Source organism: Phascolarctos cinereus, unplaced genomic scaffold (genome assembly GCF_003287225.1).
Source record: "Phascolarctos cinereus isolate Bilbo 61053 unplaced genomic scaffold, phaCin_HiC Scaffold_9;HRSCAF=440, whole genome shotgun sequence".
Lineage (NCBI taxonomy): Eukaryota > Metazoa > Chordata > Mammalia > Diprotodontia > Phascolarctidae > Phascolarctos > Phascolarctos cinereus.
In genome coordinates this window covers 152,473,061-152,615,721 of record NW_027556402.1, presented here as the reverse complement: position 1 = coordinate 152,615,721, position 142,661 = coordinate 152,473,061, and the positions used below count along the sequence as shown (strand labels likewise).

At 36.3% G+C, this 142,661-nt stretch overlaps 2 protein-coding genes and 1 pseudogene across 14 annotated transcripts; 1 reads left to right on the top strand and 2 right to left on the bottom strand.

Moving 5' to 3' along the window:
- The first annotated feature begins 21,488 nt into the window (after nucleotides 1-21,488).
- Nucleotides 21,489-62,465, top strand: GUF1 (GTP binding elongation factor GUF1). Of its 9 annotated transcripts, none has more exons than XM_020990751.2 (18): nucleotides 21,489-21,768; nucleotides 22,680-22,791; nucleotides 23,125-23,273; nucleotides 23,507-23,587; nucleotides 25,457-25,534; nucleotides 26,779-26,862; nucleotides 30,094-30,158; nucleotides 30,356-30,559; nucleotides 31,659-31,798; nucleotides 33,617-33,740; nucleotides 34,317-34,449; nucleotides 36,298-36,441; nucleotides 39,142-39,275; nucleotides 43,382-43,483; nucleotides 48,678-48,797; nucleotides 49,662-49,698; nucleotides 51,821-51,969; nucleotides 62,196-62,264. In XM_020990751.2, exons 1-17 carry the CDS (start codon nucleotides 21,586-21,588, stop codon nucleotides 51,956-51,958), a joined length of 2,028 nt encoding a protein of 675 aa, XP_020846410.1. In that variant the 5' UTR covers nucleotides 21,489-21,585; the 3' UTR covers nucleotides 51,959-51,969; nucleotides 62,196-62,264. The 9 variants fall into 9 exon arrangements, with proteins under 9 accessions (XP_020846410.1, XP_020846393.1, XP_020846401.1 ...); XM_020990734.2 differs by lacking the exon at nucleotides 62,196-62,264 and adding an exon at nucleotides 57,011-57,419; XM_020990742.2 differs by lacking the exon at nucleotides 62,196-62,264 and adding an exon at nucleotides 57,079-57,097.
- On the bottom strand, nucleotides 50,969-82,273 carry GNPDA2 (glucosamine-6-phosphate deaminase 2). Of its 5 annotated transcripts, none has more exons than XM_020990788.2 (8): nucleotides 82,091-82,271; nucleotides 80,332-80,493; nucleotides 77,360-77,461; nucleotides 75,306-75,488; nucleotides 74,393-74,577; nucleotides 66,853-67,027; nucleotides 53,515-53,621; nucleotides 50,969-51,400 (listed from the first exon to the last, which is right to left on the bottom strand). In XM_020990788.2, the coding sequence occupies exons 2-7, from the start codon at nucleotides 80,453-80,455 to the stop codon at nucleotides 53,560-53,562; spliced, it is 831 nt and encodes a 276-aa protein (XP_020846447.1). In that variant the 5' UTR covers nucleotides 80,456-80,493; nucleotides 82,091-82,271; the 3' UTR covers nucleotides 50,969-51,400; nucleotides 53,515-53,559. The 5 variants fall into 5 exon arrangements, 4 of the variants coding, with proteins under 4 accessions (XP_020846447.1, XP_020846457.1, XP_020846438.1 ...); XM_020990798.2 differs by having other exon boundaries at nucleotides 50,969-51,187; XR_013483823.1 differs by lacking the exon at nucleotides 50,969-51,400 and adding an exon at nucleotides 56,993-57,250 and having other exon boundaries at nucleotides 53,022-53,621; nucleotides 82,091-82,273.
- A 10,615-nt stretch (nucleotides 82,274-92,888) lies between these two features.
- On the bottom strand, nucleotides 92,889-93,660 carry LOC110210556 (ribosome biogenesis protein NSA2 homolog pseudogene; annotated as a pseudogene).
- Between the last annotated feature and the right edge of the window lie 49,001 nt (nucleotides 93,661-142,661).

Sequence of the window (142,661 nt, the reverse complement as noted above, 5' to 3'; positions counted from 1 at the left end):
TAGTATGTTATATAAATATAAGAAATAATAATTATTAATAATAACAGCACAAACTGAGGAGAGCCCTTTGAACTAGCAACAAGCCATTTTCTGAGTCTTGAGCTGGGCTATGAATAGATTAATGGATTAATGGAGAATAAGACATGACTTAGCACTCCAGGTGGAGGGAACTCCAGGAGTAAACATATGGTGGTGGGGACAAACAAGCTATGAGTAGGATACTGTAAGGTAACTAATCTGGTTGGATTTAACACCATCTGGGCCTTCTTCATGTATCAAGGAACTAATGCAATTACCAACTTCATCATGGAAAACTCTCTGGCCCCCATGAGTATTGTGTTCAGCTCCTACCAGAAAATGTTATCTAAAGGTCTCCATAAGGATAAATCTAAAACATTTGAGTTGAGATTTCTTAGAACTCTTTCCTTATAAGAATCACAGAGGGCAGCTAGGTGGTATAGTGGATAGAGTAACAGCCCTGGAGTCAGGAGGACCTGAGTTCAAATCTGGCCTCAGATACTTGACACTTACTTAGCTGTGGGACACTGGGCAAATCACTTAACCCCGATTGCCTAAGCAAACAAATAAATAAATAATAAAATCAAAGAATTACAGAATATCAAAGTTGGAAGAGACCTAAGAGGACCAAGACTAAACTATATCTGAACAGGAATCTTTCTCTACAATATCCTTAATAAGTGTTAATATAGCTTCTCCTTAAAGGTCTCCAGGGATAGAAAATTCTCAGCTCATTAAATAGCCCTTTCCTATACAGATATTTCTAATTGTCAGTAAGTTTTTCCTGATGTTGAGCCTAAATTTGCCTTCCTGTGACTTCTATTTCTTGTTTATAATTCTGCCTTGTGATACCAAACAGAACAATCCTTTATCTGCATGACAATTCTTCAAATAAGTGAAGGCCATAGTTATTATATCCCCCCCCAAGTCTTTTCTTCTCTAGGCTAAATATCTCTAGTACTGTCAAATGAGCCTGGGGTGGGGGGAAGTATATATACAGTGAGTTCACTCAATTCTTCGAGTAGCTGGCAGGAAATCAAAATTTCTTAACAAAAGGAAATATCAATATATATATAGATATATATACATATATATCTATATATATGTACATATACATACAGATATATATACATATATATATATATGTACATATACATACATATAATTGCTATTCTCAGTGATGGAAAAGCTACTGTGGAGACATATTGTAAGTACTAACCAGTCACACAGTGTTTTTAAAAGGCACTTGACAGCTACATAATGCAGGTGAAAAGACAAAGCAGTCACAAGAAGTAATACTATGATGATATGATGGTAGCAATAGCCATTGATAGGATCCTGGAACTCTCATGGTTATATAGATGGCTTGTCCCCAAATACATAACCAAAATAGATCATATGATCAAAATTTCTTGTGAGCCCTCAAAAGTGGCTAATATAAGGGTATGTATCTATCTGGAAATTGCAGGTGATATCTATTCGCACTAGAGAATGATGGTGAGTGTGTGTGTGTGTGTGTGTGTGTGTGTGTGTGTGTGTGTGTGTGTGTTTTCTGGTGATGAAACTGCCAATGGTCCCAGGGGAAAATATGTCACAATTTTTACTTCCATTGCCAAGCAAATAGGTAGTTTATGGCTGGTGTTTTCTGATTAGTCACTTCTCTTTGACAATCTAGGCAAGATCTCTATTGAAATTTTATGAAAATCTACTCCATTTTTACCTATGTTATCAGTTTTATTAACCTATAAATCAATATATATATAAAATTCAATTTTTCTAGAATTTCTTTTAATGATTTAGGTTAGTATTCTCTAAATGCCCATTTTGTGACTTCCACATAAGTTTCATTCCTGTTCATCTTCTCTTTAAAGATCTGGTAGTTTCTATTTTACAAGTCTGAAAATATGCTGCCCTAAATATTAACATGGCCATCTGACTGATAATGGGCACAAAATCTTGTTTTCCAGAAATAAAATGTTAACAGGAACAAAGTTCTAAGGTGGGAATTTTTTAAAACATGGAAAAATCTTTGCAAATTGACACATTAAGAATATTATTGTAATTCTTTTCTAATTTTGGTTGGATCATTCTTTTTATCCTCCCATTTTGACTTGATAGTAAAACAGTTATATACTGTATAGCAATACTTAGTGACATACTCAAATACATAAAGGTTCTGTAATTTCATCAGGGTAGAGAATACCATTCATTTCTGACGTGCTACCTGAGGCATATAGATAAGTGATTTGATCAGTCACACAGCTAGTACCTATCAGAGAAGAGATTTTAGCCCAGGTCTTCCTAACTCCAAGCCTAGTACTCTAGGTTATATATATCATATCACCTTTTAAGACTGTAATATATTTGATATTTGACTTTAGGACAACCTATCCAACTCCTTTTAAGTCATGAACATTAGAACTATAGCTCATACCCATGATAAGGAAAGCACGTATAGGCAGTGGTTCACAGAATTATAGACCTTCAGCTGGAAGGGCCCTCAGCAGTCATAAAGTCCAATTTTTTCATTTCCTAGATAATAGAATTGAGGCCAAGGAGGATAAGTGAGTTGTCCAAGGTAATATAAGGAGTAAGCATCAGAAATGAGATTTGAACCTATGTTCTCTGACTCTAGAGTCAATATTCTTTCCCCTGCATGATTCTGCATAAATATAAAAAGTTTTAAATTATTATATAGGGCTAAAAGCAGTGGATTACTGTTAGTACTACAAGTATTATCATTTTAATGACAAATATTCCTATGATTTTAGCATTATTTTTAGTTGAAATTACATAATTCCAATTTACATATATTATTATGACATACATAATTAATTTTCACAGGGATATTTCCTAAAAGTAACATAAACTACTGTAAAGAAAATGGCTTTTAGTGCAGTGGCACATTAAGCAAACATGCCCAAGTTTCTGGAAATGACTAGTGTTTCCTTAAAGTCCATTACTTTGAGGGTCTATAAAATCATTGGAATGACATTGTTAGTGCTCACAACATTGGGAAACTCTTTTAAGAATTGCCTTCGAATCTCATCCCAGAGTCTAGATATCCTCACAGGTGGCAAATCAGTACCTATTGATGGTGGACTTGATGTCTGAAAGCCCGCCAAGCATTATTCAGAGCTAAGTCTAGAATAAAGCTCACTGGTTCTGCCATAGGCTAACATTTTTGTTAAACTAAACAAATAAATACATAGCTAAATAGAACAAAAGTATAACTTAACTTTAAGATAATAAGATATGGTTTGGATGGCTGTCTAAACAACTCCAAAGAGGAAGTCTAAACACGTTTTGGACAATTACAGCATGACTGGGGTAAGTATATATACAAAGCCAACCTTCCTTTCCCCTAAAGAAAATATACATGATTCTTTCTTGCTAATCTATACTTTGATACAATCCATTTCACCTATTTTTGTTTACTGTAGGCTCATTGAGGGCAAGAACTGCTGTTTTTTGCACCATATGCCCAATACTTCATACAGTTCCTCATACCTTGTACGTTCTTAATAAATGCTTGTTGAATTTAATACACATATGTGTACAAGGGCAGTGTGATGCAGTGCATAGAGATCTGACGTTGAAGCCACGAAGACCTGGGTTTGAGTCCTACCTCTGATGCATACTAGGTGTGTGATGAATAGGCTAGTCCCTAACCTCTCAGTGCTCCAGATAATGCTCTAAGAATATAATTTGCAGCAAACGTGTTGTCCTGCATTGGTAAAGAGAATTTCCTACCCTGGGATTTTCCAATATCAATGTAGGTCTAGTCCCTATTTCTTTATGCATGTATGACTTTCTTGCAAATATTTCTGTCATGCAGAAAGATAATTAGGAAGAAACTACTATATAAGCTTTCAGCTCAGATGCTCACAATAAAGAAACATGTTTCTGATAATAATAAATGTTTAGAACAGAGCTGCAGGCAAAGATACTAACTCAATTTACTGGGAAAATGCCCTTAGGTTTAAACCTATAAAGATGTGAAATTATATAGACTCTATCTTTTTTTTGTTACAAAAAGGAAAAAGGTTTTCCAATATTCTTCTGCCATAAATGACAGTGACAATGCTCTGACAGCACAAATATTTTATGGCCTACAGGTATGTGTTCTGATTAAGTTTTTTTTCTTTTGCATGATATTCAGAGTTTAATTTGAAACTTTTATTATGGCCACTGGGTGAAACTAGTTTTGATAGCTTCAAGGCAAATGACCTTAGATGAGATTTTTTTAAAGAAAAATTAATTATCACAACACAAATTCCTAACCTATGTAAAGATAGTAAAGTAGTTCTTCCTTATATGCATAAGGACCTTACTATTTTTATCTTCCAAATTCAACTTAATCCAAGGTATGAACCTGTATTAATGTATCTTTTAAAAGCAAAAGCAAAACAAAACCACAAAACTGATGTTAACTCTATTACAGGCAGTGTCTATATTTTCATTCATTCATAGACATTCAGCCTAAGGAATGCTGCATATAAACAGAACAAGAATTGAAAGTGAATTTTATTTTCTTTCCAAATTTATAGATAACTCTTACCCCCAAATTTTCTTAACCTTGAGGAACAAAAAACACAGGTCGTTTTTGCCCAAAACTCCTACTCTTCCAGCTACAGGAAAGGTTGATTAGAAACGGCAAATGATCCTAAAAGTTATATAAGACATTGGATGAAAAGCAGGGTTTTTTTTTTCTGAGACTGGTTAAGTTTCAGGTAAGCCCAAATGATATTGATGTCAAGTAGTCTTAGCTCTTCTGCATGATACTGCTCTTGTCAGGGTATATTAATACAGTTAGAAATGCTGATGGGCCTCACAAAAGACTCCTGGACTCAAAAGAGTGATCTGTTTATCCCTTCATTTATATTAAGGTGAGTTATCAGACCTAGTGTCTACTCTCCAGAATATGCTATATAATTCACAGGATCATAGATTTAGAGTTGGATGTGACCATAAGAAGCTCTCAGTAAAACTCACTCATTTTATATTGAAAAAACTCAGGTAAAGTATCTTGGCCAAGGTGACACAGGTTTGAACATCCCAAAGAGCTGGAACATACAGACATATGTCTTTGAAAAACACTGAGGACAAAAATGAATTAAGCCTAGAATTGGAAGATGAGAATGGATTAGATTGCATTTGTGAGATGGTGCTGGGCTTTGAAAGAATCCAAGCTTCTCCATGAAACAAAGGCTTGTCTCTTTCAACCAATCAATTAATCAACAGGTATTTATTAAGTGCCTACTACGTACCAGGAACTATGCTGGGCACCAGAGATTCAAAGACAGTTCTTGTTCTCAATGAGTTTACATTCTATTGGAAGGAAGACAATGCTCACATGTTTGACAAACACAAAATAGTTTTAAGACAGGGGGCACTAGCAGTTTGTGGGGATCAGAAAGGACTTCAAACAGAATGTGGTGCTTGACCTGAGTCTTGAAACAAAGCAGAGTTGAGAGGGGAGCAGATTCTAGGCATGTGGGGTAGCCAGAGAAAAATCATGGAGATGGTAAATGGACTGTCATATATGAGAAGCAGTTAAGGTGAAAGGTAAAGTGTATGCTGATAAACCTCTCCAAGGCTAGCTAGGCTTAAACTGATAGGCTAATACATTTCATCACTGGACCTTTACTCAAAACCTTCCTACCTTCATAGGACCTACAAGAGTTTGTACTTTGCTGCATATAAACTTGGAGAACCTAAAGTTACTTCCACACCATAATAAGGTCTTAGAGAAAGACTAAAAAAATAAATACCCAAAATAAAAACCCAAGTAAGGCAATTATGATTTTCTAGCTTATGATCTATAGTCTATGTGATATAAATCCCTAAAATTTTATTTTTGGGGTAGCTAGGTGGTGCAGTGGATAGAACACTGGGCTTGGAATCAGTAAGACTCCATAAGTTCGAATCCAGCCTTACCTACTTACTAGCTGTGGGACCCTAAGCAAGTCACTTAACCTTGTTTGCCTCAGTTCCTCATCTGTAAAATGAGCTGGCAAAGGAAATGACAAAGTATCTTTGCCAAGAAAACACCATATGGGGTCACAAAGAGTCAGATGTGACTGAAAATGTCTGAACAACAACAAAATCCTCCTTTAGCTATTTAGATAGTGATTTATTTTTCAGGGCATAACAACTCAGTTTACTGAGGCATGGAAAAGTCCCAGTCTACATCAGTAGAAAGACTATACCCTGAGGAAATGATGGCTCCTTGAAGAGAGACGTCAATGGGACAGTGTTGAATAAAATGCCTGAATTAAAAACCTTCCTGTTCAATTCCTAGTTATTTCACTTCAGTTTGGGGGAGACAGCATGTGGAAAGAGCATTAGATGAGGAGTCAGAGGACCTGAGTACAAATCCTAGTTCTTCTCCTTAATACCCGTGTAATTTTAAGCAAATCACTACTTCCCTTTCTGGGCCTCAGTTCCCTTATCTGTAAAATGAGGGTACTGGACCAGATGATAGCAAGGCCCCTTCCAGCACTAAGGCTATGAATCTATGACCTACTGTGTGAGGCACTAAGAGAGATATAGTTCTTGAACTCAAGAAGATTACAGCGGAATTTTAAAAAAAGTGTAAAACCATAAAAACACTCCTTGCCTTGAATGAGCTCTGAATACTAATGGGGAGACAACATATCTTGCTTCTTATCTGTTTTTTTTTTTCTGACATTTGCCCTATTAGGCTGAAGTTAGCATTGCATATATAGGCAAAAAGCAACCTCAAACATGGCTTGATTGCTATATGAATGAATTTTTATCACTGTATGATTTTTTTTAAATTTAGGTACCAGACCTTTGATTTCTTTGGAATAGTGAACTCCTGGTAAGAGAACTCCATCTACAAATGCTTTACAATGCAAATGCTTTACAGTGTTTAGTCATAGATAATTGCCTGGGGCCATGAGAAGTTAAGGGACTTACTCAGAATCACACAACCAGGATGTGTCAGAGGTAGAACCTGAAACCAGGTTTTTCTGACTCTAAGGTCAGCTGTCTAGCCACTATGCCAGATAGCCTACTGAATTGAAAGCTACATTATTAAAAAGGCTACTCTATATAGCATGTATTGATGATATTCAGGCTAATTCTATGTCAGAGGTTTCAGCTTCCAAATAGTGGGCAATGCACACTTCCCAAGCAAGTCAAGTAGTTTCCTAAAGATCCAAGCCATTTGCTATTATAACTTTCTCCTCCTTATCAAAACAGATACTTTGATTATTCAGTGGATCTATGATTTCATCAACCTGGATGCTAGAGAGCATCCAGAGGAGATTTATCAGAATGATGAAAGGCCAGGAGTTCATGAAGATCACTTGAAAAAATCAGGGATGTTTAGCCTGGAGAAGAGATGACTCCAGGGGAACTTGAGAACTATTTTCAAATATTTGAGGAACCGTCATGTTTCACAGGTTTGATGGAGATCACAAACCCTCTATACCGTCTCATCCCGCAACATTCTTATAAATATTCTCACACAAATTCTCCACAGGGGATTCACCAAAATGCTTCAGACCTTCCTTGCTGCAGATCCTTTCTTTGGTTCTTTTGACATCATCTATCCTCCTCCTCCTCCTCCTCTTCCTCCTCCTCCTCCTCCTCCTCATCATCATCATCATTAACACTGGAATTTATAGAACACTTTATAGTTTGTAAACTGCTTTTCATCTCATTTGAGCTTTGTAACAATCCCTTAAGGTGTCCCAGAATCACAAAATGTCAGAGTTAGAAGGGATCTCAGAAACCACTTAATCCAACTGTACATAACAAGGACTCCCCCAAAATAACATACTTGACAAGTGGTCATCCATCCTCTATTTGGAGACATCCAATTAGGGGGAACCCATTGCTTTCCGAGGCAACCCATTCCTTTGACAGCTCTAATCATTAGGAAGTTTTTTCTTGACTTTAAGACTACATGTGCTTCTTTGCCACTTACACTGATTTCTCTTGATTCTGCCCTTTGGAGCTAAACAGAGCAAATGTCATCTCTGTTAAACATGATAGTTCTTCAAATACTTGAAAACAGCTCTCATGTTTCCCTTTGAGTCTTCTCTTTTCCAGGCTAAACATTTCCAGTTTCTTCAAGGGATCTTTGTGAACTCCTGGCCCTTCATTTTTCTGGTGAAACTCCTTTGGATGCCCTCTAGCTTAGCAATGTCATTCCTAGACTGTGGCCCTAGAATTGAACACAATATTCCAGATGTAGTCTAACTAAAGATGAATAGTAAAGGGACTCACCAGTAGTTCTCTCAACCAGTAAAGTCACTGGTCTAATCCCCATTAACCCTTTGGTTTTTGTACCAGACATGATTTTATTGGTATAGGAAATTCTTAGGTGAAGAAATAGCCCACAATGGAGATCAGTGATTTCTCTGCAACTTACCATCTTAGAGAATGGCTCAGGGCACCAAGGGATTAAATGATTTGCCTAGGGTTACTGCCATGTGTCAAAGGCATGACTTGAACCCAGGTCTTCCTGGATTTAAGGTTAGCTTTATTCACTATGTGATGCTGCCACTTAAAAAAAATACTTCTCAATATATGAGTTTGTTTTGGCTGCCAATTCACACTACTGATTTCTATTGAGTTTGCAGTCCATTAAAACTCCTAGACCATTTTTCTTGATTTTTAAAAATTTATTTAATATTTTATGTTTCCCCAATTACATGTAAAAACAATTTTTAACACTTGTTCTTAAAACTTTGAGTTCCAAATTCTCTCCCTCCTGCCCCATCCCCCCCACTTTGAGAAGGCAAACAATTTGATATAGGTTATATATATGTAGTCATGCAAAACATCTCCATAATAGTCATGTTGTGAAAGAAAACATAGACCAAAGTGGGGGGCGAACTTCAAGAAAAATAAACTATACTTCAAACTGTATTCAGATACCATCAGTTCTTCATTTTTCATCATAAGTCCTTCAGAGTATTGCTGAAAATAGCAAAGTCATTCATAGTTGATAATCCTATGATATTGCTATTACTTTGTACAAAGTACAAAGCATTTTACATCAGTGCATGTAAGTCTTTTCAGGTTTTTCTGAGAACATCCTGCCCATTATTTCTTATAGCATAATAGTATTCCGACATAATCACATACCACCATTTGTTCAGCCATTCCCCAATTGATGGACGATTTCTAATTTTTTGCCCCCGGAAAAGAGCTGCTGTAAATATTTTTGTACAAATAGGCCCTTTTCCTGTTTGTTTTTCATCTCTTTTGAGATAGAGATCTAGGGGTGGTATTGCTAGGTCAAAGGGTATGTGTATGGTTTTATAGCATGGTTTGGGCATAGTTCCAAAGTGCTCTACATAATGGTTGAATCAGTTCTCAGTTCCACCAAAGTGCATTAATTTGGCATTTTTCCCAGATCCCTGCCACCATTTGCCCTTTTCCTTTTCTGTCCTATATGCCAATCAAATAGGTATAAGGTAATACCTAAAAATTGTTTTAATCTGCATTTCTCCAATCAATAGTGAGTTAGAATTTTTTTTTCACATGTCTATAGGTAGCTTTCATTATTTCATCTAAAAATTTCATATCTTTTGATCATTTATGAATTGGGGAATGGCTCTTATTTTTATAAATTTGACTCAGTTCTTTATGTTTGAGAAATGAGGCCTTTATCAGAGAAAAATTTTTTTTTATTGTATTTCCCTTCATCCTATTCCCCACTCCTGTTTATTCTATATTCTCTCTCTCCTTTCACTCTGTCCCTCCTCAAAAGTATTTTGCTTCTGACTACCCCTCCCCTAATCTACCCTCCTTTCTATAACCCCCCCCCTCTTCCTCTCCCACTTTCCTATAGGGTAAAATAGATTTCTATATCCAATTGAGTGTGTATGTTATTCTCTCTGAGCCAATTCTCATGAGAGTAAGTTTCACTCACTGCACCCCTCTTGCCTCTTTTATGTGATAATTTACCCCATTCTGCCTCTCCCTTTCCCTTTCTCCCAGTACATTCCTTCCTTACACCTTAAATTTATTTTTTAAGATATCATCCCTTCATATTGAACTCCTACCTGTGCCCTCTGTTTATATATATTCTTTCTATCTGCCCTCCTAATAAGAAAGTTCTTATGAGTCAGAAGAATCATCTTCTCATGCAGGAATGTAAACAGTTTAACCTTATTAAGTCCCTTGTGATCTCTCTTTCCTGTTTCTTTTTATGCTTCTCTTGAGTCTTGTATTTTGAAGTCAAATTTCCTATTCAGCTCTGGCTTTTTCATCAGGAATGCTTGAAAGTCCTCTATTTCATTGAATATCTATCTTCCCCCCTGAAGGATAATACTCAGTTTTGCTGGGTAGGTGATTCTTGGTTGTAATCCTAGCACCTTTACCCTCTGAAATATCATATTCTAAGCCCTCCAATCCTTTAATGTCGAAACTGCTAAATCTTGTGTTATCCTGACTGTGGTGCCTCAATACTTGAATTGTTTCTGGCTGCTTGCAATACTTTCTCCTTGACCTGGGAGCTCTGGAATTTGGCTATAGTATCCCTGGGAGTTTTCCTTTTGGGATTCCTCTCAGGAGGTGATTGCTGAATTCTTTCAATTTCTCTTTTACCCTCTGATTCTAGAATATCAAGCCAGTTTTCCTTGATCATTTCTTAAAAGATGATGTCTAGGCTCTTTTTTTGATCATGGCTTTATCAAATTCCTTGATAATTTCTTGAAAGGTCTGGAAACAGCCATTGCTGCCACTGAGTCAGTCTCCCTGAGGCCTGTTCCTGGTTACTGGGGCAAGGACTGTTCTCCTCTCTCATGCTGGTCCAATAGACCTTTCCTGCTGACCTTCTAAGTTGTCTTGGGCTGGAAAATTACTTCACTTTGTCTTTTTGTGGGTTCTGCTGCACTAGAATTTGTTTAGAGTCATTATTTAAAGGTATTTGGAAAGGTTTGGGAAAGAGCTCAGGCAAGTCCCTGCCTTTACTCTGACATCTTGGCTACGCCTCCCTATCTCATTTTTCAAATAAATTACTAACCATTTTTAGCCCCATTTTATACTAATGTTGATTTTTTTTAAATTTAAGAGTACTTTTATCCCAAATGAATTCTATTTTATTAAACTGAGCCCAATGATCAGCCCATCTAGACTTTTTTGGATCTTGATTATTTCATGCAGTGTATTAAATAGTCCTCCCAGCTTTGCATCAGATGGATGTCATGTATTATAGTATTTGAGTCATTTACAGTATTAAATAGCACAGAAGAAGCACAGATTCCTGGGGGAGTTCATTAAAAGCCTCTCGCCACGTTAATACTCTTGGAGACTGATCAGTAATCTAGTTTCAATTCTATCTCTTTGTAATCTCCTCCTCAAGGTCTCCTTCTTTTCCATGAAAATAGAGTACTTTGCCAATACTTTACCAAATGTTTTCTAAAGGTAAGCCCAGTTCCAAAGCCCATTAGTATGAGATTCTCTTCTTAGTGGTAGAGATAAATGCCCCCACTCTGTATAAGGGGCAGGGAAGAGTTGGCAAGAGAAAGAGAGCTTCAGTCTCTTCAGTGTTCTTGAGTGTTCTTCAAGCTTTGGTCTCTGCAATCACTCAGGGTGCTTCTGAAGGCTTTGAGCTTCAAGAGGGAAGACAGGCAACACCAACCCCGCTTTGACTTGCTGAAGGAAAGGACTCTGAGAAGACATGAAAGGAGCTGGCAGTGTCTATCATGTCTTCCCTTTGATTCCTGGGGAAATTCTATAATGTGTCATTAACCAACTAGCCAGCAAACAGATTTAAAAGGATGCAGCTATTGCAGACAGCCAGCATAGTTTCATTAAAGACAGGTCATGCCAAACTAACCTGATTTTTTTCTGATTTATAGGCTGACTAAACTAGTAGAATGAGGAATGCGATAGACATAATTTATCTAAATTTTACTATTAACCTAGCCCAAAAGCTCATTAGTATGGGATTCTCTCATCACTGGTGGAGACAAATATCCTGCCTAGCATAAAAGGTTTCTGGGGCATTACAAAGAAAGTCTGGGAGAGTCACTAATGAAGACATGGATGATCTGGGTGTCCTCCTTAAAAGGAAAGTTAAGTGATTTGCATATACTGCCTCACCTTTACCTAGCTACCAACAGAGCATATTGATCTACTATCCTTTACTTCTGATATTGATCCTGCCTACTTCCTTTTCCAATTATATATTGCTCTAATGATATCCTTTGTGCCACTTCTCCTGCAAAGTCCTTCCTTGGTAATATATGAGTTGATCAGGCTAAATATTACATTGTGTGATAGTAGGAGAGGTGAGAAGAAGCACTATCCTGTCTCTTTGGAAAGCTGGGGATGTTTGGTGTTTGTAGGCTAACCTAGGATCTTCTGGAGGTTGCAAAAACAAGTTACTCCACTAAGCTGACCATCAAGCTTTGTCACTGCATCTTTTCTCAATCACTGCTGCAAATTTCAAGTTAGTTGAAGTTTATTGTCAATCTTAAGCTTTTCTAACTTTGATTTCTTCAGTCTTTTTTTTTCCCCTTTCTCTTTGGGACCTTAAATAACTTCGCTGGGCCTTGGTCTCCTCATCATGATAGAGTGAGGCTAAATGACCTATGGGGTCTCTCTTAGCTTCACAATTCTATGACTTTATGTCTCTATAACCACTAAAAAGAATGCTAGTAAGGATTCACCAAAAGCAAACAAAAAACCCCAGAACCTAAGTGGCCTCACCAGAAATCTTCAGGGAGTGACTATTACCTCTGATGCAATGCTTCTCAGTGTGCCACTTAAAAACACCAACCTTTTCTGCTAACACATTTTATTGCAAACTTAAATCTACTGCAATCTGTGGGGATTTTTCTAGTGGGGCCTCTAGGCCTTTTTTGACAGTTGTTTATTTCCCTCATGTTCCTAATGCAACTTAAAAGTTTTTATTTCTCACATTCTTTACTCAAGATGCATGTATTTCCTTCTTTGGGACCACCAGAGAAATAAAGAAATAAGTGCCTCTACTGCCAAAGAAAAAATAAATATATAGAAGAAATAGATGGTCCCAAGAGGCAGTACTTCTATAACGCATAAATGCTGTTTTTCAGTGTTTAATAAAAGTTTAAATTAATTGTAAAAACTGGAAGAATTAACATTTTTAATATTATTAAGGAATATAGGCCTGATTAATATCAGAAAGCAAAATAATCAGGAAGTAAAATAATAGGTAGAAGCAAAATAATAATAATAACAAAAATATTGGCTATCTTTGGTATATCCTGTGGACTGAGCAAAAGATTAGTTTTCATCTGTGTTCCTGCTGTGAGTGACAAACAGTTCTGATTATCTAGGAATATTTGGTCCTCATGACTTAGGGAAAGAGCTAAACTAATCATGATGAAAGCTCGTGCTATCATATCTTATTCTATACTTCTGTCCCAGATTCTCTAGCTATTAGTAAGAAGCTTTAGGTCAGTCCACAAAACAGAGTGAGGAACTACTTTAGTTCAAGGACTGTCCACTGAGGTCTTTTATGAGGGCCATCTCTTTTTCAAATAGGCATATAATCTCTCATCAATATCTAATTAAAATTCAGAAATAGGAAAAAAATTACTAATAAAACTAGAACTTGGGATGTTTAATTTGACATACTCCTTGGAAAGGGGATAAGAATTGTTCTGTTTGGACCCAAAGGACAAAACCAGGGACACTGAATGAAAGATAACAAAAAAAAACCACATATTGGCTTGATGTCAGGGGGCAAAATTTTACTAATATTTAGAGCTGTTCAAAAACTGCATAAGTTGCCTCAGAAAGTAGCAGCTTACCCCTTTTTGGAGGTGTCCAAACAGAAGTTGTATGACTGCTTGTTAGGTATATAGTACATAGTACAGTAGTAGTAGTAATAGTAATAATAATAATAATAATTATAATATATAATATGTATAATAATTATAACAACAGAAATAGCAGCAAAAAGAATAGCTAGCATGTATATAGCACTTTAAGGTTTACAAAATGCTTTACAAGTATTATCTCATTTGGCTTCAAAACAACTCTGTGAAGTAGGTGCTTTTATCCTCATTTTGCAGATAAGGAAACCGAGGCTGAGAAGGGTTAAGTGACTGGTCCAGGGTCACCCAACTAAGGTTGATTTAAGGCTAGATTTAAACTCAAGTCTTCTTGACTTCAAGTCCAGTACTTTATTCACTGTACCACTTAGCTGCCTCAATAATAATACATTATTTCATTTGATTCTCAAAACAAAGTTGTGAGTAGGTGCTATTATTATTCTCACTTTACAGGTGGGGAGGCTGAGGCCAGAATATGGTATGGTATGTTATAATGGTATGGTATAGATATGGTATGGTATAGTATAGTATAATTGGGAATCTTTTTGCAAAACTCACAAGAGCCTCCCAAACTAGATTAAAAATGATTGAGAAATGTTTAACAAAATAAATGAAAATATAATACAACATAGATAATAATATTAATTTGTGGTTTTCCAACTCAATATGTGACCAGTAGGGATCTATTTCTATTTGAGTTTGATACCACTGCTTTGGCATATGGGTTGGACTAGATAGCCACTAAACTATCTTCCATCCTTAAGATTCTGTGATTTTCTTAATGGAAATATAATTTCATTGTGCCCTGGACATATACTGAAAAATATGTTTTTGAAAAGACATTTCTGCTATTTGACAGGAATTAGGTTAAGATAACATTTTCTATCAAATATCACTATAAATTCCAAATGGCTATGAAACTTAAATATAAAAGTTGACTACAAAAACAAAAATTAGAGGAAATTGGAATAATAATGGCTAGAGGGAGAATTCTTTCTTTTTTTTTTAGGCATTTGGGGTTAATTGACTTGCCCTGGGTCACACAGCAAGTAAGTGTCAAGTGTTTGGTCTGAGGCTGGATTTGAATTCAGGTCCTCCTGACTTCAGGGCTGGTGCTCTATCCACTGTGTCACCTAGGTGCCCCTAAGAGGGAGAATTCTTAACCAACTGAGGGATAGGGTGCTAAAAAATGGAAAACAGACAATTTTTACTACATAAAATTTAAAAAACCCTTTTTCATAAACAAAATTAATGAAGGTAGCATTAGTATAAATTGTTAAGTGGGGAGAAAACTTCTGTATCAAATACCTAAAATCTAAAGTCTAAAATCCAAAATAAATAGGAAAATTTAAAAAAATGTATAAGACCAAGAAGTATTCCTCTTTTTTTTTTTTGGTGAGGCAATCAGGGTTAAGTGACTTGCCCAGGGTCACACAGCTAGTAAGTGTCCAGTGTCTGAGGCCGGCTTTGAACTCAGGTCCTCCTGACTCCAAAGCAGGAGCTCTATCCTCCAGCCACCTAGCTGCCCCAGAGGTATTCCTTAGAATACAAATGGTCAAAGAATAATGGCAAAGAGTTTTTAAAAGACTGGTCAAATATTGACAACCATGTGAAAGACTGATCCAAGTCATAAGAGTAAGAGAAATGCACATTACATTTTTTAGATTTCACCTAACACTCAATAGGGCAGCTAAGTGGCGCAGTAGAGTAGGAGGACTTATGTTCAAATTCAACTTCAGACACTTACTAGCTGTGTGATCCTAGGCAAGTCACTTAACCATTTGCCTTAGTTCTTCATCTATAAAATGAGCTGGAAAAGGAAATGGCAAACCATTCCAGTATCCCAAGAAAATCCCAAATAGGGCCATGCAGAGTTGGACAAGACTTAAATGACTCAATAACAACAAGAAACACTCAACAAATTAGCAGAGATGATGAAGGATGAAAACTGTCAACAATGGAAAAGCAATGAGAAAAGAGACATACATATGCTGTTGGTAGAAATGTAATTTGGTCTAGCCCTTCTGGAAAGCAAGTTAGAATTATGTGAGAAAAGTCACTGAACTCAATATTCTTTGAACCAGAGATCACAGTATTGGTTACACACCCAAGAGATTCAAAGACATAAATAAATGCTTACGTACCAAAATAGTAATAGCATATTTTTGTGGTAGCAAAAATCCCCAAACAAAGTGGGTGTTCATTGATTGGTTAATAGCCAAACACATTCTGGCGTGTGATTATAAATGCATATTATTGCATAGTAAGAAATGACAAATATGAGGGATTCTGTAAAATGTAGGCAGACTTATGAAACATGGGGAAAGAAGCAGAGCCAAGAGTTTTTTCACTGACTATAATATGAGGGGAAAAAATGAGCACTCAAACAGTCAAATGCTGAATATTTGTGATGATCAAGTGTGGTCCTAGAAAAGAAATGAGAAGATACTTCCCACATTTCATTAGAGTTGTGGAAGACTATGGGTGCAGAATGTTGCACATGGCTTCAGACACGGCCATCACGTTGGTTGGTTGTACTTTTTTTCTTTGTTATAAGGTAAGGCTCATTGGGTAATTTGTGATATATCTGGAAATGACCATGGTATAAAAACAAAAGGCATCGACAATACTTTTTAAGGGAAAAGATATAGCTTTATTTAGGCTGGAAAAATTTGTCCTTTTTCTAAAGATACTGAATTGTAGAGTCAAAATATGAAAACAAACCTTTCTTCAAAAACACATAATTTCCTCCAAGTATAAACAAACCCATACCATGCCCTCATGAGACAGGTTTCTCTATGACCTTTCACATTGCTATCATAACGAGAAATCCCCTTATCAACTTAATCAGAAATCCTCCTTACATTTCATTTTATTAGCTCTGTCCCAGTGTTTTAGCTTGTCAAGGTCTTTCTGGATCCTGTCATCCAACACGATAGCTATTCTTGCTTACTTTGTGTCATTTGCAAATTTGGTTAAGTATGCCACATAGGCTGTTATCCGAGGCATTTTTAAAACTGTTGAACATTACAGAATGAAACATTGATTCCTAGGGCATTCCACAATAGTGGGGAGAAAATGTATGGGAGTATTACAGCATTAGTTTGTCTGTACCACAAAACAAATATGAGTCCAGTCACAGATTTATTGACTAGATAAGAAAAGAGAAGAGTTTCAGAGAGTATCATAAAAGGTTGAAAAATTCAAAAAATGATGGTCCGTTGCTTAGGGAAAGAGGAAAGAGAAATTCAGGAAAGAGTCCAATGTTGTATAAGTGGTTAATGTCCTTTGCTAAGTCACTTAAAATTGTATCAAAACATTTTTGCATAGAAATGGAAAGAGGAGATACCCAATGTCAAACAGAACACACTGATTGCTTTAAAGTGTTAAGGTGACAATAATGGGAACAATGAAAGGTGATCTTTGAGTTGAAAAGAGGGTATATGAGGTGGCACAGAATATTAGAAATGTCATTAAATCTAGGTCTCAAGTAAGGATGGACAGCATATGTTTGGTCTTTATTTTTTGGACTTTTGGTCTTTATTTTTTAAGAATGGGAATATGTCCTCCAACTATCTTTAAAAATAAGTTGCTTAGGGCAGCTAGGTGGCACAGTGGATAGAGCTCTGGCCTTGGAGATAGGAGGACCTGAGGTCAAATTCAGCCTCAGACACTTGACACTTACTAGCTCTGTGACCTTGAGCAAGTCACTTGACCCCAACTGCCTCACACTGATCCCTAGGGCATTCCACAATAGTGGAGAAAAGGCATGGGAGTATTACAGTATTAGTTTGTCTGTTAAAAAAAAAGTTGCTTATATATTTTATATTCCTTCTAAAATACTTTATATGTTTTTATGACATATCTATAAAACCTTCGCAAGTAAAAATATGAAAGCATGAAGTTAATAATGCTTCAATATATGAAAGCACTTGAAACTCTTCTAATGAAAAAAGTATTCTCCGTCAAATGGCTTCTTTTGATACTTTACTGAAGGGCTCTAGGGATCTGTGCTATGATGTTCAAATTCTCCAAGGAGGGAGAAATCTGAAATGAAGTATGAATGGGATGTGAGGAGGAAGTATGTGGCATATTGATTCATGTTCACAAACTTCCTTAACAAGAAAAAAAAATAATGTGCTGATGTGTATCAATCAGATTTTTATTTTTTTTGGAGGCAATCAGGGTTAAGTGACTTTCCCAAGGTCACACAGCTAGTAAGTGTCTGAGGACAAATTTGAACTCAGGTCCTTTTGACCCAGGGCCAGTACTCTAGCTAATGTGCCACCTAGCTTTCCCTCAATCAGAAATTTAAAAATAGGCATGATCATGATGCATAACTCACTGGAGACATTTGGGGCTCAATGACTGAATTTAACCATAGGAAATGTCTGTTTACATCTATGGAGCAATTCAAACAGCACAGCCATGTTCTAGGTGTTAATTCAAATTTATGCAAGATACTTTGGTTGGGACACTGAAAGATCAAGAAGGAGCAATGATTTGAAAGCTTAGGTGAGCAATAAATCATACTGCAGGTGAGCTCAAATTTGAAGATTAATTGGTTTTTGTAATCCCAAGCTTGGTAAAACTGAGGGGAACACAGGAAGGTCACTTTTCTAAATCAATGATATTCTTAAATTCCTAAATCAATGACATTCAATACGCAAGTTAAGAAAGATGAAATTTGTCTTGAGGGGATGAATTTGGTTTGGTTTTAAATAAAACACAAACGTAGATAAAGTGAAATTGTAATCTAATCTAAACTGACATCAGTAAATAAAGGATTGACAAACTGTTCCCTAAGACTGAGATGTACTCTGTCCTGACCTCTACCTCTAAAATCCCAGCTTCCTTCAAAGCTTGGCTCTAACATAGCACCTTTTGTAATCATAGCAGTTTCTAGTGCTTAATTCACCCACCAGGTATTTCTTTTTATAAATTTTGTATTTACTTAGGTAACAGGGCATTGCCTGAGCTGCCCAGCTTATTTCTGGCCAACCACTTGCGTTAAATGCTTGTATTATACGAGGATGAAGAAATCTCTGGTTTCTTCTTTTTGACCAAGTATGACTCAAGGTTCTAGGACTCCAGCGCTTTGGGAATGATGAAGCCATTCCCTTACAGACCCCAGAACAGAAACAATAACTCAATGGATGTTTAGGTTCTCTCTTTAGTTCCTGAGAGCAAATTATATCAGGTCTATTCAAGCCTATCCTGGGTGGTGGTGAGAAGGTGGCTTCCCATTTCCTCTGCTCTAGCCACATAGTGACTGTGGCAACTGTTCCCAATTGGCAGGTCAGGCAAATAGGTTAAGTTGAACCTGGGCCTTAAGGCCTCTGGTTGCCTTTTCCACTTCATATTTCCTTTTCTGAATACAGTTAGGTCTCATTATTTGCCTACTACACAAAAATTTGTTGTAATCCCTAAATCAATACTTTCCTGGTCACTTCTGAACATCCAGAAAGACAAAAAATTTGAGTCACTGGAAATGCACATTCCTAGCTGAGGCAATGCTCTGTCTTCTTGTTTCAGCTCTCATGCTATAAATACTTGTCCTTTTTGTACTCTATTTAGTGCCACACTTTTCACATTTTTGTGCTTTTTGCTGGTTATTTCACTGTTTAAAATGGACCCCAAGCATATTGTAGAAGTGCTCTGTATCCTTCCTAAGTGCAAGAAGGCTGTAATGTATCTTACAGAGAAAACAGGTGTGTTAGATAAGCTTCATTGTAGGCCACAACAACAATATGGTACATCCAGAAAAAGGAAGAGGAAAATTGCTGATCTATCTATAAGGCCCTCAGAAAAGTGCTAAAGTAAATGTTGTGACTAGAAGCTTGTAAGAACCTAAAATGCTGTACTTCCCCTAGGAGCTATGGTTCAATATTTGCTAATTTAGTATTAGAGGAAAATTTATAGAACATAACTACTGAAAATGACAGGAATCCAGTGACTGTTAATTGACCAGAGACCCTGAGCTAGATGATCTAATCGTGGAATCAACCTACGTTTAATTTGCCGGGACATCTTGGCTAGAGCTAACTGGTGGCAGGGAGGTGGGGTTTCTGCTCTTGAAAATAACTGTCAGCTGGGGGATGAAACCAATCTCTGCTAGGGCTTGCCAGAAAATTTCTACCTTGAGGGCACCAGTGCAGAATGAGGTGAAATACAGAATGCCTTATTCAGCAGTCTCACAAATTGTTTCTTGTTCTGATGTGTACATTTTAACCTCCTAGAAGAGTATAACAATATTTATTTACCACTGGTTGTCTAAATTTAGTTAATTCATGCTTCGGAGAATCTTTTTTGTTAAGCATTTGTCTTGTGTCAAGGAGATTAATATCTATCTCATATCTTATTTACATATACATTGCATACCTGGTAATACGGCACCAGTCAAGTGGTAGTGTTAGGGAACAGGACGGGTGAATTCATTGGATATAAAGAGATGAGAGAGAGTTAGGAATACAAAACAGCACCTAGGTTGTGCAACTGGGTAACTGCAAAGATAGTGGTGCCCTTGACAATGATAAGGAAGCTAGGAAGAGGGTAGAACAAGTCTTATCTCTGGGTGCATACAAAGTAACACATATGTGCACGCAGACATACATATAAGTACACGCATATCTCTCTCATCCTGTATAAAAATACAACTAGGAACAATGGGTGGAAGTTTTAATGTTTCAAAGTTTCAATTGTTTGCAAATTTAAGATTAGTATCAGGAAAATTTTATCAACAATTAGTTATCCAAAAGTGGACCGAGCTGCCTTAAGTGGTGTGTTCTCCTCATTGGAGGTGTTCAGGCAAAGCTGGATGACCCCTTGGTTGTGCTATGCAGAGAATTCTTGGCTACTGGTTAAGTGGCTGGGCTGCTGGCTTATGCTTTCAGCTTTCACTTTCTACTCAAGTGGTCCAAGTATTGGAAGAACATTTTTTTGCTTTAAGTGTTCAAAGCAACCCAGAGGTAAAGGAGAAAGGTTGAGAAGTGTATCTTGGATTTAGCCTTTAAGGCTGTACCGATAAATTTGGAGAGAATCCAGATGGCAAAGAACTGAGGGATTACTAAGGAAGCCGAGGCTTCGTATAAAGGTCTCTGGGAGGAGGAGGAGGAGGAGGAGGACCCTGGGAGCCCGTGTGCAGGGAGGAGGGTAAAGGGAAGAGCTGCTCGAGGACTGGGAGATGACTCGAACACGTGTAACTGTTCTAGATCAGGAGCCGGGAGATCGTCAGCGCAAGAGCCCCCGGGCATAGGATGTAATCCTAGTGACCCTGGACGGAAGTCTGTGAGAAGAACAATTTTCAGTCTGCTTCCCGCCCTGCCCCACTGCCCCGAATGCCTGGACATGTAAAACGAATAAAGCGGAAACAGGAAGCCAAGACGATATTCCCACGTCACCTGCCAATAGGCTTTATCTGCAAAGAGAAGGAGGAGCCGGCGTGAGGACGCGATGACGCAAGGACCCTCTCGGAGGACGGACGTGGCGTGGTGACGTAAGCGCCTCGCAGAGGGCGACGTGATGCTATAGCGCGGGGTCACGTTCTCTCGTAGGGGCGGCGGACCCGGCTTCTGGAGCGGGGAAGTTGTATTTAGTCAATGGGGACTTGCTGAGGGGGTCGCCCGGCTAGGAAGGTGGAAGCTTCGGGCCGAGACCGCTCTTCCGGTGGAGATCCCGACAGCGAGCGCCAGAGTGGATGAGCGTGGCTCCACGACCCGACCCCTCCTGAGAGCGAAGCGCGAGCGAGGCCGGGGCCATGTTGGCTCTCGTAGTACCCGGAGCGAGGCGCCGCTGGGCGTGGGTGGCGCAGGCCGCCCTGGGGGGCTTTCGGCGCCGACTCTCGGTGGCTGGCGGGGCCTCCCCCTGCTCTCCACTTCCGGAAAAGGACCCCGCCTTCTGGGTGACCCCTTCCAGGTCCTATAGCGCCACGGACCGGACGGTGACTGCCGCGCAGACTCTGGGGCCGCTGGGTGGGCTGGGCAGGCGGGAGGCGCAGAGGGGTCCGCGGCTGGAAGCCCAGACCGGGGTCGGGGTCCAAAGGAACGGTTTCCTGGCCTTCATACTTGAATTTGTGTTAAGGAATCAGTTTGCCCAATTCCAGCATTTTGCGGAGAAGGAAATTTAAGGCCATAAAACTGCAGTGTATTTGTCCAAGGTAACAAGTGTCAGAGGCAGAATTTGAACCCAGCACTCTAAATGCATATTCCCTGCACCACGCTGTGATAGGAGTGTAACAGAATTGAAGAAAGAAAGGTTTTCTTATGGATTGCTGCAGTTTAGCTATAACCTGAAATTAAAGAATGAAATTCTTATGAAAAGCAAATCAAGGTTTTGCGACAAAATAAGGTTACATATTAAACGTTATGTGAGCTATCTTTTAAAATTCAAGTACAATAAAGTTATGCCTCTTTTTTATTTTGCATTTCAGTATTAAGAAATCAACTTAGATGCAAATACAAAATTTAGTATCTTTAATATACAACATATATGTCAAAACTTACACTAAATGACAGAAAATGTATATTTAAATAGGAGTGGTAAATTAAAAGTAAAAGTCATGAAAATGTGTGGCCCCCAGACCTGTGGTTTTTCCTAGCAAGCAAAAGGGAAATGATGCAAAAGGAGACTTTTACCTCCATGTTTGTCCTTAATTGTGACATTTATTTGATAAATTCTGTTATAGATCCTAGTAACTTTAATTTTTGTTGTTGTGAAAAGTGTAATAAAAAAAGACTAAAGGATAAAAGAATTCTATGAAAGTAAGAGTAGTTTGGAATGGTTTGATCTGGAAATACAGTAAATAAAATCATTTCATTGAAATATGAGTTTCCTATTTTTCTGCCTTTCTAGGAAAGACTGGATATGTCTAAATTTCCTGTGGAAAATGTTAGAAATTTTGGCATCATTGCTCATGTGGATCATGGCAAAAGTACTCTAGCCGACAGGCTTCTGGAAATGACAGGTTTGTAAACTCTTTTTAATGTGGAATCGACACTTGACAGTTAAATAATTTGGCATCAGGAAATTCACAGACTGATTTTTCATATTTGCTTTTTTTTTTGCGTCTATTCCTTAGTCATTAATAGGTATATTTTCAAAGTGTTTGAATGTTGATTTAGTCATGTTTATTGGCATATCTTTATGAAAGATTCAGTTGGTATATTTCATTATCATATAGAATTGGACTTAGGTTAAGAGTTCGAATATGTCTTTGCATAACTTATTGTCAAAGATGATTTGTACAACCTAGTGTTATTACCTTCTTATAAAAATTTTCACAAAATTATGTTTCTAGGTACAATTGCCAAAACCGATCATAATAAACAAGTACTTGATAAACTACAAGTAGAACGGGAAAGAGGAATCACTGTTAAAGCACAAACTGCATCTCTGTTTTACAATTATGGAGGAAAACTATACCTTTTAAATCTAATTGATACACCAGTAAGTTAAACATTAATCCTGGGTTGTTTGTTAATAATATTATCTAAATTAGCCTTAAACTTACTGTCTCTAAATTCTGCTTTTTGTTTCACTACTGTTCTGTTTAATGTCACCATTGTTTCATGAATAATCAACAAATAAATATAGGTTTAATTGAAAGAGTTAAGTTCAAATCATATTAGAATGTAAAGTTTTAGCTTATGTTCAATTGTTTTGATGTTTTTTCCTCTTAGGGTCATGTTGACTTTAATTATGAAGTGTCAAGATCACTCTCTGCTTGTCAAGGTGTCTTACTTGTGATAGATGCAAATGAGGTATAAATTTTTAATTTTTTAATATTAGATAATAATTTTTCTGTTATTTACAAATATCCTTTGGAGTATCTTTTATAAAAAGGGATTTTACTTTTTGTGATGAATAGATCAGTTCTAATTAGACATTATATACTGATGTGTATAGCTGCTATTTCTGTAAGTTTTAAAAAGTAATGTGAAGGAAGGGATTTTTAAAGGTGTGAGATGCCCATTTTCAGTTATAATTTGGGTTATAATCTCAAGGGTAACTAAAAGATCATAAGAGTTTATTATTTGACATTTATTTGAGAATTGTAATGACTAGGTCATTAAGAGTCATGGAGTAGAAAAAAAAATGTGGTAAATCATTATTTGGGGAAATGTTAGGTTTTAAAGAAATAGCTGAATTTCCCAGAAGGGTGATTGAGAAGTACTGCCAGGTAGCATAGTGAAGAGATTGCTAGACTTGGAGTTTGGGCAATTTGGTTATAAATCCTTCTGGTACTGTGTGAGCATGGGCGAGTAATCACCTCTTTGAACTTCATTTCCCCATTGATAAAAGGTGGAAGTGCCAAACAACTCTGGAGTCAGGAAGATCTGAATTCAAATCCAACCTCAAATACTTGCTAATTGTATGACCCTGGGCAAATCACTTAACTTCTGTTTGCCTTAGTTCCTCATCTGTAAATTGGACACACTAGAGAAGGAAATGTCAAACCATTCCATTATCTTTGTCATGGAATCCCATACAGTCAGACAACTGAACAACAAAATGCCTTTTTTTTTTTGAGAGCATCTGGGTGGCACAATGGAGAGAGTGCTGGGCTGAAATCAGAAAGACTTATCCTTGTGAGTTCAAATCCAGCCTCAAATCGACTTATTAGCTGTGTGACCGTGGGCAGGTCACTTAACTCTTGTTTGCCTGAGTTCCTCATCTGTAAAATGAGCTGGTGAAGGAAATGGAAAACCACTCCAATATCTTTGCCAAGAAAACTTCAAATGGGGTCATGAAGAGTTGGATACAGCCGATTGGCTAAACAACAACTAAATAAATGTGAACCATAACAAAACCACCTTCTAGCACAAATCTTATTAAGTCCTGGAAAACACACACCTTATAACAAAATATTAATTCCAGTTATGGTTTTTTTTGTTTAAATAGGCAATTGGGGTTAAGTGACTTACCCAGGGTCACGCAGATAGTAAGTGTCAGGTGTTAGGTCTTAGGCCAACTTTGAACTCAGATCCTCCTGACCTCAGGGCTAGTGCTCTATTCACAGTGCCACCTAGCTGCCCTCCAATAATGTTTAAGAGCCTGCTTTTTATAAGTCACTCTGCTGAGCCAGGAGGAAGATACAAAGACAGTGCCTCTATCTGTAAGGAATATCAGCTCTAGTAAACTACTTATGATATTGTTTTTTAAAATACTTTATTCTCTAGCAGACACTGGTATCATCTGGGTTTTTTAGAATTGTAGAATTTTAGAAGTGGAAGAAGATGTTTAAGAGATCATCTAGTATAACCCTTAATTGATTAAAAAGCTTAGGTCGAGAGAGGTTAAAGGATCATACTGATTTCTCAAAACTAAGAAAGTTCTTGCTTTATTGAAATATGATCATTCAGATTCCTGTGTTTCTACTTGTGCTGTTAACTATGTCTGATTGGTTAACTGCCACTCATCTCCTGGTGTGGTGATTGTTCAGTGCCACCTATTCAGCATTTCTACCTGCTGTCAGCTCTACCTCAGTTTGAGCCTCCTAAAACAAAAAATGCTCATAAGTGAGAATCATGTTAATGTTAGCTTTTTTAAAGGAGCATAGATTATATTGATTTGAGTTTTGTTGTGAATGTAAGCTATGTTTGTAAATTTGTCTACTTTAATGTTTTTAGGGTATTCAAGCTCAAACTGTAGCAAATTTCTTTCTTGCCTTTGAAGCACAGCTCTCAATAATTCCTATCATAAACAAGGTAATTCCAAGAAGTACTGTGTAATTATGTTTGTTTTAAAAATAACTGACAGGCTTATTAATGTATCACACCTTCTAAGAGTTTCTCGTACTCTCTCTTCCCAAGGAGCATAGTTTAAATGAAAATGAATTGCCTGTAGTTAGTTAAAAAGTATTTTATGTATTGCCTTATAGGTGCATATACTGTTCTAGGCACTGTATTGTATAAAAGAAGTATAAAATCTGTTGGGAGAGACAAGACTAAAATGCTTTCATGGAACCCTAATATATGCAGAATTCCTCGAATTAGAAGGGATGTTACATTAGAAAATAAAGTGCTAAATTATGTGCTTTTGAGCACTTTGTTTTGTTTTAATCTCAAAATTAGGAAACAGGATAACCTCCTTACATTATAAATTGAAAATGTGAAATTATGTGTGTTTGTTTTAATATGGGGGATAAGTTTAAAAAAAAGAACGGATTGTAAATTCCATTTGACAGAGTAGGTATAGTTCTGGAATCTGGAAAAACTATTTGCATTTTAGTGATAGAACATGATAGATGCTCAGATGTTTACTGACATTTTTGCTGACTTAAAAAAGCTTATCTTCCAGAAGGAGGTTTAAGATGTAGTAAATGTGGAGAAAAATTGATAGAGTTTATAACAGGAGAAATCAGGAAAGTTCCATCTGAGTACATCCAGGAAGATTTCATGGAGAAAGTGGATTTTGAATAAGGCTTGAAGAAATTTTAACTTTTTAAAATGAAGTACTTAGGGATGGGAGTGGGGAAATTAGATGCCTGATAATTAAAAAGTAAGATAATTTAAAAAAGAAATATAATACCTCATTAATTTTTATTCTATTAATTTGGAATTTGGTAATGTAGAAATTTTATTGCTAGAAGGTTGTCCACTAAGTAGTCTTTTTAATAATAGCAATCTAAGAAGAAGGCATCTAATTAGCATAGAGGGTGCATTCTACATGGGTGTTAAGGTAATCTGTACCAGTGAAAACATTGATCTTTTGACATGTTTGAAGAGTTAATTTGTAAGCATTATATAAATGTTACTGGTGCTTAATTTGGACTCAGTAATAGTTTGTGTTAAAATGTCAATTTACATATTCAACAGAATACAACGTACTTTGAAATTTGAGTTTGGAAAGAAAGGTAGAACAGTTAAACTCTTTAAAAATCTCCCTGACCATACATCTATAAGTATGTTTTTATTTTAACATATTGAGATTTAATATTAATGTTTTATAGATAGATCTGAAGAATGCTGACCCTGAAAGGGTTGAAAAACAAATTGAAAAGATGTTTGACATCCCCAGTGATGAATGTATTAAGGTAAAATCTCTTTTTGCTCTTTCATTTGCACTTTTTTACCCATGGGGTAAAGTGGGCATGATTTTTAACTTAATTATCATTGATGTCAGGAAAAATAAGTTCTGTTTTCATAGATTCAGTGGGATAGTCACATTTTTGGACACAAGTTGAACATTTGATCCATTGTTAACTTTCCATGTTATCCTGACCAAATTATTGAGCCACTATCTGATGATGTGGTATAGTAAAAAGAACACTTTGACCTGGTCAGAAGATTTGGGTTCAGATGTTGCTCATAGTTAATGTTGTTTGACTGGAGGCAGTCATATAACCTCTCTTGAGTCTTTCTGCGTCTATAACTTAATTGACAGATTTGTTGTAGAGAAAGTGATTTGTTAAAGTATTAAGTGAATATGAGTAGTTGTTAAAGAAGGTATTTTTCCAATTTTATAGCTCTTTGAAAAGAAAGTAGTGTGTCTGTATATATGCATACATTGGAAAAACAACAAAAATGATGAGCTTGTACTCACATTTTATTCAAACCAAAGTTATGTTGAAAAGTACATTCTGGTGGTGGCAAAGAACTGGAAATTGCACGGATGCCTGTCAGTTGGGGAATAGTTAAACAAATTACAGTATATGTTTATGATGGAATATTACTCTAAGAAGTAATGAGCTCTCAGTGATTTTTGAAAAGCATGGAGCAGGGGTGGGGAACCTGTGGCCTCAAGGTGACATGTGGCACTCTAGTTCCTCAAGTGCAGCCTTGTGACTGAATCTGACCTTCACAGAACAAATCCCCTTAATAAAAGGATTTGTTCTGTAAAACTTGGACTCAGTCAAAAGGCCCCACCCAAGGACCTAGAAGGCCACACGTGGCCTCTAGGCTGCAGGTTCCCCACTCCTGGACCATGGAGAGACCTGGAAATAACAAAGAGCAAAATGGGCAGAAGCAAGAGAACATTGTATACAGTAACAGCAGTACTGTTTTCAGGACAACTTTTTTACAACCCAGTCATTCTATTACAAATACCCAAATTAACCGCAGAGATCCTATGAAGAAAAATGCTGTTTGAATACACACATATATATGTATGCCTGTATGTGTACATACAGACATACACACACGTATACAGATTTGTGTCTAATGGATAGCCATCTCAAAGTTTTGGTGAGGGATGGGGAATAAAGTTACATGATAACTTTGTTGTATATTTGAAAGAAATGGTAAGTTGTATATATGATGGACCTGCAATTTCAGGTGCAGTCCTTTGTTTTTCTATCCCACTTTTCTATGGAAATGCTTATTTTATTTCTTAAGTTCAGAATAAAATAAATTTTTAAAAAGAAAAAAATTTAAATAATTTTGTATATTTGAAAGGAATAGCAGTTTGTGCATAGTAGATTTGCATTTTCATGTACAGTTGTCTTTTTAATTGTACTACTGTTATGGAAGTGCATGTTTTATTCCATATATTTAAAAAAAATTTAAAAAGAAAAGAAAAAGAGATATACCTAAAAAAAAAGTACATTCTGTGTTCCTATCCATGTCATATTTTCTAGTGATTTAGTCAGGATTATTTCATTTGTATCTAAAAATTTTTTCAAGGTTGAATTGAATACTTAATAACTTAAAATAATCTGTGGTTTTGATGTGGAGAGTCATGATTTTATTAGTGCACATCAGCAATCCACATCTGATGGGCAGCTTGTATCTATGTCCTGTAAATTTTCTTCAGGAAGTCCTGGTGTCAGGACTTAGTCTATATTTTCTGACATAGTTTGAGCAAAGCAGCCTTTGATCTATACCTGTTAACATTTGCTCTTGCTAGGTGACTGGCCTACTTTTCCAGCTACACATTTCTTATGTCTTTTACACCTTTTTTGTTTGTATAATTCATTATTTGTAATATTCTACTTTGTCATTTGCATTTTGAGTGACCTGCAGTTTGGATTGGTCAGAGCTTCTGGAATTCATTATTTTCAGACTGATAGCATTATAGGAAGAATATTGGTATTAAAATATGGGGTTTTCTTTTTGGGAGAAACTTGTGGTCATTTAAGGTGCCAGCCAGTTTCCTAAATGTATTTTGGCACAGTCTTACTCCGGTTCAATTTTAGGCCTGCTTCAGTGTCTGTTTGCTTAAAAAATTGTATGTACTGATGAACCAGCTCTATGAACTTCCTATCAAATGGCTTATTATTGCATAGAAAATTTGCATTCTTAATGCACTTGTTAAATTAAACTCTTAGGTAATTTTAGATCTCATTTAGAAAGCTCAGAAAGGCAATGTTCAGATGGCTTAATTGAATTAGTGCAGTGTCACCTGCAGATGGTGCTTAGAAAACCTTACTATATGTCATGAAGCTTTTTTTAAAATTTTGTAGTGTACATTACCCATGACAAAGACAGACATCTGTAGTACAGGCATGGATCTCCTTGTTGTATGCCTCCCTAGATCCTCCTGATCATTATGATCATCAAATTTTCACTGTTGCCTCTATCAGGGTATCTTGTACAATCTTAACTTGGCATATGATACACTTTATTGGAAGAGAGCCTTGAAGGATGCAGTTTGTTTATACCAAAATACATTTTTTTATACTCAGCAAGCATAGTCCATTCTTATATTCTCCTTATCTTCAGTTAAGTGCCTAGAAAGATGAGGTCTTCTATATAGTATCATTTGTGAAAGATTATCTCCTTATCTTTTGCATCAGAAATGGCCTAGATAATGTGAATAAATTATTCTTATGAAGATTTGAGTTAGTGCTTATTGTTATCCTCTCCATTTAAAAAAATATTATATGATTTTTTTTTTTTATCTTGTCCTCTTTGAGGGAGCTTTGGAATTGATTGACTTGAAGCGCTCACACTTTCATTCCCTCTAGCACAGGCTTCTGCGATGCATACTTGGTCTGATCCAGCTTTTCTTCAAATATTTCTTTAATGCCATTTCTACCTACATGTATAGCACATTAGAGTCTTTGATGTTAAGAGTCCAAATGTGGTAGTTCTACTGTCATTGATGGGAAAATATTGCATTGTATAAGTCTTTATTAGTTCTTCTCATTTTTCTTTTGTCATCCAAATTTTATAATTAAATGTTCTTAGGATGAACTAACTCCATTATATTTCAGATTATGTATTTTATATAGATTATTTTTCTTCCACTATTTCTTATAAAGAGCTGATACTACTTGTAATCATGCTTTGTACGATTTTGTCTTATTTTTATTTTTTATATTTAGATTTCTGCTAAACTAGGAACAAATATAGAAAGAGTACTTCAGGCTGTCATTGAAAGGATAGCTCCGTGAGTATTTGTTTATCCTCTTTAAAATAATGCTACAGATTAATTGCTGACCTGAATTGGTAGAGGAAATTCCTGGTGAATTTCTGGTGAAATAGTAAGTCCAGTCCTTTTATCTTTAGCATATTTTTTTATTGTATACGTATACATGTGTGTGTATATGTAATGGAGTTTTTATTTTTATTTTTCATATTTCGTAGACCAAAAGTGAGTCGAGAAAATCCTCTGAAGGCTTTAGTGTTTGATTCTACGTTTGACCAGTATAGAGGAGTGATAGCTAATGTAGCACTGTTTGATGGAGTTGTTTCCAAAGGAGATAAGATTGTATCTGCTCATAAACAGAAGACTTATGAAGTTAATGAAGTTGGAATTCTGAGCCCAGACGAACAACAAACTCAGAAACTGTAAGTGCTACAGATAGTTTTAATTTTTTTGTCCGTAAAAATAACTGAATTTTCGGTATAAAACCTTGTATTGTTTAGCCCTGTATTGATTAATTTATTTTTGTGATAGAGCATTTAAAATGTTTTTAAAGTTAAACTGGAATATTTGGAGAAATTCTTAGTTTAAAGTCAGCTTAATATAGTCCCATTGAGTTGCAGTGAAGAGACTGAGGCTCTAGTAGAATTTTGTATTTTATAAATTATTTGACCTTTTAAAAACTCCTCATTTAATGAAAAATGTTGGGAATGGGTTGGATGGATGATCTCTTTAAAATTTTGCTTCTCAGCTATTCTGATTCTATAGCTAATAATTTCCCAGAAAGCATTTTAACTGTATTTATAGAAATGTCTCAAATATAAGCCCAGGACATATCTAGGAACCTGCCTTTTTTCTTCCTTTTTTTGACCAAATCTATGGCATTTTGTTTTGTCACTTTGCTTCCTTCTTCTATAAGTCATGTATATGAAATGAAAAATTGGGGCTAGTTGTGATTTTTTTTACTGTACTTAATTTGCAACATTATTAATTCCCAGTGGAGAGAAGCAGTATGGTGTCCTGGATTAAATGCTCAAATGCTGGGCTTAGAGTCAGGAACACTGGGGTTCAGATCTTGACTCTGACACTGAATAGTAACTTGGGAAAATTACTTAGCCCTGCATGCCTCAGTCAGCACTTTAGGAGTTATTTCATAAGTCATGGTGAGTTTTCTCTCTCCTTGATGGGAGTTCCATTATTTTTGTATTCTGTATGGGGAGAGGTCAGTGTCACAAGTCATCTTCCCAATTATTCTCAGTATCTTAGATATTCTTCCATATCTCATTTGGAAAGAGGAACTGTGGGATTATTCAGAGGTATGAAAATTGATCTTAAATGATTTTGCTTAGTTGGCGACTTCTTTATATAGACATACTTCAGACTTTGAGAATCAAGCCATTGATTGTTTTCAAAAAGAAAAAAGTTTGGGTTTGAAATAAGATGGCTTTTGTGTGATAGATGAGCTAATGGCTATAAAACTTGAAACAAACAATATTATTTCCACATAATACTAATTTTATTTAGATATGCAGGACAGGTGGGCTATCTGATTGCTGGGATGAAAGATGTCACTGAAGCCCAAATAGGAGATACATTATATTTACATAAACAACCAGTGGAACCCTTGCCTGGGTTTAAGTCAGCGAGACCAATGGTTTTTGCAGGTGAGGAGTTCGCAAGTTAAAAAAATTAGAGCAGAATTTTTTTATTCCCAATATATACTATGCAGCAAGAATAATGACGACAGATTCCATTAGTACAGTATCCAGTTATGCTATGAACTATTCATTTGAAGTTAATGCTGTTATTTGAGCAGATTTTTCTTCTACCTAATGAAATACCTTAAGATTTAAGTAGTTTTTAAAGAGATTAAATCCACAGTAGTTTTTGAACTTTCATCATCAAAAAGTATTATTACCTAAATTGTCCCAATAAATATATTCTGAAGTGCTAAAGCCTGTACTAATTTTAATTCAGCTCTTGTTCTAAAGAAATGAATCCCTTATGATAGTATTTTAATCTTAGTCTTCCCCAGGTAATAAAAGTTGATTTTGTCTAGATCTGTGATTTCATTGGTGTAGGAAACTCCTAGTATGGAAGCCCTTTTGCCAGTTTAAGTCTGTAACTACTGAATGCTGTCATCTGGGGCACTGATAAGTTAGCTGACTTAAGAGGTCACTCAGAAGATAGGTATCAGAGAACTTTGGTCTTAAAACCAAGTCTTTCTGACTTCGAGGCCAGTTGGAGTCAGAATGCCTCAAAATAATTTTATTTAATTAATGCTTGCTCATAATAGAAATAGGCAGACTATCTTGTTATCAGAATAATATATTCTTACTGCTTTTTTTGGTTTTGCTCATGAAGAGGAGCATAGATATGAGATAATAATGTAAGATGTAGAATTTGTGTGTTTGTGCACATCTGTATCTTTAGAAATTTTTTTTTACTTAAGATCTGAATATGTGTGCTTTGTTCTGGTAATTCTCTTTAAATGAAAGATTTAATGGAAGTCACTTGAGTCAGATCTGGGCAACTTTACAGTTACTCTGTACTCTTCTCTTTTCTACAGATGACATGCTGGAAATGGGCTTTTTTTTTTATTTTTTAGACTAACAAAACACTTAACTGAGTGGTATTTCTGGAATAGGGTTTGGGAGTTTCAAAGGTTTCCCTGAGGTATAAGCCAGGGGTGGGGAATCTGTGGCTTCAGGACCACATGTGGCCCTTTAGGGCCTCAAGTACAGCCTTTTGACTGAATCCAGACTTCACAGAACAAATCCCCTTAATAAAAGGATTTGTTCTGTAAAACTTGGACTCAGTCAAAAGGCTGCACTCAAGGACCTAGAAGGGCATGTGGGGCCTCAAGGCCTCAGGTTCCCCACCCCTGGAAGCTGTTTGTCAAGTAAGATTAAGAAAATCCTGATCTGTAAGTAAAACAAGTATTTCAGGATACTGTCAGTAAATTGGAGCAGTTGCTTGTTTCCATTTTGGGTAGTCTTTTTGGTGGAATCAAGAGTCAACTGTATTAGTTTTCACTATTCTTTATAAACATAATGCACATTGCACTTGATGGTTTACAAAAAACTTCCTCACAACTATTTATTAGAGACTGTTATAAATTCATTTGTTGTGGAATATCTTCTTTGTAATCTTTAAGAATTGTTTATTTTTATGAGAATTCATTCCCAACTTTAATTTCCTCAGCATTGGTAAAAATATTTTAATTGTTAGGTGGAGAATGCTGTATGATAGTTGAACAGCAGGATACTAGTGACTAAAGTTAGAAAGACATCTAGCATAACTTTATTTACCTACTTTCAGGTAGTGATTGAAGAATATTTGTGTCTAATGAAATATGGGAAAAAAGGTGATAATAAATTCTTAGGACTAATGTACGCAGCATTATATCTTATGCTAAGAGGTAAAGCCTGTTAGTATGACTTGATATGGTAAATGAAAGGTATTATCAAATATTTTTACAGGAATGTACCCCATAGACCAATCTGAATATAATAATTTGAAGAGTGCTATAGAAAAACTGACACTAAACGATTCCAGTGTAACAGTACATCGAGATAGTAGCCTTGCCTTGGGTGCTGGTTGGAGGTGAGATTCATTATCCATTTATTTTTATTCAGAATTTTAATTAAGCATTTGTTAATCATTGACTATGTGCCCTGAACTATGTGAAGGAAGCACTAGGAATACAAAGACAAAAGATGCCCCGCTTTTAAGAAACTTAGGTTCTCTAGGAGGAGATATGTACATATATCATATACATAATAAATACAAGGTAATTTTGTGGGGAGGTACTAACAGCTGGGGGAGGGTACCAGAAACAGCCTCCTATAGGAGATGGCTGCTAAACTGATCTTTTGAAAGAAATTTGGCATTCTTAGAGACAACAGTATGGAAAGAGTGCATTTCTCTCCCACACATGGTTGACAAACTGCAGAGGTATGGAATTGGGAGATGGAATAATTCTGTGTGAGATAAAGGAATAGACAAAAAAATGTTCTAGAGAAAGAAATTAAGAGATTTGGCAACTAATTGGATATGTGGGATAAGTTGTGTTTATTGATTATATTTTTTAAAATGTTTTAAAGTAATATCACTCAAAAGAAGCATTAAGGCATATACAATTGGAGGAACACAATTTTATTTTATTTTATTGTTTTCCAGGTTGGGGTTTCTTGGCCTTCTCCATATGGAAGTTTTTAATCAACGGTTGGAACAAGAATATAATGCTTCTGTTATTTTGACTACACCTACTGTCCCTTATAAAGCTGTTCTTTCATCAGCAAAGTTAGTAAAGGTACTTCAGATTTATAATCCTGAAACTAATAGTACTTCTGTGACCAGTATGGTTATATATTCTGCATTGTAATAGTTGAAGATGTAAAGTCAATTTTGAATAGTAACTTATGAAGAGCAAATTAGCTTTGTCTTCCTTTGCAGTAAAATAAAGAGTAAGAACAATACTTTACAGAACTCTATCATGTTACTATTAATTATGGAAGAACAAAATTCCAAGAATTCTTCTTCCTAACAGTTTAATATAGGCCTTGTCTTAACTTGTAAAATAATTCCATGTATTACATAAAAGTATTCTTCACTGAAGTCTTTCACTGGGAAAAATGTAGATTTCCCTAGAAAAACAGTGTTGTTCTAAGTGGAACCAGTAATTGAAAATAAAAATTAAGAATAATTTTTTTGGCCAAGATTTATTGCTTTTGTAAAAAGTAAAAAACATGGCAGAGAACGATAATTTTTGGAGTCAACAGTGTAAGCAGTATGTTCCTTCTGAATTGCAATCTTTTTCTTTTGAGCAGATTTTACTTTGTAGTCTGTAAATATGGTAAAGCTGTACATTTGCCTTAAATTCTAGCAGTGGCTGGATGACTGGCTTTCAAATCAAGAAAACCTTAGTTCATTGATACGGACTAAATACATTATCATGGTTCACTCAAGTTCTTGAGAGGTCAGGCCTCTTGCTCAGATTTTTACACAGACTGATTATTTGTTTGCATTGGTGGAGGATGTATCTGAACAGTAGTTAAGTCATCAAGCATTTATTGTCTACTTATGTGCCAGTTGTTTGGGATACAAAAACAGAAGTGTGATATAAGCCCTGACTTCAAGGAGCTTATATTCTAAAGAGGGATAACTGCATATCCATAGAACAGTAAATACGGATAAATAAAAGATACTTTTAGCTATGAAGTGTTTTACTAAGGCAATCAGGAGAGGCCTTCTTTCCAGTGCTATTATTGGACCTTATCATTAAAGGAAGCTAGAGTTCAAGAGGTAAAAAGTGGGAGGATGTTTCAGAGGTAGGGACAGCCTGTAAAAAGAAAGATAGGAGATGTAGTATGTACAGGGAGCAGCAAGTAGCTAATTTGATGGGGATTTAGAGTATATGAGAAGGATAGTGTATATATATGAAGGATAGTGTAATCAGTCTGAAAAAATAGGCTGAAACCAGATTATAAAAGGGTTTTATGTGCCAAGCAGTATAGTTGAAATGTTGTCTTAGAGCTACAGGTAGCAACTGAAGTTTATAGATTTTAAAAGACATTAATTCACCACATTATACATCTGGACTGGGGGGAAAAAAACAAAACACATTTGCCTAACTGTTAAAGTTAAATTAGGTTGAGAATCATTTGCATGATTATTGTAGGGGGCAAATTAAATTTTATATCATAATATACTTTGCTTTTCATTTTTTATACATAGAAGGCATGAATAGTTGGTACTTTCAAAATATTTGTGTGGACACATAACATATATATGTTATATGTAGGTATCAGTAATGAATTATCAATTTAAGTGATTATAAATTTGGGATTTAGTGTTGAATAATAAGCAAAGCAGACAACCAGTATTCCAAGAATCTTAAGATCATGGCTCTATAAGTGGAAGAGACCTCACTGATCCTCTAGACCAAGTTCCACCCTTGACAATGGGAAAACTGTCTTACAGAGGTTAAATAATTGGTTCAATGTCACACAGGTAGTAAATAAATTGCAGACCAGGATTCAAGTCTAGCATTCATTTTATTCCAAGTTACTTCTGATTCTAAGAATGCAAAATGTTGAGAAATAAATTAGGAGACTACTTTGGAAATATTTTTAAGTCATTGATTTTTCCCCATTTTCAGGAATATAGAGAAAAGGAAATTACAATCATCAACCCTGCCCAGTTTCCTGATAAGTCAAAAGTAACAGAATATTTGGAGCCAGTTGTTTTGGGTACCATTATAACACCGGATGAATACACTGGAAAAATAATGACACTTTGCCTGGTATACACATAATACAATTAAATGCTTAACTCTTTATTGTTTCACCTAATTTCTTGCCTCACTCCAGAACAGTACTGTATCATTTTAAATTAAACATGATCGTATTTTTAAAAGAATGCACATCTAAAATTAATGTTTTCATTTGCTGTACAATAGTATTAAGATTTGCTCATAAATTTAGTGATTGAAAACTTTGGAAGCATATGTGACATAAAATGTCAGAAACTTTGTTCTAATATTATTATTGTTATCATTCAGGTAGTATAATATAATGGAGAAAGCACTGGACTTGGAGTTTGGAAGACTGAAGTTTGAATCCCACTTCTTTGACATTACTAACTGTGATCCTGGGCAAATCACTTAACTTTTCTGGGTCCAAGCTCCCTCATCTATAAAATTTGATTTATATATAAAATGTAAAACTATGTTATAGAGTTGTGGGGTTCAACTGATTTTATAGATGTAAAGTTCATTGTAAAACTTAAAATGCTTTGTAAATGTCAGTAATTACTTGATATAACTGCATGTATATTTAACCTGACTGATTGTTTTTAAGGTATGATTGATATCTGTTACCTTCATTTTGCACATGATCTGAAGGCTGTTACCCCTCACACTAGAACCAGAAACTTGAGAGGTACACAGGCATGTAAGAATTAAAAGAAAACAATGACGGTAAACTTCTGACTTCTGTAAGAAGCAGAAATGAGGAAAATAGATTTTAGAAATGAAAGTGTTAGGTAATAAGGCCACATGGAATATGGTGAGATTAAACCTAGATAGTAGCTCTAGCACTGGTAAAGATTAATTTAATTTTATTGAAGAGTAGAGATCAACCAGGGTTAAGGCAAGATTAAAATAAAAATGACAGCTCTCACCAAAGCCAAAAGAAGGTAAGAAATTTATTCACAGTAAACTGTTTACATTCTCCCCTCCCATCCTGCCTCCTATTTCCTCAATAAAGTTTCTCTTGAAAAATTCCAATCTTATCCTGGTTTAGTGTGGTATTTTGAGGTAAGAGTGCTGAGCTAGGTAACATAGTGGATAAAGTACTGGAGTACTGGACTTCAGGGTCACGAAGACCTAAATTTGAATCCTATAAGAAACTTAAAACCTGTGTAACCTTGGGCAAGTAATTTAACTTCTCTATGCCTCAGTTTCCATATATGTAAAATGAGGGGGTTGGACTCATTGACCTATATGTCTCCTAATTATAAATATGTAATCTTAGGACTTTGGAATCTGGAACACCTGGTTTTAAATCTTGCCCTCATGCTTTTACTGGCTCTGTACTGGGCAGATCACTGACCCTGTCTGAGCTATTTCTGAATCTAAAATGTAGATGAGAATGGCCCCTTACCTCCTTGGGTTCTTAAGTGTAAAGCACTTTACAGACTTTCTGAGCACTACATAAATAATTATTATTATTACTTATATTTTTATTTCATTAAATATTTACCAATTGCATTTTTAAAAGTATTTAACTTTTTTTTTTTGGCTTTTTGATGAGGCAGTCGGGGTTTAAGTGACTTGCTTAGGGTGACACAGCTAGTTAAGTGTCAAGTGTTTGAGGCTGGATTTGAACACAAGTCCTTCTGACTCCCAAGTCCAGAGCTCTATCCACTGCACCATCTAGCTGACCCAGCTAAAGGATTTTTTAAAAATTTAATTTCAAGTTCTCTCCATCACCCACCCCTTGAGAAGGCAAGCAATATATCAGTTATATATGTGAAGTTAGACAAAACATTTCCATGCAAAGGAAAACAAAAAAAAAAGAAAAAAGAAAAAATGAAGTGAAAAAAGTATGCTTTGGTCTGCCCTTTGAATTTGCCAGTTCTCTCTTTGAAGATGGAATTATCTTGGATCATTATATTTATCATAAGTCTTTCACAGTTGGATCATCATTACAAAATTGCTGTTACAGGGTATAACAGTCTCCTGGTTCTGCTCAGTTCATTTTGTATCAGTTCATAAAAGATTTCCCAGGTTTTTCTGAAACCAGTCCTTGTCATTTCTTATAGCACAGAAGTATTCCATCATAGTCATATACTACAACTTGTTTAGATATTGCCACCATGAAAATAGCTGCTATAAAGTTTTTTGTACATATAGGTTGTCTTCCCTTTTCTTTGATCTATTTGGTATATTGAGTATGCATTTCTATAGTCCTTTGGGCATAGTTCCAAATTGTTTTTATTTATCTTTTTAGGCAGTTGGGGTTAAGTGACTTGCCCAGGCTCACACAGTTAGTTGGTCTGAGGCTGGATTTGAACTCGGGTCCTCCTGACTTCAGGGGCTGGTGCTTTATCCACTGGGCCATCTAGCTGCCCTGAGTTCCAAATTGTTCTACAGAATGATTGGATCAGTTTACAACTCTAACAACAGTGCATTAGTGTCTCTATTTTTCTAAGCATATGTCCTTTTCCTTTTCTGTGATCTTAGTCAATCTATATTTCGTAACAGAATTATGAGGAAGGGTGATTTATTCACACTTAGGCCAGCTTAGAGGGAATTCAGGCCCCTTGTACTCAGAACTACATGGCTATTTTTGAAGTTATTAAGATGATAATAGAATTTTTCTGCACACCAGGTTTTGTTTGTTTAACTATAATTTTTAAAGGGAATTTTAATCAAGGGATTTAACATATTTTTCAATAATATCTGAGGGGCTTGTGACTACTGTATTTTTCATTTTTTTAGGCTCGAAGAGCAGTTCAAAAAAATATGGTGTTCATTGATCAGAATCGAGTTATGCTTGAATACCTCTTCCCTTTGAATGAAATTGTGGTGGATTTTTATGATTCCTTGAAATCTCTTTCTTCTGGATATGCTAGGTAAGTATTTTTTGTGAGAAATAAATTTAGACATTTTCTTTTAAGAGTATAATAATATTTTGTTTATCCAAGGTGTTTTTTATCAGGCATTCTCAGTTTTCTGTAATACAGATGAGAATCTAAATTTTGATTTATAAAAAGTTAGAATCAGTGTCAGAGTTTGTGCACCAAGAATGCACTATAATTATGGGAAGATGTCAGTTCTTAACTCAAAACCTATGAAGTCTCACCTTCTCCACAATTCTACCACTTGGCTTGGCTTATTTGGTTTCTTATAAGCTCAACAGCATATAAAAAGCAGCAAATTAGGGTGGGGCAGAGTGAGAGGCGGGCACGCAGACAACAAGAAGTCCTAGTACTGACAGCAGAGGAAAACAGAAAAGCCAAAATTTAGACTGCTGTCTTTTATTATAGGAGCAAGCAGCCTGATAAAGCTCAGTAATTAAGTACCTTATAGTAATAATGATCCTGTATCAAAAAAAGGCTATCTTCATTTTACACTTAGGAGTGAGAGGAATGTATAATGCATTTTAGAAAAATTTCTATCTAAAAAGCTAAAATTTCCCTCAAAAATTGATAGAAAAATGTGCTTTACTTAGTGAAAACTGAAGTTATGTAGAATATCTAATTTCCCACAAATTCCTAATAAATGAATGATATTACTGTCTTTTGAGTAATTATGGAACACTCCCTCCAATTTTTATAAAATCTCTCCTGATTATTTTGCCTTTTTTTTGTTTGTGGGATTTATTCTAATTAGTTTGTTACACAGGTTTCTTCTTTATGGGTTCCTTGGTTAAAATTTTAGTGACAATGTTTAAAAATTATTGATGCCCATTATTTTTGCAACGCCTATTTCAAAATTCTTTGTAACAAAGTACATCAGACCTAAAACAGCACATCAAATGAGTAGAATTTTGAGTAGATTTATTAGAGATGCCTACTGTTGTTTAATACTTTAAAAAATGGCTTTAAAGACAATTGAAGGCTAGTCTGTTCACAAAGATTATGTAAATAAAACGCTTAAGTTTTTTTTCTTATAATTTGTTTTTAGAAAATTATCACATTTTCCAGATTTTTTAAAAAATCCTTTATCTGGGGCAGGTATGCAGCGCAGTGGATAGAGCACCAGCCTTGGAGTCAGGAGGACCTGAGTTCAAATGCGGCCTCAGACACATAATACTTACTAGTTTACTAGCTGACTCTGGGCAAATCACTTAAACCCAATTGCCTCACCAAAAAAAGAAAAAAAATCCTTTAGCTATAGGATCTTGATTCCAGGCTTAATTAGAACATGTGTTTTTGTAGTAGCTGAAATAAAATGATTAAAATTTGAAAATTAAGATTCATAAATATACTAGCAGGTCCTGACTTAAAACATCATCAGCATGATATAATGATTGAATGAATAAATAAATAATACAGGATTTAGAAGGATTTGAGTATGAGACCCATCTCACAAGAATTTAAAAGTTGTGTTACCTTAGACAAATCACTTAAACACATAGAAACTCAATTGCCTATAAAACCGGGATAAACACCTTCACTATTTAGATACAGTATGCTATTATTTAGTAGTTGTGGATGTGTCCAACCAACCAGGCATTTGCCTGGAATTTAGAATACTAGTTTTGTGGGTAGCAACTGGAGTCTGAAGGGGGCAAGGATTTTTTTGATGCTGGGTACCAGCTCATAAAATTTCTGGTAGAGATTTTCCCTATTTTCCACTGGGCAAAACAAATTATCTGCCCAGGTAAAGAGTAGATATCAAGGCATCTCAAATTATGATTCATGGGAAACATAGTTTAGTAGGAAATATACAAAATGCACAAAGACCTGAAACAGTCTGTGACCTCAGAGAGCTTATAGTTTGTCAGGGAGACAACATGTACATCTATTAAGCATATAAAAATTAAATACAAGTTTAATTTTGGGATGGGAGCATTAGGAGCTGGGCTCTATGTTGAAGGTGGTGATTATCAAGAAGAATAAATCCTGGAGATAATATAAAAGGGCATTGGAAAGGAAACCCTCGTTTAAAAGAAAAGTAAACTTGTATTGTTTAAACACAAAGGTAAACATCTGAACTGCTGGAATTCAAAATCACATGGACAATGCATTTTAATCCAGTGGAAATCTGCCTCTGATCTGTGCTACCTGTAAGACCAAGAGCAAGACATTTTAAATTAGCTGGGTCTTAGTTTCCTCATCTCTGTAACGTGGAAGTTGGACTCTAATCTCTTGGATCTCTTATTTGTAGGTCTGCATGATCTATGATTGATGCCCCTATTGAAAAGAAGTAACATTTCTTTTGTTTTTTGGTTTACTCTTCCCTCCAAAGATGAAAGCTGCCTAAGAAATAGATGGCTAAATAATATGAAATTTTTATTTTCATGTCATCTACATTTTCTAAAGCAGATCTCTATTGGCTACTGAAAATATAAAGTCCTCTGCTTTTAAAGCCCTTTACAGCCTTCCCCATTCTGTTTTTCCTGCCTCATCGAATGTTATTCTCCTCCTACACTCTCTGATCCAGCCAAATTGGCCTTCTCTATACTTAACTTCTGACATTCTATTTCCTGGGTAGTGCCCATTCATGGAGGGCTGGGAATGGGGATGGTGTTAGGAATGCTCATCCTTTTCACTTGTACCTCAGAATCCCTTCGCTTCCTTAAAGAGTACCAGCACTACATTGTACATGAAGCCTTTCCAAGATCCCCTTAGTACCGTCCCTCTCAAACTGTCATTTGTTACTGAAATATAACTATGTAATTGTCATTATATTCTGTATATATGTAGATATGTACGTATCTCCCATATTAGAATGTAAGCCTCTTTCTAACAAGGGTTGTTTATTTCTTGTATTTGTGTTCTCAGGACCTAGCACAGTATCTGGCAAACAAGTTGACCCATGGTCCCAACTTCTACAAAGATGAGGAAGGGCTTTTTATTCATGCTCATCTTTGAGATCAAGTTTGGTTATTACGATATTGTAGCATTGTTTTGTTTTGTCCACTTAATTGTTATAGTCATGAGGTGTGTTGTTTTTCTGGTTGGGCTTAAGTTTACATTAGTTTATATGTCTTCCCATCCTTCTCTGTATTTACGTTGGTTACAGCACAGTGATATTTCATTGCATTTGTGTATCACAGTTTGTCTAGCATCTACTATATTTGCAGTTTTGTTACTATGAAATGTGCTGCTGTAAATATTTTAGTGTATATATGAAGCTTTTCTGTCACTGCTTAGCAAGAGAATGTGTCCTTTATGCCTAACAAGGAATCTTTGGATCAGAGGGTATAGAATAAATATTTTAATCTTTCTTCTCATAGTTCCAAACTGAATGGTTGTGTCTTTCCACATGACACTTCCAGCACTGACAGCTTTTGTTTCATAAGTTTTTGTTGCGTGTTGATGTGTTTATGTTTTGCCCTATCTACCAAACTACTTTTAGACATTTGGTTATTCAGCCCCCAATTCTTCCCACATGGAGGCTCTCCCTCTTCAACTCCATGGACCAATGTCTGATGTGGCCTTCACAGAAAGAGAACTTAAGAGTGAGTGGAAGGTGTATGGCGATGGTATTATTGGGGTAGCAAAGAAGGCCTAGCAGACAAAGCAGGGAAGTCACAGGGCCTGGATTAAATCCTACCCGTGCCTCTTACTACCTGGCCTTTAGTTCCCTTCTCTGTACGATGAAATGTTTGAACCAAGTTCCCTTTTAGCTCCATACTTTATCCTGCAAAAGCTTTTGAATTAAGTTCAGTAGAAACATTGTGTGCAATCTCATAAAAACTTATAGCCCTGCTACCTTTTTTTTCTTTTTGCAAGGCAGTCGGAGTTAGGTGATTTGCCCAGGATTACACAGCTAGTGAGTATCACATGTCTGAGGCTGGATTTGAACTCAGGTTCTTCTGACTCTAGGGCTGGTGCTCTATTCACTCTGCCACCTACCTGCCTGTCCCAGTACCTCTTAGGTGCTCCTTTAGTCTAGAGCTGTAGATCATATATGTTAATATGAAGCCAGATATTTCAATATTGTATTTTCCTGTCTCTTGTTTGGAAATAAAAATATTCATTAACAATATAATTGTTTCCTCCATTAGTTTTGATTATGAAGATGCTGGATATCAGACTGCAGACCTGGTAAAAATGGATATTCTGTTAAATGGCAATCCTGTGGAAGAGTTGGTAACAATTGTACACAAGTAAGTACACAAGCATAGGGTCCAGTTATCTGTAATTAAAAGAATCACCTTTTTCTAAGGTTTTTAGTTTTACTTAAATTTTATTTATATAAGCTTTTATAACCACAAAGAAAAATTATCTTTAAAGAAATTGTATACTTGGGATACCTCATAGAATCATAATTGTAAGAGATCACAGAGGCCATGTAGTTTAATGTTAATTTGTACAGTAGTTCCCTCTACAATACAGCTGATAGTTCATCCTTTGCTTGAAGACCATCAAGAAGAGGAATCTGGTACCTTGTAAATGCAGTAAAATTTTTAAACTAAATTTTAAACTAAAATTTCGAACTAAATTTGCTTCTTTCCTGTTTCTACCTTTTGTTCCCAAGTTTGCCATCTGGAACCAAGCATGACAAGTATAATCGCTCTTTCAATCTCTCTTAATTATTTTCTGCTCTGTACTAAATATTTCCCAGTTCTTTCAGTTGAGTTTCAGTGGCATGATCTTGAGATCTTTTACCAATTGCTGAATGTTCTCCTAAAATGTCTTCAGAATTGAGCACAGTATTCCAAATGTGATTTGATCAGGGAAGAGTACATGGTGGGACTATCATCTTTACATTCCTAGACAGTTATATTTTTCTCGATTCAGTGTAGAGATTTTCTCTTCTCTAATATGTCTGTTCTTTGTTTCTACCTTTTCCCAAACAACTTGGAGGAGAAACTAATGATAGAAAATTAGGATGCATATGCCAATAGTTATAGCAATTTTGTGTTTACACACATAGCAGGTTTTTAAAAATGAAATAAAATTGTAGCATGAAGAATTTAGGTTTGAAAGCAAGTTAATTATGAAACTTGTTTCAAAAAATAAATCTTGGTATATTCACATCTGATTTTTATCTAGCTTTGGGTTATATATTTTTTTAAGTTTTGATTTCCAAATTCTCTCCTTCTCTTACCCCTATCCCACTTATTGAGAAGGCAAGCAATGTGTCAACTATATATGTGATATATAAACTATATGAGATGGCTTGCCATCTTGGGGAGGGGAGGAGGAAGAGAGGAAAGCTTTGGAACTCAACATCTTATAAAAGTGAATGTTGGAAACTATCTTTACAAGTAATTGGAGAAAATAAAATACTGTTAAGTGGGGGAAAATTATACATGTGAAATCATGCAAAACATATTAGCAATGTTGCCCTCCCTCCAAAAAAAAAAGAAAAAGTAGAAAAAAATTTTATTGCAATTTGTGATCAGAGTTCATCAGTTCTCTGGAGTTGAATAGCGTAATGAGTCATTCAAAATTGTCTTAAGTCATTGTCTTGATCAGAGTAGCTAAGTCTTTTACAGTTGATCAGTGTTACAGTATTGCTGTTACTTTGTAATACCTTCTCTTGGTTCTGCTTATCTCATTCTACATCAGTTCCTGTAAGTCTTCTCAGGGTTTTCTGAAACCATCCCCTTGTAAATTCTTATGGTAACAGTAGTAATTGTATCACAATCATATATTACAACTTAATCAGGCCCCAATTGATGGACATCCCTTCAATTTCCAATTCTTTGCCAGCACAAAAAGAGTTATATAATTTTGTACAAATAGGTCCTTTTCCCATTTCTTTGATCTCTTTGGGATACAGATCCAATAGTGGTATTACTGGGGCAAAGGATATACACACTGTTAACAGCCTTTAGGTTATAGTCCCAAATAGTTTTCCAAAATGATTGGACCAGTTCACAACTCTGCCAGCAGTACATTAGTGTCCCTGTTTTCTCCCATTCTCTCCAGCATTTATCCATTTGCTTTTCTGTCATGTTAGCTGAAAAATGCCTGTTCATATCCTTTGACCATTTATTAATTGGGGAATGACCTGTATTCTTATACATTTGACTCAGCTTCCTATATTAAAGAAACTTATCTTAAGAAATTTTACATTACTTCATATATTCAGCTTTTTTTAACTTCTTTTTATTTTTGCTAATTTTGCTTTGTCTGAAATCATGATTGCTTCCCCTGTCTTATTTACCTCAGCTGAAGCATGATGGGTCATGCTTCAGCTCTTTCTTTTAACTCTGTGTCTTTTCTGTTTCTTATAAACACATTGTTGGATTCTGGTTTCTAATCCATTTTGCTATCTGCTCCTGTGGGTGAGTTTCATTCCATTCACATTCACAGTTATTATCAGTAACTGTATATTTCTCTCCATCCTCCTTTCTTCTTTTCTTCATACTACCTTCTTCCTTCTCTTCTTACCCTGTCCCTCCTCCGGTCTTTTTTTTCTGTTTTCTTTTTGTTAAAAAATGAGGAAGGATATGGAGAGTTGGAATTTATATGTCAAGTTCAGCACATAATCTCATGCTTCACAATTTTGCTGCTAGATCTTAGATTAATATAAATTCATCTGGGTTTTTTGATCAGTGTAAGGAAGTTCTCCAAGCAAAATACCAAAACAAAATACTATATTGCTAAAAACAGCTACTGCTGCTTGTGACTTTAGAATACTAGTTGCAGATATAAAAAAACACCCAGAGAATTTGTGCCATCACTGCTGAATTAATAGCTGTTCTGAGGAGAAACTCCTCATACAATAAGATTAGGCAATTTATTCATTACGTTTTCTGGAAAAGAAAAAAAAAACCACTAGAAATTTTCAAGTCGGGTACAGACATGCTAGCATTACATTTAGTACTCTAAAGGCACATTTCAGGTAATACAACAGTGATTCTGGTAAGATCAGCTGCTTACACAGACACAGACACACACACACAAACACACAGAGTTTTTAATGATTTAAAAAACCCATATTTGTTACTTTAGAAAACACACATGCAGTGCATATTCAGCAGTATTATCGCCACAGCTCTGATCACTCAGTCCAAACAGAAGTAGTAGTTTCCTCATATGTTCATATGGCTTCTCTGCACTAATTCCCATCAGGCCAAAAAATGGTAGGGCAGGTTTAGTCTTGGGTCTGTTTTGCTTCTGATTACTGCTTCTCTTATCCACCCTCTCTTTTATCACCCCATTCTTCCCTTTCCCTCCTACTTCCTTGTTAGGTAAGATAGGTTTCTATACCTGAGAGGTGTGTGTATATTTTCTTCCCTCTTTGAACTAATTCAGATGAGTGTGAAGTTCGAGGGTTACTCACCACCCCCACCTCATTTTCCTCTCCACTGTTAAAAGCTCTTCTTTTCATGCCTCTTTTATGTGAGAAAATTTTCCCCATTCTTTCTCTACCTTCCCCCCTTCTCCCAATGTATATTCCTTTCTCACCTCTTCATTTTTAAAAAAATATCATCCCAGCATTAATGGACTCACATCTATCACCTCTGCTTTTACAGAAACTTCTGTCTTAATAATGATAAAGTTCTTAAGAGTTACATGTATTGTTTTCCCACATAGGAATCTAAACAGTTTAACCTTAGTGAGTCCCTTATTATTTGTCTTTCATGTTCTTTTTGTGTTTTCCTTTCTCTTTTTTGTGCTTTAGTCTTGTATTTGGCAGTCAAATTTTCTATTCATGTCTGTTGTTTTCCTTCAGGCATGCTGTAATGTTTTGTTTCATTAAATGTTCATTTATTCTCTTGAAAGATTATGCTCAGTTTTACTGGTTTGCTTATTCTTGGCTGTAATCCTAGCTCTCTTGCCTTCCTTTCTGGCTGCTTGGCAATATTTTCTCCTTAACCTGGGAGCCCTGGAATTTGGCCATAATATTCTATATTATAAAATAGCAGTTTTTATTTGGGGATCTCCTTCAGGAGGTAATCGGTGGAGTCTTTCAATTTCTGTTTTACTCTGTGGTTCTAGGATATCAAGCTAGTTATTCTTTACAATTTCTTGAAATAAGGTATCTAGGCTGTCTTTGTGATCATGGCTTTCAGGTAATCCAATAGTTCTCAAATTATCTCTCCTTGATATGTCTTCCAGATCAGTTTTTCCAATCAGGTATTTTACATTTTTTTTCCTATATTTTCCTTCTTTTGACTTTGTTTTATTGTTTATTGATATTTCATGTAGTCATTAGCGTCTAATTGCTCAGTTCTCACTTTTAAGGAATTTTCTTCAGTGAACTTTTGTACCTCATTTTCTGTTTGGCCAATTCTGCTTTTTAAGGAGTTCTTTTCTTCAGTGACTGGACTCTCTGATGACTCTTGAGGAAATCCAGTTCACACAAATTTTTGTACCATTTGACCAATTCTGTTTTTTAAGGTGTTATTTTTGAGTGTGGTTTTTTTTTGTGCCTCTTTTATCATGTTGTTTATTCTCTTTTCATAATTTTCATGCATCACTCATTTCTTTCCCTAATTTTTTCTCTACCACTCTTCTTCCGTTCTTGAAGTCTTCTAGGAATTCTTGTTGGGCTTATGTTCAATTAACTATTTTTCCCCTTTGAGGCTTTGTTTATAGCTTTTGTCTTCTGAGTTTGTGTCTTGGATCTTTCGTACCACCATAGTATCTTTTTATGATCAGGTTCTTTTTTGTTGTTTGATCATTTTCCCAGTCTACTTCTTGATTTTGAACTTCAGGTTCTGCTCACCTTGTGGGGGAGGGAGGCACTGTCTCAGACCTCAGGTTTTGTCATGCTGCTGTTTTCAGAGGTAGTTCTGGGTATCTGCAAGTTTTCTATGCTTCTAAAGATTATTGCTGGGGAATGTGTAGTCCCTGCTTTCCTGATACGTAGGTCCCCATTTCCCTGAAGCCACAAGCACTAGCACTCCTCTCTGCCCTGCAGCTATGACCCAGAATTGCAGATGGGCAATGGAGTTGCCAAACATTGTGTTTTCCTGCACTCATTGTCAAGTTAGGGTCCCCTGTAATTTATTTCTGCTGTCATTGCAACCATTTTCAAGGTCCACCACTGGTGTTGCTGCCATGTATGCTCTAGGATGGCCCCTACCATGTGTCACAGATGTTTCCTATGAACCTCGAAAACTGTTTCCAGCTGGAAAGTCTTAGCCTAGCCTTTTGTTGACTATGCTACTGCAGAATTCCATTTAATTTGTTATTTTAAAGTTGTCTGGAGGGGAAAGTTGGGAGAGTTCAGCTGGGTTGCCATTTTGTTTTACACTCATGTTCAAGTATAACAAAAAAAAAATCACAATTGCTTGTTATATTGAGAATACTTGTGGGTGTCCAGAGTTCCTGTTCTAAAAGATTATTTAAAATACATGTAACTCTAAAAAAGTTAAAACATGCCCTTTTCTCTTTCAGAGAAAAGGCACATCCTATTGGAAAAAGGATATGTGAACGGCTGAAGGATACAATTCCTAGACAACTATTTGACATAGCTATTCAGGCAGCTATTGGAAGTAAAATCATTGCCAGAGAAACGTGAGTTAAAACTAATGTAGCTAAATGTTCATCTCTGGGCTTCCTTGGAGAAAAAATAGCTTTTGGTTAGTGTACATATACATGGGAGGAGAGAGAGAGAATTTACATAAGTTTTTTGAAATCATGGTGATACGCAAATTTTTGGAAAACTTTTTTATAATCTAGAATGTGATTTTTAGAGCTCCATCATTATGTATTAGTGCTTTTTAAACACTAAGGTTCATTCTAAAATAGGTTATTAAAATAAAAATTTGGGCTGCCTAAAGCAGCTAAATGTTTTCTATTTAAAGATAATTCTACTAATGTGCTTGTAGGATGGGTGAGTTTCATTCAGCTAACATTTAATGAATACCTTTCAGCAAAATACATTTCCACAAGGACCATGTCCAAAAGGTTTTCCATTAGTTTTGATGGTTTGAGTTAAAAGTGTGTCCTAAATCCCAGGCTTTCACATAGTACTTGAAGTGAGAATAAAATCTGTGACAAATTATTCTTTTCTGAAATTATGGGAAATTGTGTGCAGTACATTGTGATCTCATTAGCATCATAACTGATCAGGTTTAAAGAAGCTTAACAAGAACAAAAATGTTTCTCAGTTCCATGTTTTTGTTAAGTTTTAAGACTTTCTTGCCAATTTCAAAATGAAAAGGCAATCTTAAATAATGGAAAGAGCATTTAGACTTGGATTCAGGATTGGGTTCAAATTCCTGTACCCAGCTACTTCAATGGCTTTATATCATTGGTAAAATGAGCAGTATTCTTTTAAATCTTTGTACCTAATTAGCATCCAATTAAGTCATTTGTAATAAATGCACATTTATCCCAGACTTACTGAATGTTAATGTAAAATATTTCTTTTTACAGTGTGAAAGCTTACAAAAAAAATGTCTTGGCAAAATGTGTATGTATCATTTTGTTTTTATTCTAAGATACTTTTTTAAAGTGGGTAATTAAGATTTTTTAAGAGTTTGAAAACAAAAAAGTTCTAAGCTGCCAAAAGGATTTTCCTTAAGGGCAGAAAACCATGTGACTCTGCTACTCCTAGGACAGGGGTTCTGATGACCATGCATACAGTATCTCTAATATTGCAGACAAGCAAAACAAAGTATCAAAATCATTAAAACATTGGCATATCTCTTGCTAAGAACCTCTGCTCTAGGATAAAATAGCAGCCCTCTCATTTAGCTTTTGTATCCCTATACAACCTATCTTTCCAACTGCATTGGCTATTGCTCTTTTCCAAAATCCCTCAATACTGAGACTAGCCTCTTGTTTCTCATATATTACACTCCACTTTCAGTCTCTTTGCCTTTGCACTGCCATTTCATATGCCTGTCATACACTGTCTCCTTAATTTTGTTTCATAGTGTCAATCATTTAATAAAACATTTATGAAACACCTATGTGCCAGGCAAATGCTGGGGATAAGTACCACCAAAAAATAAAGACTATTCCCTGCTTCAGGGAGCTTACATTCTAGTGGGAGGAGGGGGGGACATAGAGATGAAGAATGAATGATGGCCTGGGTCACTCCCTAAAATGGAGGTCTGGAGGTCCTGGAAGGAATTCATGGTTAGGGAGGTGTGTGGCACAGGTACAGGCAGTTGCAAAATGAGAAGGCAGCTAAGGTACCTAGTGGCAAAGTGTGGAGAGACAGAAGCAAAGCTGAAAGGGAAAGGATGGTTGACTTGGGCCCCTTCCCAAAATAGAACTCCCCCAAAGAACTCACCAAAGGGAGAACAGGGCTACTGAGACAGAAGGGTGAAAAGTGAAAAGAATCCCTCTGCTTTTTAAAGATGCAAATCAAGCACCATCTTCTGCATGAAACCTTCCTGATGAGCCCACAACTAGTACCCTGTATCTTAAACTATCTTGTGCTTAGCTACTTTACATACATATTTGTTGTCTCAACCATAACATAATCTCTGTGCAAGGAGGGGATTGTGTTTACAGTACCTATAGAGATGCAGTACAACTTACTGGATCTAGCTGACCTCATGGAGGTAGACCTAGGTTCAAAGTCCCACCATAGACTGGCTGCATTACTGTGCGCTAAGATAAGATTATACAAGCTGCAAAAGAGTTCTCTTTCTGAAACTCCCCTACAGGAGTTTCCTCACTGAAAGTTCCTTATATCAGTGAAATTATAGATCTCGACAAGAACAACAAAATGCTTTAATTTACCTGTATTTGTAGTTTTATTTCATTCTACATCACTGTCTTCACCTTGGAAATTTAAAAAATCCGTAAGTAAAACAACAAAGAAAGAGTTAGCCAAATGAATGAAAAAATGCTTACTCTGTGAAAAGCACTGTAGTAAGTCCTGGAGATACAAATAGAAGACAGTTCCTGCTGTCAAGGATCTCTCATTGTAACAAAGAAGATTTCAGCTGCAAATGGAAAGGCTCAGTGGTTCTTAGGATAGAATATTAAAGGCATTTGGGTAATTTATCTTCTTCAACATCATTTTGATTAAAACCATTTCCAGTAGTGGCTAAACTTTCTTTCCCTGATCTTCAGGAATGGTGGGGGCTGCAGCAGCAGTAGCAGTTGCCAGGTACCATCTCCATAAGGTTTGCTCCCCTGGATGATAGCAGTGGAGCCTGGGTGGAAGCAAGGCACTGTTATTCCTAGGCATTTTGGACACAAGAGTTTTGGATAGCAAAACTTACTCTTTAACAAAAGGCCAGTTAACATGCTTTGTTGATCTCAGGAAGATGATACAGACTAAGTTGCGAATCAACAAGTTGTTATACGCAGTTTGGTTAGATAATGGAACTTAATTAGCTTTTGAATTTCCATTCACTGGAAAGGATTAATGGGCAATCCTTATGATGTAGCTACCAAAACTGTGAGTCTAACTGTAAGCCATCTGCACAGGGTGAAAGTTTATTCAAAGGGAACAATTTACAATGAATTAAGGCTACTGTGGCTAAGGTGACACCAAGACCCAGCTATAGTTTTAAAATTTCTTAGGTTATAAACCGTTTTCCCCCCCCTAATGTGATTTTGGTTTTCCTCAGTATGGTGGAGATATCACTCGAAAGATGAAACTATTAAAACGACAAGCAGAAGGAAAGAAAAGAATGAGAAAAGTTGGCAATATTGAAGTTCCAAAGGATGCTTTTATAAGAGTTCTAAAAAGACAGCCTGATAAATGAATGTTTGTAAGGTATAATTATGTTTGGTTTATTTAAATTATATGTATGATACATGTGTGTATTTTGATTTTAAAATCTGCTTTTAGTAAAATTAATCTCAGTTAAAAAGTTTGATCGGTTTATTTCTAAGCTTATAACAAATGAAATCTAGTTCATTCCTCATTTTTTAGGTGTGTCTGTATGTGTCTGAAGTCCTATAAGTAATAACTGAAAGGCACAGGCCTTGAATCTCATTTTAATTGGGGGGAGGGGGAGAAAAGGTTGGTTTTAGAGCCCAAAGGGAGAAAATAGGCCATTTAGTCCAACCTTCTTTGACAGATTTTTAAGCCTGTCTAGGACTTAAACAAAATATTTGTTTTTCTCTCCCTGTTGGTGTCTCTCCCCTGTTTATCAACATATATTCCCTTATATTTAAAAATTCTAGTTATTTATAAACCATAATGTTTATATTTAGCTGTTTTATAGATTGTTAAAATACAGTTTTCACTTTTTTTCCCCAAGGAGAACATGAGCATAAAACTAACTAGACTAAAACAAAGCATCTCAAAATACTCCTTGTTGTATTCGTGTAAAAGACCTGAAAAATAAAATGCAAATTCACCAGGACTATCAAGAATTTTATGATTTAATACTTGGAATGTATCCAGAGCATATTTTATTTCTTTTCAATCATCTTCTGAAAGTAAAATTTGTAAAAGGTTACACATTACAAGGTTAAAGTTAAAAATAATCCTAATATTTGAGTTCACATAGTAAAATGATGCAAGTTACTATTGTAATGCAAAACAGATTATAGGTAATTCATTTTATGCATGCCTATCCATCCTTTTAGCCATATTGATTTATTATGAATTAAACTAATCACTGATGCAGTTTAACAATTTAAAAAAAGTGTTTCTTGGGTATAAAGGTCCTAATTGCCAAAGTTTGTACTTAACTAAAAGCATGAACCTGAGTAAGTAAATGAAAAAGCACACTTAAAGTGCTATGGCAAAAGCTGCATAAAAACACATGCACATAAAAAGACACTTTTTTAAAGAAAGTAAACGGTATAGGCACTGTCTTCTCATATCAAATTAGTTTTTTATTAGCATAATATAACAGGACTTGAAATGTCCAAGTGCTACTGGAGTAAGATGCTTTTAAGGCAACAGCGTGCAAAAGCTTGTTTGAAATACATAAAAAATGTAAACACAGCTTTCCCCAAAGTAAGGATTGTGCAACTGTTATGGTTCATACTTTTAACAACTGTCAGATCAGCAGGGGATTGAAAAAAATTGAATTTATATAGTCAAAGAATGAAAGATAAATGATTTACAAAATTCTTATTTTCTTAACATTATATTCTAAATTAGGCAGACTTTTAAATTTCTGATTTTCAGTTTTTAATGAACAGCTTTGAAAACTCTTCAAAACTAAACATTGGGGAAATGGACTTAAGTTCTCATCACATGGAATGTTTAACGATGTATATAATACTGGACATTTCAATCACAATCCTCCAGATTCTTGTGTTTTGTTTAGCACATTGCATAGCAGAAAATTTAGTTCACTACCTATGAAAATGTTGTTCTGTTCAAGGAGAATTTCGCCTCAATCCTTCAGTTTTCTTCTTTCATACTGTACAGTGGGTCCACAAGTTTATTGTGCACATGCATTAAACCTTAAAGGAGAAAAAAAAAAAGCACAGTTCTAGTTGTATGTGAGTTATCAAATGAGATAATGTTTGCAAAAGTGCTTACCCTACAGTCCTAGCTCTTAGAAAGTATTATCCTTTCCCTTATCAGTAATTTTTACCTATGTGACTTCAATTTTAATAAAAAGAGGAACAGCAATACATCACAAACAGCCAATTAATACAAATAATACTTACAAACAAAACACTTAAGTGTGGTAAAAATTTTAGCAAGGTTAGTTTCTGTTCTAAATAAAAAGCCCAATCCAGATAATTTTTTTTCCCCTGCACATCATTTCAGGAAGCCTATTTATTCAGTATTCAAACCTAGCACTGTAGTAATAAATGACATAAAAAATGCAGAAAATGGGTCTTCCCTATCCTTAACATTCAGTTCATTTAGAAAAATTTATTAGATACTGCAGATACTGCAGAGCACTAAGCTAAGTGGTTGGGAAGATAAAAGTTTAGGTAAGAAAGCCCTTGTTGGGGTAACTAGGTGGCACGCAGAGGATAAAGCACTGGCCCTGGAGTCATGAAGACCCGAGTTCAAATCTGGCCACAGACACAACACTCACTTAGCTGTGTGACTCTGGGCAAGTTACCAAGCCCAACTGCCTCACCACAAAACAAAAACAAAAGAAGCCCTAGTTCTCATGGAACTTAGAGGTAGAGGAAAAACACCAAACAACACTGCACTGGAGGGTTGTGAAATCAGGTGTTGTATGAGGTCTGGAGAAAGTCAACAACTAGGAATGAGGGAAGAAAACAATGAAGAATGGTAGAGAAGATAATCTGGGGACAGAACAATGCAGAGCTGAATAACTAGTTGGAGAAAAGTGTATGGAGGTAACAACATGGTAAAAGCTAGAAAAATTGGGTGGTAGAGCTAGGCTGCAGACAAAAAATTTTGCACCTCATTAATCGTTAGAAAAGTTTAGCAAAGGAATGAATGCTATTGCTAGATCTATGTAAAAAGAAAAATGATTCTAGTGACATAAAAAATTAGAAACTGCCAAATTATTGACACTGTAAGTTTGAAAATAGTGTTTCTTTTTATCATTTGTATATCTTGTAAAAAGTCAAGAGATATCTCTTTAAATGCAATAGTTTAAAGCAATTCCAACTGACCTGATTAATGGCAAATTTTAACTACCCTTTTAAAAGATATATAGTGATTAATACTATATGGCAACAGGTGATAAACTATAATTCTAGCATGTTACTGGCATTATAAAATACAACCAAGTTCTCCCCAAAAATGTCTGGCAATGTCTAGTAAGTATCCTAATTAATAAATTACTTAGTTATTTTCTTCTAACATCTAAATATTTAAAATTCTAGCAACAAATATCTACACATGCATACAAAATTACATTAATTCACTCAAAAAATTAGGTCCTTAGAGACCTAATTTCAATAATTTTGAATTTATAATAATTTAAGATTATTAACCTTTAGGTATGAAAAGGGGGCTTACTAAAGCAAATGACATGGTTAGTACTAAAAGTGAATGTTTAAATACAACTGACATTTAGATACACCTATTTGTAATGGGACTCAGAATAGGTATAAGTGAATAAAGTGGGCCTCAGAGCCACAAAGACCTGGGATCCGAACACATACTAAAAGAATGATGCTGGGCATGTCATTTTACCTCAGAGTACTCCAGGCAAATCTCTTTAAGACTATAAATGATAGAAAAAGTGCAGGTCTTCATTGGTAGCAAGAGTTTTCCTCACCTGAGTTTCCTACATCAATGAAAATCCAGGTCTAGACCCTATCCCTAGTTACAAAGAAAAACTGAAATTCTAATTACAAATAATTCTTAGCTAGTCATCAAAACAGGTCTCTTAAAGGTCTTTATTAGGCAAAACTATCATCTGACAGTTTAATGTGAAATATAAAATTTAGCTTTAAAAAAATTCTAATTTTTCACTGATTCAAATTGGTCAAATTATTAATAACATTTTATTTTATAGCATTAAAGCCAGATTCATTTTTAAATATAACTGCAGGTGGGTGTGGGACACAAATAACACTAACTCTTTATTTTCTTTATACATATGCCAAAGTTACTTTTCTAATGTACTGATAGGTATGATTATGTAGCTTTCTTCCTCAGGAACCTTCAGTGTTTCTCTACTATCTATGGGATAAAAGACACACTCCTTTGTCTGGTATTAATAGCATTCACAGTGGAGGCAGCTTGATGATACAGTGAACAGAGGCAGCTGGTATAGGAAGACCTCAGTTCAAATCTAAAAATAGACAAATTTTTAGCATGTGACCCTACATAATTTACTTAAACCTATCTGCCTCAGTTACCTGATCTATAAAATAGGGATAATGGCACCTATGTTAGTTTGTGAGGATCAAATGAAATAATTGTGAAGTGCTTTGCAAACCTGAAAGTGATAAGTATGTGAATCTATGTGTATAGAAATATGTATATGTATATAAAACACATATAACTATTATCTTAATGCAGATACTGTCTTCAGCTATATAGATCACAATTTAGCCGTGCCTTCTCATTGTTAGCAAATTTTGTTCATGACCTCCATAAATCATTTATAGGGGATCCCCCCCAACATGTTGGGTAGGCCAGTGAAGCATAAAGGAATGCCCAACTTTTATCCTTTGCTCTCACTTTATGATCAACCTATTTCCTTTCCCACATATGTATCCTTTATGGTATGTCTCTCGTGCAATTAATTCTTAGTTGCTAATTTGTTGCAACCTTCTTATGTATATCACACATCATAGGGTAACCTTCAACTTTATTTAAAGGTCTGATACTCTGTGAGTAACAAACAGAGAGCATCAGTGGAAAAATACTGATGTTAAAAGGATGGTTCTAGAGACACACTTGAGACATAAAAACTGCATAATTTCCCAAAGACAATCTAGCCTGCTCTTTCTCCTGTTCAGTTCTGGAAGCAGTTCATTTTCCGTTGGCACTGTCCAAAATATATTAACTGACAGACCTGGCTTATTTATCTACACATCTAGACAATACTTAACCCCTCCCCCCAATGTATCAACAGATTAATTTTTCAGTGATTCTGTATCTTGTTTAGAGACTTTTTAAAAAAACAATAATATGAATTCTTTGATAATTTAGACAGGAGTTGAACAGGGTTAACTTCTTAGGGAAAAAAGTATTTGTCAAGGAAAATTAGTAATTTGTATATGTTAATATATATGTATGTGTATACATATACACATATATACATGCACACATAAACAGAAAAAAGTGAAATGCTTAAACTACTTAAGTGAACTGTTTGAAATGTTTTCAAATATATGAGAAGTACCTACTTCTAATTCCAGCCATGACTAGATTTCTTCTTTACCTTACTTCCTCTTTTTAGAGGCTGGCCTCAATGCCTGGATAGGTTTCCCTTTACCCACACCTGGGAAATCTTTCTCTTCTTCCCAGGCTGAACTCTGAAGCTCTCATTTCCATCTTCCATGAAAATTTCCCTGACTCCCCCTGCTCAAAATGTTTAACGAACTGAAATGAATTTTCTCCTTCTGTGGAAATCTGGATCAAGTTGGAAGATACATGCAGCAATATAGGTGTGCTCCCTGTATGCAATGGATGAAGGACTCTACAAACCAATCACAAACAATTACCTCTTTGTAAATACTTGATTTTGAAAACTTGTCTGCTATATATACCTGCATTTAAGTACAAGACATTTAGCTATTCCTTGTAAATTACCAAACACATTTTAAGTACGTAAAATTTTCATGAGTATTAAAATCTGAATTCATCTAGCATACTCTTAACTCATTTGTTGAATAAGTCTAAAGCTTAAAAATGTGTTAATAAAAATTTTAGCAACCTATTAGTCAAGCAATTAAGATATTCTATTTCTAACAAGCATTTATCAAGCGTCTACTATGCTCCAGGCACTGTTAGGTATTGGAAACAAGGATCTTACATTCTAATAGAGAAAACATGTATCTAAGTATACGCAACATGCATATAAAGAGAATAAATATAAAGAAATACAAAGTAAATATAAGATGGCTTAAGAAGGAAGGCACACTTAGGAGGAATCAGAAAAGGTTTCATGTAGAAAGTGGTGCTTAAGCTGTCTCCAGAAAGATGAAAGAAATCTAAGAGACAGACGTGAGGAGGGATTTAATTCAGGGATTTGGGGGAGACAGGGCACAGAATGGGCACAGAAGGGGGGGAATTGACAATGCCAAAAAGAAAAAAAAAAGGTTGGAGGGTAGGGGTAGGGAGATGGAGTGACTTGTGCAAGGAAAACAGACATAGCCAGTCTGGATTGCAGATTTTTGGAGGGGAAATAATGAAAGCATGTCCAAGGAAGCACAGAAGATAGGCTGGAGCCAGGTTGTGAAGGCTGCTAAATTGAGTTGAGTTTACATTTTGTCCTAGAGACAACTGACAGTCACTGGCATTATAGGTCAGATGAGCTTAAGGAAACACTACAACGGCAGTATGGAGGATGTTGTGAAGTTGAGAGAGATTTGAGGCAGAGTGAGACCAGTTTGGAGGCCCTTGCAATAAATAATCTAGGTGAGAGATACTGAAGGCCTGAATTAAGGCTGTGTGACTGTGGAAGTGTTGGATTCAAGAAATGTTGTAGAGACAGAAATGGCAAGATCTGGCAGCTGATTAAACATTTAAGATGAAGGAGAATTTGAAAGAAAAACTTTTATACATTTGAAAAATAATACTACCTACGCAGCTTATTCAAGTTTTACATACACAATAAATACAAAGAACATAAAAGAACATGAAACCTACATTTGAGCCAGTATAACCTTTATAGAATACAGAGGAAAAGGGAGAGTGGTAATTAACATAAAAACCTCTGATACTGGGTGGTCACTCTAAAAAGAGCAGTAAAACTATACATAGGTCACAAGATACTCAAACACTTCACAAGAAGCTACTGTGTATTTTTTCATGAGTTGTTATGGCCAAAAAAGGAATCCATTATTTTATGACCAAGCTTCTGGAGATAAGCCCCTCTGAACATAGCTAGTCTGTCACTAGACCCATACTATCAAAGCCCTGTTTGAGAGGTAGGACCTCCTGGACAGAAATAAGCAATAGAATAGTTCAGGAAACAAATCCTAGCACAAAGAACTGATATAGTAGGGATTTTTAATTATCTGAACATATGCTGGAATTCTCTCTGCCAAAAGCAGAGTGGCTAATAACCCACAGATCTATTTTCATAATTTCATGCTACATGAGGTAGAAGAAGCAATGGGGTAAAATTCCATTTTTATTCTAGTTCTCATTAATAAGAAGGCAGAGTTACTGGGGCAGAAATCATGGTTACCTTGGGAACTAGTGACAACTCCATCTGAGAATTTGTGTTAAGGGAAGAGGAAAGCTTATCACAGTCTGCCATGTGCCCGAAGAGGGAGAGAGCAGATTTCCAAAAGTTCTGCAAGAAGAGAGCTGGGAAAAGACGCCATGGAGTGCAATTCTACAGGTGAAATAAGCCCAGGAACATTGGGGAGCTCTCAAGAATGAAATTCAAAAGGACATAAAATGGAACAACTCTGAGGCGAAGGAAAAGTAGTTGTTTAAGTAAACTACTGTCTACTCAAATTTTCAAATCTTTATCATGATGGCTATTGTATACAGTGACCCTCCAGTAACTCTTCCCTTTGCAGCTAACTCACCCCTTCCTCTTCTTCCCAACTGCCTTTATGCTAGGGGACATCAACATTTACAACATTACAGTCAGTTGGTCCTGCCTTAAACACACACACACACACACACACACACACACACACACACACACACACACAACAAAAATACTGAGGGTGAGATCCTCATGTCATAAGGCATGTACAGGTAACAACTAAAACAAGCAATTCAACTTATTTACAGCTATTGTGACGAAGTAATTTTTTAAATGGGGTTAAAACAGTTTATAATAAATATTTAAAATTAGGGAAAGAAGCAATTAAATAGTTAAAAACCCTTCAGGAACATCATAATATTAATTCCCTGCTATCTGACTTTTGGGAACTAGACAAGAAGAGAAAATCTGAACTAGTTGCTTTTTCTTTAAAAGATGGATTAAGAAATACCATGCAGTGGCAAAAAATAATTTTCAGAAATAACTTCCTTAGCCTGGCTTTAAATGTTGGGGTGAAAAATAAAAACAAAACACTCAACATCCACCTGATGACTATTTCCAAACTTAGGTAAGTCATATCAACAGATAAAAAGGACAATGCTGAGCCTACATTTTCTAGCTCATCAGGGTCTGTCAAAGCTTGCTATCCAGAATTACTTTTAAGCCACAATGAAGAATCAAAGAAAGATTTTGGTGAAAGATGCAGAGGATGCTATCTATAGACATAAATGTACAATAACAAAAACCCTCATGAAGAAAACTGTATTCTATTTTTCTCCTCTTTGTTCTATTTAATAACTAACATATATAACAATAACTAACAAACTTCTATTTCTTTTTTTCCCCTTTGTTCTATTTCAAGGAAGAGATCTATAACATTTCTATAGGTATGATGGCAATATAGTATAATGGAAAGTATGCTTGGAGTTTGGAAATCTGGATCCTATAGTTCCCTGAGCAAATCACTAACCTCTTTGGGCCTGATTCTTCCAGTTATAAAATGATGTTTAAGAGGTCAAACTAGAGGTCCCATAATCATTTCTAAATCAAAAGGTCCAAAGCAGAACTTACTGCCTCCCCCCTGCGGCCCACCCTTTGTCCAAACCTCTTTTTCAAGGGTACCACCATCTATCCAGGCCCCAAATTCAAAATCTTGAAGTTCTGGAAGTTTCCCTCTTCCCAAATCTCCATTCAGTTACCAAATCTTGTCATTTCTAGTCCCACATCCAATGCCTTTATTCACAATCATGACCTTAGATCAGGTGTTCATCACTAAGCAATAGCTGCCCTAGTTGGTGTCCTTTTCTTAAGTCTCTCCCTTCTCCACACCATTCTATATATAGCTGCCAAAGAGATGTTCTTAAAGTGCAGGTCTGACTGTGGTACTCCTGCTCAAAACACCACTGGCCCCTTATTGCCTCTAGGACAAAATATAAACTGCTCTAATTGGTACTTGAAATGCTTTACAATCTAGCCTTTACTTGTCTTATTAGGTGTTAATCTTCTTTTTTGCATTCTACATTCTAGACACTATTCTTTTTAGAATTCCTCACATGGCACTTCACCTCCTGTCTCCATGACATTTTTTCACATTGTTTCTCCCCTCCTCACTTCTGACCTTGAAATCCCTTTCATTCTTCTTAAGCACCCTCTTCTGCATGAAGGCTTTCCTGATTCTCTGGCTCCTACTGCCTTGTATTTATTTTGTGTAGACATACATGTACTTACACTTACTGCACATTACCATACTTAAATATATCTTGTCTCTACTGTCAGAAGAGAACTCTTATAGTAGCTGTTTCATTTTGGAGCCGAATAGAACAGAACCTGTCACATAACAGGTGCTTAATCAATGTTTATTGATTCTCTCAAACATTCTGGCTATAAAGTTCCATGATGATATAAATTTAAAACACAATACAAATAACAAATCTGTACCTCCTTCCAAATAATTTGTGTTCAGGATGTCTTGCTGGTTAATTAATCAGCTAATACCTATTAACAAATTAGTAAATTGTTCCTGTATTGATATTTTTTTATTTCTTATACATGTGTATTTTTCACAGGACAAGTATAGTGGCTAATACTAACAAGGCTTCAATAACTACCTGATGAATGATAGGTAACTAAGGTACATTAAGCTTATCATTAAAATACTTCGTAATTATAAATAAAAATGATACTAACTTTATATTGACTAAACAAGTAATAAGGATTTTGGCATAATAGTAAGGGCATGTTATCATCATAGTTAAATAATATCTATGTAAAATGAAAAAAATTCACCTTAATTAAGGACTCTCATACAATGTCCATTTGATTTTCCAATTGGGTAGTGCATCTCTAAGTTTTTGCTTTTCAAAAAAAAATTAATTCAATTATGTTAGTCCCTTACATTAAATTGAATTAAGTTAATTCCTTATATCAACTATAAAGAATTAAAAGCAATTTGATGCCAATGCAAAGTGACTACCACAATTAACTCTGCCTCCTTCTTCCTACCTTCAGACTGACACAATTTCAATTCTACTGAAGTGTTTTGGGAAGCTAGGGTACACTAAGAAATGCAAGTCTGTGCCCCTCATACTTTTGAGTCTTGACCCAAATCCCTGAGAATGAATTTAAATTTGGTTAAATGTGGACAATTTTGCTCCATAAGTTTCATTTTTCTCATATGATACCTCTCTCAAGTATATGGTTAAGAGTACTTAAAAAAAAGAAAATGTTATTTTAAAACTAAAAGAAACCAGTAATATAACTGAAATAAGGACCCATTAGACAAAGGAATCTGTTTTCAGTTTTACCTCTGGCTCCAAAGTATAAAGAAGTACTGATATGGTAATCTTGTAGATTATAAGACAGTGAGGGAAACTCGCACTAATGACATTACTCTGTTGTTGCTGTTGATTTTTTTCAGTTATGTCCAACTCTCTGTGACCCCATTTGGGGTTTTCTTGGAAGAGATACTAGAATGGTTTGCATTTCCTTCTCCAGTTCATTTTACAGAAGAGGAACTGAGACAAATGGGGTTACATGAATTGCCCACAGTCATAGAACTGGTAAGTGTCTGAGCACAAATCTGAACACAGGTCCTCTTAACTGCAGGGCTAGCACTCTATCCACTGCGCCACCTAGCTGTCCTATCAACATTAAGAAGGCTAATTAAAGCATTACCTTTGCCTATTCATTCAACCTCAAACTTTAGTGCTTCATTTTCAAGGTATAATTAATCTGGCTTTGCTCTACTGATAAATTCTGTATCAGAGGGCATCAATTCTAAATAATTATTTCCAACTCCTTTTTTCTGGTTTTATTTTTTTTTTTAATTTATGCAACACCTATATATCCCTCAAATTCCTCAAGTCCCATCTCAGTGAAAACCTAGTCCAGCTACCTCAGCCCCCCTTAAGTGTTACTAGAGAAGGCATAGTTTCTCTGAGAATCAGTTCCTTATTTTTTGTATCAAATAATTTAAGGGTTCCTAATACCACATATTTCAAAGTTCTTTACTAATGTTTCAAGTGCTTTTATTTCATAAAGTATCTTAACATATTTATATACTGTCCTTCCATTCTTTCATGTATGTTAATCTTCTCTTTCCAACTAATCTATATCCTTGAGGGTAGGAATAATGTCATGTTTCTTGAAAATCTTTCACAGTGTAGATCACAGTACTGGACCTCAAGTAGCTGCTCAACAAATATTAGCTGGTAAAAACACAAAAACAAAAAACCCCAAATATTAGCTGGTTATTAACATTAATCTGATTATAAAAATTTGGATTATCGGAAGCAACTAAGTTAACGGATTATTTGGCTCACAAAAGAAACCTTCCCTGAGTAAAAGATTTCTTCACAAATATAAAGCTCCAATTCAAAATATGATTTAATTTACAAAAATTTAATTTGAATGTTTTTTCAGGAAAATATATATTGTTCAGAAAAAGGTTATAAGGAAAATACTTCAAAACTATGTAGAATCTGACTAGGTTCTTGATTTTATTCTCCCAAGGAGATTGGAGTATCTGGGAAAACCTTTTAACTGAAGTTCTCCCATATAAAGGTACTACTGAGCCAGAGAGGTAGGAGAGGTGAAAGGAAATGAGCTATCACTTCCCTTTTGGAAAAGATCCAGGAAGGACTACTACTGGGAATCGGAGGGAACACCCCATTTTGACTATGACTGATTTTCAAAGGAGGAGGAGAAAATGGACACAGTTACTTAAGTATGAGCAAGATAGTACTGGGTTAACTACGAGAAATTTTTCTTAAAATATAGTAACCTTAAACTTAAGTTAGTTGATGATAAACCAAGGATTTGCTAAAATCCCAAAGAAATTCAATGTTTTTCTATTCTTTTGTAAGCAATAATGCATATAATGGAGCATCTGGCACTAGAAGAAAAAAGGTTACAAATTTTTTTTCCTCAAAAAGATGAGGACTGTTAATACCATACCATTCATGCTATTTCACTGTCAATGCCACTGAAAGGGAAATGATTAAATATAAATATTGTAAAAATAAATAATTTTAAATAAAAAAGACAATGTTGAAGGAAAAAGGAATCAAAACATTTTAAAAAAAGGGTTTGGAACCATTTTTCCCCCTGAGTTTTGGAAACTCTTATTATAGCATTTGGCTAAGGAGTAGAGTTGAGGCAGGTAAAAATACCTACAAGGATACATACAACCCAAGAACACCCAAAACGTATTGCTTTAAGAGAACCAACAAGAAACAGGGAACTAAATTCTTCATATCAGTTTGGTGTGTTCTGTGTGTATGATAAAAGGTTATTTTTAAATCAGTAATTGATGATTTTGATACATGCTATGTTTTTGCCATAACAGACAAAATAATTAAAATCTCATTTAGATTCCTTTTAGCATTTCTTAAAGGAAGAAGGAAAAAAGCATGCTGTAGATGGCTTCCTAGTCAAGAAAGGAGATTAGAAATTACTAACCCAGGCTGAAAATGGTAAATAGTCTTATAAACATTTAGAAAAATCAGTGGATACAACAAACATAATGAAATAGCTTCAAAATACATCACAACTCTGCCTATCTGGAGTGATTAAAATCAGACACAATTCAGATACACAAAAACCCAGATAAAAATAGGTGTAGTGCTCTATTAGTTAAAATGGTGATCAATTGAGAGGCAGGCAGTGTGGTAAGTGAATAAAGTACTGCCCTCTAAGTCAGGAAGAAAAGGGTCTGAATCTTGCCTTGGATAGCAAGGAATCTTGCCTGGCTGTATGGCCCTGGGCAAATCACTTAACTACCCCAAGGACTTAGTTTCCTAATCTGTAATTATTGTTGGAATTACTGTACTTTTCAAGAAAAGATATTCCATAAACTGACCAACTGGATACAGTAAAGAAAGATGCTACTAGTAAACTGACACACTAAACCCAAGATCATAAATGAGGAGGCAGTATGGTATTAAAGTGATAAAAGAAACGCTATTAGTAATCTGAAGACATTACTTCTAATCTCTGTTTTACTACATACCAATTTTGACAGATCACTTGACATCTCTGGGTCTCGTTTATAAAATGACGGTTCATACTAAAAAATCTCTAAGGTGAATTGTAGCATTCTTTACTATTGCATTATTGTATTGTGAAAGAAATGAAGTATCCTCCACCCAAAAGTTATTTTTATTTAATTCTCTATAAAAATCATCCTTCCCTCCAAAGGCAGCTAGGTGGCACAGTGGATAAAGTGCTGAGCCTGGAGTCATGAAGACCTCAGAATTCAAATGAAGTCTGATACTTACTAGTTATGTGACCCTGGGTGAGTCACTTAAACCTCTGTATGCCTCAGTTTCCTCAACTGTAAAATAGGGATAACATAGCTCATTGAGTTGTTCTGAGGCTCAAATGAGGTAATAATTGTAAAGTACTTAGTACAGTGCCTGGCACACAGTAGATGCTTAAAAAATGCTTGTTGTTTTCTTTTTTCCCCTATAGGATGTAAGATCCTTGAATCCAGGAACTGTTTTGCTTTTGTTTTTGTATACCCAGGGCTCAGCACAATGCTTGGCACTTAGCAGGTGCTAATAAATGCCTGCTAAAGTTGAAAACAGTATTTTACTACCAATCAATATAAAAACCCATTGCTCAAATTCCTATAAAAATATATCATGAAAAAAATCTGCTGTAATTTTTTTCCAAGTCACATGATATTTAGGAAGAAAACTAAAGGAAAAAATAGGAAAATGTCAGGAAAAATTGTGACCAAAAATCGTTTTATTCAGAACTCAATACTGTAGTGTTCACTTATTCAACAAACACACATTTTTTCAATTACAGTGATGATTTTGATTTCTCAATGATGCATTTGCAGCTGGCAAAAAGATTAATGAAAATTTAACATATTCAAATCTAAGTGGATCTTTTCTATATCCTTAGGATCAAGTAAGTTAGGGAATCAAAAGTAATGAAAAGTGTTATCATAAATGTCATGTTTTATTATGACTGATCTATCTATTATCAATGAAATATAGAAGAGAAATGAAGGAAGTTGTGTTTAAAATGAACTTTTTTTTCCTTATACTCAGAAATATAAGGAAATGCATTAAGAAATTCAGTATTCCTGTTACGACAAATAGTGTTTAAGAAAGAGTAAGCAAAATAGACATTACATTTTCATGCAGTTAAAAGCACAACAGGGAAAAATAAAAACTTCTTAAAGAAGTTTGCACTTAAAAGTTCACTCATATGACATTCAAAATTTTAGTCCTCATTTAAATATTCATAGTTTGAAGGTACTTTAAAATTTTCCCTATAAATTTTTAAATAACCGGTCCCTTAAAATGTACTAAAGTCTTTAATGTAAGTATCATTTTTACAAAGTGTTCTTCATTTTCTATGTCCTTCTTTACATGTAAAAATTATTTGTACAAATCTAAATACTTTGTAATTTAGTAATGTAGATATTTCTTATTTTAAAGAATTATGCTTGAGACAAAATCTTTGCAAGAAAGTTCCCAGTTAAATCTGAAAGTTATTTAGCTCAATTCATTTACTTTCATGTAAACTAGCAGTGAATATCAAGAAAAAAACAAAACAAAACAAAATCAAATATAATTTTAGATGTACTAAATACAGCATTGGTTATGAAAGCTTCAAAGTAGGAATGACATTTTTATCGTAACAGTGAATTCAAATTAATGTAACTCAAGTTGACATGAGCTTTAAAAATGGGTGAGAACCCTAGAATGTAAAAACAAATGACCAATAGCAGAAAAAAAAGGTCCATACTGATATAAAATAACTGAAACTATATAATTTTACTCTTGCAAAACTGAGCCATGAACAAAAAGTCTTAGTAAAAAGTACAAACCAAACATTCTCCTACTGTTGTCCTTTTTCAAAATTAGAACAGAAAAACTATTCATTCAGCATCCACTATTACTTTAATTTGGACATTCTTACTTCTTGAAAACATAGGCAATGTGCCAGCACAATGCCAGTTTTCAGGAATATAGGGAAGGATTTAATTCCACAGCCATGTTATAATTTAAGTGAATCATTAACAAATTATATATAGTCAACTTAAATTCAGTGCTCACCTTTAAAGTATTTCACAGTTTTAACTCTTAATTCTAAGGTAGCATCTTCATCACATACAAAAATAGTTCGAGGATGCTGCTGGAAAGCTGAAACAGTCCACATATGATTGACTCCTTCTTCTATTGCCTTGTACAGTGCAAATGCTTTATGTGCACCTGTTATGAGAATCATTACCTGGAAAATAGTGAAATGTACATTAAATTCCAAAAGACTCTCTATAATTTTAAATGGTATATTGGTAATTGGTAAGAGGTTACATCGGCCTTCTAAAAGTTTACACATATACAGACACACACACTCTGCAAAACTAGAAAAAGAGGGCATTCTACCCATCTCCTTCCATGAGACAAACATGGTCTTGATACCCAAACGAGGGAAAGAAGAGGAAGAAAGCTATTGACCAATATCTCAATTTTTTGGGGGGGCTTGGCAATGGGGTTATAGACCAATATCTCTAATGAATATGAATAAAATACTGAATATCAGAAAAGAGGCTACAGAGACATATTCAAAAGAGTATCCACTATGACTAGATTTTAAGCTATATCAGAAATAACTGGGTTGGTTCAATGTTAGGAAAACTATAAACCTAAGAGACCCAATTAATAGCACAGTGTCTGGAATATAGTAGGTGTGTAATAGTTGACTGTTGACTGACAGACAATATATTATTGTGCTGTAGTAAATGATGAATATGATAGATTCAGAGAAATCTGGGAAGACCTATATGAATCTATACATAGTGAAATGTGCAGAACCAGCTGAACAATTTAAACAACTACAATAACTTAAAGCAAAACCACTTTGAAAGACTTTAAAACTGATCAAGTGACAAATCATGACCTCAGAAGACGGATGATGAAACAACTCTCTGAAGGGTACAAAATGAGCTGTGCATTTCCATATATGGTCAATATGTTTTTTCATTTTGTTTAGTTATATTAATTTCTTACAATTCATTAGCAGGGAAGAGCTCTATGTGGCTAGGCCTTGAGTTAGGAAGATCTGAGTTCAGATCCAGCCTTAGACATGTACTAGCTAGGTGACTTCAGGCAACTCACTTAACTCTGTTTACCTCAGTTTGCTCATCTGTAAAAATTAACTAGAGAAGGAAATGGCAAACCACTCCAGTATCTTTGCCATGAAAATCCCAAATGGGATCACAAAGAGTAGTGGACCAACTGAATAAAACAAGAAGGGGGTAGCTTTTAATCTGAAGGTATGGTGAAGAGTTAGTAATGATAGGATTCCAAGACTGAAAAAAATCAACACAACATTTTTAAATACACAAAAGAAAACCAAAAAGTTCAGAAGGGGACAAAAATTATATGTAACAAATTCATAGTTTCATACACAATCCTCTATTTTGTTCTTTTTATATGGAAATATTTGTTGATTAAATTCATAATAAAACATTTAAAGAGGGAAAATTACTTAGTGCCAGGTTTAATTAATAAGTCATTGTGTTGATGTTGATTCATTTTTAAAGATGACAAGATTAAGGAATAAAGATAAGCAATGAATTTGCACATGTGGCAAAACTGTACCTAGATGTCTGAGGTAAATGAATAAGCATAATGTGGGAAGCAGGGATAGGTTTAATAGGGCTACGAGGAAGAACACTAGGACACTGAAATCTAAAACCCTTTTTTGTTTTGAAAACAAAAACAAAAGATACGTAAAAGGCAAGGACATTTAGAAAGAATCTTTTAATCCAGTACACATGCCATCTCAGACTAATTAAGTAAGATCAAGAAATGCAAAATGTTCAAATAAGAAAAATTAATTGACAGAGACTCTTAAGAAGGCCTTTAGGAGATATTATCTCCATGAAAATGCCTACAGGAGGCTGGAGAAAAATCCAGACATAAAAAAGAACGACCCTGCAACTGGTCCCACTCACTCTTTGCATGTGCTAATGTAGAGAGCTGTTAGAACTAATGTTTTAGAGAGAAATCCATTTTATTAATCACAATCTGTGAAGTGAGGCGTCTTTTTATACAACATGATAAAATTCTAAACATATGAACATACACAACACTGTCATCTCAATTTGATAGAAATGCTGAACAAAGATATATTTGGACTGCCACCATGTGAAAAAATACAGATGAGGAAATTCTGATGCAATACTCTGATGAAAAAATTTCTCAAATTCTAATTAGGGAAATCATGGGGTTCCATGAAATAATGAATGGGATAAAAAAAAAGTTGTAATGACAGACAATGCCATACAACAACAAACAAAAAATAAAACACTCTCTCTCTAGTCTGTCAGTTATGCATAATGTCACATTCAGATAGTGTGGAAAAGTAACTGAGAATGTTTAAAACAACTTATCACATAACTGAAAAGTTGTCCTTTGATTGGTATAGAATCTATCTTTGAACACAGCAATAACATATGATGTATAATCAGTTCATTGTTAGTTTATCCTAGTAGAAATTAAAAACTGGTATCCTTTTATATTCTTAGTTTTAAAAATATTTTTGTCTGCACAGAAACCTATCACGTGATGATTAATAAAATCAGTAAATTTTAAAAGACAATATAACAAAAAAATATAAATAATCAATATTCTGTTAATGAGACAGAACTCTGTTTGAGAACAAAGTCCCCCCAAAAAGAAAAAAAAATATTAATATAACCATAGCTACTTCTAATACAGATTTACTTCTGGATATTCTGAAGTATATACAGTATATTATGTTATACATTTTTGTCCCCAAATGCTTCTTTTGTTATGTCAAAACGAAGTTTTAGAAACAAAAATATGCCACATTTAAGAAGCAAATGCTCTAATTTTTAAGGTCAAAATGTAGCAGATTGAAAGACTACCCAAAGAGATGCTTAATGAAAACGATTTTTCTACTGCAAAAACTCAAGAGAACCACTGATCTAGGACAACATAAATAAGTTAATGTATTTTACAGCTAAAGATCCAGAGCTGATGTCAAAAGGAGAACTATTGACAAATTCTTAATTCAGAGTCCTGTATATACTTCTATCATTAACGACAATTACTTGTTGATTTTTAATTATATGCTGTATCTTAATTAAAATCATTGGTGTCCAAGAGTAAATGAAAATGTATATGAAATTCCTCAAGTGTATTTTAAAATCATATTCATAAGAGTTGAGAAGTTAACAGAACTTTTGAAACCCATTAACATTTCCTGAACTAAAAGTAGGGACAAAGTTGCAGTCCAAAATTTAATAAACTGACAACCATAATCAAGGCACTAAAATCTTTTCTCAAATCATGAATATTAATCTTTAAGATACAGGACTTCATAAATTTGTTGATTACTTGTCACTTTATGATTTATATTAAACACATTTCCCCACAATAACCCTTGGCACAAACAGTATTATCTGTATTTTAAATACAAAACAAGATTCACAAAGTTTAAATTAATGATCCATAGTTGTATAGCTAGTAAGGGATCAGAGATGGGGCTTGACCCTAAGTTTTTGGTTTATTTTTTGTTGTAGTTGTTTTAAATTATTATTTCAGGTTGAGTGTTCTTTTTCTTATACCATGCCACCTCAAAGCAAGGGGAGAAGTCAATTCAACAAAAACTTATTAAGTACCTGCAAAGTGAAAGAGAAGGGATTAAAAGATGCATAAAATATGTACACAAATAACTATGATTCAAGATAGAATTCTGAAATACATAGGAAGAGTTGCTCAAAGAGTAATAAGATTAAAGAATTCTTCTAGCTAAAGGGGAAGAAAGGAAGATTTCATGAAGAGAAGTAGCACATTAGCTAGGCTTTAAAGGATGAGAAGCATCAATGGGTAGTATAAAAGAAGAATATTTCAAGTTGTATGGAATGATCCATGGCAAGTGTACAAAAATAAGCACAGGATGATACTGAAGAATGTCTAGCAGTCTACTATGGCCAGAATGCACAATATACTAATCAATCAACAAGCATTTATTAAGTGACTACTACATGCTAGGCACTGGAGATACCCAGATAAAAATGAACAGTTTTACCTCAAGAAACATTCTATCCAGTAATACAACATGTATGTAAACACCATCTACAGAATATCTACAAAATAAAAACTTGGTAATTTTGGGAGGGGCTATTCAATAACTCCAATGGTTCTCTATTGACTCTAAAACCAAAAATAAACTCCTCTGTTTGGCATTGAAGGCCGTTCACAACCCGGCCCTAAACAAAGTATGTACGTACTTCTTCTTCCTACGCTTAACCATCCCAGCCACACTGCCCTTCTTGCTGCTCCTTATTTACAACACTGTCTCTGAATATGCCCTTATGCCTAAAATGCAGAAAGGGTTTCTAGATGCTACTAGAGTCAATAGGAAGCCACTGGAGTTGACTGAATAATGGACTGATCTGAACTCGAGGAAAATCAGTATAGCAGTTAAAGGGTGAAGAGGATAGAGTGCTAGATTTGCAGTAAAGGAGATCTGAGTTCAAAAGCGACTGACATTTACTCTTTGTATGACTCTGGGCAAATCTTTTAACCTCCTGCAATTGCAGTTTCTTTGTTTCTAAAATGAGACTAATAATAGCATCTACCTGACAGGGTTGTTGTAAGGATCAAAAAAGATTATAATGTGCTTTGCAAATACTAAAGCAATATTAAATGCTAGCTGCTATTATTATTGCTGTTATTATTATTGTTGTTGTTAGATGATGGCGGAACAGAAATGGATCAAGAGAAGAGGAAGAATGTGAAATAGTGCTAGAAAGGTCAGCTAAAGCTAGATTGTTAAAGCTCTTGAATGCTAGTTCCAGAAATCAGTACTTAATCCTGTATGCCAAGAGGACACAATGCAAGATAACAACAGATTTGTGCATGAGGAAGATTATCATGCATCAATGTAAAGGATGAAATGAAGCAAAGAGACTATAGAGTCAGAGAAATTACTTAAGAAGCTATTTTAAAAGTCTGACAGGATGATAAGAAGGGTCTGAGAAATGCCGGATAAATGTGAGAGGTATTACTCAGTTAGGCAGGGCAACTTCTAAGATGTGAGAGGCAAGAAATGTCAAAGATGACTCTAAAGTTTTAAGCCTAAGTGACAGAAAGGATAGTAGTGTCATGAAGAGAAACAGGGAATTTAGGAAGTGGGGCAAATTTGGGAAAAGGAGTTGATATGTTCACTTTTAACACACTGAATTTGAGTTGGTAACAATATATCCAGATAAAGATGTCCAACAGAGAGTTGGAAATGTGAGACTAGAGCTCAACAAGATGTCAAAATTAAAGATAGATCTGGGAGCTATAAGAATTGACAAGACAGCCAAAGGGAAAGAATATAAAGAGAAAAGAGATGAGGGCCCAGGACAGAGACCACATTTAAGGTATAGGAAAAAGAGGTATTAAGTGAAATGTTCTAAAAGGCAGTAGAGAAGAATGTTACTGGAAGTCAACAGAGGGAGGTAACAGGTTAAGGAGTCAGCAGCCTAAAATGCTACAAAAGGTCAAGAAGAATAATCTCACGTTTCTTAAGGGTAACACATTTTTAATTGTGCATTTGTTCATAAAAGCCAGATTACAAGGGATTGAGGGTGGTGAGACAATGGTGCAAGAGAATATATAGAATACTCCTTTCGCATATTTAGCAATGAAGGGAAGGACAGAGATATGATGAAAGCCTGAAGGAGTAGCAGCAGGGTCAGGCAAGATTCTAATAGGACAAGGGAAACCTGAGCAGGCAAATAAGTAGGAGAAAGTTGAGAAGTAATAGAATGAACATGCAAGAAAGAATAGGGATAACTGAAGAAGTAACATCCTAGAGAAGATGAAATAGATGGGATGAAGGGCACAAGTGGATGGGTTTGCTAGGCAAATAAGTTAAAATCCCTTTATCCTCTGAAAGTAGAAAATGAAGGAAAGGATGGATGATGACTGGCAAGTTTTAAGTGTGCAAGAGGAAAGAAGAAAATAACTATATCAGATTTTTCTAAAAAAAAAATCTCAATAAGGTAAATTAAAACACTTATTGAAAAAACAGAGTGAGGACAGAAATGGGGAATATGAGAAGAGACATTTTTAATATTTGCTGTGGGGAATAAGGTAGGGAGAGGAAGCTAGGTGGTACATTGGATAAAGCTCTGAACCTGGAGTCACGAAGATTTCAGTTCAAATTTAGTGTCAGATCCTTACTAGCTATGTAACCTTAGGCAAGTCACTTAACCTCTTCTTGCCTCCGTTTCCCCATTTTCCTCCAAAACTGGGGATGATAACAGAACCAACCTTGCAAGGTTGTTGTAAGGCTCAAATGAGATATTTGTACCTGATATAGTAGGCACTATATAAATGATTATTCTTCCCCTTCCTCTTGGGAAGTAAATAAGATATAAATAAAGGGAATGCTGAGGAGCCATGAAGATTCACATGTATTTATAGTGGATCAAGTCAATTTGGGACCATTTTCCTAGCATCACATGATGCCTTCTGTGTATTCTGTTACAAGGAAGATTATGAATATCAACCAAAGTTAGACTGAGCTCAGAAATAGGGGAAGTACAAGGGACCAAGCTATTCAAAGATGGAGGAAAGAGAATAATGGTAATGGCTATAAAGACTACAAAGAGAGAAGTGATGCCAAAATAATGGCTGGTGGACTATATCATGAAGTATCAAATAACCAGAGAATGACAAAGAATAGACTGAATGCAAGGTGTGTAACTGCCGAAAACGCCAACTTTGAAAATCTGACACTGATTTGAATCTACCTCATTATATACCATATTATTTTTCTACTAAGCTAAAAAACTACTGAAGTTGTCTCAGTTTTATTGCCACTACCTTGCCACTTTTATTGCCAGTAACCTTTCTAGATGATAGGAGAGTTCTAGGGCTCCATTTGATCTGTCAATAACTGAGAGGTAAGTATACTTTTTTATTCCCTCATATTCAGACACAAATTATGAAGCAAGGGCTAGTCTATATCAGCCAAAGAGGATGTCAATCCAATCAAAAATGCTGTATTACTCAAAGATTGTGACTTCTTAAAACAAATTTAAAAGATTCACTCTTGACTGGTAGGAAACAAAGAGACAATTAGGGAAAGAAGAAATCCACAAAAGTTTAAATTGGCCTCCTTTTCTGCTGACGATCACTCTGTAACTACAAATGACCTTTCAGAAAGAATGAACTAAAGTATCTTATTATCCTGAGATTCTAAATACTAATTAGCATCCTATTTCAGTAATCATTGGTCAGCATAACACAGGCTCTAAAAAGAAGACCATTTTACTCAAAACACCTAACAACTGTAAAGTTAAGAGTTTAGTTCAAAATAGAAGCAGGAACAGTCTTGAATCTATCAACCCAAAAACTTATTTTGGTTGAATTTAAAAGAATGGGTCTTGTGACTCTTAAGAGACGTCAGTTATTAAAAGCTCAAAAACAAAATACATGTTACATAGGTTAAACAAAAATATTTGTCACTTAACACCAGAACTCCAAGGAGACATATACAGATAGACAGATAGATAGATATAGATATATATATAAAAAATACCAAAAAAAAAATTTTAATTCTTACTTCTCTAGCATCCATCACCGTACCCACACCAACTGTTAGAGCCATAGTTGGCACTTTCGATAGATCTCCATCAAAATATTTAGCATTTGCCAAAATGGTATCCATTGCTAGAGTCTTTAATCTTGTCCTTGATACTAAACTGGATCCTGGTTCGTTGAAAGCGATGTGACCATCTGGACCAATGCCTTCAAAAGAAACATACAATCACACATATACATTTATACATAAAAATGAATAAAGTTTCCCAAAAGTTTTAAGAGTAGGAAATAGTAAAATACAAATTTATCTTTGCTTCTTTTTCCCCAAAGGTTATGTTCCTGGTAATCTTTGAAATTAAAAGTAAAGCATTAAAATCCTTTAAGCTTCTGTAAGATGAATCATATTAAATTCAACTATTGTTTACTGGGTCCTTAATTTGTGCCTTGTACTGTATTGGGAACTACATCAGAAGCAGTATATGGTGAAAAGGATTGAGCATTTGACTGGGAAGGATCTGGTGAACAACTCAGTACAATCAGTGGTGTGCTGGAGCCAGCTCTTACCAGCTGATGAGAGCTAAATGTTAAAATTCTGTATGTGAGCATTTTCACCACAGAAATCCACAAACACTACAAATTAGGGCTTGCTTTATTGTTTTGTTGACTACCTGGACTTAAGATGATAGAAAAAAATGTTAATACTGCAGATTAAACTTAAAAGTATATCATGCGTACATATTTTTTCCCAGAGTTGATTATTAAACATTTACTAGCACACCTCTGAATCTAATCTTCATTAAGTTGTTTTGGTTACAGTAAATTTCTTGAATATATTTGTTGCAAAAAGGTATGGGTGTTGACTGAACTACACAGTTTTAAATTTTAAAAAAGAGTTCCATGTTAGTACACTACTAGTGGTAAGGTGTCCTACATACCTCCAACAAAAAGATCAATTCCTCCAGCTTCTTCTATTTTCTTTTCAAATGCATCACATTCTGCCTGTAGATCTGAAGCATTTCCATCAAGGATGTGAGCATTATTAGGATCTATGTCAATATGCTTAAAGAAGTTATTCCACATATATGAATGGTAGCTCTCAGGATGATTTCTGGGAAGTCCTAGAGTTAATAAAATCAATTTGATAAGTTTTAAAATTTGCGATTAATCAATTTCCAGAATCTGTCAGGAACACTTTGGACACCATACTTCCAACTATGGTCCCTTTTAGCACTACATGAATAAAACCTGGAAAACATCTTAAAAAACACACCACCTTTTTATAACACACTTAAGTTTAATCATATTTTGTTATTGAAAAGCTCAAATACAAAATTTGAGTCAAGGTAACTGGCTCAGGTATGTTTTAGTTTTAGAATAAGATCTTTCACATGCTATCTAAAATACATTTTCTCTTTTGTCTAATCTACATAAACATAGCCTTTGAACATCTTAAATCAGAAAACTATTTTTGCTCCCTTATAACCATATTCTGAAATGTCTTTAAGGTAAGGCATATTAGAATCATGAACAAAGGAGACAATATTTATTCAGAACTTCCCCCTTATATTTAACTCTTTTCATACAGCTTCTGATTCTTTTGGAAGATTTTCTTCAACTTTCCAACCCTGAACTAAAGCAAATCAAAGAATCCCAAAATTATACAGCTGGAAGGGACCTTAGATGTAATATGAGGCAACTACATGGTGAAGCAGATAGAATGCTTGGCCTGGAGTCAGGAACACCTGAGATCAAATCCAGCCTCAGACACTTACTAGCTGTGAGACCCTGGGCAAGTCATTTAACTTGTTTGCCTCAGTTTCCTCATCTATAAAATGGGAATGATAATAGTACCTTCCTCCCAGGATTGTTGAGGATGAAATGAGAGAGGTATAAAGCACTTAACATGGTGTTTGGAACATAGTAAGCATTTGCATAAATGCTAGTTGTTATTATTATGTAGTACAACTACACCCAAAATTGTGAGTCCACTTATAATACTCCTATACCATCCTCAGCTTTTATTAGAAGATCTCCAGTACAGGATATTCACTATCCATTTAAATAGCCCATTCTGTTTTTGGACTGCTCTAATTCCAAGTTTCTGTTATAAAGAACTAAAACCCCTCTCCTCATAATTTTTACCTCCAAGGATCCAGTAGAACAAATCTAATACCTCTTATACATGACAACCCTTCAATTATTTAAAGACTGTGATGATGTCACCCAAGTTTCTCCAAGTTAAAGATCCTTGGTTTCTTTAACCATCCATACCAGTTACCTTTCTCTATACATATTCCCACTTATTAATGGCTGTTTTAAAATGGGGCACTCAAAACTGAATACTTAAATGAGGTCTGATGAAGGCTAAAAAAAGCAAAACTATCTCTTCCCTTACTTTGGACATTATGTTTCAATTAACGTAGTCTAAAATCACATTTGCTTTTTTGGCTACCACATCACGCTTCTGACTCACTTCATTCCATTAAAACTCCTAATCTTTAACATGAACTTTCTAGCCACATATTTCCCATCCTGTAACTATAACTTGATTTTTTAGGCCAAATATAGGACTTTGTATTTATCCCTATAATTGTTAGCTAGCTTCAATCTACCCTTCTAGTATGACATGGTAGTTTTGGGTCACATTCTGTTAGTCAATGTATTTAGCTACCCCTTCCACCTCTATGTCATCCACACAATTTAACAATACACCAAGAAAATTATTCCAACGATATCTGGAATTCTTAATAGAAATTCCAGGAAGCCTAAGCTCATGGGCAACATGTATATTTGAAGGGGTGGGGTTATATACTCCTAACAAAACTCAGAAGATTCAAGACCTACATATATGCTGCATAACAATATAAAATTATGGATTTTTACCTGAACTCCAAAGTACAATCCGTTGATAACAGAAAACAAGCTACTCACAAAATAGTACGTGTAATTCTAGGAATTTTTTTATCACTGAAAAATGTAGCTCACTTACCTACATATTCATCCATGTTAAAGGTCTTTACATATTTGAAGGAAAGGTCTCCATTCTTGTGATATTCTATTAGTTTTTTATAGCATCCCAAAGGTGTGCTTCCTGAAAAAACATTTTGTTTTTTAGAAGAAGCATAAAAGATATCAACCCCATCCTAACCCCTGTACTTCAGTTCTAGGATGAAAAGAAAATTTGTCCTATTAGGGCAAGATGCTGAGGATAGCAAAAGGGATAGAAGAAATTCAAAGCTATTTCACAGTTTGGGAAGACCTTAAGAGAGAGGAGCTAAATGATAACACTGTGCCTGGAGTCAAGTGACTTGATTTCAATTTCTAGCTCACACACATACACTCCATTTGTGTGACCCTGAGAAAAGCTTCTTTGTATCTCAGTTTTCTCATCCATGAAATATGGATGTTGATACTACCTACTTCTCTGCTTTGTTATAAGGAAAGTACTTTGTCCCCCTTAAAGCACTATCTAGAAATGAGTTGTTATCTTCATGGTCAGTGAACCATCAATTTGGTGGTTATAATTAAGTCCTATGAAAATACTGAAGAAAAGCAGAAAGGTCAAGATAAGGAGAAAAGGAAAATAGTAGGCTTTCTTAATGTCTGATACATATTTAGTGCTGAACCAAATTGCAACTTTAAATGGCTTTAAAAAACACAATAAAATAAACTTCAAAATGTTTTTCATTCACTTCAATAGTGTTCTAATTAATTCTTCATGACCCCATTGGGGATTTTCTTGGCAAAATGACTGGAGTGGTTTGTCATTTCCTTTTCTAGCTCATTTTACAGATGAAGTAACTAAGGCAAACAGGGTAAAATGACTTGCCCAGGATCATACTGCTAGTAAGTGTGTGACACCTGATTTGAACTTGGGAAGATATGTCTTCCTGACTCCAGGCCCAGCACTCTGTACCACCTAGTTGCCCCAAAACTTAAAAATACAAACTGCCAAAATTGATTCTATCGCCCCTCTCCTCCTCCCCCACCCACCCCAGAATCTGTGGCTTAACTTAAGGATGCATAATTATAGAATCTGTCTCTTCCAACTCAAGGAGTTCAGGTGACACATAGTAAGTGTGAATTACGGCTTAAAAAACGAACTATCAGACATCAGATTAGGCAATTTATTCCATTTTCCCTTTCGCAATAGACAACATATTCAATTGTCTTTTTTTCCCCCCTCTCCTTATTTTATGAGTTTGCTAGGCTTAGAGTCAGGAAGACCTAAGTTTAAATTTTGAGTCTGATATTTACTAGTTGTGTGACCCTGGACAAATCACTTAACCCATATGTGCCTCAGGGAACTCCCCGGACTTAAATAAGTCCTAGATAGGTTTTTATTTATGAAGTTCCCAAGCTGAGAAATGTTTCCAGGATAATGCAGAAAGGTCATCTTTAGCAACTTAGCTCTTAATTAAAGATGGAGATCTAGGGGAAGTAAAAAAAGGGAAATGATTACCAAAGATGTAGGAAAACTCACTTTCTTGTTAACATTTCCCAATCTAGTGGCCTAAGACAGAAAGCCAATCAAAACACTTTATGGTAAATTAAGAAGAAAGAAATTTAAATGCCTTAACCATTTTGCATGTTTCTACCCAATAGTCACTCCATCAAGAACACAGATAGAATGTGTATTTCTGCCCACTAGAGATCTTACCCTAATGTTCCTCAGTGTTTCAATAATATGATTAGGCTGAATTAGTTAAGGTTCTGTCCTGAAAAAGTCCTTTGGTATAAGGTAATTGTCATCATTATCTTGTAACATTTTAAGAAAAGGGAGGAAAAAAGAAGTATAGAAAGTGAAAATGACTAAAAGAAAATATAAGAAGTAGTAACTGTCACTTATATAGCACTCTCAAGTTTGCATTACCATTTTACATACATTATCTAATATGACAATTCTGTGAGGTAGGTTCTATAGGTGTTATCTCCAGTTTACAGAGCTAAGGTTGAGAAGTTAAATAATAAAAGGATAATAACAGCATCTATTTCATAGGGCTATTAATGAAGATAAAATGAAATAATGTATGTAAAGTGATTTGCAAACCTTAAAGCACTTTATAAATGTCAGAGTGGAAAGAGAGCTGAATTTGGGGACAAAAGGCTAATATTCCAATCTCAGCTTTCCACTTACTACTTGGGCAGATAATCTTTTGGGGCTTCAGTCACTTTGTCTGCAAAATGAAGGAACTGAACTAGAAGACATCTAAGGTTCCTTGAATTCTAAATCTCAGTAGTATTGTTATTAAATGACTTTCTAGTGGCCAAACAACTTGAAAATGTTAGAAGTAGGATTGTAAATCACTGTGTACTCCAAGTCATACTCTATCCAGAATGCCTTGCTACCTTAATTCTTTCACACTGACGCGGTTCAGCAGTGTCCAACACTTCCTGACCACAGTTGAGGTTTTCTTGGCAAAGATACTGGAGTAGTTTGTCATTTCCTTCTCCAGCTCATTTTACAGATGAGGAAACTGAGGCAAACAGTGTTAAGTAACTTGTCCAGTCACATGGCAATAAAGTATCCCAAGTCTTCCTAACTTCAGGCCAGGCACTCTGTCCACTGAACCACCCAGCTGCTCAAATTCTTTCACCACTTCTTATTAATCAGAGTTTAACCTCCTGAAGCCCAAACTGGAAGAAGTGGGAGAAATGATAGGAATAACAAACCTTCCCCCTCCCCCAAAGCCAAACAAAAAGAAAATGACACCAAAAACTCTTATGAAAGTAAATGAGTAGCCAAGACAGAAATGTCTTAAGAGCAAAGTACTCTTAAGAGCAATGCACTCACTCATTTCTTCATTTAGATTTTTGTATCTCAGGAATGGTTTTTTTTTCATTCTATTCCAGTACAGGTAGTGATCATGTGATAACTGCATAAAAAATAGAGCAAGGAGAACAAAATACTAACATTTTCACAAATCTATACTTTTTAATCTAGAAAAATTAGCTTATTACCTGTTGGCAAGCCCAGGGTAAAATATCTGTCTTGTCCTGGTTTGAACTGGATAATTCGATTACAGATGTATTTGGCTGCCCATTCACTAGCCAAGTCATAATTATCAAGAATTACAAGTCTCATTCTGGTGATACACAGCTCCTAGGACAAATACTTCAAACCTGGAAAAATTCCATTGTACAGTACTTTAAAGTAGTTTGCAAATGCAAATATAAATTATGTTAATGATTCAAGAGAGAATGTTACTTTAAAAAGGTGTGATTATTATAGTTATTCAAATTAACTCAATTCAAATATCTTAAATATAGAGGTTACAATAGACTTTCTCCCTAAAAGAGAAAATCAAATACACCAAAGCATATTAACAAATCAGGTTTTAAGATTTGATCAAGGCAATGATTAAAAGGTACTTATTTTCTAAAAAATGCTTTTTCAGATCACTCTTTATAAAAGGAAGAGGCAAATATTCTTCCTGCTTTAGATACAGTAATGCATACTCTTCCCTGGTTTGGAATACTGAACATATCAGATGATTTTTAAAATGGCTAAATATGTAAAGTCAATCTGATTTAAAAAAAACAACAACTAGAAGATATACTGCTAATTTACATTCAACAGGAACAGGCTCTGGTGTTATAACTCAAATATTTAGGGTATAACAATGATAACACAATAAATCACAAGGTCAGTTACAAGGATCAGCATGGTCTCTCTCAAAATTCACCTCCACCTTGGTAGCAAAAGGCTACCTGACAACAAAATTAGAAACATTTGGACAGTGGTGAGTCCAAGAATAATCTGCATCTATTAGGATCATATTAAAGGAATATAATTGTACTAATGATAAAAAGGACAATTATATAGTATACTGGTGCAAGAAAGTCTCTTGAGGACACACTTTAAGGTATTCTGTCTGCTGAACATTAAATTCAAATCCACAATTCATTCTTCCCCACTCCCAACATCATCTGCTTTCCTACCAGGTGCATCCCCCTGGGATCACAAACCTTTTCCCTACCCTCAGATCATCCTTAGCTAATGAGCCACAAAAGACTTTGGAAAGACTGTCATGTAATTCATCTCTGTCATTTTGCTGATGAAAAAAACTAAGTGAAGCCCTCAAGCTCACACAAGTTTATTAGCAGCACAGCTGAGGACTACAACCCAAGAACCATTAACAGTAAGAGCATTTCCCCCCCCCCCCGTTGGGTCTGGTCTTCAAAACTGGAGCTGAGGCACGTGTTCCTCCTCCCTGGGGGCAGGAGAACTTTGGCCCGGCCCGTGGGACCCCTAACCAGGACTACAAGAACTTACATTTGCGCAACGCACGCCACCATTTTAAATAAGAATGGAAGCCCCCCGAGGGCAGGGGCTAATTGTCTCCCCGTTCCCCAACATCCCCAGGGCCTCGCACGGTGTCGGGCACCTAGTAGGTATTTAATAAAAGTTCGCTGATTGAGTGCAGTTCCAGGGGGAGAGGAGGGGAGGAGGAAGCCGCCCACAAGGGACACAGAAGGGTCGGGGTTCGACTTCGAACCCCGGTCTCCCAACTTCGAGTCTAACGCTTTCTCGGCTTCCGCCACACAAGCCCCACCAGCCCGAGTGGGGAGAGGAGAGCGAGGCTCGAAGCCTGAGGGGTAGAGGGCGAAGGCGCCGGGATCCATCTCCTCCCCAAGAAACTGAGGCCCGGCTTGGGAGGACCCAGTCACCCCCCACGACGTCCTGAAGCCCACTCCGCCTCAGCCCCACAGGACTCACCGCCGGAACCGGCCCCTGGGGACCCCGCGGCGGAGCTCGGCTGTCACTGGAAGACGGCGGAGAAGAGATCGACTAGCGAGCCCGGAAAGAGCTGGAGCCAGAAGCCTTAAGACCCGGATGGAGAGAGTAGCGAGCAGCAAGAAGGAACTGAGGAGCGGAGTGCCGCGCCGCGGAATGCCCTGCGCATGCGCCACTCCTTAGCCTCCAGGAATGAGGATGGAAGCAGCCAATCAGGCGGGGCTCCTGGCCGAGGTCGGTTTTGTTTGGTCAGCTGCTATAGTCTGGCGAAAGGAGGCTCCAAACCCGTGCTCCCAGTTGGGGCCCGCGAGCTGGAAATCAAAAGATTGGGGCTCTAGGCTCAACCCTGCTATTCCATCTGTGTAACGTTGAGCAAGACATTTTATCTCTTTGGGGCTGTTTGCATGTATAATGATTTTGTAACACTTTAAGACTTGCTAAGCACTTTACATGTTATCCCATTTGATCCCTACAAAAAAATGCCGTGTAACCTTTTAAAGGGATTTATCTTGGTAATCTGTATCCTGGAGACTCAGAGCTGCCCCTGGCCAACCTTCTGCCCAAAGTTGTTCAGAAGGTCATCTCTGATAAAGAAATTGCATTGAGTCTTCTTATCTCCTACCCAGGCTGGAATTGATTTTATCCTACTCAGGTTTGGGCGGAGACGGGCTTCCAAGGCTAGGGGTGGTATTTTCTTTGATAGCCGGTGATAACTGCCTGAGTGATCTAAGGAACCCATCCATCTCTTAGTATGTCGACCAGTCATGGTTGATTGGCACCCTCTTTCGAATACCTACTCTTTGAAGGGCATATAATGCTATACCCCCAAATCCCAAACAAAGCAAGTTCTGAACTGGTCCCCTTAGGGGGGCCCAGTTTTGTACTGAACTCCAATGCAATGCAGGTCAAGCCACTTTGAGAAATTAAACTGTGGACACACACAGCCCAATTTCATTTGCTTCTTTCTGTTTCAAACTGGGGTTTGGGGTTCACAAACCCATTTTACAGAGAAAATTGAGGCTCAGAGATTATTATTCATTGTAATAGCTAACATTTATAGAACTATGGTTTGAAAGCAATATAATAATAATAATAGCTAACATTTATAAGCGCTTACTGTGTGCTCCGTACATTACAATTTTTATCTCATTTGATCCTCACAGGTGTAGGTGAGGATTATTATCATTCCCATTTTACAGATGAGGAAACTGAGGCAAACAGGTTAAGTGATTTGTCCAGGGTTAAACAGCTAGTAAGTGTTTAAAGGTGAATTTGAACTCAGGTCTTTCTGACTCCTAGTGAAGCTGTTCTATCCACTATTTTTATTACCATTTCTCATTTGAGGAACCTAAAACTGATGGGAGTGGGGTAGGGAGGTTGAGGAGTCACGATTTGAACTTGAGTCTTCCTAAACTCATTCATGAGGCAAAGAGAAGCAGTGAATAGTGTTGGACTTTCTTTAGGGAAAATGCCTAGAGAAAGGTAAAATTGTAGTGGTCAGTAAGACAACAGAGGAGGTAGGGATTTATCTGTATCTTGAAATAGAAAATAGGTTGGGGGAAAAGAGGGGAGTCATAAATTATGCCATTCCTTGTGATGGAAACATCTGAACAAAAGGTTCAGTAGCAGAAGAAGAAAAAAGCCTGGTCTACTAAGCAGAAAGTTTCAACAGAGGGCTAGCAAGAGACTATCTAAAGAACAGGCTGGTGGGAAAGAGGGTTCATGGAGTGATAGATGAGGTTGGAAAGGTAGTTTGGGAATGAATTGATTATTGCCAGTCTGTAGAGAACTTTAGCATGAAGTTTTTCAACTGTGCCTGACCATGATTGACAGGTGATGAAAAAGTATATACATTGTGAAAAGACAAGCACACTGATGCATTGTTGACCAAGCTTTGAATTGGTACAATCACTAGAAAACAATTGGTTATTATGCAAATAAGGTGATTAAAATGTTCAAATGCTTTACCCCAGAAATATTACTGCTAGGCATATTTTCTAAGGAGGTCGTTGACAAAAAGAAAGGTTCCAACATGTAACAAATGTTTATAGAGGCACTTTTTGAGGTAGTGAATAACTGGAAACAAAGTAGATGATTATCAGTTGACAGATGACTAGAAAATTGTAGTAGATGAATGTAATGAAATATTACCGTGCTCTAAGGAAAGACAAACATGATAAAAAGACAGATGTGTGAACTAGTGCAAATCGAAGGAAGCAGAGCCAGGAAAATTAAATTTAATGACAGTAGCAATACAAAGGAAAGAACACCAACCACAACACAATCTAACATGAATATTCCAAAAATATAGTGACCAAGTTTGCCCCCAAAGAAGAGAAATGCGAAGACACCTCCTCCTCCACTTTTGCAAAGATAGAAGTCCATGGGTTTGGAATATTGCATGTATTTGTTCTGGTGGTTTTTTTTTCATTCAAAAGACTTTTATGAAAGAAAATATAGTCAATTGTTTTAGAGAGTCATGAAAGAATTGGTTTGGTTTTTTCCAATTTTTAGAGGTCATCTAGTCCAATTGCTTCATTGTAAGAATGAGGAACTGTGGTCTACAGAAATTAAATGGCTTGCCCAAGGGTCACCAAGATAGTAAGTGGTAGTAAGACATGACATGTGAATTCATATCATCTAACTACAAACCAAGTACTCTTCCTTCTGTACTATATTGCCTATCAAGATGGAGTTTATGAAAAGAAGAATCTGAAATTACAAGGAATCTGGCTTACAAAGCGGGTGAGAAACTATCACACTGAGGAGTATGAGTGTTAAAACAAATATTTGTTAAGCACCTGCTATCTGCCAGGAACTGTACCATATGCTTTACAAATATTATTTCACTTGATCCTCACTACAACCCTGGGAGGTAGGTTCTATTATAATCCCCATTTTACAGATGAGAAAACTGAGACAGTAAGTGAATTGCCCAACATCACGTAACTATTAAATATCTGAGGCCATATTTGAACTCAGCTCTTCCTACTCCATGCCCAGCACTCTATCCACTGTACCATCTAGCAACCTGTGACATCTAATTACTATAATCAATTCTTGAGTTTTATGATATCTAATTATATTGGGGGAGGTACATCGCCAACTTTTTTTTTCATCAATGGCATCTGAGATGCTGGTAGTTGTGATGATCCTATTCTATATACAGTTCTCAATTTTATAGTATACCTATACCAGGAAATAGATCAATTATAACTAACCATCAGAATTCAATTAATTGCTTCTTTAATTTAAAATGAGAGCCTGAGCTGTTAGAAGCTACCACTATGACTTAAAAATTTGAGGAATTTATGTTAACATTCAGATGTTCATAAGGTTTCTTTAGAAAAGAAACAAAAATATAGATGGCAAGAGGATATAATGAGAAGGTATTTCAATTTTAACAGCTTAGAAGAAAAACATCATCTCTTGCTTGTAATTGAATCAGGAAAGTTTGGCAGGTACCATAAACTAAAACACAGTCTCAGAGGGTTATGAATGACAGTTCATGTCATGATTAAATAATGATTTTAGATTTAAATTTATTGCTGACTTGACTGTATGAATATTATACAATAGCCAGAGAATTAAAACAATATTTTTAAAAGGTTAATTACTATATGCTGATAGAAATCAAGGTGTGTGCCTTCATAAATTTAATAATAATTGATGGTATCAGTAGATGGTATCATGGTGTAGGGGATACAGTTCTGACATTAATGTTTAGGGTAGGGTAAAATTCCACCTTTGATCCTAGCTATGGGACTGGACAAGTTACTTAATTTTATGTGCTCCAGGTAAGTCCTTCAGTTTGATCTATTAAGTCATAGATTTGCATAGGCTTGGCAATGACAGAGGGAGTTCTTCACACATATAGATCTGTCACCTACTTGGAGAACAGTAATTGTAGAAAGCATAAAAAGTCATTGGTTTGGAACGTGCTCGAACTATTCTATTTTCATGGAAATGTCTGATTGGAGTACTTTCAAGAAAGAAACATTTTCTAAAAAGGATTAACTTGTTATTATCGTGAAAAATTTAAAATGTGACCAACTCTAAAATATTCAAACATGAGAGGGCAGTAATTGAACCTGAATTTAAAAGACAGGGCCTTTTTCTAATGAGCATGGCAGTAGTTGCACTATTGTTTCATTCTAAGCAGTAATTTATTATATTTTCCTCATTTTTTTAATAAGACATATCTCTACTGTGGCCTTGCTGATGAGAAAGAGGGAGGTAAGAGTAGGACAACACATCAAGGGCTATCAAAAACCAGTTAAATGATATTAAATATGAGAGTAATGATGATTAAATAACCAAATATTAAGGAGATCCACAATTTTCTTCCTTTCTCATTTGGAGATTAGGTCAAAGCTTAGTTTTCTGAAGGATAGGGCACATAATGAGATGAAATCTTAGAATTTTGTTACCCACTCAACTAAAGACCCTTACAAAGAATTTAATGTAAGGTGAACCTGGTATATCGGGTTCCACTCAGCCAGGTCTGAGAAGAGGTAGATACTTTGTCTATACTGCCTGAGGCTAGAGGTGCTCTGGGAGTGAGAGAGATCAGTCACTCCCGGGCCCTTCATTAGAATGGATCCACCTCTCATTATAATAGTCGTTCTTCTTATAATTGTTAACCAATCGGAGTTGATTACCACTCTCAGGAACACCCACTTTTCCAAGGGCACAGAAGTGTTGAGTGAGTTCCCTGAGGGGTCTTTGGCATTTGAGAGTGCTACTGACTCCTTTTATTAATTATCTGTTAGCATGACTAATAAAACTATGTCTCTCAAACTTTCCATATGTCATAAATACAATGCAAGACAGTATCCCTTGACTTAAAAGAGTTGTCAGAGAACTTAAAATCACCCACAAAAATTACGATGTTTGACAACAAACTTATTTACCACTGTGTATCTTAAAAGACTGATTTATGTTTTCACTTCTAATATAGCTGGAATTTTTTTTTGATCTATTACTATATCACCAAATTATAATTTTCCTCATCTCCTGGTCAAGACTGAGATTTTGAGAACAGAGTACCAACTTGAACAAGCTACAGGGCTTGTTGATTAACATGCTAGCCACTGGTGGACATATCAGAAAGGATACAAGCAGACGTGTGAGTTCTGGGAAATTATGCTGCTGAAGTACTGATCTCGGGAAGTTGACTCTATCCTGACAGTACTCTGACCCCCAGATGGCCTGAGGCCATTAGGGGCTGTTACATTTTATAATGAGGTAGGCAGAATTAGACCGATGCACAGTCTGAGGCAGATAAATTCTGGATTTGACAGGTGTTAAAATTAAATTTGAGTCACTGAAAAGGCACCCTTGGATTGGTACAGCCTCTTTGGTCCTGACAGACCTACACTGACCCTTCCATTTCCCCCCTTCACTTTCTGCCCCCAAAAAGCAAAGGACTGATTATGCAGTTGATATTGACTTTATTTATTGTCTAACATTTCTCTGTTCTGTTTCCTGGAGTAAACTATGTAGCCAGGTGCTTGTAAGGGTGGGAGGTTTTATTTGATTTGTAGTAAAACCTATAATGGAAAAAAGCTGGAGAAGACTTTGGGTTTACCTGTAAAAAAAAAATTGAGGAGGTGAGTAGTGTAAAGAAGGGAAGCAACATTTACATTATTTGTGTTCTAGAGCCTTGTTGATGGAATACTTCATAAAATTTATGCTGAAACACTCAAGTATTTGAGATGATTTTTACTAGCAAGCGTACCACCAAATTTATTATATATGTATATATATAATATATGCATATATATATATATAATATATATATATATCCTTGAGACTATGTTGCTTTGACATTCTATAGAATCAGAATTTTAAATATGCAAGGTGCCATAGAAATCTATTGTAAATACTTCACTGAGGAGTAAATAGGCCCATGATAAAAATTTTGTAGCAATTTTAAAATCTCAACTAGTTTTTTAAAAATCAATTTAATTTTACACTTCTTTATTTTCCATGCCCCATTAAGCTAGACTACTCACTTTCCTCTAAATACCGCTTTAACCTTTTGGTCTCCTTGAGATTCCCTGTTTCTGAAATATCTTTTCCCTATCCCTTCAAGTGGTGAAATCCTGCCTTTCTTTTGTGGGGAGGAAAAAACATTGGCCTTTGAGTTAGAAGATCTGGTTTCAAGTACTGGTTCAGGTTCTGCTATTTACTAACTGTGTTGGGAAGTCTCTTCATCTCTCTGGTCCTCCTTTTCCTCAATAGCAAAATGAGGGTATTGGATTAGACAACCTCTAAGACCCCTTCCAATCTAAATCAATAATCCCATAATGCTGAAAGAAAAATTTTGGAAGGAAAATTCCCCTCAGTGTAGCAGAATGTACAGATTTGAAGTAAATATTTTAAAGAAGTATTTTCTTAGGTAGAACTGGTTTGGCTATTAAGACATATCTCCCATTGCCCATAAATTAGATTTTGTTCTCCAATAAAATAACATTTTTGTTGATGTTTAATTATCACCTTTGGGCCTTAAAAGTGCATTAAACATTGCATATACTATCCGAGTCTGTTCATATGTTGGTTAGTTTTGCCAAACTGCTTTTGTTTCTCTCTTTTTTACATCTTTGCCACAAGGAATGGCTTTCTGCCTAGGAGGTTGGAGAGACATGTATTTTGAAATGAAGGTGATATCAAAAGCTTTCAATACATTTTTTTTATTTTAAAAGGTAATAAAAAGATAACTATTTTCTTTAATTTAAAAGTAAGGTCAAGTCAAAACTAGAGGTATGCTTACAATGAATCACTAATGTACAGAATGTGATAATGGGATAAGTGCACTGGCTCTCTGCCTCTGCTGTATCTGCAGTTTTTTCTGTAGCACTCTGTAAATATCTTAAGTACGGCAAAGGGCAAAGGTTGTCCACAGTTGCCCATGACTGTTATAGTTGTAAAGTTTTTGTCTTCATGAAAAAAATTCCCATTTTTTCTTATAGCTCTAATTAAGGTTTGGGGTTGGGGAGTGGCACTTTGAAAAATGAGGCAACTTTCAAATCCATTATTTATAATTAATTTACCCTTCCATTTTATCCTCTAAGATTTCCTAAGTTATATACGACCCTGACATTCTGTAAATTAGCTTCTTTATATTTAGGTGGAATTATAAAAAATGCAAGATAATCATTCTTATTCTTATCCTATTACATTCCATTATCTTAAATTTAATATTAGAATCAAATGAAAATGACTTCTTTTAGAATATCTTCAATTTTCTTAGTGCTTCTGTAGTTAATAAAGAAGACACACTATGTGAGTGATGAAATTTTATTCTCAAAAATATAAACTAGGAAAGTCCATGTTTTGGGTAGCAGCCCTGAATAATTTGTGCAACTCTTGGGCAAATTTACTACCTTGGGCAAATTGAGGACTCAGATAGTTGGTGATAGAATCTTGGGGGAAGGGATGTTTTCTCAAAGATTCATTTTTCAGAAGAGTACTTGTTTGGATAGACTTGGGGTAAAGAAACAGCAGGAGAAGGTGAACAACTTGTGGAGGAGGAGAAGAAGGAGGTACAGAAAGAAAAAGACAAAGAGGAGGAAAAGGCATTTAGATAAAAGAATGAAAGACAAGGAAAGCAAAGTAAGTTGGTTAGGCACAGGAAAGTAAGAAAGGGGAATGGAAATTGGGTAAGGTTGTCAAGGTACTAAGAGTGTAAGAAGATGCTAATAAGGTCAGGAAATTAATGTGTTCAGAGAAGAAGATATCCCCTGGGCTGTTGTAAACAGATGTTCTTCAGGAGAACTACTAACAAGAAGGCCAAAGACTGAGAGATTTTATTTTTAGCAAGTATAAAGACTAGCAGTGACATATATCAACTGTGATATTTTAATTTCCACCAAAGCCAAGTGACTGCTATCTATTTTCAAAGTACAAGACAAAGTACAAGAAGAGAAAGTGAAAGGGCTCAAGGAGACCTTCCAGATTATTAGGTAGAACAAAGTATTCCTTAAAACAAACAGTAGAAACAGTAACAACAGAAGTACCTTAATTTGGAAACCACCCCCCCCAAAAAAAAAGAAAAGAAAGAAAGAAAAGGATATGAAGAGTAAAGAGTAGAATTTTGGCCTGTTAGAATATTGGAGGTTAGAAAAGTTTGACCCAGAAGAAAGGATAGAAAAGGAACAGCTGATACTTAGATACAAAACTATTCCCAAAGGGGAGGGACGCTCAGATTGTCTGAGGAGGAAGTAGCTGCTTGTCCCTCAAGGAGTGATTGTGTGGATTAACAAGTGATTTCAATACTGTCAAGATATTAGGAGACACCCTGTTTTCCAGAGCTAAGGCCAGCAAGTAACATGTTCCCTGAACTTGGCATAAAAATAAACCTTTGCCCTCACCCTCTGGATGATCTCAGCCACAGTAAAATCCCAGAATTGGGATTTATGATTTTCATGTTATGTGTAATGATTATACTAACTATTTAGATTTTTTAGATTTTTTGGAGCTTCTCTATTTCCTAGAGAATCCTTACTTGAGATCAGGGGCCGCAACTGACATGCTACAGCGGAAAGTGATCAACCAAATCTCCTGACACGCTAACAGTCCCTGCCTTTACAACTGCTAAGTGAACTGAACCAGGTGCTGCGCTCCTGTTCTCCCCACCCTAACTCTGGTTCTCTACTCCAGTGAATAATTTACAAGGCTCAACAACCCTAACAACTTGAGATAATCACAAGGCTCAGTGATTCCCACAGGACCCAAGAGTGCCTGTATTTCTCCAAAATAATGCCAACCATGAAAACCGTTTACTCAAGACCTAAGAATGACTGTGTTATAGTCCAGCCTTTTGTGATTTTTTGCTTAAAAACCCTACTCTGCCATGCACCTTCAAGCCCCCCTTCTTAGGAAGGTGGACTTTGCTTGTAAGCTATTTTCCTCATTCTGAAATTAAAACTGCTATTTGATTCCTGACTCACCTGTCTCTGGCCGGCTTTGTTTGGCTCTGACCATCCGCAGGTTAAAGATCAGGTCCCTCCAGACTGTATTTAAAATTTTTTTGTCAGTAAGAAATCATCCAGTAAGGGATAGGGAAAGAAAAGAGGAACAACAGAGGAATCCAGAAAGGACTACTAAAGGTGATGAAGGCTTGGGCAAGAAAATGATGAACTTTAGGGTGCAGGTAATGTTTTTATGTCATCTACCAGTTGTAGGCAGGGGCTTCAAAAAAAGAAAAGTAGATTTAGGAAGTGAATAGATGGTTAAGAAGATGATATTTAATGGTGGATTTTAATTTCTGGACCAGAGATTCCAATATAAGATTGATGAGTCCTTGGCCAGAGTTGAAATTGTACCTAACGAGGGTTGCTGTTCCCTGGAGCTTCATAAATGTAGTCAAGAGGACTTTGGACTAAAAGGGAAGAGGAAGGCAAAAATTGTCTGCGTGGATCCAACAAAATAGGTACCAGAGAGAGGTACTGCAATATAGGCAGTCTCTCCCCTCTCTGAATTAACATCAGTATGGCTATGGAATTAATATTCCTAAGATAGATTTCAGCACTTCAGCACAGTAAAATCCCAGAAGTGGGATTTATGATTTTCGTATTACTTTGTATAACCTTATATTAACTTATTTGTGTGCATTTTCAGCCCCCTCAGTAGAGATGGTAATACATCCTTATGGGCAAGATTATTTTCTTATTTTTGTCTTTGGTCCCCAATGCCTAACATAATTCCCTGTACATAGTAGGTACTTAATAACTATTTATTGCATGTAATTTAATTCAACAAAAGTTATATACCAGATTTTTATAAAATTTTTTTTGTGGGAAAATCAGATTCACTTGATAGAATTTTAACCATTGCATAAATATCTTCAGTATTCCCATACTTTTAAGTACATACTTTGAAGGTAACCGACAGGCCTCAAACCTATCAGTGAGTTAGTAGGAAGTCTCCCCCAAGCACATGAAGACTTCCCTAGAGGAATGGGCAGATGAGAACAATTTGTTCCAATGGCCATGAAGGTGGTGGAAGCAGATACGTGGAGCACTTAGAACTTGGTCAGTCATCTAAGACACAAAGTCAGCCACTGCGTCCTGTGCCATTGCTAGTCATCCTGACTTTTGTCTTCCCACTGGACTTTGATGACTTTGTAAGAGAGAGTGAGGCTGACAGCTTGGTGCAACCCTGCCTCACTTAAATCTAGTTCATGGGTAGGTCAAGGCATCACCCCTTGATGTCGTTAGTTCTCTTTGAAGTGGAGGATGAACAACTTTAAGGACATATACTATGGATATTTTTTTTTCCATCAGCACAAATCAGAACCCCTCCATAAATTAATGAATGGGTTCCAAGAATAAATCACCAAAAAATGTGTCACCCTACAGTCAACCTGGATTAAGCCTCTTTGAATTTATTTTGTTTGGCTGGTATTTAACAAATAGTCATGCATCCCATCACTGGGAACATATCTGAAGTCTTTCCAGCTTGGCTTTTCCAGCTTTTTTTTTTTATTACCATTCCAAAACAGCAAAAAAGTCTCATAAAAGAATGGAAAATAGTGTCTCATATCCTTTCCAAGTTGACCTCAAATCAAAATAACTAATGTATAGAACTGGGTATTTTAAAAGAAATATGTAAGATAATAAGTAGCATTTGCCTAAAAACAGTAGACTTCATTTATAATCAGGTTTGGTAGAATGGTTATGTTCCATGATTATTCAACAAAGTAATTATTGCAGTTTTCTTGATATATTATAGAATCTTTAATAATTGTCTAGAATGCAGAACTTCATTCTGTCAATCAAACAAGCAAGACAGCATTTATATATCTGTCGTTTTCTGAATTGTTGGGAAATATTTTCCCCAGAGAACTTTGCCTCTTTCTGTCACCAAGCCCAGCTCACTCACATTCACTTCAATGACAATACCTTTGGTAATAATACCTGAAGTTATAGATAGTGGGAATGAGGGATTCTGCTTCGCACCAAGTATGGGTGGGCAAAAAGTGGCTTCAAGTTCAGGATGAGTGACATGAGCTTCTTAAAACACAAACCCATTAACCTAATAAATCTTTCACATGTCCGTGCTTTTCAAATAAAGCCATCCGCAACAAATCAGACTTCAGTAACCATTCTTTTCTAAGCTTTCTTCTTGCTCTTCCCTGTACGAATATCCTTTAATACTTCTGTTTCTTCCTGGGCACGAACTTTTGGCAAGGGCATTTCCTGTTTGCCAGCTTTCTCTTCTGATTTTTGTTTAATCGTGTTAGAAAGGACTTTTGCTCAGGATTATCCCTCTCCATCCAGCAGATATGCAGGTACTGCTTCTTGGGGAGATTTTCATTAATCTTTTGCTGGGTACTTCTCTTCTCACGCATGTCGATAGTCTTTTTCATCTGACTTCCCAGCAAGACACTGTTTATGGTAGAATTTGGCCTTTAGACCAATCATTCTCTTTTCCTTCTTTGAATGTTCATAAGTCTCTCATCTTTCCTTCTTTCTCTTTTACTCTTGGTAATCCAAATAGTAGCCATATCGTCTTCCGTATAACTCTTCACATTCATTCTATGGCATGGGGACAGCTGGGGAGTCATTGAGAGCTGCTGAAAATGCCTCCAAATTTCAGACCCTCTGCCATTAGCAGAAAAAAATCTTTTAAAAAATTTTTTTCCTTGAAAACTGATTAATTTATTTTTAGGTTTCAACATTCACTTCCATAAGATTTTGAGTTTTAAATTTTCTCTCCCTTCCACTTCCCTCCCTTGCCCAATATGGCATGCAATCTGATATAGGCTTTACTTATATCTTCATATTAAGCATATTTTCTCATCAGTCATGATGTAAAGAATAATTAGAACTAATGGGAGGAATCATGAGAATGAAGTGATAAAACAAAACAACAAAGGAAAAAGAGAGCTAATAGTATGCTTCCATCTGCATTAAGACTCCATAGTTCTTCCTCTGGATGTGGATAGCCATTTCCATCTCGAGTCTTTTGGAGTTGTCGTAGATTCTTGCATTGCTGTGAAGAGCCAAGTCTGTCATAGTCAGTCATCCCACAATGTGGCTGTCACTGTGTGCAATGTTTTTCTGGTTCTGCTCATTTCACTCTGCATCAGTTCATTGTAAGTCTTTCCAGGTTTGTCTGTGTTTTTTTTTTTTGTAAGTCTGCCTGCTCCTCATTTATTATAGCACAATAGTATTCCTACTATTCATACACATTATATATCATACAATACATATATTCATATACCATAACTTGTTCAGCCATTCCACAATTGATGGGCATCCCCTCAATTTCCAATTCTTTGCCACCACAAAAAGAGCTGCTATAAATATTTTTGTACATGTGGGTCCTTTTCCTATTTTTATGATCTCTTTGGGATACAGACCTAGAAGTGGTATTGCTGGGTCAAAGACTATGCACAATTTTATAGCCCTTTGGTTATAGTTCCAAATTGCTCCCAAAATGGTTGGATCATTTCACAACTCCAGCAAAAATGCTTAAGTAAGGATCTGTATACTTCTTCCTGTTTGAGAGGTTTTGGGGAGAGGGGAGAATGGCAGGGAGCAGTGGGCATGTTACAATTAAATAAACACCATTTATTAGTCCTTTAGGGGAAAGTTGAAACATCAAAAGGGAGATGAATCATAACTGCCTATACTCTTTGATTCCTGAACCCTATTATTGGCAAATTTTAATTATCTACACAATGTACTAAATATTGTATAATTCAAGATACTCAGGTTGATATATTTTCTAAACAAATAAATATTCTAAATAAACCATTCAGTTGAGCCCAGGAGCCAATGAATCAATAAATATTCTGTTCAGTTGACTAGTTATCAGTGTTCATTTGCAGAGATATATACATAAATGCACAAATGGTCATACTGGCCCTGTCCAAACATATGGAGTATCTAGGTCCAATTTAATCCATTAAGTCTAAAACTCAAATTTGAACTAAATAGAGGAATTAAATATTTCCCCAAATGGAGATTAGTTCTAGTGCCTCAGTTTGATTTTCAAAGTCAACATAATAAAAAATTTAAAGTACTATGTTCCATAAACAGTTTTGAGTTATTATTATTTTATTTATTCTGTGTTTTATAAATCAGATTCATTTGCATTTGTATTAAAATTAGCTTTCTTTAAAATTCTATAAAGAGAGTTCTGGTAGTATGACAAGATAAGAAGTTGTATATAAGCCCAGCATCGCTTCATCACTTCACAAGAGTGAGAAATGTGCCAAATAAGGTAAAAGAATAACAGCCAAAGCTTGAGAATGGAAAGAAATCATCATAAGGAAAACTATACAGAAAAACTGAGACTAAAGAAATGAGTAAGCAAAAAGCCTCCTAATATAATGAAAAAATACTCTGGAGTGAAAAATGTGAGGAGAAATCTTTATATGAAGAAGAAAGGAATGATAATTCAACAACTTCAAGTAGAACCTCAAAAAAGAGAATGGAAGAACTCTAAAACCAGTGGTATGCTCAAACTAGTTCACATTGGCTTGAAAAAAACAACTATTAAATTTTAGTGTGAATATTTAACCCTCAGATAGTGGCAATTGATACAAATCAGGAACTGATTTTTTTTTGTTGATTTTCTAGACTTAAGTATTAATAATTCAGATTAAAGTATGTTGAGAGAAATGATTATTTTCTTCTTATTAATAAACAATTATTAGGAGATTATTTATTTGTATGGTTTTTCTCTTTCTATTTCCTCATTCAGAGACCAGTCCTTGAAGTCTCTGAAGACTATGAGATTGGCCTAACACTCTGGGCAGGACTGTACCCAATAAGGAGAGCTTACTTCTGATTAAAGTGTAAGTACAGGGTGAAATGCTGATTAATAGGCTTCACAGTCTACCAACAGCAAGGAATACCAGATTGAAATCATCTGGAAAGGTAACAGAAGACTGTCCATTTTCAAAACAAAACGAAACAAAACCTTCAAGCAGCCAGAAGGAGACAAGTCACTTTATAAGCATTATTTAGCATTACTCATCAATTTTGATTGAAAGAAAAGACTGGAATATTTTGTACTGAAAGGCAAAGAGCTTGAGCCTAGGAAAAACTTATTCTGCAAAGCTAAAAATAGCATACTAAATGTTTAAATGATTTTTTAAAAGACACTTAAGGACTTACAAAATTTGTCTCAGAATTGAACTTTTTTTCAAAATGCAAATGCAGTAGAGGAAAAAAAACCTTAGAAAGAAAAATTGAATTAGGTTGAATGGACTAGGAAATATAAGTCTGGAAAGGGAAGATAAGATCCCTTGGTAATATCACCCTTGCTAAGGGGCATGGAGGAAAAAATCATCATGGGCTTGGATTTGTGGAATGGTATTTATTACAAAAGGAGATGGCAGTAGGAGAAACAGAATTATTCTTTCTTGAAATTAGTGAATTGTAAATATATGTCATTCAGCTTAAGACATGAGAGTGGGGGGGAAGCTCATAAACTACATTTTTATCTAGCCTAGGGAAGTAAGTAGTAGTAAAATCTGAATAAAATACTCAGGAACTGATCTGGAAAGGAAAAGTAGAGGTCTTTCTGGAGTCAAGGATGGAGTTGGGAAAAGGATTGTTTCAAGTAAAATCTTTTGGGTAAATCTTAATTTAAATTTTTCTGAAATGGAGGTATTCCAAGATACATAATCCTACAACACGGTCAGAAAAATATTGCTAGAAAGATGGACCATTGGTATAGGGAGAAGATCCAGATTAATAAAGGCATTGTAAAATTTCTCAAAGGTAATATTTCTGATAGGCAGCTAAGTGGCACAGTGGATAGACTGCTAGGCCTGGAGACAGGAAGACTCATCTTTATAAGTTCAAATCTGGCTTCATACACTACCTGTGTGACACTGAGCAAGGCACTAAAGCCTGACACATTCAGTTCCTCATCTAGAGAATGAGCTAGAGAAAGAAATGGCGAACTATTCCAGTATTTTTGCCAAGAAAACTCCAAAATGGGATCATGAAAAGTTGGATATAACTGAAATGACTGAACAACAACAATCCTTTCTGACTCTTCCTGTTCAGTTGTGGACCAAGGTCATCATCAGTTTTTAGTGTCTATCCAAGGTATATGTACTAATAAATAGTTTTATGCATTGTCCATTTACCTTTTCATACTTATATTTGCATTTCATATTTTGGATAATAAGCATTCTTCATCCACTTGTTTTTTCCTGTGAATGCAGTTGGCAGAATACTTTTTAGTGATTATGGATTTCATTAATAAAGGCTCTATATGTTCTAGAACTCATTTCGTAAAATGAATACGAGATCATCTGAAAAGAACATCTGTAGCAGAGGTGTCAAATACATACCCATGGGCAGCACTCCTGAATGCATCTGAACCAGATTAAAATGTAATTGGGAAGGAGGAGCCAAGATGGCATAGTAAAGGCAAGGACTTGCTGAGCTCTCTCCCAAACCCCTCCAAATGCCTCCCGCCCCCAACTTAGTAGGATTTTGGTTTTTTTTCCAATTACATGTAAAGATAGTTTAACATTCACTTTTATAAGATTTTGAGTTCCACTTTTTTTCTCCCTCCATCCCCTCCTTCCTTCCCGAAATGGTAAACAATCTGATATAGGATATACATGTACAATCATATTAAAAATATTTCCACATTAGTCATTTTGTGAAAGAAAAATCAGAACAAAGGGAAAGGCCACAAGAAAGAAAAAAAAAGGAGAGAAAATAGTATGTTTCAATCTTCATTCAGACTCCATATTCTTTTTCTGGATGTGGATAGCATTTTCCATCATGAGTCTTTTGGAATTGTCTTAGATTATTGTACTGCTGAGAAGAGCTAAGTCTACCAAAGTTGATCACTGCACAATGTTGCTATTACTGTGTGCAATGTTCTCTTGGTTCTACTCACTTCACTCAGCATCAATTCATGTAAGTCTTTTCAGTGTTTTCTGAAATCTACCTGCTCATCATTTCTTATAGCACAATAGTATTTCATTACATTTCTATACCACAACTTGTTCAGTCATTCCCCAATTGATGGGCATCCCCTCAATTTCTAATTCTTTGTCAACACAGAAAGAGCTGCTATAAATAGTTTCATGCATACAGGTCTTTCCCCCCTTTTTATGATCTCTTTGGGATAAACCCAATGAGAAAACTGCTGGGAAAACTGGAAAATAGTATGGCAGAAACTAGGCATAGACCAACATCATACACTGTATACCAAAATAAGGTCAAAATGGGTACGTGATTTAGACATAAAGGGTGCTACCATAAGCAAATTAGGAGAGCAAGGAATAGATTAGCTGTCAGATATATGGAGAAAGAAAGAATTTATGACCAAACAAGAGATGAAGAATATTATGAAATGCAAAATGGATAATGTTCATCACATTAAATTAAAAGTTTTTGCACAAACAAAGCCAATGCAACCAAAATTAGAAGGAAAGCAGAAAGCTGAGAAACAATTTTGCTACCAGCGTTTCTGATAAAGGTCTCATTTCTAAAATATAGAGAGAATTGAGTCAAATTTATAAGAATATAAGTCATTTCCTAATTGATAAATGGTCAAAGGTTATGAATAGGAAGTTTCCAGATGAAGAAATTAAAGCTATCTATAATCATATTAAAAAATGCTCTAGATTACTATTGATTAGAGAAATGCAAATTAAAACAACTCTGAGGTTCAATCTTACATCTATCAGATTGGCTAATATGACCAAAAAAAAAAAGGAAAATGATAAATGTTGGAGGGGATGTGGGAAAACTGAGGCACTAATAATGCATTGTTGGTGTAGTGTATTGATCCAACCATTCTGGAGAGCAATTTGGAACTATGCCCAAAGGGCTATGAAACGGCGCATACCTTTTGATCCAGCAATACCAAATGCCTTTAAACAATGATTTTAAACAAATTCTAGAGTGCAAAACCTACAAAAAGATGGAGGGAAGTGATTTTCCAGCCCAAGACAAATCAGAAGGTTGTCAGGAAAGGTCTGCTGCACCAGGGTGAGAAAGGAGCGCAGTCCAGCACAGGCTGCACCAGTGCAGACCAGGACACTATGAGCAGGCCATTGAATCCGTGGCAGCAGTGGCGGTTTCTAGACTTCTCAGCCCACAGATGCCAAGGACAACTTAGAAAGTTGGTAGAAAAGTCTGTCGCACCTAGGTAAGAGTGGAGCACAGTCTAGCACAGGCCATACCAGTGTAGACCCAGCCCCAGCAAGTCAGGAGCAGGCCTTGGGAGCCACTGAATCACGAATAGCAGTAGCTATCTCCAGAACTCTTATCCTACAGATGGTAAGGGTGTTGAACAACAGATCGGAAGGAAATTACAGGGGTCTCTTTGCTAGCACTGAGGCAGGACGCTGTTGCTTTGCCCTTACTTGGATCCAGGTCATTGTCCTGGGTGTCAGTCCTAGGGTGAAGAGGAGCACTACCATACCAGATCTTGTGGCCACAGTGAAGCAGGAACCCTTCTCAAAGTTTCAGGGCAGAAAAGAGTGCTTTTGGTCACTCACAGACCAGAGCATAGGCCAGGAGAGTAGGAAAGCCTTAGATCATACCACTTTGGAAGAACTGAAAACTTTCAGATCCCTAGAAGTATCTCTGAAAATAGCTGTACAAAACCCCTGAAGCTTGGGACAGTTCACCCTCCGCCCTGGAGGCAGAGCTCTTCTTTAGCGTAGAGTTAAAAGTCAAGTAATAGGCTGGGGAAAATGAACAAACAGAAAAAAAATTCTGACCATAGTTATTATGTTGACAAAGAAGATCAAAACACACACTCAGAAGAAGATAACAAAATCAAAGCTCCAACAAAAATATGAATTGGTCTCAGGCTGTGGAAGAGCTCAAAAAGGATTTTGAAAATCAAGTGAGAAAGGTAAAGGAAAAATTGGAAAGAGAAATGAGAATGATGCAAGAAAATCATGAAAAAAGAGTGAATAGCTTGGTAAAAGTGACGCAAAATACTGAAACGATGAGCTGAAAAACCTGGAAAGACTTGAGCTGATGCAAAGTGAAATGCACTATCTACAAAGTAATAGCAATATTGTAAGATGATCAGCTATGAATGACTTTGCTATTCTCAGCAATACAATGATTAAAGACAGCTCTGAAAGACTTACGGTAAAAAATGCTATCCATCTGCAGAGAAAGAACTGATGGTGTCTGAATACAGATTGAAGCATACCTTTTTTTAGTTTATTTTTCTTGAGGGCTTTTCCACCCTTTGATCTATGTTTTCTTTTACAACATGGCCAACATGGAAATGTTTTGCATGACTACACACGTATAATCCAGATCGAATTGTTTCCTTTTCAATGAGGGGTGGAGTGGGGCCAGGAGTAGGCAGGGAGGAAGTAAGGGAGAGAATTTGGAATTCAAAGTTTTAAAAACAAATGTTAAAAATCCTTTTTACATGTAACTAGGGAAAAAAATGCTAAATATTGGTCAAAAGATTTTGCATTAGAAAAATGTAATTGGGAAATATTTAACAAAATAAATAAAAAACGTAATAAAACATAGATTATGTTCATAGATGTTTTCCTAAGTTATTATGAGGCCTGTAGGAAACCTTATGTATGTTTATTGCTTTCTCTCTCTTCTTCCCAATTTGTTTTTCTTTGAGTTTGACATCATTGATCTGGAGGACCTTAACATCCACAGAGCATCCTTCTTCCATTTGGACTGCTCTGGACATCCAAATAGTGGTGGCAAACACCTTTTTGGAGCATATGTCTCTCTATATAATGCCATGATTAATATTAGAGATTAGAGCCAAAAGAATGATGTGCCTAAGGACTAAAATCAAGACAAAAATAAGAGAGGAAACTCAAGTCAAATAGAATAGGAAATGTTGGTACCATAGTGTCATAGTTTTTGTTGTTCAGTAATTTTTCAGGGTGTCCAACTCTTTGTGACCCTGTTTGGGGTTTTCTTGGTGAAGTAATGGTTTGCAATTTCCTTCTCCAGTTCTTTTTTACAGATGAGGAAACTGAGACAAACAGAGTTAAGTGACTTGCCCAGGATCACACAGCTAGTAAGTGTCTGAGACTAAATTTGAACCCAGGTCCTCCTGACTCCAGGCCTGGCACTCTATCCATTGTATCACCAAGCTGCCTATAGTGTTGTAGTTAGAATGCACATTTTTTTCTGTTAATAAATTACAAAACTGGAAAGTAGCTATTTCACATAAAACCTTTACTGAATCTTTATATTTGGACCAGGCCAATATGACCATTTGCACATTATGTCATTATGAAAATGGACTGCTTTCTACCTATATACCAAATAGTGTCTATGGTTCAAAACATCTTCTGAGAGAAATAGGATATGAAGGAATTTATTTAACAGGAAAGAAATAATCCTGACACACTTGTTTCTCTCTGGTACTTCATACAAGAAGAATGATTCACACAAATATGTAATGTCGGTAGTTCTGAATTTCAGTTAAGTAGTACTGCCACAAATATTCTTAGTGTAATTAAACTTATCTTCTGATAGTAAAAACAAACAAACAAACAAAAAACCAACCCTCCAAAATATTTCATGTCTTTGACACATAGTTTGAAATATTGACTGAAAGTTTTCCAATTAACTCATTTTGGGAATACATTGAAAATAAAGATTTTATTTCTCTTTATAAATTTCTAGCATAATACCCTGCATGTTTTAAGTGTTATGTAATTATTTGTTGAATTGAATTGAGAATTATATGAACTACACATTTAATGTTCATTATATGTTGTCCAAGGTTAAGTATTTAACAAACATCACTAGATGAGGAACTGTCAGCCTCTCATTCATCAACCTCCAGTGACCCTGGTAAGCAGATAATAACTTCAGCGAATATACCTCCTTATATGTAACAACTGTAGATCTTGGTAAGGGATTTTGTTTCAGATTTTACCAGATTCAATACTAATAATTTTCACCACTGGAGGTCACTCTTTATCTACATATTACAGTAACTTTTTTTTTTTTATATAAAATAGACAAATATGGTGGGATGCATAGTTTTGCCCTGTAAACAAACATTAGGGTAAGGAAAGCCTAAATTTAGAATTCATTTCCCATAGACTAAAATGTAGTAATTGTTTAATTTACATAGGCAAATTTTAAAAAGGATTGACTAGTAAATATATTTTAATTGATAAGGTTATTTTAGAGCAGGAGTTGTTTTTTTCTCTTTGTTTTTCTTTTTCTTTTTCCCTTTTAATAGTATTTTATTTTTTTCTAATTACACATAAAGATAGTTTTCAACATTCATTTTTATAAGATTTTGAGGTCCAAATTTTTTTTCCTCCCCTTCCCTTCCCCCTTCCAAGATGGCATTCAGTCTGATATGGGCTATACATGTACAGTTATATTAAGCATATTTCCATATTAGTCACGTTGTGAAAGAAGAATCAGAATAAAAGGGAAAAACAACAAGAAAGAAAAAAAAGGAGAGAAAATAGTATACTTCAATCTTCATTCAAACTTCACAGTTCTTTCTCTGGATGTGGATAGCATTTTCCATCATGAGTCTTTTGGAATTGTCTCAGATCATTGTATTGCTGAGTACAGCTGAGCCTATCAAAGTTGATCATCATACAATGTTGCTTTTGCTGTGTACAATGTTCTGCTGGTTCTGCTCATTTCACATAGCATCAGTTCATATGTCTTTCTAGGTTTTTCTGAAATCTGCCTGCTGATCATTTCATATAGCACAATAGTATTCCATTACATTCTCATACCACAACTTGTTCAGTCATTCTCCAGTTGATGGTCATCCCCTCAATTTCCAATTCTTTGTCACCAAAAAAAAAAAGAGCTGCTTTAAATATTTTTGTATATGTGAGTCCTTTTCCATTTTTTATGACCTAGTAGTGGTATTGCTAGATCAAAAGGTATCCAGTTTTATAGCCCTTTGGGCATAGTTCCAAATTAGAACAGGAGTTCTTAACATGGGGTCTATGACCCTGGCCCCTAGGAGCCAGGGATAGATTTTAGAGAGTTTGTGAACTTAGATGGAAAAACATTTACATGTGAAATTTAACATTTCCTTCAATTATGAATTTTTTAAAAAGCACTATTTTGAGCAGTCCATCACACAAAAATGCTTAAGAACTCCTATTAGAGAATATTTTCTTTTAACATAACTTTGTTATATATTTAAAAGGAATACCAAGTTGTACATAACAGATTTGCAGTTTCATGTGTAATCATCTTTTTTTATAATACTATGTTATGAAAATTCTTGTTTTATTCCATAAATTAAAAATAAAAAAAGATCTTCTAACTGCCAAAGAGGAAAATGAGGCCCAGAGACAAATGACTTTCCAAACATCATATTTAGTGGCAGAATAAAGTCTTGAATGTGGGTCTGACTCCTGATGCTAGTTCAGGAGTAAAAAACAACAACAAAATACTTTTTTTAAAACAGATTTGAAACAAGTAAATGGGTACAATGGTGACAAAAAATATTTTTTCCAGTTGATGATGGCAAAGGAACCCTTTGAATTTACCTTTTTTTCATGGCTGAAAGAACACCAAAGAAGTAGGTGCCTTTTCTCATCCTGTAGGCTTGGCACAGATCATATTTCCTATGAATAACAGTAAAAGTGAATAATCTAATAATCATTGTTTTATGCAAATGTTTGATGATTTACTTCTGAGTGATTTGACCCTGATGTCGCCTTCTGTGTGTCATTGCATTACTTATCCAACAGTACCTGAATGGCCCACGAAATACTGCTCTACTTACACCACCGAGACTAATGGGCCTGTCATTTTCTTTTTGGCCCATGAAGGAGATAGTCTTCCTAAAACCCTGCAGTGTCTCCACAAGCCACCAAAGTGGGCTCAGTCTGAAAAAAAAAAAGTTGTCTGTGGGATAAAAGAGAATAATGCCCAAAATATTTAAATATAAAGCACACTGTCTATACCTAACTCATGATTCTCCATACTTCTAGGTTGTTCTCTCGCTTTTCAGGATTTATTTTGTAAGTTAAAAGGAAAAGTATTAAACATTCCTGTCTGGAAAGCATTTGTGTGGAATATCTTCTTTCAGAAGCTTTTTCCATGTATGTGTGTACGTGTGTGTATGTACTAAACTAAGTGTAGACATAGGTAATTAGAGAGTGTAATACAAAGAATCTATCAGGAGACAGATTCAAGTCTCAGCTTTCACACTTATTTAATCACCATCTATAATATATCTGTGGGAAAATCATAATCTCTCTGGATCTCAGTTTCCTTATCTATTCAATAATGCTTGCTTTACCCACCTCAGAAGGTTCTTCTGAGGAAAGCACTTGGTTTGCCTTAAAGTGATACCAAAAGGTGAATTATTAATGCTATTTTTAGTGGCCTTTCTAGATCGTCTCCAATTGAGTTTCATCTTGTCTTACCCATGCCCCATTTTTACATTCTACATTTGGAAAAATGCACAGATTTCATCCATTTGTTATTTGCTATTTTTGCTATTGTTTCAACTATTTTCAGTGCTATAGAGCTACTGCACAAGAAAAGTGTTTTTTTTTCTCCCACAAGATCCTTCACATCCACAGGGATAAGTAGCACCATTTTCTTTCCCTTTAGAATAAGAAGAGAATTATACTACCGTCAATAGGGGTTAGCATTAGTGACAAAGACAGCATTCTCTCCTCCTTAGTTAGGTTCACAGGGATGATAAGCAAACATGAATTTAATAAGAGGCAGAAAGATGGAAGTATTCATTAAGTAGTTACTGTGTGCCAGGAACTGTAGAAGTGAGCCTTGCAGAGGTCTATTCTAGGTTGAGATGATGTTCTGGGGTGAGGAGGCCCCAAACGCAGAGGTAAATTCCAAGAACAGACAAAAGCAAAGGCATGGTTTTGAAATCCAGAAATCCAGAACAAAGGATTCAAGAAAAAGGAATTCTAGTTATGGTTCTGCTACTAATCAGTTCCATGAGCTTCAATAAGTCACAACCTCTGAGTTTTAGGGTCTCCAGGTAAAAAATGAAGTGATTACATGAAATTGTCTATAAGATGCCTCTCAGATTTTTTTTTTTAATAATGTGAATCTTTTGATGTCTATACTCATATAATGGAATTATAGCACAGGGCATCTCAGCCTCCCCATTCCCTCCCCCCCCATAGGACTCTGAAACCTCTACTTCCTACATTCAGAGTTTAGATATTTAAACCTTCATCTTAAGCCCTCATCCAGTGTACTCTGTCAAAGATCAAACTAATTTTTGACACATGAAATCATTAGTAAAAGGCATTAATGAAAGTTGAGTGACAATTCAAAAGCATTGAATTAAACAACTCTAATTCTCTTCCTTTTCCACCAATATGTCTCCTAGGGGCCATTGGTCTTATTTTCCAATTAACCGTTTTGTGTCCACAACACTTTTGAAGCAGAGCACATAGGAATTAGGAGCACTGTAGAAGGAGCTACTGCCTTTTTTTCCCTTTTTTCTTTTTTTGGTCATGGATACTGAAGAGCTTTGCAGAGAGAGTTATTTCCTCTTAGCATGGAAAAAATTGCAGCTGGGTTTTGAGCTCTGATAATCATCCATGATCATCAGAACTCAGAACACAGCTATATTTTTTTTCTAGTCTTTGCTCAACTAATTCTCCACATTTTGGTTAGGTAGGTAGGTGGTGTGTTGCTGGGTGCCAGCTGCACTGGATGGGGTTCTTTCAGAGGAAGGATTTGGGAATATCTTGACCTTGGTGCCACTGGCAGAAAGCATGGTGAAACTCTCAGCAGCATACGTGGAATACTTCCAGGAAGCTGCTTATACCAAGAGATTGGGGTGAAGAAAGAGGTTGAAGTGATTGGTGGTGCTGACAAATGTCACTCTGTGTGTTGAGGCTGCTATTTCAAGAAGTTCTCAGAACCATCTACTGGGCTGGAGAACAAAGAGAGCTGCCTCCTGAGTGGGAAGTTGGGCTGACACCTCAAGCTGTTGGAAACTCTTTGCGGCTCAACAGATTCTACAATGCAGTTCAAACAACTGAGGCAGCAGGGGGTTCTTAGAACTGGCCTTGGCCTGGAGAGATAAATTCAAGCACTCTGGCCATGTGTGTATACATAAGTCTTCTGGACCTGCTTCTCCCTTTCTAACCACCCCACACCCATAGTTATTGCTTATACCCGCACTGTGTTTCTATCTTCCCCATATCCCTCAGAAGAGGGAGGACCAGAAGAAGAGAGCTTAGGAAGGGGGCCTGGAGGCAGGGAATTAGGAGGCACTTATAATCATTTAGGCAAGAGATCTTGGGGGTCTGGTATGAGTGGTGTGAGTAGAAAAAAAGGTTTTGGATACAAGGGATGTTGTGGAGGTAGGAACAGTAAGATTTGGATATGTGGGATGAAGGAGAGTGAAGAGCTGAGGATAACACTGAGGCTATGAGGCAGGAAGGACCTTTGAGAGAAAGAGATATGGGTGGTGGGAGGAATGAAGAAAATAATCTGTTTTAGACAAGATGAGCTGGCGATATCTTTGGGACATGCAGATTAAAATGTTTAATAGGTGATTGAAGTTCAGGAGAGACTGTAATGGATGATATAGATTTGGGAATCATTGCCATAGAGATACAGATAATAATTAAACTCATGGGAAGTGACCAAAATTTTGGGCATGGGGGAAGAGAGAAACAGAGACAGAGAGAGAGACAAGACAGAGAGACAGAGAAAGAGAGACAGAGAGAGAGAGAGAACAGTGCCTTGGGATGACACTAAAAGCTAGGGGACTATTGATGCTATTGATGATGACCCAGCAAAAATGCTGAAAAGGAGTGGGCAGGCAGGTAGGAAGAGAACCAAGAAACAGTAGTGTCATGAAAGCCCAGAGGAAAGGGAGTATCTAGGAAGGGAAGGCTGCCCACACTGTCAAGTGCAGCAGATAGGTTGGTAAGAACAGTATAAGGTCTGGAAAAGAAAAGACCTTTAGATTTGACAATTAAGAAATCACTGGTAACTTTGAAAATAGCAGTTTCAGTTCAGTGACTAGGTTGGAAAACAGATTGCAAAGGGCTCAGAGGTGAGAGGGCAGGAAGTGGAATCGGCTGGTGTAAACATTTTTCTAGGACATCAAGTACATCTTCACATTTTACAGGCTTTAAAAAGTATGATAAGAAATTAAGAACTGAGCTAATTATATGTCTAGTAAAAGAACTGAGATTACTTGGAGATCATCATTTTTGGTTGGTGAAATTCTAAGTTAGCCTGGAGAAATTAAGCAGATCTGTCGAAAAGATAGCATTGAAAATTCTTGATGCCTTCTGTCTTTGTATTAACCTTCTGGCCACAGCTAGTGGTATTTGAAATGCTTTTTTTCTTCTGTTTTTCATTTGCATCTGAGAGATCCTTTGGGGTCAATATCAATATCAACGCATTAATGCTGGTTGTTCTGGCTTATCAACATCATTACCATATGAATGGCAGCTCACACTTCCTGCTAATGTGAAAACCTCCAAGAACATCCCAAGGCATGTTTATTAAAAGGCATTCATCTCTCCAAAACCTTTCTGATCATCTTTGATTTCAGTCTTTGGCATTTCCTGTGACAGAAGCATACCAAACACATTGATGTTAAGTAGGATTAAATTTAGGTCCTTTGGAGTCATCAGTACAAGGAGTTCATTGCCTGGCTTGAGTGATGATGGACAATTGGAAGAGGCAGGCTGGTCACATAGCCTTGCTCAAGGGAATGTTGTAGACTCTAGCGGAAAAACAGGCCTCCTCAGAAGTAGTTGAAAAGTTGAAAGCTTTAGAAATACTACATAAAATGAAGTGGAAATCCTCTAGCTTTGGGGACCCTTTAGATCACAGCATCACCAGGGAGAGGGAGTTGCAGCTGGCTGCTAAATTCCTCCACCAGGTGGCTTTTTATTTTGAACTTTGCCAAAGGAAGAGCCCCAAATTGGCCACCTGCTCCTGTAGGCAGTCTGGAGTTAATAAATAACAGCTGCAGAGTCATGTTAAGAGGAATTCTGGGGGGGAAAGTCTTTGGACTGTTTTCCGATCTTGCCACTACTGCTGCCACTAGAAAGCAAGACTCAAAAGGATACAGCTTTTGGGAAGAGAATTTGTTCTTTTGTGTTCTTTGCCTTCCTGTCTTTACTTCAATAATCTCCTTCCTCCCCACTAAAATCATTCTTCTGCACTAATCTCATAGAGCATTGTAAGCAACCCTAGGAAAATCTATGAGAAGTTTTAAGCAATAATTAGCAAGGAAATCACCACGGCTTGGTTCCAATTTTACTTTTTTTTTTTATCAGACATCAGGAAGTATGGTATAATGTATTGGATGTTTTTGGAGTGAGGAGGACATAGATTCAAATTCCAGTTGAGACTTTTAGTAGTTGGGTAATCTTGAGCATTTAATCTCTCTAATCCTCAGTTTTCTTATCAGTAAAATGGGAAGAACATTGACTTTAAAGATCACTACAATCCCTTCTAATTTTGAATCTATCTTCCTTGATCAGCAAGATAGGCATGGAGGGGTTAGGGTACGTAGGGAACAAGTATTTATTAAGCAACTACTGTGTACCAGGCACTGTGTTAAATGCTTTACAAATATTACTGCATTTAATCCTCACAACAACCCTGGGAGGTAGATGCTATTATTGCCCCCATTTCAAATGTGAGGAAACTGAGGCAGACAGGTTAAATGACTTGAAAGGGGAGAAGTCACATGGCTAATACATGTCTGAGAACAAATTTGAACTCAGGTCTTCCTGACTCCAGGCCCAGTGCTCTTGACTTTGTCACCTAGCTCCCGGGAAGGGTTATTTTGTCATCTCTGTGGTTACTCTGTGTTTAGTCTGTGGTTTCTGAACCCTCCAAGGAGTATAAGTACTTCTAGTGCTCTAGAAATTCAATGAGGAAAATGGGGCAAACTAGTTTCAGTCATCTGGTTCTGATTTTGCCAGGGTACTCTCATCACTGGAAATGTTTAAGCATTGGCCAGATACTTGTTAGGGATACTGTAGAAGAGGTTCATATATTTAACACAGGTATGGTCTAGAACAGGAGTTCTTTATCTAGGGTCCATAGACTTGTTTTTAAAAAAATATTTTGAAAACTATTTCAATATAATTGGTTTCCTTTGTAATTCTGCCCATTTAATTTTATTCCTTTAAAAACATTATTCTGAGAATGGGTTCATAAGCTTCCCCGGACTGCCAAAGGGGTTCGCCACACACACAAGATTAAGAGCACATGATGAATTCTTATGTCCTTCCAACTTTGGAGTCAACTATTCTGTATTTTGAAGAAGTATACGTACAGATCAATTCACAAATAAACCTAACCCAAAATAAAAATATTTTTACCCAAGAGAAATTTATACAAATTAATTTCCAAAAAGTTATAAACCCAGACTCCCCCGCTCCAGCTAACTAGCACATAGAATCATAGATTTTGAGTTAGAAGAGACTTTAGACATCATCATTTTACAGATAAAGAAACTCAATCCCAGCTAGGTGAAATGATTTGTCTAAAGTCACACAAATAGTAAGTTGCAGGGTAGGATTTGAATGCAGGTCCTCTGATCACAAATCTAGCACTCCTTTAACTGCACCATCTACCTGGAATGCAAGGTAATTTTACTTTTATCATAATCAAGATGCAATTTACTAAGTACATTGATTTCAAAATAAATCATAGAATCCATGCTCTAAAAAATACAAATGGTCTCTGGAATGTATCTTCCTGTACCACTTCTCCCCTCCATTCTCATAAATAATGGAAAGTTGATGGTTATGCTATATGACATTTTAAAAACTCAACATTATGAAACCTTTCGAAGTCACACCAAAGACATATTTCCATTACATTTGTGGTCATGATATTGAAGCTCCCTCAAAGGTCATTGAAAACCATCCCTGTACTTTTATATTTTTATGCTATATAAAAGTGACTTTATAGCTACAAGAAAAAAAAATTGGCATACAGAAGCAAAAGATTTAAGATATAGGAAATCATCAGTCTTTTCCTAGTCTTTGTTTAATATGCTCAAATGTGATGGTTATTTTCCAATGTCCTTTTAAAATCTGAAGTCCATGATCTGCTTAAAAATATTTTAAAGAGTGAATTTTTAGTAAGTACGCAAAAGGACAAAATTAAAAATAAAACAAACCAACCAAACAAAATATCCTAACTAAATTATTCCCAGTAGGGAATACAAATAATGATTGGGCACCCACTCACTACCTTTTGTTCTGGAGGTTATTGAAGGGCTTTGGGGAGTGGAAGGGGCCACTGACTGCCAAAACTACAGTATATTTTTCTGGCTTAATATTTTTGCAATCTCCCATGTGGGTGTCTCTTTTCTGCAAAAGAAAATGGGGGGGGGAAATGATAACAACAATAACTGAATTACCTACTGTGTGTCTAGTAATTAAGGTAATCCTTGTTGAAATTATACTTTTTAATTTTATTTTTTGATCACAAGTAATCCAAAAGCATGCAAACTATATTTTAGTGTAGTTTTATAAATCAAAATGCTTTTTTCCAAAGTAAATTCAAACCTAAGTAGAGACATAGAAAGAGAGTTCAGTAGGTGTAATTGCTTTCTGTAAATATCTGGACAGGAGGGCTATAAAATCGACATCTTAATGCACCAAACCTCAGGATTTGAAAAGCATTTTCCCATTGCCACCAACTCAAATGGCTCAATTATGGGTAACTAGCATTGACAGAAATTGCCATTCATTTTTCTAAGTGTAGCTTTGGCGAATCACAATAGATGGTGCACCAGGGGAAATGGATGGCTGCACCATTTTAGACAAAAACAAGCAAAGAGAGAAGGGGAGCAAAAGAGTGGAGAAGAGTACTGGAGATTAATAGCCTCTGTCATTTGATGGGGATTTCTGACTGTCCCTCCCATGAATTCTGGGCCAAAATCATAACACAGCATTATACTTGAAATCAATACTTTTATAGAAAACTATTCAGTCTCTTCCTGTAGGTAATGGAAGTCTAGATAGCCCCATGGCATGGACAGAATATTATTTCTGGAATCTTATGAATAAAGACAGGAGGTTCAGGTGGGTCAAGACTTGGATAATGTTTACAATGCCTTGGAAATTTCCTATTTTTTTAAAAGGTGATTTAAACTAAAGGCATGCAGGAGTTGTGTTGGGTCCTGAGGCTGTATTAGGGGATGGTAAGGTACAGGAATGGGAGGGCCCTAGGGTACATCACCCTCCAGTACATCAGTTTCCTCTTACCAATTTCATTTTTTGTAGAGGGAAAATCTGGTTTACAATGCACATTAAGGTCAGCAGTAGGGGTATTGGAGAGGCAATGAAAAATAGTGGCCATGGCTTTAGATAGGGGGCAGAGAAGGCTATCTGAATTGGCTTGGGTTTTATGAAAAGTCACAAACATAATTATAGGTTTAGATCTCAAAGGGACTTTGAAGTAATAAAATCCAAACCCTCTCACTGTATAGATGAAGAAATTGAAGTCAAATGACATAAAGTTACTTGCCAAGGTCATATAAATAAAGATTCGATCCCAAATCTTCTGACTCCAAATCCAATGCTGAAGGAGAAATAGTCTACTAGCTGAGGTTAATTTTATTTGTATTTGATTATATTGACCATCTCCCTGTGCTTTCACTCTGCAACCTTGAGTTGTCAGGTCTAGCTGCTTTGTCTCAGGGTAAGGCCAAGGATGAGCAATCGAATCTGCCATGCTCACGTCAGCGTTTGCACCCAGTGTTTGTCTTTTTCAGCAGTGAACGCAACATGACTATCACTGTCAGGTGAAGTTAATCACAAACCTTTTGGAGCTTCCTTTTATTTGGTGGCTTTACTTCCCTTTCTTCTTCAACCCCTTTTAACTCTTGCTTTCTCTCACCTGGGACTTACTGTACAAAAACTTTGAGAGATGTTAATGAAAGACTACAACCATTAAGAATAGTTCTGTAGGAAAGAACCCTTTGAGATGGCTGAGATTTTAACGTCTTATGGTTTTTTTAATATCCCCTGCAGTAACACCAAATCCATCTAAGCTTGTCCTCCCTGGAAAGGAATATTGCACTTTGAAAATTGTCCCTCTTTTATTCTCTTCTCCCCATCATCAGTGCCCTTCTCTGAGTCAGCTGAAAGGGCAGAAAGGTTCCGATCAATTTACAAGAATGTGTTAATGGCTCAGACAAATACTTCACTGATGTGGGTATTTCCTCCAACAGGGTATATTTTAACCCATGTGGGCCTTGGTATCCTATACATTTCTTGTCCATGTTGTCATTATTATTCACAGACCAACCCAGCAGGCTGAAGGCCTTCCTCTAGACCTTTTAATTTTCCCATGGATACAAGTGTAGCGATGGAGCTGTCTCCTCGTGGCTAGCCATCTCCTCTTCTGTATGACATCTTTGAGAGTGCTGTTACCAACCTTCAAGTCATTATTGTTGATTTATGCCTAGCTAATAACATAGGGCAGTTTAATGTATTATCCTTCCTAAGGGTATATGGCATTTTAAGAGGTGACAATACAGGGGAATTATGCCTGCTGTTAAGGTGTCAGGCATCAGTAAAACACCACCCCAAACTATCCTAATGAAAAAAAAATCTGATTAGACATGACCCCCTGGGTGTTGAGTAAATACCAACATCTATGGTAGAAAACAGTTAAACTTGCAGCTTCTCAACATAAAGGTTAATTCTTTTTTTTAACTTTTAGGCAATTGGGGTTAAGTGACTTGCCCAGGGTCACACAGCTAGTAAGTGTCAAGTGTTTGATCTGAGGCCGGATTTGAACTTTGGTCCTCCTGACTTCAGGGCCAGTGCTCTATCCACTGTGCCACCTAGCTGCCCCTTTTTTAGGTTTCTCAGGAAACTTACAAATGCTGGTAATGTGAACTACAGACTACATGCAATTTCATTCATTCATTAATTCATTCACTTGCTCATTCAACAAGCATTTATTAAATGCTTATTATAGGCCAAGAGCTGTATTAGGCTCTAGGGGTATAAAACCAAAGTCCCAAATAGTCCCTGCCCTCAAAAAGCTTACCCTGCATGTGTGTTGGGCAGGAGGGAAGGGGTAGAGAAGAGGCTTTACAAATACAGAGACATAAATAGTAATTGTGTGCAAAGTAAATTAAGTTATTTGGGGGATCAACAGCAATTTGGGGGAAATCAAGATATACCCCATTTTATAAGTGGCTCTTGATTTGAACTTTGAAGGAGGTCAGGGATTCTAAAGGCAGAAGTGAGAATGCAGTGCATTTCAAGCATAGGAGACAACCTATTCAAAGACACAGAGACAGGAACAAGGAACAGGCAAACCCATCTGCATAAAACACAAAATATGTGAAAAAGGGCAAAGTGTCATCAGCCTGGAAAGGTAGGCTGGAGTCATATTTTAAAAGGCTTTACCTGTCAAATGGAAGAACTGATATTTTATCTGAGAGGTGACTGTGAACCACTGGAATTTCTTGAGCAAGGGAATAACATGGTCAGAATTGTGCTTTGTGGATGTCAATTTGGCAGCATGATAAAAAGACAAATTGAAGAGGGGTGAGATTTGAGACAGAGAGACAATTAGGAGGTTATTGACGTAATTTACCAGTCATGAGGGGATGAACAACTGAACTACGGCAGTGGCTGCGAGAGAGGAAGAAAGAGGATAGATGTGTGTGAGAGAGAGTGCAGAGAGAAAATCTATGAGGCTTAGGAACTGATGGAAGGTGGGCAACAAAGGACAGTGCAGAGATGAGGGTCACACCAACATTTAGCATGTGGGTGACTTGAAAATATAATGGTGCCCTCAAAAGAAATAGAAAAGTTAGTGAGAGGGGAAGGTTTTAAGGAAAAAAGTAATGAATTCTGTTTTGAAATGCCTATGGTATATCTAGCGCGAAATGTTGACTAGGGCTGGATTTACAGATCTGGGAAGTATCTGCATAGAGATGATAATTGACACTGTAGAAGACAGAGATTTTGTGGAAGACCTTGTTAGAAAGACAACATGAGTGAAGTCTCATTTGGTTTCCGCTAAACATGACCAGGAGAATTCCTTACATGAAACATCTTATCATCCAGGTAGTTTGAAGTGCTATGTTGTTTGAATCCAGAGAGTGGGACATGGAGAATCACCCCAGAAAGAGTGAGGACCAGCCAGACAGGTAAGAAGAGAACCAGGAAAGGGTGCTATCTATAAAATGGAGATAATATTACTAGGTTGATTTGTGGAAAGCATTTTTTTAAAATAGGTTTTTCTTGGTATGTTTTGTTTTTACGTTATCAAAATTTTGCTCACTATTCCCCCCTTTCCCTATATTCACTTTTAATTGCTTTGTGGTTGCTCTTTCCATTTATATTGTTGTAGTTATTGTGGATATTGTTTTCTTGGCTTGACTTACTCTGCATCAGTTCACATGAATCTTTCTATGTTTTTTGGTATTCATTACAGTTGACCTTTCTTACAGCAAAGTTATATTACATTCATGTGCCATAATTTCTTTAGCCATTCTTCAGTTGCTAGGCATCTACTTTGTTTCTAATCTTTGGAACGACAGAAAGTACTGCTATATTTTGGTGTAGGTAATAAATTGGGGAAAGCATTCTATAAATGTGTAAGGAGTATAGAAATGTGAGACATTACAATATAAATTTGAGTAATTTTTATTATTGCAGATTTATAAACATTTAAATTTGAAAGATACTTTTGATGTCATGTAATACAACTGCTTCATTTTACAGACAAGAAGCTGAGGCATAGAGAGCTGAAGTGTTATCCCCAAGGTCACATAGCTAATTAGCATCAGAGCTAGAAGCAGCAGCTACATACATGTACCAGCATCCAGCCAAACACATTTCTGCTATGTTAGGACTTGTTAAAAGAAAACAAGCATTGTATCTACTTTCACTTCTCTAATGTGCCTTAGTTTCCATATTTGCAAAATGAAGCAGTTGGTCTAGATGGTTTCGCAAGCCTTTTTGAGCCCCAAATATAAGATCTTGTCATCCATCTGTGGTCCTATATGATCTCCTAAGAGACAGTGTTACCTGGTGAATAAAGCACTGCTCTTAGGGCCAGCAAGACCTGAGTTAAAGTCCTGCCTCTGACATATTTAAGTTGTGTGACTTTGGCCAAATAATCTAACCTCTCAATGCTCCAGGAAACTCTAAGGCCATAAATTTCAGAGAAAGTGCTGATCTGCATTGGTAGTGGAAATTTCCTCACCCAGAAGCTCCCTATACCAATGAAATACCAAGTCTAGTCTCTATCTCTGTGTTGCTACTTCAAGAAGACTTAATCTCTTATTATTGCACAATTAGATTTCCATGTCAACTAAAGAAAATTGGGTATAGAACTAAGAGGCAAATAACATATTTTCCCCCAAAGAGCTACTAATTTTCAGTATAAGACTAGAGTAATTTACTGAAATATTAGGTACCCAGGGCAAGTAAGTACACAGATAGAGACTGGGCCTGGAAGCAGAAAGACCTGAGTTAAAATCCAGCCTCAGACACTTATTAACTGTGCAACCCTGTCCAAGTCACTGAATCTTGTTTGCCTCAGTTTCCTCATCTGTAAAATAAACTAGAGAAGGAAATGGCAAACCACTCCAATATCTTTGCCAAGAAGACCCTAAATGGGGTCATGAAGAATCAGACATGACTGAAACAACTGAACAGCCATAACAAATTGAATATCCAATCCTGTATCCATTTTCATGACCAGAATATCCTTATATTCTTTTTCAGTTGTAGAGTGGGGTGGGTACAGAGAAGGAGGTGTGTTGTACATAATCCCATTCAGGGGAGAGATACATCTGAATATCAGTCAGCATATTCCACCCCTCCATTTCCTAGGTTCCCACTTTATCTGGAAGTATATTGACCTCTGCTTGGCTGCCAGGACATTTCCACCTAAGACTTGGCTTCAGAGAAGAACTACAGATCAGAGCTGGTGATAAAGGGCTTGAGTTTGTTTTATCTCTAGACTGATCAGAGCAAGGCAGTCTGTGCTGTGGGAAGGGCTTGCAGCTGAGTCCTCTGGCACCTCCAAGGGAGGCAAGGACTCACTAAGCAGTACCTTAGGACAGCTAATCAACACTGCAGTCTGAACCTTGCTAGCACTAGTTAGTAAATAAAGAAAGAAATCAAAAAGAAAAATGTAGAAGCAAAGGAAGTCAGTGTGATCGCTGAAAACCAGGTTTTTTTTTAACAATATATTTAAATTAAAAAACTTACCTTAAGCTAATAATAAAATTCCCTGCAGATAAGCCAGTTTTGAATTACTTAACCACAGCAAATGAGTTTTAAAACTTGTCACAACAAAAGTGGGGGAAATGATGATAGATTATGATTCCACTCCAGCTCGACACTGCTTTGGAAGTGTGAAATGTATTTACACTCTGGAAGAAACAACACATACACAAGTATATTCATCTGCTGCCTGTCTGCTAGCCCAGCCATCTCTCTCACACAGATGAATAGAAGTTATAATATTGGAAGAGGGCTGCCACACATCTCACAGCTGTATTTCTGTGAAGTAGCAAGGAAGGCTAAGACACATCTCTACAAGTGTTCATGTTGGGTGCTGAATGAAGAATGGTTCATGTTTGCCAATTAGAATGAAAAGCAAATATCAGAAAAGTAGTTTCTTTTCCCCAAGAGGGATTCAGAAGCTATAAATAAGTACATATAGATATACACAATAAATCTAATTTATCTCATTATATAATAACATCTTAAGATGTGTTTTCAAAGTATCAGAAACTAAAATCTTCAGAGGGAAAAAATGCTAGAAGGTAAATGAAAAATTCACGATATGTTGATGGGACCTAAGATATGAACAGATCAAAAAATTTTGAGTGGGTAGTGAGATAGAGGTGAACCAAAAAGGAAAATACATTAAAAAGAATATGTTAAGGGTTTTTTTTTTACCAAATTGCTAAGTCAATCCTATTTGAATGCCTCCCCAGCAATCTACTAAATTCACCCTAACCATATTCCAGTAACTTCCTTCATGACCGAGATAGTCTTCAGTGTCCTAGACTACTTTGCCACATATTCCAATTTTGCTCTTACCAATGACACTTTTGGCATTAGCTTTTCTGGTACAATCTTTTCTTTTATTCATTTCTATATCAAGAACTACTCTCTCAACATCTCCATTTCTTCATGTTTCTCATATTCTTATACTACTCTTCCTTGCAGATGGTGGACTTTTTTTTTTAACCAGGGAATATGGAAAGGGTTGATGGGATATCTTATAGGATCATTTATCAAGGGATCCTATAGCTAGAGCTAGGAGAGAACTCAGAAGCTATCTAGTTCTAGTGAATTGATAATTAATTTATGAAATTATGAAATGGGGGAAGGCACATCTGGTTCTTTGGATATTTGCTGGGAAAGACCATGACTGGCAGTGGGAAATGGGACTGCAATCATACTTTAATAAGGCACAAAGACAAGTTGCAAAAAGTAGGGAGGTATATGGAGGCAGACAGTGGTGTGGGAATAGGGGATGGAATGGTGAAGTAAGGCAGATAGTATGGGGATGAGGATGGGAGGGGAACAGACAGGATTATCACTCATGTAAACATGGATTACAGTTGGGAACACTAGGCAGCATGGACCCAGTGGAGATGGAAGGGTGCTTGGGGGACTATAGGAGTTCGAGGTCTCATCTGTATAGGGTTTCTTTGGGAAACAGACCAACTCCTATCTGTGCCAAACCTCTTAGTTTATTAACATATCCAAATCATCTCAAAGTTACTGGTAAAACATCAAAGTTACATCCCAAAGTTATCAGCACTTTTTTGATGTTTTGCTGGTTGTTACTCGTGGAGGTCTGGAATTTGTCTGGAATTTACAATTATTGACATATCAGAACCAAAAGGTCTGACAACAGCACCTAGATGGCTTCTGCCGATTCATCATATATGACAAGGATATGAGTTTTGCTTAATACATGATATGATTGATAAATTATGCTCCTTTGATCTTTGAGACAGTTTGTACATGACTTCCAGACTTCCAGGTTCCCCTTTGCAACTTTATTTCTTGCTGTTGCCCCTTTATACCGGCTACGTATAAACTAACTTATTACACCGACTAGAAGTGGGGAGGGGGGAGGTGGTCTGGAGAACCAGAACAAGATACAGTTTTAACACAACTAGCCCCCCCTTTTTTGAACAGAGGAGGAAATTGAGGCTTAGGGAAGTTATATAACTTGCTCAATAAATGCCAGCATCAGAATTTGAACTCGAGACCTCTGCTTTCTCCTCAGTATAAGTATGCTTGGCTCTCTGTTCTTCTTGCTATACTCTGGGGGTGGAGGAACAACAGATATTCTAGCTTCCAGTCTTCACTACAGCTTTTTGTTCCTTGTCATCAAGCTTGGAATCGTCTATATGTTTACAGCTGAACAGAGTTTCATACCCTAAGCACTGTCAAGCAATGATTCAGTGCCAGCTTTTGGGTGGAGAGCAAATGGATCCAATCCTAAGGCTGGCATGATTTAGCAAGAACCTCAATGAAGAAATTGAATTTATCTGTTTTGAAAATGTCACATGGCTGACAAGCCAGTTCTCTGGGCAAATGCTTGAATGCCCACTGGGGTCTTCTGACCTGAGAAGGCAGAACTGGGCATGATTTGATGGTGGGACGGTTAATAGATTTTCTTGATCAGAATGCAAAACGTGAGCTGGGAAATAGTGAAAATTAGCAGTTAGAAATCTTATGATCCATTTATGGCTTTATGGTTAGTCATAAGTTAAGTAAGAACCTCTATAGTCTTAGGGAAATAGAGCCATGTTTTTTATTCAACTAATATTTGTTGAGTAACCATGACATGCAAGTGGCTGTGAACATGACAACACTTGAGTAATATGTAACATTATATATATGTACATATATGCATGCATGTATATCTATACATATATTACATCTAAGTGCATGTGTGTATATGCGTATATAATATGTGCACATCAACTAGTGAAAACACATATATATATGCAAATACACATATACACAATGCATGCATATAGTTATGTGTACATATATCTACGTGTGCATATATATGTACATATATGCTTGCACATATGTGTGTTATATACATAGAGATACATACATGTATATATAATAATATAGTATTATTATTATTAAATATGTGATGCTAGTGAGCTTAGAACAAGTGTTTTTACTAATTCGTGTTCAAGTAGGTTACAGCTTGTCCCAAAGCTATGATAATGACAATTGAAAGGGAGAGACACATCAGATAATTCTTGGAAAAAAAGAATTGGCAGGATTCTGTAATAGATTGGATCACCAAGGTTAAGACTGGGGTATAATGATAAGAACACAGGCTTGGGATCCAAGAAAACTAGGCTATAGTTTCAGCTCTTTGACCATGTAAATCATTTCCCTTTCAGGAGATTCCATTCTGTTATTTATAAAGCAGATTCCCCCAGCTGCTAGTCTCCCCTCCTCTGCCCCAATTTACCTTGCATTCGTTTTACATATGTGAGGGGTTATTGGAGACAGGGTCTCTGCAGGCATAGTCTTTAGAGGCTAGCTGTGAGGTTTTCTTCAAGAGGAAGTCTTAGACAGCATTTTTTCTTCCCACTCAGGGGACAAGACTGTGATCACATGGAGTTCTGAGCTGGTAATCTCTGTAGGAGCATGAGTGGTGGGACAGAGTTCTGTCATGTTGGAAGTTTCTGAAATGAGTGTTGTGATAGCAGCAGGGGGGAATAGTCATATATACTAATGTGTGTGTGTGTGTGTGTGTGTGTGTGTGTGTGTGTGTGTGTGTGTGTGTGCATGTGTAGTTTCCCCCACAGGATTATGGGATCACAAAATGCCAAAAAAGATATTAGAGGTCATCTAGTTCAACCCCCTCATTGAGATAGCTAGGTAGTAGAGGAGAAAGTACTGGACTTGGAGTCCTGAGTTTATTTCTGCCTCAGATGCTTACTGATTGTGTGACACTGGACAAGTCACTTAACTTCTGTCTTTCTCTATTTTTCTCTATAAAATTGGATAATAATACTACCTAACTCCCAGAGATGTTTTGAGGATCAAATGAGATCTAGGTAAAGTACTTTGTAAACTTTAAAGTGCTATATAAATGTTAACTCTTATTATTACAAACAAGGAGCCTGAGGGTCAGAGTGGCCTGTCCAAAGACACACACACAGTAAGTAGCAGAACCAGCATTTGAATCTAGAACTCCAAAGCCAGCACTCTTTTCACTATACCACTTTGTTAGAATGTAAGCTCCTTAAGGGTTGGAAACCTTTCATTTTTGTCTATCTCCAGCACTTGCTCCTGGCGCATAATAGGTGCTTAATCAATGCTTGTTGATTGATTGATTGATTATGGATATGTTGGGGTAAAGGAGAGAGTTTTCTGACAGTGCTATTTGTCATTCAGTGTGAGTGAATGGCTAGATAAGAATTGGGAATGTTCTAAAGGGTTTCCATGGCTTTATAAGGCTCCCAACTGCCAACCTCTTGGGAGATCCTACTGGGAGCTTGTGTATTGGAGCTTGTAAGTGTTCATGGTTGGCTCCCATTCTACTCTGGAGCTTCGTGTTCTGGGAGAAATATCTCCTCTCATAGTTCATGTGGTAGGTAAATGCTGCCAAAATATATTTTTCTTAACACAGAAATTATAGAGCTAAAAACCTAGGTTTTATGATTATGCTCAAGAATAGTTACAGGCCTCAGAGAAAACCTGAAAATCATTAGCATTCTAACCAGACTTCTTATAGGCAAAATTATATCAGAGTGAAAGAGAAATAATTCATTTACATGTGATAATCTTGTACATAAAAGGCCATAAGTTAAAGAAAAGGTAGATCAATAATAGTATACTTCCTTCAGTGTTAGAGAAGTTGAACAAATTTAATTATAATCATAATGTCATATATCCCATAAGGAAATAAACTTCATCAAACAAAATCTATAGGTAAACCAAGACAGGCTACAGATTAAACTCTAGAGGGTTCACAAAGAGGCTAATTGTGGGGGAAAATTTACATGTCACCAGAGAGTTAGGGAGAGTTGAGATTCTTCCTCTGACTTCATATCTCAGTAATGTTTAAAGTTTTAAGTAAATTTCACATCCCATAGGACAGGTTTTGGTCAACTCAACAACCTCTCAATCAAGAGAAACAATTCAGACCTTCCCTTAACCTTATTATTTCATTGAATCAGGTTTTAGTCAGGTGAGGTTAAAATGAACAGAAAACAGGCTTTCAGCTAATCCAACTTGCAGGAGGAATAAAAGGAAATAAAAAATCAAACATTTCCATTACACTGGACACAGAATAAATCAACAGAAGGAATCTGAGCAATGAGAACCTGAATCACCGATTTAGTCTGAGAGCTGGTTCTCTGCACTTTCAACTCCTAAACTCAACCCTAGAGAGGTGGTGCTAATAATGGGCATTAGAATGTACTACATGGGAGAAGTCAGACAGAATGGTGCAAGTGACTTGTGGAGGGAGGAGTTGCATCCAAAGGTTTCTTTGAGAAGTTGACACCCAAATTGGGCTCTGAAGGAAAGGAAGGATTTCAACAAGTGAAAGTGTAAGAAGAATCCATTCCCATTGCTTAATAAGGGCACCTCAAATTAATTTAGTGCAATTATTAAACCAAGTATCTGTTTAGTTGATACCACCTTTAATTGAAGTTAATTAATTGAAGATTCACCTCTGCCAAGGTCTGCCTTAAATGTTTTCTCCCACACTTTGACTTGCCAGATATAACCATCCCTTGCTCTACAAGTCCTAGGAAGTCCACATCCTGGGACTGTTTTTTTTCTTCTTGGTGGAGTTTCAGAATTAGTGCTAATGCCTCAGATCTGTTCCCTTGCATTTACTTACCCTAACTCTTCTGATTCTTGTGGATTTCCCATTCCCTGGTTCTCTGTTTACGCTTCTGACCATTGACCTTTCTTGTGAGAATTAACTTGCAGGCAGTTATGGAATCACTTGTAATAGCCTTCCTCTTCAGTCAGTTGACAAGTATTTTAAGCACTTAATATATGTCAGGCACTATGTTGAGAGCTGGAGAAAAGGCAAAAAAATTAAAGAAAGAAAAGGCAAAAAAAGAAAAAAAAGATTTTTTTTCCTTTGGAAAATAAAGGCAAAAACACAGTCTCTCAAAGAACTCATGTTCTAATGGACAAGACAACATGCTATTAACTACTCGAATAGATTTATAATTTAATATACCTCACTCAGAAGGAAGGTACTAGAAGTGGATGGGAAATGAATGCTGGAAATAACTCCTACAAAGAATCTTTGAATTTTTATGCTGGTTATCTTTGTTAAAACTAATAGGATGACTGGTTTACTTATCTGGACAGACAAAAAAAGTTTGTTCTATTGTAGAGCTGAAAAGAAAGTCATCTTCCTTCAGGGGAGTTGAGCCCTCTTCCTGGGCAGGGCACACAGGCTCACATATTAGAACAGGGTAATAATGATAAAAACGGAAACCAATGAAGTTGTGTGTGCATTCCATAGGAGGCTTCTCTGCTGAACTCATTTCACTTGCACTGGAAGATTCAGCAGGATTGGGGGTAGGGTTTGATACTGTGATACAAGGAAATAATATATGTGAAATGGTTTGCAAATCTTCAAGGACTGTATAAATGCTAGCTATTATCAGCTATTGAAATGTTAACTAGTGGCAAGAGAGAGGCCCTAATAATTATTTTAAAATAGTTATTTATTGATATCATTTGTTGTTACATCACCTATGTTTTCCCCTGAATCCCTTCCTTCACACTTATAAGAAGTTGTCCTTTATAAGCCTGTGAACTCAAGGCAGAGCCAAGTTGGAGGAGAAAAGGCATGAATTTGCCTAAGCTCTCCCCAATTTCCCTTGAAATAGCTTCAAATTGTGCTTCAAACCCAATTCTGGAGTGACAGAACCCATAAAAGGATGGGGTAAAACAAATTTCAAGTCCAAGATAACTGAGAAGGACTACAGCAAAGGTCTGTCTGACATTGGGTAAAAAAGTAATGCAGCCCAGCACAGGCAGTGATCAGATAAGCCAGTAGGAGGCCACTAGCTCCAGCATAGACCAGCAACTGAGGCCCCATGGTGCCTGCTCAATAGGCCAGTGGTACAGCAGGTCAGCTTTAAGGCCCCCAGTCCTGTGGCAGCAGGTTAGTGGTCAGGCCTGGAAGGCCCAGAGGACCCAGTACAGCTAGCTAGACTAGGCCAGCAACATCAGTGCAGCAGGTAAGCTGCCAGGCTCAGAGGCCCCAGCACAGAAAGGCATTGACTAGCTCCCTATCCCATAGCAAAAGCTTGGGATAGTGCCACCTGTACTCTAAGAGCAGAGCTCAACTTTAAAAATCATGAAATAGGCTGGAAAATGAGCAAAAATCAGACAAACAAAACAAGTCCTGACCATAGAAAGCTACTACGGTGACAGAGAAAATCAAAACACAAACTCAGAAGACAGCAATGTCAAAACACCTATACACGAAGCCTCAAAGAGAAACATGAATCAGTTTCAGGCCCAAAAAGCCCACCAGGAAGAGTTCAAAATGGTTTTTAAAAATCAAGTAAGAGAGGTAGAAGAAAAATTGGGAAAAGAAATGAGTTATATAAGAGAATCCTGAAAGAAAAAAGTCAATAGCTTAGAAAAAGAAAACAATGCCTTAAAAGTAGGATTGGCCAAGTGGAAAAGGAAGAACGAAAATCCACTGAAGAAAATAACTCCTTAGATCTAGAACCAGAGGGTAAAATAGAAATTGAAAGAATCTACTAACCACCTCCTGAAAGATCTCCAAATGAAAACTTCCAGGAATATTATAGCCAAATTCCAGAATTCTCAGGTCAAGGTAAAAATACTGTAAGCATCAAGAAAGAAACAATTCAAATATCAAGAAGTCACAGCCAGGACTACACAGGATTTAGTGGCTTCTACTTTGAAGGACTGGAGGGCTTGGAATATAGTATTATGGAAGGCAAAAGAGCTTGGATAACAGCCAAGAGGCAACTATGCAGCAAAACTAAGTATAATATTTCAGGGGAAAAAAATGAACATTCAATGAAATAGGGGACTTTCAAATATCCTTGATGAAAAGATCAGCGCTAAACAGAAAATTCAATTTTCAAATACAAAACTCAAGAGAAGCATAAAAAGGTAAACAGGAAAGATAAAACATAGGTTATTCAATAAGGTTAAACTGTTTACATAGCTATATGGGAAGATGATATTTGTGCCTCTTAAGAACTGTATCTTTATTAAGGCAGTTAAAAGGAGTATACCTAGACAGAGGGTGTGGGCATAAGTTGACTTTGATAGAATGATATAAAAAAACATTTAAGGGGTGAGAAAGAGGATTGCACTGTTAAGGGAGAGGAAGAGGGAGTTAGATTATATCACATGAAGAGTTGTGTTTAAAATGCAGGGGAAGAAGTGGGGGGGGAGTATTGCTTGAACCTTATTCTTTTTGGAATTGGCTCAAAGACGGAATAACATATACATTTAGTTGGGTATAGAAACCTATCTTGTCTTTTGAGAAGTAGAAAAGGAAGGGGACAGGATAAGTGGGAGGAAGGCTAATAGAAGAGAGAAAAGATTGAGGGAGGTAATGGTGATCAGAAGCAAAACACTGGTGAGGAAGGACAGAGTGAAAGGAAAGAGAAAAGAAAAGTATAAATGGGAAAATAGGATGGAGGGAAATACACAGTTAGTAATCATAACTGTGAATGTGAATGAGATGAACTCACTCATACAATGGAAGCAGATAGCAGAATGTATTAAAAACCAGAATCCTACAATACATTCTCTACAAGAAATCCATTTGAAGCAGAGACACACACACAGAGTAAAGGTAAAAGGCTGGAGCAGAATACATTATGCTTCAGCTGAAGTAAAACTGTGAGCTCTTTGATAACATGGGCTGTCTTTTTGCCTTTATATCCCAAGTGCTTTGGACAATGCTTGACATATAGCAGACCCTTAATAAATGCTTGTTGACTTGAAAAAAAAAAAGGAAAAAAAGAGGAAGAAAAGAAAAAAAATCAGCAAAACTATCAGTATGTATTGAAAAATCTAAAGTTATTTGAATGTTTTACACGTATGAATCTTACACACAATGAAGTTTCTATGGAATGATAAGGTCAGAAGCTGGATGGTAAAGGGTGAAGGGGTGTGGGAGGAAAGAAAATAGAGGAACCTATCATATAAACAGCTTTTGCAAGGAATTTAGCTACAAAGGGCAGAAGAGTTATAGAATAATGGTTACTACCATGAATGGAAGGACCCAGAGATGACTTTTAGGACAGGGAAGACATCGGCTTGTTGTAGGCAGTAGAGAATGAACCAGCAGACACTCTTTCTCTTCTCCTCATACTCTCTTCCTCACTATTTATCTGCCCTCCCCTTCCCCTCTCCAATCCAATTTGTTGCCAAGGCTTGCCAATTTCGTCTTTGTAACATCTCTCAAATATACCCTTTTCTCTCTTCTGACACTGCTACCACTCTGGTGCAGGACCTCATCACCATCACATCCGGATGATTGCAATAGCTTCCTGGTGGCTCTGTCTATCTCAAATCTCTCTCCACTGTAATCCATACTCAATTCATCTACAAAAGTGATTTTCTAAAATGCAAGTCTGATCATGCAACCCTCCTACTCATGAACTCCAATGGCTTTCTATTGCCTCCAGGAACAACAAAAAGCCGTTTGGCATTCAAAGTCCTTCATAACATAGCCTACTCCCACTTTCAGGTTTTTTTTTTTTGCATTTACTCCCCAACATGTATTCTTTTTTAATATCTTAGCTAATCCATGATGAATAAGACACTTCATCTCTTAGGTCCTGGCATTTTCTTTGGCTGTCCCCTACACCCACAATGTTCTCCCTCTTCAGCTCTACTTACAAACCTCCTTGGCTTCCTTAAAGACCCAACTAAAATCCCATCTTTTACTGGAAGCTTTCTATAACCTCTCTTCCCTCTGTTAAGTGCCTTCCCACTGCTCTTTCCTACTTATAGTGTATATGACTTTAAAAAAAAAACATATTTGTGGGAGTAGCTAGTTGGCGCAGTAGATAGAGCACTGGCCCTGGATTCAGGAGGACCTGAGTTCAAATTTGGTCTCAGCTCAGACACTTGACACTTACTAGCTGTGTGACCTTGGGTAAGCCACTTAACCCCAATTGCCTTGCCAAAAAAAGAAAGAAAAAAAACCATATTTGCTTGCATATTGTCTCCTCCATTAGATTGTAAGATCCTTGAAGGCAGGGACTATCTTTTGCCTCTTTTTGTATCCTTAGCACAATGCCAGGTATGTAGTAAACACTTCATAAATATTGATGTGTAGTATTTGCTGATTTCCAAGGTATAAATTCTCTCATTGAAAATTTAGCAATAAACTCTCTTGAGCAAGTACAGGCTGGCTCCATAATACCCCTAGGGGGAACTCAATGTCTTCCCAGGCCTCCCCACTCTACCCCTATATATTTTATTTTTTGGCTAGGCAATGGGGTTAAGTGACTTGCCGAGGGTCACACAGCTAGTAAGTGTCAAGTGTCTGAGGCCAGATTAGAACGCAGGTCCTCCTGACTCCAGGGCCAGTGCTCTATCCACTGTGCCACCTAGCTGCTCCCTCTTATATACTTCCAAGTTTTGGAAAGCTTTTCCTACCCAAATCTGTTTTTGCCAACTTGTATCCACTGCTTCTAGGCCTGCTTACTAAAGATCAAGTAGAAGAAGCTTAATTCCTTTCCCACAAGACAAATCCTCAAAATACTCACTTTGACTGTTAACCTAGCCCCTCCACAGTTTGGTTCTCTAGCATACAAACCCAGAATGGCCTTAAAATTCCTAAGGCCTTGTGTTGATGACTCACCATTACTTCACAGTCAAACTGCTATCAATGTAATTATATTTATTTTTCATTCCAATTACTGACAAAACTCATAAATCTCTCCCCCCAAACCTGGAATCCCTAAGAACTTGGAAGAAGATTTTTTCGCTAGTTTGGACAAATATTATGTGTCCTGTGTTCACTGGGGGAGTTGCTATAGAGCTGATTCAGGTTCCTTTAGGTATTTATTCCTCCATTGCCCTGGCAGACATTTAAAACACCTGCACAAAGAACCACAGGTGATATCCCAAAGAGAAACCTCTGTATTCATTTTCTAGGTTGCAATTAGTTGACTCATTGCTTCCCATAGTTATATTCCTGAATGGAGTCAGGCTCATTTTTGATTGAAGGGATTGATTTCTTGTAGAACCGAATGCAAATCTAAACTTTTCCATTCTTGTACCCCATGCTGATAGCAGCTGGGCCACAAACAAACTCAGAGTTCAGCCGTTAGAGTCGTGACTAAGTTAATTACCATCTTGTCTAATAGCACAACAGGGATACTACAAAGTGCTATGAGGGATTATAGTATTTCCATCCATTTAGAGACATTATTGGAAACCATATGAGATTTATAATTAATGATGTGTCATTCACCTCTGCTGCAATGTCTTATTTTACTAATCATATAACCTATTGCACATTCTTTGTAATTAGAATTTCTAGGTTATACATACTTAATTTAGCTATAACAAAAGATTGATGTCCTATTTAGAGGAATAAGAAGAGTATTTGGCCACTAGATATGGCCAATAGTTCACTGATAAAGGGATTCATTGAGGGGTGGAGCCACGATGGTGGAGAAAAGGCAGAAACTTGCCTGAGCTCTCCCCAAAACCCCTCCAAAAACCTTTAAATAATGCCTCAAGTGAAATTCTGGAGCAGCAGAACCCACTAAAGGATGGGTGTAACAATTTTCTAGCCCGGCAACTTAGAAGGTTGGCAGAAAAGGTCTGTTGCAACAGGATGAGAGAAGAGCACAGTCTAGTGCAGACCATGCCCAAGCAAACCATCAATAGGCCTTTGGAGGTGGAGGAGTGACTTAATCAGTGGCAGTTTCCAAACCTCTCAAGGTTTCGAACTTCTCAGCCCCTAGACAAATGGTTAGAAGGAGATTACAGGGGTCCCTCTGCTGGCACGGGAAGCAGGACTCTGTTGCATTGCCCATACTCAGATCTGGGTCATAGTCCTGGATCTCCTTCCCAGTGTGAGGAGGACCTTGTAGCTGCAGGGACCCTGGTCACAGTTCCAGGGTAAAAAAGAGTGCTTGAGATTGCTCACAGACCAGAGCACAGGCCAGAAGAATAGTAAACACACCTCTCAATAGATCAAACCCCCTTGGAAAAACCCAAAACTTACAGGTCTCCAGAATTATCTCTGAAAACAGCTACACAAAACCCCTGAAGTTTGAGACAGTGGCCCCTCCACTTTGGAAGAAAAGCCTCAATTTAGCATAGAGTTAAAAGTCAAGAAACAAACTAAAAAAATGAGCAAACAGCAGAAAAAGATCCTGACTATAGAAAGTTACCATGGTGATAAGGAAGATCAAAACACAAACTCAGAAGAAGAAACAAAGTCAAAACTACTACATATAAAGCCTCAAAGAAAAATATGAATTGGTCTCAGGTCAAGGAAGAGCTCCAAAAGGATTTAAATATCAAGTAAGAGAGACAGAGGAAAAATTGGGAAGATAAATGAGAGTGATGCAAAAAAATCATGAAAAAAGAGTCAACAGCTTGGTAAAGGAGGCACAAAAAAATCCTGAAGAAAATAATACCTTTAAAGACAGATAAGCCAAATGGTAAAATAGGCACAAAAATCCAGTGAGGAGAAGAATGCCTTGAAAAGCAGGATAAAGAGATTCATTGAGGAAGTGAATCATTCACTTTATTTAATAATAAGAAATTAGGATTTGCTTACACAATCCCTTGACATTTTTTATTGTGAGGTAATGCTAACATTTTTGACCCTGCCTCAGTCAATAGGTTTCTGACATCCTTCTGTCAGGAATCAACTTTCACCTGTCAGGAAATATAAATCAGGGAAGATAGCCCACTGTCCTATAGTGAGAGTTCAATCATGCTTGCTAGAGCTTTTCTTGTTGAATCACCCAGACAGTCTATGGACTATTTATTTGCCTAGATCTCCTCCCTTGTTCTTGCTTACCTCGGCTGATCTAGATAAGCTTGTGTCCTGTCCTGCTTAGATATACACTGTCAGATCTAGCAGTATTTTATATCCTATTGCTGCCCGTGCCTGGGCCAGATACTTAAGATACACATTTGGCTCATTCAATGTCCAAATTCCCAAGTGAAGTAGAATGAGTTATTTTTAAAGTGAAAACATCTTCTGCCAAACTTGATCAGATGTCATCTTCACCAGGAAAATACAACTCAGCTACCACAGTGAACTTAGGCAACAATGGGCTAAATCTGTGGATAGGAAGTCGATTAGCAAAAAGCATATTTTGTGATCTTAGGACGTAAAAAACACACAAAGGGCATGCAAAGTTGAAAAAAGATGGGGATACATGTAAAACTGGAAAAATACAAAAATAATGGCTTTTCAAACTTCATTGGGATTATTTTCAAAGGTGATAAATTTAAGCAATGCAAATGAATGTCTAGAAAACTGCTGAGAAAATACTAGATAAATTGACTTGTGACATGTACTAAACCTCTTTATACAGTTTTTATTTCTAGACATTTCTTCCCTAGAATTATAGTCATGAACTAATATGAGCTTGTCATCGCATTATCAATTTTATCGGGAGCATATGTTGTCAATTCATTCATCCACTGATATGCTCTCAACTAATTCTGTAAACATCCATTTGTAAAAGCTATTTGGCATTAATTATTTAAATGAAATTGGGGAGTTATTACTGGAGTATATCAATGACATGGGTAACTGGTGATTGTTATTAAGGAGAACATGCCAAAATGGGGGCTCAATTTGATAGCATTTGAGAAAGTTATCTACAATCTCTAGAACCTTGAAGGGAAGCCATGCTCAGAGACCCAAATCTCTGTGAGAAGGGGAGTTGGGTAGCAAAATAGTTTCTGAGACTCTGCTTTGACCCAATAGCTTCCACTTCTGGCTTCATTACATAATAATGTTCAGAGATTAAGAATTTCACACCAATAGTATTATGAGCCTCACATTGTAACCTATCAACTCATGAAAAATATGCACATATATTGATACAAATTATGTGAAGAATTCCAAGTTGCACGCTTTCAAGATTACACTTGAGAATTTTGTCAATTTTTATGTAACACTTTGACTAGTTTTATGGTGTTGAAATCAGTATGAAAATGTGTTACATTTTTAACAGAGGCCCCCAAAATGACTATGTGCCTATTTTAACAAACAATTTTGAAAGGCAAAGGATATGTAAACTAAATGTATTTACTTCTCTGTCTAGTACACAATATAAAGCAATTTTTCCTGCTTAGGGATTAGATTTTATATTTATATCTAATCTATTATCTATATCACCTATCTATCTATCTATCTATCTATCTATCTATCTATCTATCTATCTATCAAAAAGCGGTATCATAGCACAGAGCAGGTTGGCCTAGTCACATATTAACTATATGTATGCCCATCAGCAAATCACTTAAACTCTTTTTTTTTTTAAGGCAGTTGGGGTTAAGTGACTTGCCCAGGGTCACACAGCTAGTAAGTGTCAAGTGTTTGGTCTGAGGCTGGATTTGAACTCAGGTCCTCCTGACTTCAGGGCCGGTGCTCTATCCACTGTGCCACCTAGCTGCCCCTCACTTAGTGCCCCAGCCAACTCCCCAAGACCATTAGTTACAACTAAGTTATGGAAAGAGTTTCTATACCATGACTCACTAACAGTGACATCACAGGTATTGACCAAATAAATCTACATTTATAGGCATATCCTATCATGTCAAGATATCTCTACTTCTACCTCCATAGCTATGTCTGTATAATGTATAATGTAAGTATATATAATGTATAATTACAAATATGTAGATATATACATATAATTAGAAAATTGTTGGAAATAATAAAGAGCTATTGCTTTAATGGACGGTTGTGTTTTTTTCACTGACTAAAACTGTTAATCAGAAAGCAAAAATTCATAGAATTGTTGACCCAATCTGAAAAAAAAAGTCACAGACAGAACTGATCACCTTCAGTCTAATTATTCAGTCAACCAATGATCAGATTGCTTGTAAAAACAGTGACAATATCTGTTATCAGGTCTATATCACTTTAAAGATGCAATTTATTCACTTCTTCTATGACTGCGTGATGTGGTCCGTCAATATATAGTTCAAAAGGCTAACTCTTTTCTCTTCATGCTAGTTTTTTCATTGCTTAACATTTTCTTTGATTTGCTAGGAAACAATGGTTCAAGTTCACTTAATGGCAACACGTTGCACGTGAGCATTTGTTTTAATTTTTAAAGTGTGTAGTGTATGAATTGCAGCATTAAAAATGCCATCTTAGGCAGCATTGGCCCTAGGAAAAATTGTGAAGTTGATTAAGCTCATCTTCACCATATGTCTAAGCCCTCTTTTTAGTATTCCCCTTTAAGCTATTTTGAGTTACTCTCATACCTAGATTACAGGTTTAGGACTAGAAGGTAACCTTAGAGATCATCTAATTAAACCCTCTCTTTTTGCAGAAAAGGAAATTGAGACCCATCTAGGATAAATGAGACCCATCTATGTCTTGCCCAAGTTTCCACTAGTACTAAGTGGTAGCACCAGGTTTTGAGCCCAGATCATCTGACTTTATATCAGATACAGGTAGGAAGCATTTTTCTCTGGTTTCCCAGAAGCCTCCACTGTGATAGAGCAATTGGAATGAGTTTCTTACATTCACCAACACCTCTTCATCATAAAAGCTTAGGCTTTTTGTATCCAATTTACCTTAGTAAGGTCCTATTCCCTTGCAGGTGACAAAGAGTGCTTGAAATCAAATAAACCTATTCCTACTAAGGCTTTAGCTAGTGAATGTTTTGTCTCTGCTTTTGTAACATGATGTTTTACTTGACCCAGTTAAAATGAACAATTCCTTTAAGAAACCCTAAAGAGTATTGGGAATTGAAGGAATTGCTTATGCCTATGACATGACTAGTTGGGAAAATGTTTTGGGTTTTAGAAGGATTTTTTTCCTTAAGAATCATACCATTACTATGTCTGCCTACCTTCACAGAGGCTTGAGACCATTCTAGTTCTGAAGTAGAATTTCAGACTGGAGAAGTCTATTCCTATATACTTAGGTTGGCTTATTAGTTTCTGTAGCTGCCCAGTCCAGTTGGGATGTAAGCTAGAGACATCCAGTGATGTGGCAAGAGTGCTGCTATGGACCATTGATACTCTGACTTCATCCCTTTATGGGTACCGCAGTTCATTGTTTCAGCTGTATGCAGAATCCCAAGAGTTTTTAATCACAACCATCTCTACTGACCACGCAGCAAGGTACCTATCCTTTTTCTGGGCATCCCAGTGGTGGAGGGGAACGGGAATCGGAGCTGCACTCAGTCTCCTTTTCTCCTGTTTCTCATACAGAAAGATGATTTTGCAATTTCCCCCCCTACCATGAATATACTTCTGGGTTTGTTTGGTTTTTGTCCAATTTAATAATTCCACCTGATTTGCTATCACTCCATGCTTTCCTTTTTAGTTGGCTTCATATTAATTTTACATGATTTGGATGTTCTTTCTGCTGTAAAGGGAGATCTCCATTCAGCTTAATAAGCTTCCAGAACAGTGAGCTTTGCTTTAGATTTTTAATGAAGCTTTGCTTTGTTTTTATGAACATATCTCCCGATGGATGATATGGACATACCTATCAGTATCCCTTTAAGAGGACCAAAAATCCCCCATTCTGATTAAGCTTCGGTTACTGGGATTTCACTTTTGACTCATCAAAGAGGGATGAATTGATTGATCTGGAACAGTACATTGCCACCTTTTAGGGGATGGGTTTTATTAACTAGGGCTGCTTTCCAGATGAACTGGTTGGCTTAAACTTTTGGGAGAATGGACTATTTACAGTGGAACTATCCCTTTTGTGATGGCTTTCTTCATCAAGAAGTCTCAATTTCATTTTACCTTTGCCTATTCAACTTTTATCAAGAGAGCACAGTAGAGGGGTGTGTTTGTGTGTGTGTGTGTGTGTGTGTGTGTTGTGTGTGTGTGTGTGTGTGTGTGTGTATAGAGGAATTATTCCCCCAAGGGCTCTTAATGATTGTTTATAGAAAAAAGCAAATATGTATTTGCACATGTGACCTGAGAGGAAAATTCTGGATGCCGCTGCCTTTTTTTTTTTTTTTGCTTCCCTCACCCCCAAAACATGGAACTGTATTCAAAAATATTTGTAGGATCACATGGCTGCCTTGGGGTCATAATCCAACATATATTCACCCACATGGCTTTGAATGTATGATTTCCTAAGCCCTAGCTTTATGGAGGAATTCCTAAGGATGGTATCTTTAACATTTGTGCATTTTAGAGTCCTGAAACCTGGTCTCCTTGCTAGAAAAGGGAGATTTAATGGGCTTCTCTAGCCTTGGGTTTGCCTAATCCCAAGTTTTAGAGTTTTGCTATCCACATTTCTATCCAGAGAAACAGAATTTCCTGAGCAATGTTCCCCTTGGAGGGAGAAGAGGCGCACCCATGCAATTGTAGTTTTGGGTGAGGAGCATCAGCAAGGGACTAAAGCCACTTTATGAGGAATCAAATGATTGGGGCTTTGCCAAAAACCTCCCTCCCATTCCTAGGTGTCATAGTGAACTATATGAACACTGGAAGTCTAAGGGGAAGAGGCATTATCAGTACAGCAGTCCAAAGTATGTTTCCATGGTTGGAGGAGTTCAAACCACAAGATGATACTGAATCAGAAGGACCCTGGTGGAAAAGAAGACCTCATCAAAGTAGAGTAAATATTGTGCTAATTTTTTTTTCTGGACTCCTGTGGATTGTTTGTGCCTTTTGTATTTTCTCTGCAGTGAATTATAAGCTACAGCATATCTGATATGTATTTGTTATACTTTGAGTGCTTGCTTACACAGGAGCTAGGGACCCTCATAGATTTTCCAACGTAAACTCCAGAGGGAGTCATAAGGAGGTAAAAAGAGAGAATTGGATCTAGTCTGTATGAGCCTAGAGCTTGAGATTATTAGTTATACTTCTGTGTGTTCCTCATTTTGTCAAAAAAGACAGAATGCAGAAGAACTGTGCAAGCAAACTCCCAAATGAACATTATGTGCCTTAGGCATATGCAAAATAATTAACTCTGACTATCTAATTTATTTAACAAAAACCAACTGCCCCCACCAATGATTATTTTTATCACATTAGAAATGGTATCAAAAGTAACTTAGGGAAGAGAGGAGAAAGACAGAACATGCTCAGACCTTTTGCATCCAGTTCATTATTATTCTACTGTGGAAGTTCCCATACTACAGCCCCAAACAACTAATTAAAATGTGATGACTATGACCCTAGGAAGTTAGAAATGTTCACTAGTCTTTATTGTCTTTTGTTGAGGTTTAACTCATTTTCATTTGGTCTGGATCCTGAGCACATTTCATTAAGTTGTGCATTATCTTTTGCAAATACTCTGGCAATGGATGTAGCCTAGAGAAGTGGTAATATGTTTTGCGTATATTTATGATTCACTTATTGCTATCTGTAAACTCTATTACCATCACCAGCTTGAAATTCTATTAGCATGCTCAGCTGCTCCTTGAAATGTAATTTGTAGCCACAGGAGAGTGATTGACACAATGTCACATGAACCTAGTAAAAATGGCTGAATATGAACCTAACATGGATTCAACCATATCCACTGTCCAACTGTGCTCCTGAGGTTTCTTCCCTATGGTGACCCTCTCTTTTCTTCTACTGCTGGGAGATCAAATGCAGAAGCTGGTTCAGTACAGTTTTACCTGTTACAAGATAAAAAACAATATAGCTATATCCAGGTTTCTTTTATAAATCACTCTGGCAATTTGAATTGTGTGGATTTGAATAATGCATCATTTTTCAAACAGTAGCTATTCTGTACTGCCTAACCCCCTTCATTAATAGGCATGGATGTTTGTGTGATGCCTAATAATACTATCTTGTTAATATTGTTAGCTAACTTTTGGTTTAGATGTATATATTTTATCTCATGGTCTAAATTGTAAGCTTTTTGAGTAAAATATATTTCCTTTACATCTCACACAGGGATACCCTTTCAAATATGTTTTCTAAAATGCTATTTTAGTGAAAGTTTTACATCAGTCCTTATCATTCAAATGGCTCATTTAACAGGAGTCAACCATAGTCTGTTCATCCCACCTTCTTTTTCTATCCCTCCTCCCCACTCCCTTCATTAGTATATTTGAAAACAATTCACAATGAGCCAGGCAAGTCATAATTTTATTTCCCCTGTTTTTGAAATGAGGATACCACATCTCAGAGAATTTAAATGACTTGCCCCCACAGCAAAATTGGGACCTGAACCTGTCTTCTGACTATAGCACCCATATGTGTTCTCCTACACATACCACACCACCTCTAAAAACAGGAGCTCAAAAATGCTATCCCAGAAATTTTTTTACATGGTATTCTGCTTGGATTATGAGAACTAGATAAAATATTCCTTCATGTGTCCTTTTCAATGCACAGTGTGGAGTCATATGAAACAGAATGTTAATTATTTTCATGGGTAGAAATGGAATTCAATCTTAATTCCTTCAAAAACATGACTTTCCTGCTGATGTTTTAGTAAATTTCTAACAATAAGCAGTGAAATGGAGAGAATAGGACCTAAAACACATCTTGGTCCCAATATATCACCTGTGAGTCTTCTTTTTCTTTTCAATGATAGGCACATTGCTGACTTTTGTTATCTAATTTGCTGTTGCCAGTAAACATTTATTAAGCAGAGCAGAGTTAAATGACCTTTGGCTCATATGTGATATGGAATGTTCCGGGGAAAAAAACCCTTAGAAGAATCCAGCTGAGACTAATCTACACTCAGTGTTGAAACTCTGATATTTTAGCAGCACCTATATTTTGTTCAAATAATTTTATCTTCAGGCAAGAATCATACTCTCCTAAATATGATTTAAAAGAACTTAAGAATTAAATCAGGACTTCTGGTGCCAAGATGGTGGAGTCAGGAGGGAGCCCACTGAAGTCCTCCCAAATTCCCCTTCAAACAATAGAAAACCACCACAGAATTGACCTAAGAGCAGGGGAGCAGCTTACCAGACTGGCAGGAAAGTTCTGTCTTACTGGAGAAGGAGAGGAGCTAGGGCCAAGACTAGCAGCAGCAGCAGCAGCAGCCAGCCTAACAGGGGGGCCTGCAAAGCAAGGCTCTGAGCCTGGGACAATCTACCAGCAAGGTCCTGTCCTTCTGCAAACCAGCAGCCCCTTATGCAAGTGAGCAGTCTGTGAAGCATAGCAACGTCCCACCCCAGCAACTTCACCCCCAAGGCAAGTCATGATTGAGGCCATGACCCTGTTGTTGACTAGTAGTGAAACCCTACTCAGGGGTGGGCCAACAGTGAGACCCCAACCCTAAGGCTTACCAACAAAAAGACCCTGTTTCCACAGCAACCCAGCAACAAGACCACACCCATGAAGCAGGCTAGTAACAAGATCCCTCTTCCAGGACCAGCCACCATAAAGACTTTATTACTATAGCAATACAACAGCAAGGCCCAACCCCTGGAGCAGTCCAGCAGGTAAACCCCACACACAGAGGAGGCCAACAGGGAGCTCCCTACCCCCAAAATAAGCCAGAAGGGAAGCCTACCCTACAGAAAAACAAGCAGCTAAGCCCTGAAGCCCACTGAAAGCCAGTAATAAGACCCAGAGCCCCGGCACAAAAATCTTGGGACAGTGCAGGATAAGAGCCCAACTCTCACAGAAAAACACCAAACCACAAAAAAAGGGAGAAAAATTAGCAAAAAACAAAAAAAGAGGTTGACTGTGGAAAGTTACTATGGTGATAGGTAGGATCAAGGCATAAACTTAGGAGAGGACAATAGTGTCAAAATGGGTGAAACCTCAAAGAAAAATTCAATTTTGTCTTAGGTTGAAAAAGAATTCCTGGAAGAGCTTAAAAAGGATTTTAAAAAGCAAATTAGAGAAGTAGAAGAAAAATTGGGAAAAGAAATGAGAGTAACACAAAAGAATCATAAAAAGGAGTTAACAGCATGGGAAAAGATATACAAAAAATAACTGAGGAAAATAACTCCCTGAAAAATTGAATTGGCCAAAAGGAAAAGGAAGTAGAAAAGCTCACTGAAGAAAATAATTCCTTAAAAATTAGAATTGAGCAAGTGGAAGCTAATGATTCTATGAGATAGCAGGATGCGATAAAATAAAATCAAAAAAGTAAAAAAAAAATAGAAGAAAATGTGAAATTTCTCAATGGAAAAACAACTGATCTAGAAAATAGATCCAGGAGAGGTAATATAAGAATTATTGGACTACTTGAAAACCATAATAAAAAAATTATCAAAGAAAACTGCCCTGATATATTGGAACCAGAGGGCAAAATAGAAATTGAAAGAATACACTGCCTGAAAGAGATCACAAAATGATAACTCCCAGGAACATCAGAGCCAAATTCCAGAGCTCACAGATCAAGGAAAAATTATTGTAAGCAGCCAAAAAGAAACAGGTCAAATATAATGGAGGTACAGTCAGGATTACATAAGGTTTGGCAGCTTCCACATTAAAGGACCGGAGAGTTTGGAATATGATACACTGGAAAGCAAAGGAATTAGGATTGCAACCAAGAATTACCTACCCAGCAAAATCAAATATAATCTTTCAGGTGAAAAATGGATATTCAATGAAATAGAGGACTTTCAAGCATTTTTAATTAAAAGACCAGAACTGAAAAAAAAATTTGACCTCCAAATACAAGACTCAAGGAAAACATATAAAGGTAAAAAAGAAACGAGAAAGAGAAAACATAAGAAATTCAATAAGGTTAAACTGCTTATATTTATATATGGCGAGATAACATTTGTAACTTAGCAACTTTATTACTGTAAGAGCAATTAGAAGGAGTATATGTAGATTGAGGGTGTGGATATAAAGTAATTGATGGGATGATATTCCCCCAAAAAACAAAACAAAGGGGTGAAAAAGTTACACTGAAAGAAGAAGCAGAGGGGATAGGGTAAATTATCCCACATAAAAGAGACATGAAAGAGATATTATAAAGGAGTGGAAGATGGAGGGTGTAGAGGTGGGCAAAGCTTAAAACTTACTTTCATCAAAATTTGTCCAAAGAAGGAGTAACATACACATTCAGTTGGATATAGAAATCCATCTTGCTGTATAAGGAAATAGAAATATATGGGGATAATAGAAAGGGGAAAGGGGATTGATAAAAGGGAGGGTATATTGGGGAAGGCAGTGATCAGAAGTAAAACACTTGTGAAGAGGTAAACGGTGAGGTGTAAGAGAGAGAGGGAGATAAACAAGCAAAAAAATAGCATGGAGGGAAATACACAGTTATCATAACAATAAATATGAATGGGATGAATTCACCCATAAAATGGAAATTGACAGCAGAATCTCACAATATTTTGTTTGTTAGATTTGTAGATAAGGGAAAAATTTAGAACCAAAGAAGATATGGAAAATGTTACAAAATGTAAAATAGATATTTTTTATTATGTAAAATTAAAAAGTTTTTGCACAAACAAAACTAATGCAACCAAAATAATAAGGAAAGCAGAAAACTGGGGAAAAACTTTGCAACAAGTATCTCTGACAAAACACTCATCTCTCAAATATATAGAGAATTGAGTCAAATTTATAAAAAAATACAAGTCATTTCCCAATTAATAAATGGTCAAAGGGTATGAACAGGCAGTTTTCAGACAAAGAAATCAAAGCTATCTAGAGTCATATAAAAAAAATGCTCTAAATCACTATTTATCAGAGAAATGCAAATTAAAACAACTTTGAGTAACCAATTTATGCCTATCAGAGTGGCTAATATGACAAAAAGGGAAAATGTTGGATGTTGGAGGGGAAGTGGAAAAACTGTGACACTAATGCACTGCTGGTGGAGTTGTGAACTGATCCAACCATTCTGGAGAGCAATTTGGAACTATGCCCAAAGAACTATAAAACTGTACATACCTTTTGATCCAGCAGTATCACTGCTGGGTATATATCCTGAAGACATCCAAAAAAGGGAAAAGTTTTTTATACAAAACTATTAATAGCAGCTTTTTTTTTTTGGTAGTGGCCAAGAATTGGAAATCAAAGGGATGCCTATCAATTAGGGACTGGTTAATCAAGATATGGTATGTAATTGTAATGGAATATTATTGTGCTTTAAGAAATGAAAAGCAGGATGATTTCAGAAAAACCTGGAAGGACTTACATGAACTGATTCATAGTGAAGTGAACTGAACCAGGATAATTTTGTACACAGTAACAGCAATATTGTTCAATGAAGAACAGTGAATGCAGCTCTTCTCAGCAATACAATGGTCCAAGAGAATTCCAAAAGACTAACCATGAAGCATATTATCCAAAGAAAGAACTGACATTGATTGAATACAGACTGAAGCATGCATTTTCACTTTTTTTCTCTTATTTTTTTCCTTTTATTCTTCTTCTTATACAAAATAACTAATATGGAAATGTTTTACATACTTGTACGTGAATAACCTATATCTGATAGCTTACCATCTCAGGGAAGGGGTAGGGAAAGAAGAGTAGGAGGGATAGAATTTGGAACTCAAAACTTTAAATAAAAATATTAAAAAAAGAGAGAATTACATCAAATGCTTGCCAGACAAAGCAGAAGACTGTGATCTCCAGGAATTTCTTTTGCTCATGATCCACTTTAGAAACTTTCTTTTTTTTTCTTAGATGACTTTTTATTGATATCTTTTGTTTTACATTGTCTACATTTCCCCCTGTATCTCCTTCCCTTCTGTCTTTCAGTGAGTCATCTTTTATGAAGAAATTTGAAAGAAAGTGGAAGAAAAGAAAAGAAAATGCAGGAAAGCAAACATTGAAAAAAATCTGAAAATACATCCAATGTTCCAAACCCTCAATCTCAGCCTTTGCAAAGGAGAAGGTCTTAGGAGAGCTGTCTTCTCATATCTCTTTTTTGGGACCAAGCTTGATATTTACAATTTTGCAACATTCAAATTGACTGTTTTATGGTTATTTTTTTCTCCAATTATTTTTGTAGTCATTATGTACCTTGTTTTCCTGGCTCTTCCTACTTAATTAAGCATTAGTTCATGTAAGTCTTTATATACTTTTTTGTAATCATCATGTTTAGCATTTTTTTAACTGCATGGAAATATTGTTACATTTATGTACCACAATTTGTTTAGCTATTCATCAATCAATGAGCACCTACTTTGTTTTCAGTTCTTTGCTGGCATAAAAATTCTGCCATAAATACTTTATATATAGAGACTTCCTTCTTATAAATGTAGTTCCTGGGATGTATTCCTCCTAGTAGAATCTCTGGATGAAAAGGAATGGACATTTCTGTCATTTAATTTGCGTAAGTCCAAATTGCTTTTCAGAATGGCCTTATTAATTCTCTGCTCCACTAGTGTGCTGATCTTTTTATTAACTCCTTCCACATTGATTAACACCATCTATTATCATCTTTCCAGTTTATTACGTATGAGGCAAAATCTCAGGCATGTTTAGATTTGTAGCTTTCTTGTTTTTAATGATTTGGGTAGTTACTTTATACAGTCGTGAATAGTTTGCAATTCTTTTGAAAACTGTTTGTTCATATACTTTGATCCCTTATCAGTTGGGGATTTCTGTTTGGTCTTATATGTTTCTGTATGTTTCTGTTAGTTTTCTAAATACATTGGATATCAAGCTTTTGTCAGAGATATTTGGTAGTAACATTTTTTTCCCCCCAGTGACCATCTTCCTTGTTATAATAGATACATTAATTTTATGTAATCAAAATATTTATTTTTCTGATTGCTGCCTTGATTCATTCACAATTCTGCACATACCTATAGTTTTGGAATGTATATTATTTACTTCTCTTCCATTTTTATGGTGAGATCTTCAATATTCAGATCACATATCCATTTTGAGTTTGTTGTGGAACATGGTATAAGAAGTTGGTCTAAGCTTAATTTCTGCTAGACTATTTTCCATTTTTGCTAGGAGAAAGTAATAGAAATGGAATTCTCACTCAGAATAATTAGATAATACATAAAATATTTGAGAGTCAGTGTATCAAAGCAAATTCAATATTTTCATAGATTCAATTATAAAATGTTCCTTAATGAAACAAAGAACTGATATAGCTGAAGGGATATTCAGTCTTAGATGGGCCATGCCAATATAATAAAATTGACAATAATTAAAAGTTAATTTATAATTTTAGTGCATAGTGTAATTTAAACAATTAAACTACCAAAAAGATACTTTAGAGAGATAGACAAGATAATTACAAAATTCATTTTGAAGAATGAAATATCTAAAATATTGTTACAAGGATTCTCAGAATCTTTGCTAGCCACTACACAACTCAGCTACCATAGTTTACAGACAAGTATACTGCTGTTTATTTATCCACTCAAGAGAGCCACACATCGTTAGTAGGTGACAGACATCTGGGTCTCACAATTCCACAGAAGATATACACAAATGCATATACATATATATATATATATATATATATATATATATATATATATATATACATATGTACGAATGTGTATATGTGTATATATGTATATGTATGTCTGTGTACATATGTATATACATACACATATATAAGCACACTAATTCATAAGTATATGTATGTGTGTATATGTATACATATACATATCTTCTGCCCCTGCTATGTGCCTTATTATATAGGAAAAAGAAAAGGGGATGAATTTCTGAAACCATTTAAAGTTTATGAATTTCTTTTGTAACCATAAAATGATTGAGGGAAGGGAGGTACTGAAGGAGACATTCAGTACATTCAGTGTCACACAGAAAAAGAATGAAATATAACAGTGAACATAGAACAAAATGGACTTAGTTATATTCTCCAAAATATCCACTCTAACAATTTTATCCAAAACAATGGAAATAGGAATGAAAGGGGAATAGCGCCTCCAGACCTCAAACTATGTTATAAAGTAGCAATCATCAAACTCATTGGATAGTAGTTAAAAAAACCCAAACAAATAAATAAACAAAACCAGAAAGCAGATCAACAAAAGAGACTAGACAAGAAACAAAACTAACTGAATGCGATTTTCCATTGTTCAAAAATCATACATTACCTAAGAAAGTGGTCATGAGTAAAATTTCTGTAGCAAAGGAGGTATTCTGGTATGGGTCCCAGGCATAGCCCATGAGCTTGTTTGTGTACCTTATCACAATGTGAAGGCTGGAGGGGAGTGGTGCTGAGTGCCCTCAGATTGGCTAATCCTTTGCGGAGCTTCTTGCTTTCTTGTACTGTGGATTCAGCTGACAAATATACATACATACATCTAGGGAAGAGAATACTGATAGGGACATGAAGGTCTTTGCAAGTATTGGAAAGACCATGATGAAGCCTTCCTATGATAAAGGATTGTACTTTTTCTATTTGCCTCCAGGAAGAATGGGGAGTAGTGCGTGGAAATTTCAGAAAGATAGAGTCAGGTTTGATATAAGGAAAAACTAGAGCAGTCCAAAAATAGGAAGTATTGTCTCATG

Excerpts from the sequence above, each read along its gene's own strand:
- GUF1 (XM_020990751.2), top strand. The coding sequence starts at position 21,586 with ATGTTGGCTCTCGTAGTACCCGGAGCGAGGCGCCGCTGGGCGTGGGTG. Across the intron at positions 36,442-39,141 it reads AAATAATGACACTTTGCCTG|GCTCGAAGAGCAGTTCAAAA; the intron begins GTATACACATAA and ends TCATTTTTTTAG. Across the intron at positions 48,798-49,661 it reads AAAATCATTGCCAGAGAAAC|TGTGAAAGCTTACAAAAAAA; the intron begins GTGAGTTAAAAC and ends TTCTTTTTACAG.
- GNPDA2 (XM_020990788.2), bottom strand. The coding sequence starts at position 80,455 with ATGAGACTTGTAATTCTTGATAATTATGACTTGGCTAGTGAATGGGCA. Across the intron at positions 74,578-75,305 it reads AATTGATCTTTTTGTTGGAG|GCATTGGTCCAGATGGTCAC; the intron begins GTATGTAGGACA and ends TTTCTTTTGAAG. Across the intron at positions 67,028-74,392 it reads CGGTGATGGATGCTAGAGAA|GTAATGATTCTCATAACAGG; the intron begins GTAAGAATTAAA and ends ACTATTTTCCAG.